General features: G+C 33.6%; 2 pseudogenes; one reads left to right on the top strand and one right to left on the bottom strand.

Moving 5' to 3' along the window:
* The first annotated feature begins 35,613 nt into the window (after window positions 1-35,613).
* Window positions 35,614-45,543, top strand: LOC149545529 (2,3-bisphosphoglycerate-dependent phosphoglycerate mutase 2-like; annotated as a pseudogene).
* Window positions 45,544-82,877: 37,334 nt separating this feature from the next.
* LOC149545528 (ADP/ATP translocase 1, mitochondrial pseudogene) lies at window positions 82,878-140,039 on the bottom strand (annotated as a pseudogene).
* Window positions 140,040-144,179: the final 4,140 nt, after the last annotated feature.

Below are 144,179 nucleotides of genomic sequence, written 5' to 3'. Positions count from 1 at the left end.
TTCAAAACTCTTTGTTAAAATAGGAATTCATATAGTTGCATTGGTTAGAAATTGCATTCATCATAAAATAGAAAATACAAAAATATATTGGTTGTGTGGATACGTTTCAGAAAAGTTTTGCAAATTGGTAGATACTAGCAAAGGCCTCCTTGTGCACATTCACATTTATCTTCAATTAAGTTACCCATCAGGTTGAAAATCAGCCATCTAGAACCTTGGTGTTGGTCATTGATCATCTTAGAGAGAGAGAGAGAGAGAGAGAGAGAGAGAGAGAGAGAGAGAGAGAGAGAGAGAGAGAGAGAGAGAGAGAGAGAGAGAGAATTTTTGCCATTAGCATCGTGCAAAGTGACCACTAAACATAAGTGGTGCTAGGAGGGTCTAAAAACCATTATGATCAAAAAATCAAGTTGTTTGAGAATTCTACAATTTTGAGAGTTTTATAATTTTTGAAATCTGTCATTATCAGAAAATGTACTTTTTAGAGATGCACTTTTCAAAGGTGTACTTTTCAGAGGTGCATTTTTTAGAAGGTGCACTTTTTGCATTGGTGCACCAAGATCCATAGTGTGCTTCCTCAGAGGTGTGCAAACTAGAAGATCTTGACCTAATATCTCCCTTTCAATCATAATTGATGTCTTCACTATATAAGCAAGAGTTCCTAAGACTTAGTCATTTTTTCAAGCCTCACAATGATAAAGGGATACCTAGGCTCAACCCACCTATAATGTAAATTCCATCATCATCATCCACTCTATAGTCTACTTCACACATTCCCATCATTATGTACCATGGCTTTCTTTAATGCCCAAAGTTCACCTTTGAACCTAACTAGTCCATTACATGACCTACTAAAACATCCTTAAAAGTTTTTCCCATGGTTCATCTATGGAGAATAAAAAAAATAGAATATCCTATTATAATTTTCAAGGAAATCTATAATCAAAACCATATTCAACATATGGATGTGGTCTATCACCTTTTCCTTTATACTTTGGGGGAAAGGACATTCAATTGGTACCTCAATCTACCACCAACATCACTAAGGGATTGGAACTCTTTTGAGAGAATGTTTCTGGCATAATTCATGGTTTATATTGTTCCAACTATCCTACACCATCAATTTGTCTCAATTAAGAGGGATCCCCATGAGACTATTTCACAACTTAATCATCACCTCTATAGGATGTATCAAAGAATGGATTTTCCTTACACTATACCACAAGAGGTTATCATCCAAATCTTTTTTTCTAAGAGGCTCCCACTTAAAGACATTGATACCATCAAAAAGGTCTTCAAAGAGGTTGTTACATTCATGAAGGAGGTAGATACCCATGGTGGAGGGAACTTTGTGTCTTCCTTCACTTTGAATAATATAGTAGCCATACTACCATTTCTAGTAGGGGCATATACTATGCCCAATCAAATGCCCCTATTAGATCTAGTACCTTAAAAACAACAAGTTACTATTGCTCCAATGCCAACAATTACACATTCAAGGTATGAGCTCCAAAGATTATGTTCTTTGAGCAAAAGACTTCTCCACCTGCTAAAATTGAGAACAACATGGCTAGTGATTTTAATGCCTTGAAGAAGATGATGTCTCTTTTATCCAACGAAATCATCAGAATAAAGTTAAATTCCTTATGAAACCAAGGCAATCATCAAAGACAACTTGCTATCCAAAACAATTATTCTCAAAATCAGAACAAAATTTTTGGCCGTTACAATAACATCAACAATAAGAATAATGGTATTATAGGCATGAGTCCAAGTGATTATGGATATGGGTATAATGCTGTTTCATATTAGCCTCCCCAAATCATGAAGGAGCAACCTTTTTAGTTTAGTGCAATGGTGTTTGAACCATATGATAAATCTACAGGAGGATAAAATGATGAAGATGATCAAGAGGAGTTTGTGTTCCCATTCAATGAAGAGAAAGAGCATGGATGCTCTGGGATGCATGTCTATTGCAGCAATAATATGAACACACAAAGTTTGAAAAGTATAGAAGAATCTCTAATGAATGATGTCTCTCTATGGTTACATCCTACTCTCCAAACATGTAGGTATGTAACACTCCAATGCATTATGAGGATCCACCCAACATTAACTTGATAGTTTAGAAAGAATTACATGTAAAGCATAAGATTCTAAAAGGTTTTATAGATAACATAACTATTAGATTATGGTGACTGATCAGGAAAGTACTGTACATAGTCCATAAATAGATTCACCACTAAAGTTATGGTTAATTTATGGCCGACATGTTATAACCCTAAAGTGGTTTAATACTTGTATAAAAGGGCTTAGGGTTAGGGATTGTTTTATAGTGTGATGAAAAATTGGTTCTTATAGTAGTATTGAGTTGTAAGGGATTACAGATTTTAATTAGGTTGTAATCACTAAATTGTAATAAGTCCAGACTTGCTATTTGGTGGATGTAGCCTAGGAATTGGGTGAACCACATTAAATATTGATGCCTTGTGTTCATTTTTATGTGGTCTATTATTTTTTCTATTATTGGTTATATTTGCATGTATTTTTTATTTCTGTCCATGGTTTTATCCTAACAAGTGGTATTAGAGCGAGGTTGTCTTTCAGTTATCCTCTGCAGGAAAGTCTCATGGTTAAGTGGGAGTCTCACGGTTGAGTGGGAGTGATGGTAGATGAGGGTAAGCTGAGGGTTGATAGGTTTAATGGGTAGAACTTCTAGTTATGGAAGATGAAAATGGAAGATTATCTTTATTAGAAGGATTTATGGAAGCCGTTGGAAGGAAAAGCCAGGAATCAAGGATCTATGTCAGATGCTGAATGGGATCTTATGGACAGAAAGGCACTCGAAAGCATTTGGTTATGCTTGGCACCATTAGTGGCATTTAATATTACAAAAGTAAAGATGACATAAGAGTTGATGAAAACCCTAGTGACACTGTATGAAAAGCCCTCCACTTCAAAAAAGGTCTTTCTCATGAAGCGTTTATTTAATATGAAAATAGAAGAAGGTGGATCTGTTGCAGATCATTTAAATGAGTTTAATACTATTACTAGTTAGTTATCTTCTATGGGTATAAATTTTGATGAAGAAATTAGGGCTCTCTTGATGTTGTGTTCTTTGCCTGAAAGCTGTAATGGCTTGGTAATGGCAATGAGTAATTTTGTTCTTGGATCTAGTACCCTAAAATGTGAAGATGTGATCGGTGTTGTTTTGAGTGAGGAAACTTGTAGGAAATCCTCAGGTGGATCTACATAAGGAAGTGCTTTGAATGCACAAAGCAAGGGAAGAACAAATGAGAGGGAAATAACTCTAGAAATCATGGGAAATCAAGAGGAAAGTCAAAGGGGAAGAGGTCTCAATCAAGAGGACCAAACAACTATTGGTATTGTGGGAAACTAGGTAGTAAAAAGAAAGATTGTTGGAATTGCAAGAAAAATGAAGGAGATAAATTAGATGGAGACAAGGAGGCAAATGTGGTAAGTAACAAATTTGAAGAGGATGCTTTGCTTTTGTCTTTAGAAAGTGTTGATGATTAATGGGTTTTAGATTCTGGTGCTTCATTTCATGCTACACCTCATAGAGGTTATTTCATCGATTATGTCCAAGGAGATTTTGGGCTTTTTTATTTGGGGGATAATGAACCCTCTCAAATTGTTGGAAAGGGAAAAATTAAGATTAAGTTGTAGAATGGGAATCATTGGCTACTACATGAGGTAAGACATGTTCCAAGGCTGAGTAGGAATTTAATTTCAGCGGGGCAACTCAGTGATGAGGGTTGTGTAGTTACTTTTAATGATAAAAATTGGAAGGTTTCAAAAGGTTCTCTTGTAGCAAAAAAAGGTGTGAAAGTAGGCACCTTATATCTTTGTACAGGTCATATTGTTCCTTCTACTTTGATTGTTTTAGAGAAAAATGAATGTTTAGGAAAAATTGCTGCAGTTGAGCAGGGAGAACAAATAGCTGCCGTAGATTCTGATACAGTGCTGTGGCACAATAGACTTGGGCACATGAGTGAGAAAGGTATGAAAGTACTTCATTCAAAGAAAGTTTTACTAGGTCTAAAATGTGTTAATATGGATTTTTGTGAAAGTTGTGTGTATGGAAAACAAAAGAGAGTGAGTTTTGTAAAGACTAGGAAGGAAAACAAAAAGGAGAAATTAGAGCTTGTGCATATAGATGTATGGGGACCAGCTCATGTATCTTCCCTTGGTGGCTCTCATTATTATGTTACATTTATTGATGATGCAACTAGAAAAGTATGGGTTTATTTCCTTAGACAAAAATCTGATGTATTTCAAACTTTTAAGAAATTGAAATGCTTGGTTGAAAATGAGACTGGTAAGAAATTAAAATGTCTCAGATTTGATAATGGTGGTGAGTATTGCAGTCATGAATTTGAAGATTATTACTCCACTAATGGTATTCTTAGACAAAAAACTATTCCAAGGACTCCACAGGAAAATGGAGTGGCTAAACGTGTGAACATGACTATAATGGAGTGTGCAAGGAGCATGAGGTTGCATGCTGGGTTGCCCTTACACATGTGGGTGGAGGCTATCAATACTACAATGTATTTGATTAATAAAGGTCCCTCTACCCCTTTGAGCTGTGGTATTCCAGAGGAGGCATGGACTGGTAAGAAGGTGAGTTATTCTTTTCTCAAGACCTTCGGTTGTGAAGCTTTTGCTCATATAGAGTTTGAAAATAGAACCAAGCTAGAAGCTAAATCAAAAAAATGTGTCTTTTTTGGATATGGCATTAATGAATTTGGTTATAGGCTTTGGAATTTTGAAAATCATAAAATTGTTAGAAGTCGGGATGTCATATTCTATGAGAAAGTGTTTTACAAAGATCTATTGCAGCAACATGAGAAGAAAGAAGATGATTATGTAGTGCTAGATGATACTCCAAAAGCTAATGTTCCAGCCATTCCTCATGATGTGCAACAACTACAACAACAAATACCATGCACATCAATGAATGTTAGATAGTCAACGAGGAAAATTAGACCTCCACAAAGATTTTCTCCCTCTTTGTATTCTATTTTACTTACTGATGCTGGTGAACCTGAAAGTTATGATGAAGCTGTGCAGGTGGATACTAAGATTCAGTAGGAGTCTGCAATGAAAGATGAAATGGACTCTTTTCTGAAGAATAAGATATGGGATTTGTGCAAGTTGCCTGCAGGTAAAAAGGATTTATAGAATAAGTGGGTTTACAGGTTGAAAGAAGAGGAAGGAGGTAAGAAAAGATTTAAGGCCAGGTTAGTTGTAAAAGGATTTGCACAGAAAAAGGGAATTTATTTTGATGAGATATTTTCTCCCGTTGTTAAAATGACTTCTATTTGTACTATTTTAAATCTTGTGGCTACTGGAGATTTTCATTTAGAGCAGTTGGATGTTAAAATAGCCTTCCTTCATGGTGATTTGGATGAAGAAATATATATGGCTCAGCCACGGGGATTTGACGTCAAAGGTAAGGAGAACTTAGTGTACAAATTGAAGAAAGGTTTATATGGCTTGAAACAAGCACCTCAGTAATGGTATCTAAAATTTGATAGGTTTATGCATGAGCATGGCTATAACAGGTGTCATTCAGATTATTGTGTTTATTTTAAGAGGTTGGATGATGATAGCTACATTATTTTAGGTTTATATGTTGATGATATGCTTGTAGCTGGGTCTAACATGGATCATATTAAGGGGTTGAAATGCCAATTAGCACATGCATTTGATATGAAGGATTTGGGAGCAGCAAAACAAATCCTTGGTATGAAGATTTGCAGAGATAGAAAGAATAGAACATTGACGCTATCTCAGGCTGATTATGTTGAGAAGGTGTTGCAACGTTTCCCTATGGAGAATGCTAAAGCTGTCAACACACCTTTACCTGGTTATTTGAAATTGACTAAGGAGATGTGTCCTAAGACACAGGAAGAGGAGGATAAGATGTCCAAGGTACCCTATGCTTTAGCTATAGGAAGCTTGATGTATGCTATGGTATGCACTAGGCTAGATATTGCCTATGTAGTGGGAGTCATTAGTAGGTATATGAGTCATCTAGGATTTGAGCATTGGAATGCTATCAAGTGGATTCTCAAATATTTGAGAGGAACATCCAATAAGTGTTTACACTTTGGGGGCTCTACTACTGATTTACAAGACTATGTTAACTCAAATTTAGTAGGGGATATTGATATCAGGTAGAGTACTACAGGTTATGTCTTTATTATTGGTGAGGTAGTCGTGAGTTGGGTTTCTAGGTTATAGAAGATTAATGCTCTATCCACTATAGAGGTAGAGTATGTTGCTGCTATAGAGGCAGCCAAGGAGATGATATGGCTTTAGTTCTTCTTGGATGAATTGCGACATCCTCAGAAGGATAATTATTTGTTCACAAATAGTCAGAGTGTCATTCATCTTGCAAAGAATAGTTAAAGATGGAGAATATACATACAAATGAAAATCTAGTAGATATGTTGACAAAGGTTGTAACAAGGGACAAGCTGAAGACCTCTTCAGCTTCAGTTGGTCTTCTAGACTGACCATAAATAAAATAACAGTAGAGTCCAGGGTAGTTTGATCAAGTGGGAGCCCCATGTGGTAGGGGTATTGCTACAGGATTAGTCTCCAAGTGGGAGATTGTTTTTAGTGTGGAGCTTGATCAGTCCCAAAGTGGGAGATTGTTAGATTATGGTGATTGATCAGGAAAGTACTGTACATAGTCCATGATTAGTACATTTTTTTTTGGGTACTATTCGTAGATTTGCCACTATAGTTATGGCTAATTTATGGCCTACATTTTATAACCCTAAAGTGGTTTAATACTTATATAAAAGGGCTTATGGTTAGGGATTGTTTTATAGTGTGATATAAAATTGATTCTTGCGGCAGTATTGAGTTGTAAGGGATTACGAATTGCAATCAGGTTGTAATCACTGGATTGTAATAAGGTCAGACTTGCTATTTGGTGGACGTAGCCCAGGGATTGGGTGAACCACATTAAATCTTGGTGCCTTGTGTTCATTTCTATGTGATCTATTATTTTTTCTATTATTGGTTATATTTGTATGTAGTTTTTATTTCTGTCCATGGTTTTATCCTAACAATAACAAAAAATTTGAAGTATCTTGGAGAATATCAAATTCCAAACATTCTTTTTCTTCCTAGCTATTATCACCTCCATCAAAGGATTCATTTAGAGTTGGAATGTCCTAGCTAACAAGATGTAGTATCTAGTGTGTTAGCATAGATAGATCAAACTATTGAAATTGTCAAAAGTAATGAAATTATTTTATGTTTTAATAAGTGTGAATATCCTAGGAAATTTTGAGGACATAGAAAATTTTGAAGCTCGAAAACTCCATGGAGTTGCAAAAATTCTCAAAGTTGCAAAAAATGATGGAAATACAAAAGGATCTTGAGGTTAGTGAGAAATTTTGAATCAAGAAGTCATCAAGAAGAAGATACCAATGCTTCCTACTATGATATTGATCCCTTCTTGGAAAAGTTAAGAGACCTCCCTTAAAAATAGATATGTCATTAGACAAGATGGATAGAGTGCTTAATTTGGTCTCAAGCTTGACTAAGGAAATGTCTATTTATGGGTATTATATGCATATTCAAATAATACAATAACAAATTCCTCCAGAGTTTATCCCTTTGGGTTCCATTCAAAAGTTATTTGCCCTAATTTCTTGTTACCTTGGGAGATTTTAATGGAAGGTTAGTCTAATTTTGAACACGTTTCTTTGAGATATGAGTGAAAAAACACCTTAATTAAATATTAATGAACCCTGTAATTTGAAAGGAAGGTTTATGATTGATTTTTGTAGTCTCAAGGAGCCTAAAGGTGACAATTCATGGTCTAAGGCTAATGATGGTGATAATAAGGACCATAAACATAATGTTCTATCTTTTGGGCCTTATTTTGATAACTATATTACATCATCAATGCTAATGTTTCCAGTGGTGTTGTGTACCATGAGTGTACCCCTATGGTGGGGGACTCACTAGATTAGGTGATATATTTCCATTATTCCTCTTAGTTTGATGATTTTTTGTTTGAATATGATGCTAAAGGTAAGAAAATTGGTTTGTGGATTAATCATAACCATGGATAGTTACCACAACTTTTTGATTTTTTGTGATTTGTACCAAGAAATTGAACCAAGATTGGCCAAATTTTAATTTACTAAGTACAAAGACAAGTCAACATTTTTTAAAACTATATTGGTTGGGTTATTACTATTGCACATAATGAGAAATATGCTGACAACCACTCCATGTTCTTATTATTCAAGATTTTCTATATACAATTTTTTGTCTTTTTTTTTTTTAAGTCTTTTTAGTTAGGTGTTAGTTTTCTTTCTATCGAGTCTATTTTGTTTAGATTTTTTGCATCTTTTTGCTTCTTTTTCTATTTTAGTCTTTGAGATAGGGAGTCATGTTATTTTTATGGGGTTGTTCCCAAAATGTGGTCCATCCCAAATGGTCTCAATTTTTGGAAGATGTATTTCTTCATCAAAGCATTTGAATAAATTTGTTTCTTGTATCAACTAAATACAGATGTTGCTCATAGGTAAAGAGGACTTTTGGCCTTAAAATCAGATTCTAAATTGATCACTCTCAACACTTTACAAATTTAAAGAATTGGTCATCTAGGTTTCTTTCAACCTAGGAGGATAGTGGTTAATGGAAAATCCAATGGACAATCCAAAACTTTCTTGTTTGAATAGAGGATTTCCCCAGGGGCTTATCAAAATCACCTCTTGGCATGTGAATTTTCCAAAGTTCATTAAAAGAGGAACACACGAGTCATCAAATTGGAAAATGTCCATAAGAAAGGTGCAAGAATTTTCCTTAGGGAAAAATGATGCCAAGATTAAGAAGCTCAAGCACTAGCACAATATGGACCAATAATGAATGATCATAATAACAATAATGAGAATGAATATAAGATAAATACATATGAGAAGTGCCTATATATAAAGGCATCTAAAATGACTAGGAGTCAGCAAAGAGATAAACATCACAACTAAGCACATGTCCACCAAGAGTGGATTATCCTCCATTATGCATGATGTACATGAAAAAATGATGGGATAAGAATACCAAGGTGTATCTAGTAAAGAGATGTAGTAGATAACATGTGCTCAATTGGAGTGCAAACAACTGTGTTGTCTACATGACAACTCAGATGAATATGTAAACTCCTAGGTATCTACAACTAATATGCTAATGCATTAACCTAAGTAAACTTAAGTAAAGTGTAAATAGTAATTAATTATTTACATTAACAACCCCCCTTAAGTGCAACTTAGGGGAATGCACTTAAGCTCACAAAAGCTAGAGGAAAATGCATGATGGGTCTTGGCTACTAGGCCATGTTAGGTACCCATGTACAAATGAAATGCTCTACATATAATGCAATCCAATGAAATCTCTTTGAAAATGCACTAGTACATTTGGGTTCATTTTTTGACCTTTATTGGTCAAATTTTAAACCCAAATTTTGACCAAATTTTGACCAACCCATTGGTCGATATTTTTCTGGTCAAAATTTTGACCAATCTATTGGTTGAAAACCCACCAAAGCCATTGTCTAGGTTCATACAAGAATTGGTCAAAAGGTCAAAATTTTGACCAGCAAAGGTGGAAGTGTTGGTGGAAATTTTGACCAATGAAGGTGGAAATTTTGACCAACAAAGGTAGAAAAAAATTTAGGCATTGATGAAAATTTTGACCAACAAAGGTAGAAAAAAATTTAGACGTTGGTGGAAATTTCGACCAACAAAGGTAGAAAAAATATTAAGGCTTTGGTAGAAATTTTGACCAATAAAGGTGGAAATTTTGACCAACAAAGGTAGAAAAAAATTTAGGCGTTGGTGGAAATTTTGACCAATGAAGGTAGAAAAAAATTTAAGCGTTGGTGGAAATTTCCACCAACAAAGATAGAAAAAACCCAGGTGTTGGTGGAAATTTTGACCAATGAAGGTGGAAATTTCCACCAATAGCTAGGTGTAATTTTTTTTCAGGCATTCTATAAAACAATTCACATGTCTTGCCTATGATATGACATTTTACATGCATCCTACACTCTCTCATCCGGTTGATGATGGATTACACAAAGTGATCTAAAACCATGATTCTAAAAAACACACACAATCAAATCCAAATGAACTTGCACTACAAATGGATTGTGGAAATTTGATATTGTTAATTCTGCATGCATGTCTACCAGGACAAATATATGTTTAAGTTGTGATTGTCCTGGTAGACATGCATGTAATTTACCAATATTAGATTTCCACAATCCATTTGTAGTGGAAGTTCATTTTGGATTTGATTGTGTTTTTAAGCATCATGGTTTCATATCACTCTGTGTAATCCATCATCAGCCAGATGAGAGAGAGAGTGCAGGTATGCAGCTAAGTCGGCTCACCAACATACCCCACCAGGTCAACTGTTCAAGTATGCTCGCCAAGTTGACTCTTTGAGTTCAATCATCAAGTCACCCCACCAAAGTGCCTCATCCAGATCAATCTTTAGGTCCACTCATCGAGCTTGCTCGCCAAGTTAGCTCATCATGTCATGTTTCTAAGTGGCTGCGCTAAGTTAGCTTGCCAAATTGCCCCACCAAGTTTCCACTTTAAGCCCACTCACCATGTTAGATCATTAGGCCGGCTCCCCAAGTCAGCTCACAAAGCTGACAATTGAAGTACGCTCACCAAGTTGGCTCTCTAAATTTGCTCACCAAGTCTGCCCCCTAGGTCAACTCCTAGGTCAGCTCACCAAGTCACCCCCACTTGCCCCACCAATTTGCCACTTTAAGTCAACCCACCATGTCAGCTCGCCAAGCTGACTCCCCTAGTCAGCTCACCAAGTTGAAATTTCAAGTATGCTCACCAAGTTGACTCTTTATGTTCGCTCACCAAGTTTGCCCCCTAGGTCAGCTCACAAAGTCACCCCCACCCAGTCACCTCCATGAGTTGACTCTTTAAGTCAGCTCACCAAGTCGGCTCACCCAGTGGTTTTACCACCTTGGCTCGATAAGTTGGCTCATTATGTGTGCTTTCCAAGTTGCCCCACTGAGTTGCTTCTCTAAGCCCACTCACTATGTTAGCTCACTTGGTTGGCTCACCAAGTCAACTGTTCAAGTACGCTCGCTAGGTGGGCTCACCAAGTCACTCCACCAAGTCATGTCACCAAGTTGACTATTCAAGTATGCTTGTCGAGTTGACTTTGAGTTTTCTCATCAAGTCACCCCACTAAAGTGCCTCATCAAGGTCTGTCTTTGAGTCCACTCACCAAGTCAGCATGCCAAGTTGCCTCTCCAAGTGGCCTTGCTAAGTTGGCTCGCTAACTTGCCCCACCAAGTCACCACTTTAAGCCCACTCACCATGTTAGATCACCAGGCCAGTTTCCAAGTGAACTCGCCAAGTTGACAATTCAAGTATGCACACCAAGTCGACTCTTTAAGTTTTCTCATCAAGTCTACCCCCTAGGTCAACTCTCCAGGTCATCTTGCCAAGTCACCCCCACCTAGTCACCTCAATGAGTTGACTCTTTAAGGTAGCTCACCAAGTTAGCTCACCCAATCATTTTACCACCTTGCCTCGACAAGTGGGCTCGCTATGTGTGCTTGCCAAGTTTCCCCACCAAGTCACTTCTTGAAGCCCACTCACCATGTCAGCTCACTTGGTTGGATCACCAAGTCTACTACTCAAGTACGCTCACTAGGTCAGGTCGCCAAGTCAACTCACCAAGTCACCCCACCAAGTCATGTCACCAAGTTGACTTTTCAAGTATTCTCACCAAGTTGACTCTTTGAGTTCACTCATCAGGTCACTAAGTGGGCTTGCCAAGTCACCACCCCACCAAGAACCTCTGATTATTTTCTTCTTTGGAAGGTGAAAAGATCTAACAAGTGACCTTAACATAAACCTAAAAAAAGATTATCCATTAGCATATTTTATCAACATTGGTCAGGATAAAACATAAAATAGGGTTTGAGTTACTTTGTTGGGATTTGCTCTGATTTACATGAGAGTGCATCTATTTGAAATCTCATCTTCATCTGCAAGCTTGAAATACCCAAAACTCCCATTGTATCCGTGTTGTCTATAATTATTATAAACTTTGGTATATATAGAAGTGGCATGTAAAGAATGACTTGCCTTGGGCTTAGTGGTGATGTGACCAGGCTGATAAGGATTCAATGGCCATGACTCTACTCTTCTTCCTATTTTTTTCACAATCTTGAGCACCATCTTCTGATCTACACACCCAAAAATTTTTATCTTGTGCATGCTCATCTCTATGTCCATAGTTTGCACACCTATAGAGTTTTATGATAGAATTATCAGCTAAAGTTTGAATCAAAAGAAAAGCATAGAAATTTTGGATGAGAGTTGCGCCTTTCAGTTTACAAAGGGCTTTATGAACAATTCTCTCACAGCCCTTGCAATGCAATCTCACCTGCAATTCAACAACCTGACCAAAAAGAAAAATCAAGCAAATTGTCATTTTTCACTAAAATATATCATACAAATGTAATTTACTAATGCAATATATTAAAGAGATGGTTCTTTCAATTTATATTCTTATCTACTAAATTATTAAGATAGGGGAAAAGAATGAGGTACTAATTGCCATTTTTCCTGTCAAACTAATATGCAATATAATAACCCTAATGTTTGAAAAACCTTACTAAGCAATTAGTATTCCTTTACATAAGGAATCATGGTGAGGTAAGGGAAATGATGAATTTGTGGAAGAGTAAACATGTAAAACATATATAGTGAAGCACCCTTGAAGGCTATGATATCACCTTCTTACTTTTTAACATTTTTAATTCGGTCAACAAATATATTATCACAAATAATATACTATCAGTCTTTGGATGTGTTATGGCAAAGTAATGGGACAAAATATGGATAACAATGTATGGGACATTATATTGACATGGGACAACATGTCTTTTGAAAACATTTTTCATAACCAAGACAAGAGTGTGATAGAGCTAAGTGATGCAATAATGATGTATGAAGAAGTGGTAGTAACAAGTTTTGATTTTGCTAACATTCTATTTTCTTGTCTTATGATGATAGTTTCTTCAGTTCAACCATGGAGATTCCTAGGGTCCTGTCAAATGGGTCATACCAGACAACCCCTCTATTCTACAAACCTCAATGGGTGGTCCACATTGACTGTCCAAGCAACTGCTTCCTCAGGAAATTGGCATAACTAATTTTGACATTATGTTTGGGATGTAGTGGCCAATATTAGTGGAAGCTCTAAAGACTGAGATTCATATTACTAATCATTTCAAAGACACAGTCATCAAATGGAGTGATGATTGCAGAAATCCATGTTGTTCCCAACACACAACTTAAAGATTCTATTATTATGCAAGCTCATTGGGGATTCCATTTTCTGTTAAAGAAACCCAGTTGGGAAATCTGAAAAGAAACTTAAGTTGTAGAGAGGAGGACACAAAATAAACTGAGAAAATTGCAATGTCATTGCTCATGTGAATGACTCATACTAGCTTGAAAACAATGAACTAGCACCTAACATCCTCCAAAGTCATAGTGGATGCCTTCTGTGTAGAGCTATGTGCTGATTGTGCAAGCTTACAATAAAATTTTAAATTTCATCTCACACATTCAAATTTTAATTTCTAATTTAATTTCAATTCAAATTCACTCATATTCTAATTTCATTTTTTAGAACTAAACTTGGTGTGGACTAACAGATCAGAATAACAAAATACACAATAATAGATAGCTATACCCGATTCCTATTCCCAGGGCCAAAAGAGCCCTTATCATTCAAAGAGAAAGAGACTAAAGTTAACTAGTGTGAAGAATACTTATCCTCATGTCATATCATAGCCCAAAGCTAAGCCAAATCATGTAGGGAACTTTGATTTTAAAGTGCCAATAATTTCGTTTACCTAGGCTTACCTATCATTTTGTTGTTTGCTGTCCCATCATTTTGTCTAAGATAAGTTTTGTACTTACTATATTATTAGTATGTTTTCTGGAGACTTCTAAAATGGAATTCAAACATTTATAGTATGTGTTTAATATATTTCTCTTTGTAATGCTATGTTTACGATTCTTTTCCTTGAATGTACAAGGAGTGGAGAATATGTAACAAAGAAATTTAGAAAATAGGGGTTTTGTTGTAGCACAATAGAACAGTTTGAAAATTTAAAAAGAAATTATCTGATTCTATAGTAACAGCAAAATATTCAACTAAAATAGAGGACTATGTTTTTTTTTTATTTGACATTTAGGGTAGTAGCTCTATTTTGTAAAGATAACTTTGTATCTATTGATTATATGCAATATATATATTGAAGAGTTGTCTTCAACTCTGTTATTTTTCCTCTGTCACTTTCCATCATATAGAAGCTGCTACTTGATGAAAAATCTCCTTTTGGAATGTAAATTTGTTTCTTGTTGGCATTGTGTCTTATTTTAAGATTAAATAAGTGTCATTTGATTTTTTTATCATCTATGAGATAAATAGTTTTACCTTCATGCTTTGTCATTGTTATTAAATTGCTATTAGACTCATTGCTGGGAGTATATTGTGCCAAATTAGATGAATTTTTGATAGCAATTTAATTTGTCATATGAAATTATGCAGAATCCAAAATTAATTCAATCCTAGTCTTTTAAAAAATCTATCTACCAGACCCTGTTACCCAAACTAGAATCGGTATCTCTGATGAAAGTTAGCATTTAAAATGATTACAATGTTTCAACATAATAACTTACAAAGGACATCCCAATATTTTAGAGTTTTCACTTATTTCAAAAAGAATTTTACCAAATTCATCTCAGAACTAAAACAATGGATTCCAAATGAAAATCATAAATAGAAAATGTAATTTACGAAGTTGTATTAACAAGATGCATCACACGTTGCTTATAAGTATGACATTGTCCAACAAGACCTATAATCACTTCCTGCTTCAGACATTGCATATTGTAGCTATTCCAATTACAAATCTAAGCCTTGTAAAATAGCTTCAATACTACTAATACATGTATGAGCATATTCATTTTTTTAATGTCCTTGAAAATCATTATGTTGATATTTAATCTAAAAATCTACCCTCATATTATAAAGTACAAAAGTAAAATGTGCTCCCAAATGTTGCAACATATATTAAATGGAAAGCATCTACAAAAGTAGCCCTCAAGAAAAATACCATGTAGCTGGAAAAATATGCTTAGGATTGAATTAGAGACTTTGAGTAGCATAACAACAATAAGGAATTCAGTCTTAACATGAAACTTAGTAAATTAGTTGCAAATTTATCTGGCTAATGGATGCCACAATTTGGGTATGCTACTATGCCCATGAAGTATTTATCTTTACGGATATTCCATAAGTTTCTCTGACTCAATAATTTCCTCTCATCTATTACACAAGAGAAATTCATGAACTTTGGCTTTTGTACGATCTCCATTTCTACTTAATAACTAATACTATCCAAAAGTTTTGATTTGGCATTAGAGAAAACCATGTCCTTCTGAATATAAAACAAGGAAAATTCATAGACATTGTGAAAATCCAAATAGTGAATGATTTCATGACACAAAATAATAACAATAGTTGAATGGAATGCGCTTGAGTGATAAATGCACGTGCTCGTTTGAGAGACAAGAAAAAATATTAAAACTAAATAAAAGACCTACTCCAACATGTTGGGCAATGCTAGGTGGACATGTTTCATGACATAGATAAGAGAGATTCCCCTTCATCAACCTTGGGCAAGCCTGCAAAATAGATTCCATGCAACCTTAGAACTCATTCGCATGCCAAATGAGACTATTAATCTCTCTGAGAAATTAATGAATGAAAAAGATTCATCTGAATACTATCAACATATTCATAGGGATATCACAAAATTTTTGTGTTCAATAATTGAAGCAAAGAAAAATTCGGTGTATTATGCAAGTCTAAATAATGCTATCATTTTATATTTATAAAAACACTTACTGGGAAAAATAACAAAGTGTTCTCCCCTTAGATTACTTCCCATTTAACAAACCAAGGAAAATGCAATAGATATATTTATCAACAAAGAAATAACATCAACAAGAGTAACCATGCCATCTCTTAGCATTCTCAGTATTGCCATTGGCGCATAAAGAACTGGGCTACACTTCACAATGACAAAACCTTGAGCAGAATTCACTGTGGGAAGAAGGAAGTTATGTTTCCTTGGCAGGTGTTAGCTAGCAATCATTTCATATATCATCTTATAAAATAATTCCTAAAGCTAACCACATTTCAAAATTCAATAACAACTCATATATATCATTTCAAAATCAATTTATTCCAATTTTTGCATAACATTAGTAGGTTAGTGTTATGCCAAGAGAATGGAATTTATGTATCCTCTTGACTCTAACAAAGACAAAGGGCCATTCTTGTCACTCTTTGGAGGTAAACCATAAACTTTGAAGAGACACTAAGCCAAAATTATTGGGCACACAAAGGTCAAAAAACATGGCAAATGTATAGGACAAATAGAGTCAACTTTTATGAAAATGATAAATATCTCCCAGCAACAATTGAGAAAGGTTCAAAGAACATGCCTCCTCATACAACTTTAATAGCATTTTTGGATGAGATGTTATCACAGCAGACAAACACTTAGTTGCTGCCCTCTGAACCTTCCAGTTGATATCCTCATCATCGCTATATTCATTAGCACTCTCTCTACATCAACAAAATAGTATTTGTTAGAATTTTTTTAAAAATATAATATGAATGGAATTAAATCTAATTGAGTATAATGTATAAATAGCATTAGTTATCATTATTTAAGTAATCCCTTCAAAAAAAAATGTTAGGAAAATAATAATATAAACCCTTCTTTAAAAAATATTAAACTCAAATTAATAAATGTTACTCAGAGAATTTTTTTTTTTTTTTTAAATAGGCTTACCCCTAGGTCAAAATAAGGTGAGCTCCAATCATACATCACAAAACTCAAAACAAGGATTAGTTCTTGGCTCTGATACAATGTTAGAAATAATAAAATCGAAATGAACTAAAATTAACGAATTATAAATTAATCCAAGAGAGTTTGTGATGAACATAATTACCATACTTCAAAGAGCTTTCCAAGATCAACAGAAGAATGGAGACATAGATTTTGAAAGGGAAAAGGAAAGAAAACCCCTTGTGAATTATATGAATGAGGCAAATGCCTAAGAATGAAGAAAGAGAGAGAAGGAGACAATTAGAGCCATAGGCCTCATTACATGAACTACATCATGATTTTGTGTAAAGAATGAGAGAGAAGAATCTCTTATAAAGAGATGAGAGGAGGAGTTATTTGTAACTCCCATGTGAATGATTGCCACATTCATAAATGTGTGCATAACAAGTGTCATAATTCTCTTAAGGAGGAATAACTATTTGCCTTAATAAAGGAATTACAAAAATGAATTGTCCTCACATGTGGACTAGAGGACAAACAACTTAAGGGATACCTTGGTTTATCCCATTTAATAGATACAACCAAGGAAAGATTATAAATTCTAACAGTATTCACATGTTGGCAATAAAATTCATATTTAAATGAAAATAAAATACACCATTGTGCAAAAATTAAATTTTCTAAAGCAAATAGTTCTCTTAAGCAATTTTAACATACTCATCCTCCCCTCCATTACTCTCTTCTATATCTTCTTCCATATTATCAATGTAGTTTGGATCATAGCTTATGTAGTCCAAAGCAAGTTCCAAAATTGTATCACAATAAACAACCACATCTCTGGCACAACATAGGACAAAAATCTACAATGCCTGCAAATTGCATCTTTAAGGTGATTATTTACAAATTTTTGAATGATAAGGGTTTGCTATTTGAAGAATGAAATCCGAAGATGCATTTCACAAAACATACATATACTTTCAATATAGATGATATGAACTTTTAAAATGGAACCACTAATGTTAACAAATAGTGTGAGATGAAAATGCATAATTTCTCTACAACCAAACTCTTTAACACCTGCAAGCTATATTCTCTTAGCTCCTCATCAGCTTCAGATGCACTTTTACAATAGTTAATAAGCAGGGGAACAGTTTCATTTAGATGCAATCCAAACCAGTACCCAACAGCTCGACTGTAAGGGGAAAGGACATATATTAAAATAAGACTATAGCTTATATAGCTAAAGGCCATTGATGATACATTGATGAACACATGGACTACAAGATTAAAAAATTGAAACAAAATATAGAATTGCATTTTTAAGTAACATAAAATTTCACAAATATTATATTGTTTTTATATTTTCTATATCAGTTACAATATTCAATTATTTTTCAAAAGGCCTTTACTTTTTTAGCTTCTAAAACCATTTTTCCCATAAGAACCAACCATTAACTACCCAACCCAGCAATATATTATTAGTAAGTAGGAGATATTTTCCACAACAAGTCAAATTATGATATTGCTATGCAGATTAAACTTTGTAGATTTTAAGTCAAACTCATTGACCCATGTTTCATGAGTAATAGTTCACAAGGAATCATCTCTCATGAGAATGAATGGAACACTTAGCACTCGTTGCAATTAGATGATGCTCACAGGTGGTGGATAAGTTAATATTATAATTTATTAACTATAAGCTAAACCTATGGATCATAAACAAGCAAAAGACTAGTAGACTAAAAATGTGTTCTTAGCAACAATAGTTGTCTATTCATTTAATGGGACAAGAATGTATTCAGAGCCATGGATGAGAATCTCAAAGAAGTTCAGCCTTCACTGTTTGACTATCATGGCTATACTAGGATAACTGTGGTACAAGGGGTGAATAGATAAATCTGTCCCTACAATTGGGATTGACAATAGCAACAAATAAATAAGAAATATTTGAGAGAGATTTAAACAACATAGATCACCTGGAAGGCTCTTAAGGTTGGTGCTAGATGACAAAATCAGAGGTTTGAAAAGCATAGTTGAATTACTAGTCACAATGGGAAATAGAGGCTTGTTGCCTACCACTTGGAGAGCTAATGTGGATCCAGAACTTTAACATTTCTCATTCCTATACATGTGATTTGAGATATAACAATGCCTTAATATTGACTATGAAACTCAGTCTTTTCTTCTTTATAGTTAGTTTTTCAATTTATATTGCCAAAGCATTGATGAGAAACATCATTCAGTGTTAATCTGTAATCTGCTCAAGTAATTTGGTTCCAAATGTTTGGTGTAACATGATCACAATGTACTAGTCATTTGAGTTCTTAGTTTTCATTATTGGAATCAAAGTTTCTTTTTAAGATTGAGGATCTGAGGACCAAAGGAACCACATTTTCAAGAGTGGTGGGTCTTTCCTTGGAAAATTTTCTAGGACCAGAACCATGGTCTAATGCACTCATAGAACTTGAATGACTCAATCCTGAAATTGAACTTGTCATTGACATTTATGGGCTTTGTGCTCCTCCCATATTTTTTTTCTCTTGCTCCCTCATTGCAACAATGTAATCATATGTGCTAACACCCTATTATTGGCATTTCAACCAAAGGAAATAAGCATAAAATACATTCATCATATAATAGAAGGAATACCAAAAAGTTGAATACAGAAAATATCAATATTTCAAATCAAAGTTTTGACAAGATTATCAACCTTTCTTATAAGTAAAAAATGGAAGAAGAAAAGTTTTCCAAGAGGAAGCATTGCAATCATAGACAAAATAGTGCATGAACCTTGTAAAATGACTCAATTGAAAATTTGAACACTATGTGATAAAAGGATTGTTTTACATAACTCATTATCACTTCAATGGGAAATATTATAATTCTTATTTGCCCATAAATTTGAAAATGAGAGGAAAAATATGCAAAGATTTTTGCACCAAGACAACAACAAATGGTCCCAATGAGAAACTACTATTGAGCTTAGATATAATCTCCACATCAAAGTGACTCTGATTAAGGAAACATCGCACTATTACAAAGAGTCCAATTGACCACTAAAGTATAAGCTGCAATCCAAGCCCAAGATGTACAACCCATGTACCTGTCAATAATAAGTGAGAGCCAAATGATCTAAATGATTGCTTTCTATAAGCTAGAATAAAATTTTAGACCTTAAGGTGGGTTTGAACCAAGCAGAAGGAAGGCTCAATCAAAATGCTCCTAGATCTAGAGCACGATGGTTTAAGCACCATGCTATAATTAGCTAAAAATTAATGCAAATATGTTGGCCACCTATTCTTAGCTTAGGTGCAATGTATAAGGATCAACATATGGTTCCTATGGCTTACAACTCAAGCTTTAAAGGAATTGGTTTGATTTAGTTCCACTTTCTCTTCCCTAGACTTTGTCATAAGGTGTAGTGGAAAATATGGAGGAAAGGCCTACCAAGGAAACTCATATTTGTATCATGAAGTAATTATAAATATCTATATAATAGGGATCATTTTTCTTTTTTCTTTTTTCTTTTTCATTTTGAATATTTATTGAAGAAAAGAAAAAACCAAGTTTACTAAGAGAAGGGTAGAAATCATCAGGACAAAAAAATCCTTGTAGTTCCTTCATCCCATAGAATTGTTAATCCATTGCATCAACAAACACTAATTAGTGCAAGGATACTACATTTTAACTTATGTTGTATGCATTATCTAAGGTAGAATAGAAGAATAATGTAATTGTACAGAATGAAAATAAAGCCATAAGTTTAGGAAATAGTTGGCCATCCTATACCTGGCAATGATGATCAAAACTATCAACACATTTGTCACATACTCAACAGTGCTTGTTGTTTTTAAAGATCTGAAAAGGTAACAAGTCAATTTAGAACTAAGCTCTCAAAATTGTGTCACTCTAAGATCTCAACTATTTCCTCTTGATTGATCATCTGATAACTGCTGAAAGAGAGCTTTGGGATAAGCTATAGGCATCCATCAAACCATAAAGGATTTTGTCAGACGGTGTAGATGAAGTAGTAGCATTTTCCTTGGGAGACATGCTTGAAAAATGGAAGCATAGATAAGTCATGTGAACTATTTGACAGGATGCCTGAATGTAATGTGCTCATCAAAAGTCATGGTTGTTGGATATGCACAAAATAGATATATTGAGAGAATATATTTTTTTGAGTTGCAATTGCCTTGGTAGACATGCATGCAAAATGTGGAATCCTAGATGAATAATTCAACTGAAGCTTTTCAAAAATTGGCTCTTACAAGCCAGTTGAAGCTTGTGAGTGAAAATAGCTTTAAGTCAATAAGAGTAAATGATATGGGAGAAGAAAAGTACATAAAAAATGTCTCCTAAAATAGTACCAATAATCCTAAGGAATCATGTGTTTGTGTTCAAACATGAAGCTTTTGATATTGCCAAAAGTAGTCCAATTCTCTCAAACTATAGTTATATTATGCAAGCCATGGTAAAGATTCAGCTACAATTAAAGATTTAGCTACAATAGAAATAGGAACAACTGAGGTGTCTAGCAATGAAAGGAGTAACAAATCTCCAAAAGGATACAAGGGTGCCATATTTAACAGATCATCCCACCCTTTGGAAGAAAGTTATTATTTTCAAATTTTGTACGCTATCTGTCTAGGTTTTTGATGCAGGAGCATCAAGGCCAAGGATGATGACATGAGAAGACAAGGTGTCAACATGACCATATTGGGTCATTAAATGTCATCAGACCTTGTAAAGGTCCTTTTTGATATGTTTGTAATCATTAAAGTTCAAGTTGTAAGCCATTAATGGCATCATAGTAAAAGGACAAGGAATGTACCTAAGGGTTATTAATGTAATGCAATGAAGTATAAAGGGGTAGAGTCCTAGGGTATACTAGGAAGTATAAATATGGTCAAAGGTCATAATGTGCATGCAATTGAAAAAATTATGTAACATTGTCAAAAAGGTGACAATAGGTCACATAGGACACCATGATGAGTCAAGAGTTTAAGTGAAGGTGTTTATAAGTCTTTTAAGCATAGGGGAGTCAATTAATGTTAGAAGTTTCATAAAGGTTTGAGTCATCAATTTCCAAAGTCCTAAGAGTCAGTAAAGAATCATTTTGAAAAGTTATTTAAAATGTTATTAAACTGTTAGAGATAGTTAGGGAGAAGTTGGTCATTTTCTAAGTGGTTAGGTAGTTTAGAAAGGAAAAAGGAGTTTATATAAGCATGTAAATTGATGTAAAGGGTGTGTGTGTCAAGGATCATTTGTAAAAGCTTTGAAAATTCAATAAAGAAACCAGTATTTCTTTGCCAGTTTGAATTGTCACATAGCGACTTACGTTTTGGTCATCTTTTAATTTGTGTAAGTTTTACTTTGTATCTATCTTTCCTTTTTGAACACACCAATGCATTAGAAGGTTTTAAATATCCTTTTGATTAGAAGTAGGTCTTCTGCTAAAGAGTTTTTTGTACACGAAAAAAAACAAGTGACTGTCTGCTATCACGTGACAGAAAACTATTTTTTTTCTGAGACAAATTTAAGAAATGACCCCTCCCACTGTTGTATTATATTTGTAACTCATGGGAGAGGGTTTCTTAATGTCTAATACACCCATTTAATATGATTTTATGGAGAAATATGCAGGGATGTTGGAGATAAAGAACTTTGATTGTAATAGGGTGCTGCTTGGAGTCACATGGTGTTTGGGACAATTATGAGTTGGGAGGTTCCATCCACACGAGGGGTATATTTTATGACTTGGAAGATCAAGATAGGACCATTGAAATGTGTTAGATCAATTAGAAGGATTTGGAAATGTTTGGAAGGGCATGTTTGAGAAAACCCTAGGCTTAGGCACCTGGGAAGGAGGGTTTGATGGATGAGTGGGAAAACCTTGATGGAATCTCCTGGAAATATGAAAATCCATTGTTTGGGGTTAATTACTACTTTTTTGGAGGTTAGATGATTTCTGGGATGAGAGCATTTAGTACTTGCTTTGTAACAGGAGGGCTAAAAGAGGGCTAATTGTGAGGTAGCAACATTGGTTTGGGTAGTTGGTCCAAAGGATTAGTATGAGATTTTGAGATATGTTATGTAGAAAAGAAAAGGGTATCTGGATATGGGTTTAGTTTTAAGAGTGTTTTGGAAAAGGTGAGAGAAAAAAGTGAAAAATTGATTAGGCAGGGTTAATTGGAATTAGGCCTAGTAAGGGGCTAGAACTTGGATTTTGGTATCAAATGAAGAGATGAGGGTTTTAAATCCTTGAAATCATGTTAGTTGAAGTTGTTTAAGGTGAGTGAAGGTTGAAGAAACACCTAGTGAAGGCAAAGTTAAAGTTTGAGCCTATTGAGACATTTTGGGCATTTGATGGGTGCAAGCAAAGTCAAGGTTTGAGCCTATTGAGTATGGGCATCAAATGAAATTTCATTGGTCACCTAAGCTACTAAAATCATTTATCTTGTACAAATAAAATATATTTTAGGTTATAGATACTCACAGTGAACTTCAAATTGTTGACTTCAAGGGAGATGACAATTTATTCAGTCACCTACAAATATTCTAGATTATCTGCTTCAGAAGGATAAGTTAGGTGTATATATTGGATCTTCTAGCGTAGCTTTTGTCAAGAGGTTATGTGGTCAATCAATTGCCTCATCTATCAAAAACTTTTCATCCTCGACAAAAAAAACAAGTGGGATACGAGAAGATGATATGAAGATTTCAGAAAGAATGGAAAATATATCGATTAGAAGAGCTACCCAAAGAATTTAATTGGATAAAAATTATGACACATTATTAGTAGCAAACATGGTGTTACTATTCAATAGAGAAGTTATGGAAGCCATTCAAATATGTTACTAGATATATGTTAAACTTCTGGGTTTCTATATGGAAGCCATTCAAGTACATTCCCTCTGTAAAGAATTCAATAAAGAAGTTATCAAATTCTTCCCCAAAGATGGAGAAGAATCTTTGATCAACCATTTCTATTAGAATGATATTGTAGAATTTACCCATAATGGTCATTTAAGTCACTTGATGCATAGTTTAGAATATTATTATGGACAACTATTGCTGAGGGCAAAAAAAAAAGGGTAAATATATAAAGGGAACAAAATGATCAAATATCAAACATTGTAGGTAGCCACACATAAATCCCATATCACATTTGCATTGTATGTTATGGGCAGTAGTAGTTGTAGATCATTTTAGACCTACGACATGCAAAGTGTCCATTTTATGTTAGTTTGAGTTTCACTTGGTTTCAAGAATACTATAATATTCTCTACTTAACAAGGCCAACCACATGAAGGTGGAAGCTCATCTGGCCTCACCTCCCTCCCCTAACATCAGTCTAAAGTACCCATTATCATCTAATTACATACTTTATTCATTCATTCATCCATTTATGAACTATAACATTCAATCAATAAAATCACATAACATTTATTAATATGATATAAAATTCATTAATACACATTACTAATCAAGACTTCATTAACACATAACAATATTCACTAACATAAAATAAAAATCTGTATTAATATGCATCATTCATACATAAATACTTAAAACAAAGTTCTTTCATTATCCAACAAGGTTTATCAAAGAAGATTTTTAAAACATCATTTCTTTTTTTTGTTTTTCTAAGGTCTCTTAAGAAAAGCGCTCATAGGAGCATCCATATCTACATCATTCTCCTCCTCTTCTGGTATGTGTAATGTCAAATTACGATGGCTCCTTCTCTTTGGAGGAGAAGGAGGTTGCTACACTAAAGGGGGCTATGTTGCAAGAATAAGTGAATGGGATAAATTCGCATACTCTTTTTATTTTTCTAACTATTACAAGTCTGTAATTAAGTACGAGTACAACATAAAATGTATTTTTCTTACCTAACAATGCCACATCATGTACATTAACATTTTGATCCGCCATTGCATCAACATGTTGAACACTTGGAACATGGTCCACTCCTTCAGCATGATGTTCAACATGCTCTGAAATATTCAAAAAAAGGATACACCTCAAATTCCAATTGAAAATGTTAAATTGTATTCATAATTGCATAATTAATTTCCAATAGAAAATTAATACCTCCACCACTATAATGCACATCATGGCCTTCATCACTAGTAGGTCCTGTGGTAGGATATGAAGGCTATAGTAAAATGTTATGCACATTGTTATGTAGTCAATTTACATTTAAAACTAATACCAAAAAAAATCTTCTAAACTATTTAATTTCATTTAGTTTTCATCTGACCAATTTACCTGTGAGATATCATTTGGTGCACTAGATTCTTGGGCAAGGCTTATAGATTCTTTGCATAGGTGTGCAACCACAACTTTATAGCCTTCCTTCAAGGCAATTTTTCTATCTTCATCTGTGACTTGCACATTGAAATTTATGCCCTGTGTTTTTTGCTTGATAATGTCAATTTTCTAGGTATGGTTTCATTAAACAAAACTATTTGCAATATTATATTTTAAAAAAAAATAAAATTTCATTGCTCTACTTACAAGTCAAGACTGGAGATTCATATAGCCACCAGAGCGAAGTTTGTGTTGGCCAACCTTTTCTATTCTCGCTTTTGTAGGCACCAATATGTCTTGCAATCTATGAACAATTCCAAACATCTTAGATTATATATTTACAAATATCAATAATTAATGCATGATTACAATGTACTTACTACTATAGTGACATACCTCTTCTTTCCCTGTGGTACTTCATTATCTCTATCTTCACATAGCCTTTTCTCCTTTGTATCTTCTATTATTTCATTTCACTCCATTGGTGGAATCATAGGAGGATGGTCGTACTTTAGGTTATCCTTATGAGCCCTTCTATATTGATCCCTCACAGTCCTTATATGCTTTACTACTCTTTTCAGAAGTAGGCCAGTGTCAAAAATGTTTTTCCCAAATTTCTCCTCAATAGATGCAATTAGCTGATTTTTTAATTCCACAGCTTGTAAATTCCACCTTTTTAAAAACAAATAGATTAGTAGATCAATAACTTTAATATATTATAATAAATAGAAGAAAATAAAAATTATATAGCAATGATATGAAACTATGTACCTTTTACATATGGTGGGTCCAAATAGTCTCAATGTCATATGAAAAAGATGTTCAAAGAAAGCATTATTGCCTACAAAAAAATAAAGGATTTATCAGTCCAAAATGAGTAATGTAAAAGTAAACTAAATTTACACTTTAAATAATAACAATTTTAAAACACTTGGAAGCTTTCGTTCTTTTAATGGAAACATAGTTTTCTTATTCAGCAACAATGCCCCTTCATAAGAAATAATACTAATCATACGAATTGCTCCAAGAAATGGATCAACTTTAGTAGTAATGCTCTCTGTTGGTCTATCACCTGAAACATTATGACAATTAAATGACAATTTTAGTACTACTCTTTGTTGGTCTACCTCCCTACCTATGTCCATGTCTCTCTATGTGTGGGTATATATGTATGTATGTATGTATGTATGCGTAGTGTGTCTATGCATGTGTTTGTGTGTATGCAAGCTTCTATAGACATCATTTAATCACTGATATGCTACTTCATTGTTCCTCAACTTGTAGAAATACATTACAAAATATAGAAAAACAAGGTTTTACCAGTTCTAGTTGGCATAGACGATGATGTTTGCATGTTCCTTATTGCCAACAATGTAGCAGTCAATACTGGACCACCAACCAAAGGAGGAGTCCACACTTCATCATGAGTTGAAGAATAGAATATTGTTAGCAAAGACATTTGCAATGGATTAAGATCAAATGGGATACTAGTGAGAAACCTCCACAAAAAAAAGTTAAGTGTGTTACTTACATGAAGGTTGTCCGCAACAACCCTCACCATGTTCACCATGTGATGTCGCAACTAGCACATATGTCTATACAAGAACATATAAAATTAGAGATCATGATCCATAAGATACTATAAAATATTAATATCTATTGAACTTCTATTATTGCTTTAGTCAAATTATTGCTTACCTTCAAAGATTGGATTCTACGGTCCAATTCTATTCTCAGTGCCTCTTTCTCCTCACTTCTGTCACCATTGATGATAATGTTAACAAGTTCATCAGTGTATCTTTGCTTAATTTGTTGGGTGATGAATACAGGGTCAGTACTAAGGGCAATGTCATGTAGATATGACACCCGTATTTCAGATAGCATTTGATCAGTGATCATTGTAGCTTTTTCCTATCATTTTTAGTATGGTAACCTACTAAATTGAGTAGGATAACTTTTCATTCCTTTAGGAAGTTGGTTATTGATGCCTTGAAAATCTTCACAAGCATCAATTACAATATTAGTAAATATAAGACAATATCAAAATACAAATTGTAAACTTGGGACCACAAATTAGACATTACCTCGACAATTTAGTCGATCGTATTCCAACTTCCATAAATGAGGTGGCATTCTTCGTGGCCTTGATGATGTCTCTTCTTTCCCATTGAAAAGATGTTTTTTGGCAATTTGATACCTATAATTATTGTGGAGAAAGTGTCTAAACTCATCAAACACTTGCTTTCCTAAACTTCTCGAATGATGACATTTCATCTTCGGACCACAAACTGGACATGCAAATTTTCCCTTTGTCTGAAGACCTAAAAGATCATGTATAATTGGATCATGTACAATTATCATGCACAACTTAAGCATTCGACAGTAATGTGTAAGCACTATAATAGACCAAAAATATGTGATCTTAACAATATAGCATACCGCAAAAATGAGTTAGCCGAGGGGCATGATGTATTGCCCATACAAGCATTGCATGGAATTGAAATTGTTGATGTCCTATTGGAATTGAGATTAAATTTAGTACCAATTGCATTATTTAATAATATATTGAAATGATCATTTTTTAATTATTACAGTCTGTCCTACCTCTATCCCTTCTACAACAGTTTGACAATAGTATTAAAAAATTTATATATGATTTTTGAAAATACATGAGGTTAGAAGTGTTTTTTCTTAGATTTGTAGCTTTTTATCTAAAATCTATTGTATAATTTTATTTGAAATCTCCTTTATGTGTTTTTGCATGTTGAATCTCTTTTAGGTGGTTATCATCTAAAGAAATTGATAAAAAAGATATAAAATATTGGAAGAGAAAAATTCCATAGCTTATGTGTGAAATGCAAAAGTGTTTACCTCTAACATTTTTCAATGCTCAACAACACTACCTCATACATCAAGTTGAGGAGATTGAATTGTGTGGACCTGTACAAGCTAGATCAATGTGGATGGTTGAGAGGCACATGAAATTTATGAAGGGATTGGTTCGACAAAGAGCATGTCCTAAGGGTTCTATGATAGAGGGATATATGATATACCAGACCATGGTGTATATCAGTGAATATCTTCCAAAGTTTGCAATAGGTATCCATGTAGATCACATTTGGGATCCCAACTATAATGAAAAATTCAAAGGGGAGTACCTAATGGGGAAAGGTAGATTGAGGAGGGTGAGAGGTAATTATAAGTTTTATTTTGTAATTTAACAATTCTTATCTAGCATCAATATATATATATATATATATATATAAGTTGTTTCTAACTGGTGTAATTGTCTTTTTTATAGTTGGTCGTGAGTGGGATGCACTATGCTTGCATATTGCAAACAATCTTGATTGGATGACCGTATGGATTGAAAAATCTAAGAAAATGGTCACTCATTAACATGGGATGGTGTTGCATCATCGGTTAAAGAAGCTCATCGTAATGGAGATCCCAATGTTATGCCAATGGTACTGGATCTAATATATGGCTTAAGAGATACAAAGGTATGCATAAGATTATTAATCATGAGATATAAGTTTAATATCAACTCACAGATCAATGAGAAGATTCTTGACATGTTTGAATAATTGTAGGTCAAACACCACAAAGCTATGTACTACCATGGTTATAAATTTCACAAAAAAAAAGTTAGATGAAACGAAAAAAATGTGTGATTCTGGGATAAGTGTTATCTTCGTGGTCACCAATATTTCATCTAGAAATGACATACATCCTCAACAATCTGAAAATTGATGCTATGGCATTTTGGATGATATACTTGAGTGCAACTTTAATTCATTCAAAATAGTTCTATTTGTCATCAAATGGTTTAGGTTATGACTGAATTCAAATGATCCTGATAGAACTATTATTGAACATGATAGTGGATTTACTATGATTAATACAAGGTCATTTGAGCCAATCAGAGATGAGCCCTATGTTCTTCCAAGCCAATGCAAGCAAGTGTTTTACTTTGGTGTTCCACACAAACCAAGTTGGTCATTTTTTATTAGACATGACCCAAGAGGAAGGTCAATAAAGTATAATGTGATCGAAGAAGAAGATATTGAAGAAGCACAAGAGGAAGTAAATGATTATCAGGAATGACAGTTACCCAGTGATGAAGAAGAAGAAGAATGATAATGGTGATGATGGTGATGATGATGCTGATGAAAATCATGATCATGGTGATGAAGATGGTGATGGTCATGATGATGATAGTGATCAAGAGGATGATGATGGTGATGAAGATGGTGGTGGTGATGACGATGATTAAAGTGACAAGTACGATGATGGTGGTGGTGGTGGTGGTGATGATGATGATGATGATGACATGGATGAAGATCATGATGACCAATGAAATATCCAAGTAGGATCAATGTCAACTATGATGAGGTCTTGTATGACCAAATATTTCTTTCCAAACCATATGTGCACATATAAACATTAAGTAGAACATGTCAAATATTTTTTTAGATATAAACATTACTTACGCTAAATTTTTAACTTAAGACAAATGATTTACATATACAATCTACTTTATTATTAATATTTTTTTTGGTAAGTCTATTACTTTAATTTTGTTGCTGATTTCTAAGACTTACTAATTTTTTTCACAGGGCAATATGGATGCACCAAGTTAGACACCTTCAATAGAGGTAAACATTAATTATTGTAAATTTTAATGTTAATATAGAAAAAAAATTCATATTATTATGTTCTTTTCTTTATGTCTTTGGAGTTATTTTGATGAAAGTGTACAAATATTTGATGTCACAAATGATAGGAAAAAGCTACAATGGTCGCTGATCAAATGCAATCTGAAATACAGGTGTCATATCTACATGAAATTGGCCTTACTACTGACTCTGTATTCATCACCCAAAAAATTATGCAAAGATACACTGATGAACTTGTTAACATTATCATCAAGGGTGACAGAAGTGAGGAGAAAGATGCACTGAGAATAGAATTGGACTGTAGAATCCAATCTTTGAAGGTAAGCAGTAATTCAAATAAAGCAGTAATAGAAGTTCAATAGATATTAATATTTTATAGTATCTTATGGATCATGACATCAAATTTTATGTGTACTTTTATAGACATATGTGCCAGTTGTGGCATCACATGGTGAACATGGTCAGGGTTGTTGTATAGTACCCTCGCGTAAGTAACACTTTGTTTGTTTTGATCAACATTATAACACTTACTTCTTTTTTTGTGGATGTTTCTCACCAATATCCCATTTGATCTTTATCCATTGCAAATTTCTTTGCTAACAATATTCTATTCTTTAGCTCATGATGAAGTGCAGACTACTCCTTTGGTTGGCAGTCCACTGTTGTCTGCTACATTTTTTGCAACAAGGACCATGCAAACATCATCATTTGTGCCCACTAGAACTGGTAAAACCTTGTTTTGCTATATTTTGTAATGTATTTCTCCAAGTTGATGAGCAACTAAGTAGCATATCAATGCTTAAATGATGTCTACAGAAGCCTGCATACACACAAACACATGCATACACACACCACCCATACATACATATATACCCACACATAGAGAGACATGGACATAGGTAGGGAGGTAGACCAATAGAGAGTGGTACTAAAATTGTCATTTAATTGTTATGATGTTTCAGTTGATAGACCAACAGAGAGCAATAGTACTAAAACTGATCAATTTCCTGGAGTAGTTCGTGTGATTAGTACTGGTACATATGAAGGGACATTATTGTTGAATAAGACAACTATGTTTCCATTTAAAGAACAAAAGCTTCCAGGTGTTTTAAAATTGATATTATTTAAAGTGTAAATTTAGTTGATTTTTACATTACTCATTTTGAACTGATAAATCCTTTATGTTTTTGTAGGTAATAATGTGGTGGGGACACAACCCAAGAACAGAATGGACACAACAGAAAAGGGAAATTGTATTAATCGAGAAAATAAGCTAGTACAAATAGTACAGAGAAAATAAACTTCAAAACATGCCCTAAGGGCATACAATAGCATAAATCTGGAGATAATTTCTCCTTTCAGTACGTCCTCTCAAACTCCACTCTGAACTGCCTTTTACAATGCCAGATATCTCCTTAAATAGACCCCGGAGGGTTAAGGACTAGGAGTACATTCTAGAAAGTGCTAGTAGGCATCCACCGACCAAATAGAAGGTTCCAGAAGTTGCGTTAGAAGTCAGTGCAAATCTAGAAGAATCCAAAAATGGTAACCGAACTTTCGGGAGGCATAACTTTACAAATTGTAGCTCTTGAAGTGCTCTATAGCCCTATGGAAAAGCTTTACTTGTCCCCCATTTGTCAGCCCTTTTGGAGGTCATTTAATGCCCCTAACCTAACTCTAAAGCATTCTTAGGAGGTCTCCAAAACCCAAAAAACTGCAATAACTTTCAAACCATGGGGCCTTTTTACTTGATTCTTTTTCTGGAATGCTCTAAATCACAACTACATTCATCTGGCCAAATTGCATGCTCCTATTTTTTCGAGATTTTCTAGCACACTGATAGTTGAACTGTGAGAGTTGGAACCTTTATTTGACCCAAATGGGTGTCCAAAAATGAAAACACATGAAACAGAAACTAAGTCTAAGTATATTTTTTGGGTGACACAAGATTGCCCTTATACCTCTGGATGCTCCTGCATCATAATGCTTTCTTTGAACATCTTTTTCATATGACATTGAGACTATTTGGACCCACCATATGTAAAAGGTACGTAGTTTCATATCATTGCTACATAATTTTTTTTGAATTCTATTTATTATTAAAGTTATTGATCTAACAATCTATTTGTTTTTAAAAAGGTGGAATTTACAAGCTGTGGAATTAAAAAATTAGCTGATTGCATCGGTTAAGGCAAAATTTGGAAAAAACATTTTTGACACTAGCCTACTTCTGAAAAGAGCAGCAAAGCATATAAAGACTATGAGGGATCAATATAGAAGGGCTCTTAAGGATAACCCAAAGTACGATCGTCCTCCTATGATTCCACCGAAGGAGTGGAATGAAATAATACAAAATGCAAAGGAGAAAGGGCTATGTGAAGATAGAGATAATGAAGCAGCACAAGGCAAAAAGAGGTATGTCGTTATAGTATTAAGTACATTGTAATTATGCACTAATTATTGATATTTGTAAATATATAATCTAAGATGTTTGAAATTGTTCATAGATTGCAGGACACATCTATGGCTACAAAAGTGAGAGTAGAAAAGGTTGGCCAACACAAACTTGGCTCTGGTGGCTATATGAATCTCTAGTCTTGACTTGTAAGTAGAGCAATGAATTTTTTTTTAATTTTTAAATATAATGTTGCAAACAATTTTTTTTAATGAAACCATACATGAAAAAATGGCATTATGAAGCAAAAAACATAGGGCACAGATTTCAATGTGGAGGTCACAGATGAAGATAGAAAAATTGCCTTGAAGGAAGGATATAAAGTTGTGGTTGCATGTCTACGTGAAGAATCTATAAGCCTTGCCCAAAAATCCAGTGCACCAAATGATATCTCATAGGTAAATTGGTTAGATGAGAAGTAAATGAAATTAAATAGTTGAGAAGATTCTTTTTTGGTATTAGTTTTAAATGTAAATTGACTACATAACATTGTGCATAACATTTTACTGCAGCCTTCATATCCCACCACAGAACCTACTCGTGACAAAGGCCATGATGTGCATTATAGTGATGGAGGTATTAATTTTCTATTGGAGATTAATTATACAATTATGAATATAATTTAACATCTTGAATTGGAATTTGACGTGTATCCTTTTTTTGAATATTTCAGAGCATGTTGAACATCATGCTGAAGGAGTGGACCATGTTCCAAGTGTTCAACATGTTGACATATTGGCAAATCAAAATGTTAATGTACATGGTGTGACATTGTCAGGTAAGAAAAATGCATTTTATGTTGTACTCATACTTAATTATAGACTTGTAACAGTTAGAAAAAGAAAAAGAGTATGCTAATTTATCCCATTCACTTGTTCTTGCAACAGAGCCTCCTTTAGTGCAGTAACCTCCTACTCCTCCAAAGAGAAGGAGCCATTGCAATTTGACATTACACATTCCAGAAGAGGAGGAGAATGATGCAGATATGGATGCTCCTATGAGTGCTTTTCTTAAGAGAGCTCAGAAAAACAAAAAAAAGAAATGATGTTTTAAAAATCTTCTTTGATAAACCTTGTTGGATAATGAAAGAACTTTTTTTTAAGTAATTATGTATGAATGATGCATATTAATACAGATTTTTATTTTATGTGTTAATGAAGTTTTGATTAGTATTGTGTATTAATGAATTTTATATCATATTAATGAATATTATGTGATTGTATTGATTGAATGTTATAGTTCATAAATGGATGAGTGAATGAATGAAGTATGTAATTAGATGATAATGGGTACTTTAGATTGATGTTAAGGGGAGGGGGGTGAGGCCAAATGAGCTTCCACCTTCATGTGGTTGGCTTTGTTAAGTAGATAATATTATAGTATTCTTGAAACCAACTGAAGCTCAAACTAACATAAAATGTACACTTTGCATGTCATAGGTCTAAAATGATCCACAACTACGGCTGCCCATAACATACAATGCAAATGTGATATGGGATTTATGTGTGGCTACCTACAACGTTTGATATTTGATCATTTTGTTCCCTTTATATATTTACCCTCTTTTTTTTTTCCCTCAGCAATAGTTGTCAATAATGATATTCTGAACTATGCATTAGGTGACTTAAATGACCATTATGGGTAAATACTACAATATCATTCTAATAGAAATGGTTGATCAAAGATTCATCTCCATCTTTCAGGAATAACTTGATAACTTCTCTATTGAATTCTTTACAATGGTTATGAAGGTGTGAAAAGTTCACAATGGTACTAAAGCAATATATTAGTCGAAGAATAAAAAGTTAAAACTTAGCACCTACTGGATGTGTACTCCAAGGCTTTTATTCTATTGAGGAATGTTGTGTCACTGTTCACCCTGTTGCAAGCAGGTGCACACGAGGATGAAATAAAAAGTAAGTTTCACCCTTGAAAAATAATTATGCTGATAAGGACAGTGAGGATAGTGCCATGGACATTTATATGCATCCTGAAAATGGTGTTATTGAATGTTGGTTTTGCAAGCATTTAACTTGAGGATACAAACAAGGTTTAGAGCTTAATGTGCTTGTTTTATTAGCTCCAATGAAAATGGTTCTAATGAGATTTCTAGTATTCATGTTCTCTCTTCATGAGAATGAGACTAAGAGGGTAATTTTTATTTTTTTTTACTTCACAGAAGCATGCTAATAGGATTGTTGATGAGGGCACATGCTTGCTTATGAGTAAGCTAGGTTCTATAGCTATATGTCTCTTGTTTTTCCTCTTGATGTTAGCTCAATTTTTGAGGTGAATTGTGTTTATAGGCTAGGTCTATTTAAAATCTTTGATTAGAATTGTCCTACTCGTGAGATTGTTTCCCTTGGTTATATTTTGGATAACTAGTTGAAAATGTTAAACTATTGTGGATGCAATGTAGAGAGTTTTTTTAAACTCATTTGGTAAATGTGTTGATCATGAACTTCTTGTGTTTGAAGTTCCCTTGACATCAAAAATAGTATTTATTCAAAATATGATAATAGCTTTATCAACGTTTAAGAAGTTATGGTATTATTTAGGTTAATATGTTATAGCATAATACAAAGTAGATCAAGTTGTGAATTTTCTGTGAATATTCTGCAAATCTGCTGAATTAGAGGGCTTCATTAATACCAAAGACCCTGTCCCTAGTATGTCAAGTGTAGGCCCTAATATGAAAAGACTAAGGACCCTAAGTGTATATTATATATATGCCATATATTTGTTCAATATATCTAGCTCAAAGCTTCAAGCTAAACTCTACATTCTACCATCTGCATTCAACCTTAGGATTCATGGCACTAAATTTTGTTTTAAGGTTACATTACCATTTTGATATGAATAATGACATAGTATTTTATTAATATAGTTTAAAATGATTAATATGGTTCTAGATTTTTATGGATATAGAAGTTTTAGGCTTCATATATATATATATATAAATATAATCTCTATGTCTTGCATTGACATACCTAGATTGTACCCTAACTTTTGTTGCTCGACTAGAAATGCAGGCTTAAGAAGGGGTCCCTATAGTGATAGTCATGCATCTGCCAATGACCATATATAAATTGATACATGTAACCTTCTTCAAATATTTTTGCATCATTGAAAGTTCTTAATATATTTATTTTTAATATTATTCATGTCTGCAAAATGGTTGTGCAATAATACAAGCTGTACTGATCACTATATCATCTTACAATGTGCAAAATTCAGCAAGCTATGATGGCTTATCAAGCATCACATCTTCTTTATGTCCAACAAGGAGGATTCTAACAAATGATATGACATTAGCAAGTAGGAATATTACTTCTATTTCTATTAGAAAGTATAGGAGAACTTGTTTGGTAGTAGCACATGCTTCTCGTGTTTTGGATCCAATCTTCTCAACTTCAAAGAATTCAAATGACTCTTCAAAGAAATCAAGTAAGATTTTCTTCAGAACAAGGTGTTACAATTTCCTTTCATTTAATGTAATTGGGCCATACTTAATTTGGTAAAGCAAATTCCTTTTGCTATGTGTAAAAGGGCAGGACTATTAAATGTGATCTATCACTATAATTTAAAATCACCTAGCTTATGGAAATCTATTCATACCTTCTTGCTGAAGGATCTACAGCCAAACTTGGAACCTAGACTGAAATGAGCACAGTTTTAGAAATTTAGATCAAAATATAGGCTTTTTAAAAACTGGTTCAAAACATGCATCTTGTTGTGTATTTACTTTTGTTACTTTTCCAATTCTATTAAGGTTATTATGGACTTTGGTTTGGTTTATTTTTAGTCACCTTTTGCTCCATACCGAATTGAAACTCTCCTCTTTCTCTTATTTCAGCTTTGAATGCATATTTTCAATTTAAATCTCTCTAGAAAGGTTAGAGCTTCCTCCTTTGGCTTTTGAACCTTTCATGATAAAGTTCAGTTCAGTGGTAAAATAAAATAGTTGGGCATATTATTGTGCAAGACAAGCTCATAACATCTAAGTCTAGGAAATTTTATTAGGCTATTTCAATTGTTTTCTATTGGTAGTTAAAAATTCATAGTTGTAGCTTCAATAAATGTGTTTGGATACTTATTTTAAGGTTCAGATTAGAAAGCAACACACTAAGGTGAATGCATGATGGTTTATAAAGATTAGGAATTGACCTATAAGGAAAATACATTATTATCTATAATGCAATTTTTTGTCATCTTTAATGTTGTAGCTGAAGCAACCTTGATTTTGATCCATCACAGGGAGTCATTATGGAATGAGAAAAATTTATTCATTGGGTGTGTGGATGTATCCCTGGCTCAAAAAGGAGTAGAAGAGGCTGTTGTCGCTAGAAAAAGGATTAGCAACATTCTAGTTGATCTAATATTTACTTCTGCATTGGTTTGGGCTCAGATGACTGCTATGCTTGTGATGACTCAGCACCATAGGAAAAAGGTTTTTTAGTCAAATCTTTACTTTATGTTTATGCTAGCATTAACTACTTTTCTCCTCTATATATGCAAGGGTAGGTGTTTAAATGGTTATTACTTGAGTTTAGTATCAATTCTTAGGAAATTTAAATTTTGTATCCAGTAAGAGTTGACAAATGCATAGATGGAGTTTTATTCATTGAGAAAAATGAGGGGGTGATTTTATTAGATAAATTGCATTTGGTAGGAGCCTTCTGAATTTCCAATTATCCTTTTTTCTAAGGCCTTCATATTCCTAAAAGGTTATTGTGGCCATTGCTACTCAACCAATTTCTAAGCCACTGCTCAATAGTTGACTTCTAATTTTCTAACATTTTGAGCAATTTTTTGAATGTTTAGAGCTATAGAGGCCGGTATAAAACCTCTTACCTTTGGTTAAAGCTAGAGAACTATTTGCTTACATGGGATTCATTGAACACCTGGTTCAATGTGATTTGTGCATCTTAAAATTTCTTGAATAATGTCAAGATTTTCCTATTTTATTTGGAATATGCATTGGGTTAATATAATTACATCCTTTTATATCACCCTTTGTTCACAATTTTCTAGTCAATTATCATGATAGACTTGAACTTGACTATCATCTCAAAGCCGTGTGTTTATTGTTTTTAAAAATGATGATTATTTAATTTGTATAAATTTAAACGTCCTTCTAATGAAAACAATAATAAAATATTAGATTCATTTCTTTGGAGGCAATTGTGAAATGACTATCCCAGGTAGGCTGAGGTGTTTAGGATGTTGTTCTAGTTCTTAAATTCAAATTTATTGTTGTGGTTTCCATAGCACATCTATAATATGAGTGATTAGGTTTGGATGTCAACATTTATATAATGACTTGTTAAACAGGACTAAAGCTTGAAGTTGAATTCAGTGTGATGTAGGTACCAATAATAATACATAATGAGAGTGAGTAAGCCAAGGCATGGAGTAGGATATTCAGTGAAGATACTCAAAAACACTCTATTCCAATCATAACAGCTTGGCAACTCAATGAGCGCATGTAAAAGCTTAATGCTAACAATTCTTGGATATTAATAGCTTCAAACTGTGTATAATAGAAGTTTATATCAATTACTCCATAAATGTTTACTGCAATGCAGGTATGGAGAATTATAAGGCCTCAACAAACAGGAAACGTCTGATATATATGGAAAGGAGAAAGTTCATGAATGGTGTCCCAGTTATGACATTCCTCCCCCAAATGGTGAAAGCATTGAAATGTGCACAGAACGTGTTGTTCCTACTTTAAGAAACAAGTGTGGTACATTTTTATGAATCAGATATGCTGCATTAATTTTTTTATAAATGTGCTTTTTGTAGTGGTGAGTAGATATCTTATGATTGGGTTGCAGTTTGCTAGGCTTTCAAATTCTGTATGACTGCTAGTCACAAAACAAGTAACTTGCATATATCCATCTTCTGGATCTGATATGTTCTGAGAGTTATCAAATCCTTATGAAAAATGATCTTTTCTTGTTTACATTTATTGTAATGACTAATTAAAATATGTTATACTACACATGTAGCTGATATTATACAGAAAGCTTTCATATACTTTTCATAGTGCTACTTTCTTAGGAAGACTTTGATTTATATGGTTGTTGTATGTAATGTCCCCTTTCTATAAATGCTTGAGTATTTTCTCTGAATCAAAGATTCCAAGTAGAACAAGAAGTAGAATAGAATGTGTAACATCATGTACTTGGTCCTGCAACATTTTAGGAAATCTTTGACACATAATCCACAAATAGATCTGCCTTATTTACGATATTAAAGCATATATCATTCCAAATAGGATTAGGATGGTTAATTTAATCATATGGAATACTGAATTTGTTAATGGAGTTCAACTATAGGAGAGGTAGGATAAGGGGCATATTAGGGTGCCTTAATCAATCGTCTACCCTAGGTCCAAGAGAAAATGCCATCACTCTTGGTTTCTTGTGGCCATTTCCATCCATACAAGTGGGTGTACCTAGTGAAAAATCCATACCCAATCATTCCTCTACCTAAGGCCCAGGAGTGGATACCATCCCTTGTGGCCTCATGTGGCCCTTTACCATCCATTTGATTGGGTGTACCTAGTGAGGAATCCATAGCCATTCCCCTCTTCCATAACCACCTTATCCTCCTTCCTATGATTAAAGTTCCTTAACATAATGGCCAAAATGGTAAGGATATGAGAAAACTGCAATAGGATTTTATGCTCTTCCTTTCAGACTAAATAAGTTTTTCCCATCTGTCTGAAGAATCAGCTCTATTATGTTAAGGTTGGGAATACCTTTGTTATGGGTAGGTAGGCAAATAATAATTTTGTATTCATTCAAGATAATTTCATAGTAAGAAAGACTTAGGTGTTAATATTTTACTACTTTTCCCCATATATGGCAAAGTTTTGAGAACTGCCTTAAATAAGTCTATGCCCTGGTCAACAATCATTTAGATATTTTTGATGGCATGTGCTTCATACACAACATTGATAGTGGTTATATATATTGTTGCAAGAAATGTAGTGGTTGACCATTATAGGTTTATAAAAAAGGCCGAAGATGCTAGGAAAGTGAGTTAAAGTATACAACTTATCATAGACATCTAGGAATTTCCGTTCCCATGCTTAGGTTTGTGAGAATATTCATAGTCTAGATGCACAAAAGCCCATTCTATGTTAGGAAGAGATTCCAATTTTTCTTGAAGTGCTTCTCCAATGTCATGAGCATCCTAAAAGGGCATATCATTGGGTAGCACAATGTCAACTTCAACAAAGAAATGAGACAAAAATATGTAAGCTCTGACGGTATCAATATGGCATATGTCTTTGTGATGATTCCAACAGAGATATGTCAATTTCTACAAATAATAAGGTGATGATGTTTTCCCCACCAAAGAATTCACATTCTCCAAAACTGTGCTTGACCATGTCCTGATTGTACAGAGCGCTAACTGCACAAAAGACCCACTATCAACTTTAGTATTTCAAATTATACACATTAATATAAACTCGAAGCATACTTGGCATCTACTCAGAGGAATCTTGGTAATCTATATTTTGGCTTTAGTGATCACAAGATTATACATCCGTCTTGCTACCACCACCACACAAATAACTTGATAGACACTAATGATCAAGCTTAAATAAAAAAGAATACATCCTCTTTGTTATTGTGCATGCCTGCAACTGTTATCACTTACTAGCATTCTAAATGATTGTTATCAGTGTTACCATCTATAAAGACAAAACTCTGTATCCCTATATGTACATATAAAGAGAGGTTAGATACAGTAATCCTAAAGGAGTCAACTGGTATTATCTGTAGTCATGTGTTCTAAATACATTTATATACATACATATGCCTTGCAGTAGTCATTAATATCATCTTTGAGGAAATGAAACCCCAATACTGTTCTAAACAAATAAGATCTCCAGAATCAAGTAAAGCAAATGGTCACATCTACTTGGACTCTTTAAATCAACTACTAATTAGTGGAAAGTGGAAACATATTCTATGTTTGATGTGGGTTATATGAGTTAGCTTATAGGAGCACATATATAGACATTATTTGGCTTTATTAACTATGTAGGAATTATTGTAGAAAATCAAAATGTGAATTATCCCATGTTATAGTGTAAAGGAAAAGGTCAGAGAAGTGCTTACCACTATTGCTCTAGCTGGACCAATCCACCAGTAAAATTTACTTCCAAGAACTACAATAGTGAGACCAATTGAATTGGTGATGACATCAAAGAAATGATCTTGGGAATATGCCTTTACTATCTCATTTATAAAAGTCCAGCAATAGATTACAAGAACCAACTTCACAACAGTAATTGAAACCATAATTCCAACAACCCAAAACCACCTATCTCCTTCAATCAATACACCTCGGTTCTGCATAATTTAGGAATGAAGTTGGTGTAAGAGTATTACTTATATGTAATATGCAAAAGTAGCTCATTTAAAACACAATACACTAATGATGGAGTAGATGGAAAAGAGCAGAAAAAAAGCATACTCCATATTGCACTTAAGCTCAATATTTTACAGCTCCAAAATAATGATCAGAATAAACAAGTATAAAACTCAACTTTTAGGACAACGAAGTATGCCTTCATTTTGTTCACTTTTGCATCACTGGAAAACCATGTAAATTAGGCCAAGTAAAACTCAACATCAAGGATTTCTATGAGTATTTTCATTTGTATCCACTTACAAAATTTTGGCAAAAACAAAAAGCCAGAGCTTAAGCCACTTATACCATGTAATTACTTCAAAAATGGTGAAGGGGGTTTACTAATCCAAAATATTAACATTCACCTGATGATGTTGTATTTAAGAACATATATATGGCCTCCAACACTTGAATATTATTTTAACTTAGCAAAACCATGTTGTTTAAAGTATTTAAATCATGAGCACAAAATTGTATCCATGGTTGTAATTATGTACAATAAAATATACTGTATTTGTAGTAATAGGATAAAAAGCTAAACAAGTGGCCAAAAAAGCATATAATATATCTTCCATGTTCATGAAAAGTTCAAATCATCATGAGAACTGTTAGGGGGAAATATATATCTTGTTCTTTAAGGTATATCCTTGAATGGGGAATTTACCTTTGAAACAAGTTGTCGAATAGACTCTAACATGATTTGCAATCCCAATGTAACCATAACTTAAGAAAAACTAGAATTCCCTACACATGGAGCATTCTATTATGAATTAACACTAAATTAGTGTTGGACAATTCATAATTCTCATTCTTTGAGCAATTAATACGGACCATGACAAAAAGAATATGAACATTCACACATCAATGAGTAACCATAGCAATAGAAAACACAAACTACAATGAACAATCTAAAACAATTTCTTACACTAATCAAGAATAGAATTCATCTTCAGTTATATTGATATCTAATATGAAATTACTCAAAGATCTTAATGAGTCTCATCCTAATCTTATTCATAAATTAAAATGAAACCCCCATTACTAAGGATGCTAGGTAGCACATAAATGCAATTTGAAACAATAAAACATCAAGTTGCAAAGCTTAAGGTAAAAAAATAGTAACATCTTTGGATTTTGGATTTTGCAATGAAAAAGTTTCTCATATGGATGCTTCCCTATTACATGAGATCTCTTATAAAATCTCAAATAAGAAACCAAAGGATAAGAAGTCAAGAGGCCATGAGAAGAGCTTAAAGTACATAATATATAACAAGCACAACTACAAGTGGAAAACCTAATTAATAACCATCAAAGTTGCATAAGTTTTAGGTGATTATATTTAGCTATCTTCTTCCTTAACAATTTTGATACTAATATCATGTTATTGCTTCCCTAATTTTTATGTAGAGCATTTTGGTGAATATTCAAGATACAAAAATAGGCATTGTAGCAGAGAAAAGGTTTGATGCAAAAAAATTAAAAAGGGGATGCACTCACTTAAAACTTCTATTCCTACATTTTTTTGGAAGCTGTAGCTTGTCCTAGTTTTCTCTACCCTCCCAAACTTGTTCTCATGGCTACTAGATTCAAGGTTTTGGTGTGCATATATAAGCTAGGTTCAACTTGGGAGTGTTTGATGATTTATCGGTATTCCCACCTCAGACACTGTGTTGACTGATATGATATTTATATGTATTGTAATGCTTCATTGTTTATTGAAACCTATCCACATTCATTCTTTTCCTCCAATCGGGTCACAATTACTATGGAACAAGAAAATTGTGCAATCGAAAACCATTTGCTATTTTTTTTGCATGTTTTCTATTTTGTAAGCAATTATTTATATCACAGACTTAATATTTTTCTGCTTGTACTTTGACAGAAAAAACATGATGTGCATCTCAATGTTGAAGATCCTAATGCTGATGACTACACTAAGCCATAGGTAGATGATTCACAATTAAGTGATTGATTAATCAGGATGTACTTGAAAGCATTCGCAACCACTTTGTTACTACTGACTGGTCAAAGGTTGCTCGTCGACATGAAGGAATGGATGAGAGTGATGAAGATGATGACTCTGCCTATGGAGATTTTGAAGATCTGGAGATGGGAGATAAATATGGAGATGGAGCTAATGACAGCCTGGAGGATAGTAAAAATTTGAAGTCTACAAAAGAACAACGAAGACTAAAAAAGCTTGCACTTCGTGCCAAATTTTATTCTCAATATCCTTTTGGCTATTTTTTTTTCCAGTCATACAATGCCTACTTTTAAAGATATTTAGTTTCCATGGTTCATAACATTGTGAAAAAATGTTCTTGGACAGCACTATGTATGAGATCCATCCTTAGGATATGATGCAAGATTTGAAGTCGAGATTTTCCCTTGCATGAGTGACTGCATTGCAAGAGTTGGGAAATTTTATTTGTAAAGAATTAATAGTAATTAGGTACACAGCCACCTAGGTACAATAAATATGAGTGGGAAGAGCTAAATGACTATCTACTTTAAGGTTGGGAATTGGGATAGATAAATGAAATGCTCGGATTAGTAGTAAAGAAAGTTAAACAAAAAAAGATTATCAATTTAGCCAGAACTTAATATTATGTGCAAGAGACAACACAATATTGTTCACTGGTTTCTCTTATTTAATACTTTTGGCACAATAAGTCTATAAATTGTAAATAATAAATATACTTGTGTGAATTGCAAACATTATTTATTAGTAACTCTAATTTGGTATGTTTTGTAGCATCTCATTGTCACCTAACTCAAATGGATAGTCATGGCTTAACTCATATTTGCATCTTCTAACTAGATTTTTTTTAGCTTTGTGAATAAAGTGTCATATGGCAACCTCATTTGTTGTAGATATAAGTGCCCTCTTTAGTTTCTCTATAATTATCTTGATAGGTTCACTAGATAAACCATTCTTCAAGGGCACAAATCATGTCTTGACCTCTGGATGTTTTGATGATAATTGCACTAGCTATGTTTAGTTCTTTTTTGTGGTACTATAGACACTAAAAATTATCCCGAATGAATTTATTAATTTAATTAATAATGGTCACATTCTTCTACTTATTTAATTAAAATTATTTTAATTAAATAGGTTCATTTTTGGTCTAAGTATTTAAATTTAATTTAAATACTTCCTAGCCTTAATGTGTTAAATTTAATTAAACACATGATTCTCCATTTATTCCCTTTTTAAAATAAATTTTATTTATTTAAATCCTCCATATCCTATTAACTTCTTCTAGACCTTGATTAAATTAAATTTCATTTAATTTAATCTTTATCCTAATCTATATCCATAAGCCTAAGAGTATGTGTACTCTTATGAGTTGTCATCATAAGGGTTTACATTTCTTTTTAAGCACATGGTGTCTACAACTTGAGAACTTTCTACACACATGTGCCACCTCATCTTTATCCTCCCAACTAAGAATATGGGATAAGGTGCTTAATTGTTAATTCTTATCCTTATCTTCTAGACACCCTCTAGATGTTTCCTGAGAGTCTTTAAATAGAAGCCTTGTCTCAAGCATTGCATATAGAGGATTATTGGATTACATTGACATGCTGTCGCTTTGAGTCTAGAAGCACCACATTGAGAGCTTGCATTATAGCTACATTTCCATATGGAGTTCATAGGCTGCATATTAGTGATTTGATAGTTGGTAAGATTTACATTTTGTATTGCATCTTAGTTTTTGTTGTGCATTTATATTTAGTTTACATTCTATTTTTAGTTTTCATTTTAGTTATAGCTTGCATCCATAGATAGATTTCATAATTTCATGTTCATTGCATCATAGAGTACCTTTGAGTGTGACTTCCTCCATAGTCATATCTTGAAAGTATTCTTCTTTTCATATAGTTTAGGATCATATTGCACATTCACTTTGCACTCATACTCACATTTTCTCTTCAACACAAGGGATTTACTTATTGTTGTGTTTGTGAGAGCATACCAAACATACCCTCCATCAAAGATACACCAACAATGGCTACACATAGCTGCCCTTGTTGAGTAGTAGAGGTGGTTGGAATTTTGGTTTGTTGGTTGCTTTTGTAAATTTCTTTTAAATTAGCTTGATTCCTTAGGCTTCCAGCAATTTGTACATTTTTCCAGCACACATTTTGGCACGCCCGGTGGGACCCACGTCTCTGATCTCACTTCAAAATTTTGCCAATAAAATTTTCTACAGTTCGGATTAGCATTTTTTCATCTCTGATAGTCTCAGTGTCATCTGCATTGCGCATCTACATATATCAGCGTCTCCGTAGATCAGCGTCTCCGAGAACAAGTGTCTACATCGCCACCACAAAAATCAGGTTCCTTTTTTTTTGTGTCTTCGTCTAATCTATTATGTCATCTAAGTTAGGGTTTTATCATCTGTGTTGATTTCTCTGTCGCTTGCGCACTGTGATCTATCGTCTGTGATCTGAAATTGGCATCTCCGCTTTGTATTCTAGCTTTTGCACTCTGCATTTTGGCATCTGTGCTCTGCACTTTCGCGTCTGTGCTCTGCACTTTGGTGTCTGCACTCTGCACTTTGGCGTCTGCGCTCTGCACTTTGGCGTCTGCGCTCTGTACTTTGTCGTCTGTGCTCTATGCTTTATCATCTTCGCTCTGTGCTTTGTCATCTTCGCATTTTAGCGTCTTCGATTATTAGCGTTTGTGACTGTTGAGATTTAAACTAACGGTTAACTGTTTCTTGAGCATTTTGTTAGTTTGCAGGTCAAAGATTTACATTAGAGGACGAACTAGAGTGTAAAAGGCCTAGTCACATTTGAAATTGGAGCGTTTTAAATGGGTACATTTAGTATAGAGCACATTTGGATTTGGGCCTTAAAATGAAATCACATCCAAAGCTTTAAGGAAAATTAACTTCATTTCAGCATTTTCATTTTCACCATTTTCTTTTAGTATTTTATTTTCTGCTATTTAAAGTTGGAAAGAACCTTGTATGCTCTAAACACGTGTGTCTTCAATTAGAGTAAAAAACTTAAATTTTTGTGGATAATGAACAAGTGTCTTTTAAACCCCAAGTTCACTTACGTATTCTCTCCCCTCGCGCCTTTGGGTGACCTTGGGTGCACAAGAAATAAGTGGATTTGTTTTTTATTTTATTAGGAGGCCTGCTTGGGGATTTCATCACCCCTTGGGATGACTTCAATTCTAGCGTTCTGGTGGAGTATAAAAATTAGGAGGTGAATCGAAAGACACCTCTCTTGGAAGTGTAAATATTGTCACTCTTGGCTAAGCCCCAAAGAACTTTATACCTTTCGGAAGTGAAGGAGGAGATTTGGGTTACCGTCTCCCCCCGGCTGTGTGGCAGTATTTCCTTTCATCTACAGAATTGGGCCTCACATACCTAGTGTATATCGAGGACGCCCTTTAGCTAAGCCTTGTACAACCTAGTATCAGCCTTGTTAAGATTGCTATTGTGTTTGGTGTGTTTGTTCAAATAATCAAAAAAAGCAAAAAAAAAAAAAAAAAAACTTCAAACAAGCCAAAAAATGAGTGAAATTGTGAGGAAACCTTTGCAGTAAGATAGGTTAGGTGAGGTCTCTTTGACTCACAGTCATCTTTTGGAAGTTTTTGCATTAGAGTCACGTTTTGAGTTTTGGTTGAGTTTATTTTTGATGTCAAAAAGTTTGAGTCTTGTTTTGTTCTTGCCATGACCAAAAAAGTCAACCAAACCAAGCTTAAGAAAGTGAAACTATCCAAACCACCTGTCTACAAAGAAAGGAAGAGACTAACACACAGTGACAAACAATTCAGCTACACGATCAAGGACATTCAAAAAGAGGAAGCTAGGCAAGACCGCTACGATAGGATCACCTATAACGAAAAACTTCAGAATTGATCTGCTTTCCCAGGTGTAAACCCAAGGTTCTTATTTCCCGTAAACAAAAATTGAATCAACTGTATAAGTGGCCATCATACATTCGTCTTTCTTATTCATTTCTATTTCTTCCATCTTCAAACTTTCTTCTAAGGGAGCTAAAAACCTAAAAATATCTTTTTATCGTGACATTAGACCTTACATCCATAAGCAAACACCTTATCCTAATCACATTCTCTTATTTGGGACCACAAGTCAGTCTCCAAATAGCAAGCAATCCATTTAGTGTCTTATCTTTCCTATAAGATCATATTTGACTATCTTTGGTAAGAGAAAGATACTCAAGTCTTACTTATTTGGGATCACAAGTCAATCTCCAAATAGTAAGCAGTTTACTCAATACCTTACCTTGCTTATTGTGGACCACAAGTCAGTCTCCAAATAGTAAGTGATCCATTTGGTGTCTTATCTTGCCTACAAGATCATATTTGACTATCTTTGGTAAGAAAAGGATACTATTATCTTTCAATATCATTTTGTTTGCTAAACTAAGGTCTCTTGTTCAAATTTGGGTAGTTGATCCATTGATCATCTAAGGTTAAAAGCTCTCATTTTCATTCTCTATTTCTCTCATAAGCCTTCATTCATAATTTGGCCATTCTTGTATGGTAAACACACGATCAGGAAGGTTTACATTCAACCCCAAAACACATTTGTGGGAATCAACAAAGCAATCAGAAATGGAGAATCTTCCTCCCTCAGCTACAACTTGACTAGGGGATGTGGTTCCCTCTAATCCGAATCTTGGTATGCCTAATATCCAAGAGCCACAACAACCTTTTCATAATAACAATCCAAGTGTTAATGATGAAGAAGTATACCAAGATGAAGACCCTATTGATTTTGGTGATATTTCTAGTGAGGTTAAGACCTTCCTTGCAGACCCTTACAATATAGAGATGATGGAGAAATTCATTAAGGCAAACAAGACCGACATATTCTTAAATCTGATCAAGGATGGTGCTAACGTTCCTACAAGTTTTGATGAGAACATCCTATTTACTCAAGTCAAGAAAGGTGGTGCTCCCTTAGCACCTAATTCAAGTGCAATACCAACATCAAGCAAAGGAAAAGAACCTACGGTGACAACTAGTGCTTTGCCCACATCTAGCACTTTACCACAACCAACGCTTCAAACTAATTCTGAAATCTTTCAACAATTCATCAATGCTCTATCTAATCTTGCCACATATGCTAATGCTCCACAAAACATCTCAACAACTTCAAATGTAGGAGGCCTTGGTATTAGTCAAGCACCAACTCAACCAATGGTCATTTCTACACAGCCTACACCTTCACCTCAGTTGCATGTGCCTACGACCATGGTAACAACATCGGCGCCAAATGCAATGAGTGCATATCGACAGGGAGGTTCAAATGGAGCAACTCCACCACCCTAGTAGTCACAAGCACAAACGAACTCTGAAGTAACACATCTTGCTCAAATGTTTCATGAACTACGAAATGAGGTGTGCAGCACAAACAATAAAGGGGTAAAACACTTGTCTCTTGATGAGATTTGTCCTTTTGATAAATCTATTCCTATTACTCCATTCTCGGTTGGTTTTGAGATGTCAAAGTTTGACAAATATATGGGAAAAACATGCCCTGTCACACATGTAAGGGAGTTCTATATTTTGTGTCAAGAGGTGGCATACAGTGATGATTACCTTAAGAGACTCTTTCCATGAAGTCTCGGAGGCCCTGCATTTGAGTGGTTCATAAATCTACCTAAGGGTTCTCACACTACCTTTGATGAATTGGCAAATAAGTTCATAGCACAATACTCTTACAACACGGACAATCAGGTTTCATTAAGTGACTTGTGTAATACTAAGGAATGAAATGGAGAAACTTTTCCCAATTTCTTGCAAAGATGGAGACATCTTGCTAGTCGTATGCCATACAAAATTGAGGACTCTCATCTTGTAGATATGTTCATCAAAAATTTGATACCTAAAATGTCCTTTCACTTGAAAATGGCGAGTCCTGAGGACTTTCCTACTCTAATCAAAAAGGGTAAAAACATTGAAAGTGGACTTTTAGAAAAAGGCACCATCAAACATTATAGTTCTTCATCTTCCCATAATGAATCGAACAACGATAACAAGCCTAGATCATGGTCTAAGAATAGGGGTGTTACACACGATGGTGTTATGGATGTCAAAAGCCTTCGAGGAAGTAGCAACAATAATTACCGCAACCATAACAACAATAACTCAAATCAAGACAACCAGGGTAATCAGCAAACTCGATTCTTTCCGCGTAACAATTACAATCGTGATTATGATCAAAATAGGACATTCACCAACTTTTGTGAACCATTGGAAGCCATCTTTCAAAAGGTGGTAGATCATAATATTATGGTGTTTCCTAATACACGTCCTTTTGATGAAAATCAACCAAAACCTAGGTGGTATCAAGAAAATGAATATTGCAAATACCATCGCGTCAAAGGACATGATACCAATAAGTGTTTCAAACTCAAAGTGTTTATCCAAAACCTTGTTGATAATGGAGAAATTGAAGTGGAAGGAGGTCCTTCCTCTAAGAATGCTAAGTTGAAAATATTTCAAAAGCCATTTCCCGATCACAACGATGGTAACAATAATATGAATCAAGCCTCCACATCAAACGTTGTACCTTATGATTACTCTACTAACCACATATCAGGGTTTGACTCCTTGTGTGGTAAAATAGATACCAACGATATATGTGGTTTTGACTCCTTATGTGGTCACATCGAAGGGGTCGACACTCATGTGAATACTCTTGTCTTACAAGCAGCTGATTGTGATGCAACCACTCGACGTGGAAGAATCATTTTGCAAGCAGCTACTCCTAATAACAGTTATTCACCAGCTCCACATGTGCCTGTTGTGCCATCCACTCCACAAAGGTCCGCTTCACGCTATGATGTATTATCCCAACTAGGTAAGACTCCTGCACAAATATCCATCCTTGAGCTTCTTACCACCTTGCTTGTACAGAAGGAAATCTTGGAAAAGGCCCTTTTAGAGTCCTGTGTCCTTGATAATATTAATGCCGCCCAATTCACTGCCATGATTGGAAACCTTGCCACTCAACTAGATTTGGTCTTCATAGATAAAGATTTCCAAGCTCCCAATCCCAACCATAATATGTCGCTCCATATTGAAGTCCTCATACAATGACATAAAATAAAAAGAGTCCTCATAGACAATGGATCCGATCTAAATCTTTTTACATTAAAGATGATTCATTTCCTGGGACTTCCAAAGGATCTTCTTGATTCGAGCAAAAGAATTACTATAAAAGCATATGATGAAAGAGAAAGGGAATCAAAAGGAGTTATTATGTTGCCTCTCAAAGTTGAACCAGCCATTATCAATACTGAATGTCATGTCCTAGATTTAGATTTGCCATATAACATCTTGCTTGGTAAACCATGGATACATACTCTCAAAGCAGTGCCTTCCACATACCACCAATGTTTGAAATTCCCGCACCAAGGAAGAGAAGTTACAATTCCAGGGGATCCTACACCCTTTGAATTTTGTAGAAGATTGGAAGGTACTCCGACAAATATTTGTCCCATAAGTGAGTTTTCTGTAGTTATACCTAAGCCTCTTGTCATTAAAGAAACTGCTTCCCCTACAGTACTGGAAGCAGCCCATGAGAGTTCAAATTCTCGTAAAGGAAAAGAGAAAGTTGAAGATGCTAAAGTTAGTACTACAGGGAAAAAGACCACCTTTACTGACTTGGGAATGGGAGAGTATAAGTTCGAAAATGCCTTGTGTATTGGACAATTACCACTCTCCCCTCGTTCCCTTGGAAAGCCTTCAATATTGCCATCCGCTACTAATAAGGAAACCATGCAAGTTAACAAAATGACATTTGAACATTGTGGTTCCCTTAGTGATGAACACATGGAAGATAATATTTTGGATTGGTTATATTATGATGGCAAAGACGAACCTATGGAGTTTCCTAAGGACAAATATGTCAAAGCACTTCCCATTGTTGAAAGCATGGGATATCATGGTACTGGTCTTGGCCCAAATGAAAATGGAATTAGACAACCCCTAGAAGCTAATAGCTATCCTAAAAGACGTGGTTTGGGTTCCCTCAAACCTAAGGTTACCTTTGCTAACAACTATTTGGTCGAACCTGAATCTGAGACTGAAGAGGAGGAATTCTTCGAAGTGCCTTTCCAATACGTCGAAGATGACCTAAATAATCGTGTCCATACCATTACCATAAATGACCTTTCATCTGTTGATCTACCTCTCACTAACCCTCACATGATAGACTGGGACCTTCAAGATATGCCACCAAGTTTGGACATTTGTAAGTCTGATGAGGTAGTGATGGCACTCTTTGGCCTTAAGAATCTTTGAGATTACGAGCATGAGATCCAATATGATGAAAAATCCTACTTTGGTAGCCAAATAAACTCTCTTAGTCGCAAAAATGAAAAGGAAAACAAAAATAACAAAATCGAAGAAACATCCTCTAGTGAAAACCCTTCTAGGGCGCTTTTGGATGATGAAAAAGATAAAATAAAGGACGCATCCTCTGGTAAAAACCTCGTAGAGGTGCCAAAAGAGGGAGAGTTGAATTTTCCATTTAGATCCTTGCCACCAGAAAAGTCATCCATTTTGAATGAAGACATTATTCCAATAAACTTGGGAACAAAAGATAATCCACAGATTACCTACATTGCTGCCACCTTGAGTCCTGAAGAACAAAAAGCTATGACAATATTCTTGAAAAAAGGAAAGATTAACTTTGCATGGACCTATAAGGATATGCCTAGATTGGATACAGATTTAGTGGTACATCATTTGACAGTTGATCCCAAAATCAAGCCAGTAAAACAAAAGTTGCGTAAAATGCATCCTAAGGTAGCACTTCTAGTCAAGGCAGAATTACAAAAGATGCTAGAAGCAAAGTTCATTTGACCCATTGACTATCCTGAGTGGATCTCCAATATTGTTCTTGTAGGAAAAGCATTTGGGGGCATTCGTGTTTTTTCTGGTTTTCGAGATTTGAATCTCGCATGTCCTAAGGATGATTTTCCACTACCCAACATAGACATCATAGTGGATCTGACAGCTGGACATGAGATGTTGTCTTTGATGGATGGATTTTTTGGTTATAACCAAATCAAGATTGTAGAAGAGGATCAACATAAGACGACATTTATCATGCCTTGGGGAACCTTTTGTTATCAAGTCATGCCCTTTGGTTTGAAAAATTCTGGTGCCACATATCAACGCGCGATGACTACCATATTCCATGATCTTCTACACATCATAATGGAGGACTATGTTGATGACATCTTAGGAAAATCCAAGACTAGAGAAGCCCACATTGATGTCCTTACTACTATTTTTGAAAGATTGGAAAAGTACAAAGTGCGCCTTAATCCAAAAAAGTGTGTATTTGGGGTCAAATCTGGTAAATTATTAGGTTACATTGTATCCAGAAGAGGAATTGAAGTAGACCCTACAAAAGTAAAGGCCATCATGGATATGCCTCCTCCTTCCACATTAAGAGAGCTTCACAGTTTTCAAGGAAGATTACAATCAATTAGAAGATTTGTGTCACAGCTAGCTTATAAAGTTCATCCCCTTTAGCATTTGCTTCATAAAGGAAATCAGTTTCAATGGGATTGCTTGTGCCAAAAAGCATTTGAATAAATCAAGGCATATTTGACTAATCCTCCAGTCTTAGTCCCTCCAGTAGCAGGATGACCATTGATCTTGTACATTTCAGCTACTTCAGTTGCCTTAGGAGCACTCCTGGCACAATTAGATGATAATGGAAATGAACAAGCCATATATTACCTCAGTCGAACACTAGTTGGTTATGAGTTGAATTACAATGCTATTGAAAAAGCATGTTTGGCCGTGGTCTTTTGTACACAAAAACTATGCCATTATATGCTTAATCATACTACATTTCTCATTGCCAAAATTGATCCACTCAAATACCTATTGTCAAGAGCCGCCCTCACTGGTCGAGCAGCAAAGTGGGTCTTAATCCTAAGTGAATTTGACATTGTGTATAAGGATCATAAAGCTATTAAGGGACAAGTAATCGCGGATTAGTTAGTTGAAGCACCTCTTCCAAGCAGTCACCCTATTGTGGCAGACTTTCCAGATGATACCATTATAACTATAGCCCCTAGTATATCATGGAAACTATTTTTTGATGGATCCTTCACACGAAATGGATCGGGGGCAGGAGTTTTGTTTGTAATGCCACAAGGGGATTTAATTCCTAAGTCCTACAAAATTTCATTCCCTTGCACAAATAATATAGTTGAGTATGAAGCATTAGTGACAGGAATGCATCAAGCCATTAAATGGAATATTAAGAATCTTCTTGTCTTTGGAGACTCACAACTAGTTATCAAACAAGTGACTGATGAATATCACACCAAAGATGAGAATTTGTTGCCCTACCGCCGACTAGTTGAGAATCTTAAGCAACACTTTATAGAAATTATCTTTCAACAAGTTCCAAGGGCTAACAATAAAGTAGCAGATGCCATGGTCACTATTGCTTCTATGATTGCCATGCCAGAATATAGTCCAAAATGTGAGTTTCTCATTGAGAATCTTGTTACTCCTGCTTATGAGTAGAATGATTCTGAAGTGGTGTGCAAGATCATTGGTCCTGAGTCTCCATGGTATGCCGACATTTTTGCTTATCTACGCCATAAAACTATTCCCATAACCCTCACTCCAAACCAAAGTAAGACCTTTATTTGCCGAACTACTCGCTATACCATTATAGGTGATACCCTTTTTCGAAAACACTTTGATGGAACCCTCCTCCGATGTCTCAATTCAGATGAAGCTAAAACGGCGTTAGAAGAGGTTCACCAAGGGATTTGTGTTGCCCACTCTAGTGGCTTTATGTTAGCAAAAAAACTTCTAGGACAGGTTATTATTGGCCCACTATGGAAGCAAATGCATATCATTTTGTGAAAAGATGTATCCCTTGTCAGCAGCATGGCGATTTATAACACGCTCCCACCCAAGACTTGCAACCTACCATCACACCATGGCCCTTTTCCTGCTGGGGATTTGATCTTGTTGGTCAAGTGTATCCTAATTCTGCTAATGGCCACAAGTATATTATTTTTGCAACTGAGTATTTCACAAAATGGGTTGAAGCCATTCCCTTAACCTACATCACTGGCAAGCAAATTTCTAAATTTATCCTAAACTATATTATTTGCCACTTTGGTATACCTCAAGATATTATCACTGATAATGGAACCCCATTTAAAAACTAAGAGGTAGCCACATTATGCCATAAATTTGGAATAACCCATCATTTCTCCACGAGATACTACCCTCAAGGCAATGGCCAAGCTGAAGCCACAAATAAAACCCTCCTGAAAATCCTAAAGAATACTATTGATGCAGCTGGCCGTAATTGGCATCTCCAAATTGCTCCCGCACTTTGGGCCTATCAAACCTCCATTCACACCCCCACAGGAGCCACTCCATTCTCCCTCATCTATGGTTCTGAAGCCATTTTACCCATTGAGATTGAGTTACCCTCCCTTAGAGTCTCTCTGCAAAGTCTCATATCCGATGAAGAATACCGAGTTGCTCACTTGCAAGAGTTGGCACTCCTTGATGAGAGATGCCTCCGTGCCCTTAACCACCTCCGCATGTATCAACATCACCTCCAACTATAATATAATAAGAGGGTCCAGCCAAGAGAATTTGAAGTGGGTGATCTAGTGCTACAATATAATATGAAGAATCTCTAGAATCATGAAAGGAAAGGAAAATTTGAGGCAAATTGGCTAGGTCCATTCGTTGTTACAACCAAATATGGTTCTGGGGCATATCAGATTGCTACACCTGAGGGGGATCTGCTCCCTGAACCTATAAATATTCAGCATCTCAAGCGCTTTTATGCTTGAGAATTTGTAGATCTTGTACAGTCTTTAAAAGTCATAAAAACAGAAAAAAAACAAATAAAATAAAATAAAATAAAAAAATAAAATAAAGAGAAATAAAATGCCAATCCATTGTCTATCCAAACCATTCCTTTCATGTCCTACCATTATTCCTTTTTTTCCATTTGTGCAGAGTAGTACTTAGTCTTTCGCTTGTTGCTACATCCAACAAAAGACCTCTTGTCTGCGAGGCCTCATTTTCATTTCCATTCTTGCATGCTTCCTGTCAAATGGTTGTTTAATCACATTCTGTTGCACAATCTTACGATAGTGACCACACTTGGATACACATAAAATCACCTTTTAGAGGCTTAATGATTCGGGAAGTTCATTCGTTTCACAAACCCCTGCCGGAATCACAAAATCATATTATCACAAAATACTTGATTCAACATTTCCCCATAGGCTGAGTCTTTCCTGTAGGCGATATGGGGACTTTCACTTTTCCAGACTTAAGGCTCTTGGCAGGGACTGTGAGATAAATGACTACTTGGTCATGAAGTCTCTTTTGTTTGGTTTGTCGTATTTTCTTTATGTCTTTTATGGTTTTACTGTGTGTGTGTCTTGGATATTAATGCCTGCCACAATAGGGGCAATTACGCAAAGGAGCTTTAACATTTATGCTTCTATAGCATATGATGCATACACTCTTTTGCAAAATAAAAATAATGGTGTGCTCTCCACATAAACACAACAGAATCCCTTGATTTCACTTAGTTAGGGTCCATGTAATATAGGGTTTCATTCGAATCGTGCTTGAGACAAGGTTTTATTTATGCCCTCCTCCTATGCTATGCTCCTGGATCTTTATGGGCGATGATTTTGACAGATATTCATTAGGTTGCATCTTTAGATGGAGTTTTCATTTTTCATCCTTTTAAGTTACATTAATTGTTCAGTATAGATTGCATTAGTTTACTCATCAAATTACATTTCTTAGTGCTCATTAGATAGTCTAGTTCATTTTAGCATTAGCATTACATTTAGGGGTACATACATATCATAATGCATAAGTCTTATAATCACTAGCCAATCTGCATCACACATGTTAAGCATCATATAATATATAGAAAAGTTACGTCACATCCTGCATCAATAAACGTCAGTCTCATAAGCATCACATAGAATCCATACATATGCATCATAAACACTCATGCATATATAGAATCATCAACTCATGTCATGTATACATATCAAAAGAATCAATGTCTATACAGTCCAAATACATATAGAATCATATAGTACAAATGCATCATCTGCACATATCTGTCAAAATATCGGATCTCTATACAAAATCTAGGAGCCATGCTATGAGGGTCCTACTCCTCCTGTGTCACCCCCTCGAGGTGGTTGGCCCTGCCCTACTGACTGCTCTGATCTGGCTCTGCCACCCGTGGTCCAGGAACTAGCCCCTCTCTCAAAATTAGGCTGTCGCTGGTCAGCAGGTATGGCATCATGATACAATGACCTGTAATAGGTTGCCTCTCGTATTGCCCATGCCTCAGATTGCCTGGCTGAGATGGCCTCCTGCATCACTGTCACACTGGCCCCCGGCGTAACCATCTGTCTCACTATGTCTCCCTGCCTGCAATACTCATCGATTTGAGCCTGATATGTCACCCGCTTGGCATGCAAGGTAGACACCTCTCCCTTTGCTAGCTCCTCAGCGTCAGCATGCACTGCCATACCCCTAAAATCCCCTGCATCCACTCGTGCCTGTAAAATTGCTAGTGCCTCCTGTGTGCTATCTGCTCTAACTCTTTGCAGTTGTACCTCTGCCTGTAGCCTAGCAACCTCTGCCCATAGGCTATCTTGCTAAGCCCTGACTATGTCCAGCTCCTCTCCCAATACCTGTCCCTGTGGAGGTGCCTGTGCCTGTACCTAAGGTCCCCTCTATGGTGGCACTTGTGCTACTACGACACCCCTCCTAGCAATTGTCTTGCAGCCATGAGGTCCATGCTGTGCTCCTTGAGCTGGCACTTCTACCATAGTAGCCTGTCCCCCATCTCCTGCGCCATCTCCCTCTCCCTGTGCCTGCTCTGCTGGTGGAACCACTCCAGGCACTGTCAGTCTGACTGGCTAGTGTGTTGCCCACCATTGTGCATATGCCGGTGTAATACCATCATCTCCCCTGTCCTGACCATGAATCCATGGCACTCTATCCATCGGTAACCATGATGCTCAGGAAAATCGTAGCGTCATCCCCCGACCCCAAAGTTGACCATACTCACGAGTCACTACAGGATACAGGAACCTGTCTGGAACCACATCCTGGATACGCCCAAACTGTCATCGCACTCAAGAAGGTATATATCGCATGATCACGTGAGCGGATCGACCAATAATCCAGCAATCGGTCTGTGTAAATGGGAGATACATCTGATTCTCTATATCATCCTCACCCCCTGCTACCTGTACTCTCCCCTAGTGCTCCACTCCATCATAAGGAGTCTAGTCAAGCATGATAATCTCATCAAGGCACCTGCACTAGAAATCCACTGACTCTGTCAATGTATATTGGATAGGAGGCCGATATCTGCATGCATATGGCTCTCTAGGTTGTCTGGTCTCTCTCCGTGTGATGGGTCGAGTAACCCCAATGTGCTCCCAAGACTAGACCATCAGTAGTGTCAGTCCTGGTCCCATTGTGCGCTATGTTCGGTATGCACACATATGTAAGTCATGATACAACTCTGCTAGGATGGTCTGTCCCCAGCAGTAAACCTCACCATCCTCCTGTAATAGGGTGCTCAACACCCGTGCCCATCCAATAGGCCACCCATGTCCTACATGATCTAGTAGCATCCACCATATCAAAGAGGCTAGGAATACTACCAGTCTCAGTAGTCCCTGCTCCAAGGCTCCCCGCCAGGATAGCCAGGATCGCTGTACTGGTAGTCTCTGTCGTTGCCTACCGAAGCACTCTCTCAGGAAGGGATCAACTCCCGCACCTACATACTCTGGATATGTGCCTCTGATAGGCACTCTAAGGATCCGTCATACATCTAGGAGAGTGATGATAGCCTCCCCTGTCGATAGATGGAAGCTCCCTGTGGGTGTATGCCATCACTCTATGAGAGCCGATAGCTATGCTATGTGAGCTCTCAAGTCTGGCCACTCGTGGACATGCTCTAGTTCGCACAACTGCACGTGTCCCCAATCCACATTTGTGAGTCTCTCCTATATAACCACGGTCGATGGATAGTGCTCTCGTGACCTAAAAAGCACCATGCCCTCCTGCAACATGGACATGTGGTAAGTCAGTTATTTCATTCCCAGAAATGGGGCATTTCATGCTTGCCATTTCTCATTTCTGTTGCGTCAGGCGGAGACGCTGATCAGCAGAGACCCTGATCAGCGCAGACGCAATCCGTGGAGACGCTGGTCTACACTTATGCAAAACATGTTTTGTTGTCTCCGCTCTGCTTTCGAAGACGACATGTTGCTATCCCTATCATGCAGACAACAGACTATTGTCTTTCATCTTTGTTAGTTTTGTCGTAGCCTTAGCGTTTGTGCAGATGACAGGATGTTCCTTGTTGGCTCCGCAAGCGTTGGTATCCCTTCTTTGTTGTCTACGCAGATGACAAGGTGGAGACTGTTGTCTCCACCCGAGATCAGTTTTCATCGCATTTAGGGCATCATAAATGCCTCTAACCTAGTTTAGCTATCAAATTATCAGGAGGATCAAATGACTCACCGGTGCCCCCATTGCGGCTGGTCTCTGGTGCTCCCAAACGCACTCACCAAGCTACAATCTCTCAATCGGGTCCATAGCTGCTCTGGATGCTCTTCTTGTGGTGTGACAATGACCTTCCCATGGGTCCCTTGGAGGCTTATCTAGGTCCCGTGGACCCTGTTTGTGCCCTTCTCTGCTCTGAGCCGTGTCTATCTCATCATTCCTCCATATTTTCATCCTGGTTTTCTCATTCTTTCTTTCCCTTCTTTCCGTTCTAAGACCTTTTCACGAAAATTGCCCAAATTTGTATTTCTTGCACAATTTCTGAGGGGGCATCAGGATTCTCCTTCCTTCTCTGGGGCAACCTACATTTTATTTTCTTTGATATGATGTCGTGCCAACACCACATCAAAGAGGGGCAAAATGTAGACACTAAAAATTGTCCCAAATGACTTTATTAATTTAATTAATAATGGTCACATTCTTCTACTTATTTAATTAAAATTATTTTAATTAAATAGGTTCATTTTTGGCCTAAGTATTTAAATTTAATTTAAATACTTCCTAGCCTTAATGTGTTAAATTTAATTTAACACATGATTCTCCATTTATTTTCTTTTTTAAATAAATTTTATTTATTTAAATCCTCCATATCCTATTAATTTCTTCTAGATCTTGATTAAATTAAATATCATTTAATTTAATCTTTATCCTAATTTATATCCATAAGCCTAAGAGTATGTGTACTCTTATGAGTTGTCATCATAAGGGTTTACATTTCTTTTTAAGCACAAGGTGTCTACAACTTGAGAACTTTCTACACACATGTGCCACCTCATCTTTATCCTCCCAACTAAGAATATGGGATAAGGTGCTTAATTGTTAATTCTTATCCTTATATTTTAGACACTCTCTAGATGTTTCCTGAGAGTCTTTAAATAGAAGCTTTGTCTCAAGCATTGCATATAGAGGATTATTGGATTACATTGACACGTCGTCGCTTTGAGTCTAGAATCACCACATTGAGAGCTTGCATTATAGCTACATTTCCATATGGAGTTCATAGGTTGCATATTAGTGATTTGATAGTTGGTAAGATTTACATTTTGTATTGCATCTTAGTTTTTGTTGTGCATTTATATTTAGAGTTCATTCTAATTTTAGTTTTCATTTTAGTTATAGCTTGCATCTATAGATAGATTTCATAATTTCATGTTCATTGCATCATAGAGTATCTTTGAGTGTGACTTCCTCCATAGTCATATCTTGAAAGTATTCTTCTTTTCATATAGTTTAGGATCATATTGCACATTCACTTTGCACTCACACTCACATTTGCACTTCAACACAAGGGATTTACTTATTGTTGTGTTTGTGAGAGCATACCAAACACACCCTCCATCAAAGATACACCAACAATGGCTACACATAGCTGCCCTTGTTGAGTAGTACAGGTGGTTGGAATTTTGGTTTGTTGGTTGCTTTTGTGAATTTCTTTTAAATTAGCTTGATTCCTTAGGCTTACAGCAATTTGTACATTTTTCTAGCACACAGGTACAAATATGAGGTGGATTATTGTAGCACTGTTGGCTCTTGATAACGATGACACCACCTAATGTTACATACATTTGTTTCCGTTTATAGCCTATGGAGATATATGTTGACGATGAGTCAAAATTGACACCTCATGGTTTAGTTCAGGTATTGAATTTATTTGAGTTTAATAATGTCTGATAAAATAGTAACAATTCTCTCTTTTGTTGTGTTTGGCATTTATGTCTTGATATTCTTCCAGCACTACATCAAACTGAGCGAGTTGGAGAAGAACCAGAAGCTGAATGATCAACTTGATGCACTAGACTTCAATAAAGTTGTGATATTTTTCAAGAGTGTTAACAGAGCTACAGAGCTGAACAAGCTTCCTGTGGAGTGCAACCTTCCATCAATCTGCATTCATTTTGGAATGCCACAAGAAGAAAGGTATGTTTGATGTTGTTTTTCTTTTTGAATCTACCATGGTACTTAATGTAACAATTCCCTTTTCTCAGCTATTTTGCCTCTCGATGTTGTAAAAATTCATATTCAAATATCTCCAAATATTAATGCTAGCAGAAATCCTATACACATAATCAGGATCATAGGACATAAAATTTTATTTTTACATGGACTCTACTCTAGAAAAATGTTTTTAAAATTAATTTTTAATAAATATTTTGATTAGGCTTTTACAAGGCTATTGGATTCTTATGACAACAATTAGGATATCTGTTAGGATTGACGGTTGGATTATTGAATTGGGTTAAAAGATTAAAATTTAAATATTCAAATACCATGGGACTTAGCTTCTACCTTTTCATCTAGGATCTATTCTACTAAGTAGTCTTAGATAACCAATAGATGAATTTAAAAGAAAGAAGTGCTCATATTAATGAACATGAAACCATTTCCCAATTCTATGTTTGACATATTTATAGAGAACTTAGTTTTAGAGGATTATATGCTAGCTTGGGGCCTACATTAGTGAGAGATTTCCCTGCTAATGCTACATCTATCATCACTTGGGAACTTATAGAAAATTTATTGGGGGTGAAACAGTAGTAAGAGCATCACCTTCAGAGATGAATGGGTTTATACTTGTGTGAATTTTTAAAAAGTGGTCTTTTCTTTTTTGAGTAGATTGTCCTTTATCCATAAGAAAATGATATACCTAGATAAGTAGGCATATTGATGTACCTAGGAACTGGCATTATGTCATGGGACTTAGCCAATAATATATTTGTACCAACTATAGTGCATTGTAATGGTATTGTTCATACAATGTTGATATTTACTCAAGAGGACTATTTTTATTTAGTTTTATTTGCCAAGTTTCCTTTTCCGTTTGATTTTGTGCTGGTGACACTTTAGACTCAAATGCCTACAAATTCTTCATGTAGTGTCTAGTCTCAAGCACTAATCACTAGGCAAGCTCCTAGCTCTTATTACAGTTTTCTTATTGCAATATCATATCCAATTTGCATGTGATTCTACTAACCTAAAGGATCCTTAACCACAAACAATAGTAGTCTCCTCTGCCCAAGATAATACAACTTTTTTTGGATTTAAACAAGAAAATCACAGCAGCATTATTAGTGAGGATTTGTATTTGCTCAAAAAATCCTTATCTAAGAAAGCCTTCCTAAGGGTTGTGAGATTGTCTATTTCTCCTTTACATCAAAGGTTTAATGCAAGCATGTTGCTAAGAGCCTACCCAAGGTTACAAATGCAAAGTGAACTAGTTTTTGATTACCTCTTTTATTATAGTAGATTTACTTGTGGGGTGTAGAGCACATGGAGAGCTTGCCCACTTATTAAGAGTTTTGTTTCTCATCCTTTTCTTGAATATCATATCAAAGAAAATACAAAGAGCTCACACAAGTTTGTATGATTCTCTCTCTAATTTTGGTAGATAGAAAACTATTATGGCTTGAGACTATGTTCAACATAATTTGCAACCTCAACAAGAGTCAAAATCCTAGTTTTATACGTATGTGGCATTGGTTGCAATAACAAGAATGTCACTACATCATCTAGATATATTCAACAAATAAATATGCATATCCTACAATATTGGCTTTCCATTAGATGACATTTCATGGAGGCAGTCAATAAAATAGTTCAAATGCCTTACCTATGATTCCACATTTTGCATGCATGTCTACCAGGGTAGTTGTAACTTAAACAAATATATTCTCTTAATATACCTATTTTGTGCATATCTAACAACCATGGATTTTGATGACCACATTACATTCAGGCATCCTGTCAAATAGTTCACATGACTTATCTATGCTTCCATTTTGCAAGCATGTCTCCCAAGGAAAATGGTACTACTTCATCTACATCGTCTGAGAAAATCCTTTATTCTTTGATGGATGCCTATAGCTTATCCCAAAGCTCTCATTCAATAGTTATGAGATGATCAATCAAGAGGAAATAGTCGAGATCTTAGAGTGACACAATTTTTAAATAATCATATGAAATGAAATGGGCGTGTGAGTAGAAAGACATTGTGTATAGATGAAGGCATGAAATGGATCATTTTGGAGCACTCAACACAGACACTTAGCATTCAGTACATATCATCATTCAAGATCAAATGGGTGTGTGGGATTATATGCATAGTGAATAATAAAGGAGGGAATTGAACCCTCCCTAAGGCTCACACTTGTTGAGGTCCACTTCAGCAATGGCCCTTCCTGTGAAATTGTTGTGTAAAACCTTTCTTATGAGATAATGTGTTATGAGCTCTTCATCAGTGGGATGGAACGTGAATCCAGGAGGCAATTGTGCATCACCAATATCATGACTGTAACTAAAGTTAAGAGAATTCAATAATAGAGGCTCTTAACTTTAGTTATAGTCATGATATGGGTGATGTACAACTGCCCCTAGATTCACGTTCCATCCCATTGATGAAGAGCTCATAACACATTATCTCATTAGAAAGGTTTTACACAAAAATTTCATAGGAAGGGCTATTGTTGAAGTGGACCTCAACAAGTGTGAGCCTCAAATTTTTTTTGACCAATTGTGACCAAAGCCTAGCAGTTTTCTACCAAGCATTAGTCAAAATTTTGACCAAAGCATGGCTATTTTTGACCAATGCCTAGCTATTTTCCACCAAGCATTCATCAAAATTTTGACCAATGCATGGTTGTTTTTGACCAATCATTGGTTGAAATTTTGACCAACGCCTAGCAGTTTTCTACCAAGCATTGGTCAAAATTTTGACCAATGCTTGGCAGAACTTGTGCCAACATGTTTGAAAGGTTTCGACCAACGTATTGGTCAAAATTTTGACCAACTAGAAATTTGGTCAAAATTTTGACCAAAAATTTTTTGACAAATGGGTTGGTCAAACTTGGTCGAGATTTGGTCAAAAATTGGGTCAAAACTTTGACCAATAATGGTCAAAAAATGACCTCAAATGTACTAGTGATTCAAATTTGAATGACATCTGGTGAACCTTGCTGAGAGAAGGAAAGAGTCCATTTTGGCATACCAAGCTCTTGGAGCTTGTTTTAGTCCATAGATAGACTTTTTCAATTTTTAGACCAAAGAATAATCCTGAATGAAACCTTATGGCTGCTCCATATAAATATCCTCATAAAGATCACCATTAAAGAATAAACTCTTCACATCCATTTAATGAACAACCCATTTCTGAGCTACAACTATAGCTAGTGTCAAACTAATGGAGTTTATTTTTACAATTGGGGTAAAGGTCTCAGAGTAGTCAATACCAGGCACCTGAGAGAAACCTTTTGCAACAAGTCTTGCCTTATACTTATCCACACTTCCATCAACTAAAAACTTGGTTCGATAGACCCACTTACAATGAACAAACTTTCTCCCCTTAAAAAGAGAGATGAAGTCCCATGTGTTGTTTCTCACAAAAGAATTGTATTCTTCCTCCATTGCTTTGTCCCATTCTAGAATTCTTGAAGCTTCTTTGAATGATTGAATATTGGAAGCAATTGCAATATAAGCATGAGGGATTGAGTTATGTTGTGATCGTGTCTTCCTATTATCTAAAATAGTCCCTACCAATGGTCATGCCATATTTAATGTCTATTGAGCCCATTTAGGTCTAGTGGAATAAGATGTAGAATTAGAACGGATATCTTCAACCTCATCTATCTTTTGCCTCTATTTGGGTCATGGACAAACATCTTCCAAGTCACTATCATCATTGTCACTCTCTTCAATGAAGGAGGAAGATGGAAGAGTCAAAGAAGTAAAGTTGGGACAACTTTCTTCAAAGTGTACACTCCTCTCATAGAAAATTTTATGTGTCTTTGGATCCATCAATTTCCAGGCTTTATGAGAGTCTGCATAATCAACAAAGATGCAAGGTTTACTTTGAGGTTCCAATGTCTTGCATTTCTTTGGAGATATTTGAGCCCATGTTGGACAACCAAAGACTCTAAAGTGCTTTACAGTAGGCTTCCTTCCATTCCAACCTTCAAAAGGAGTTAAACCATCGAAAGATTTATGAGGACTCCTATTCTAGATATAGTTTGCATAATTCATTGCTTTAGCCTAAAAAACTTGATCAAGAGACTTATGTAGTAGCATGCAAGTGGTCATCTCCTTGATGCTTTTGATCTTCCTTTCTACAACACCATTTTTTTGTGGAGTGTATGGTACTAAATGCTAAAGGTCAATTCCCTCTTGAGTACAAAAGTCTATAAGTCTTGAGTTCACATACTCTCTTCCATTATCTATTTGAAGAACCTTGATGGCTTTCTCAAACTGATTTTCTACTTGAGCCTTGAAGGTGAGAAATCATTCAAACACTTCACTCTTATGAGCCATGAAAAATACCCAAAAATAGCAAGAATAGTCATTGATGAAGGTGAGTGCATACCAAGACTTTCCAAATGATGGCACTGGAAAGGGGCCTACCACATCACTATGAACTAGTTCAAGAACACTTTGTGCTTTCCAAGTCTTCCCCTTGTCAAAAAAATTTTCTAGGTGCTTCCTAAGTGTGCAACCTAAACAAACACCATCTAAAAACTAGACTTGAGATGGACCATGAACCATGTTCTTGTTGCTAAGCTATTGAAGATACTTATAGTTGCTAAGCCATTATAAGCCCATAGGGCATGTATTAGGCACAAAGGAAGAGAAAGTGTAAAGCCTTGAATCATGATTAGCTTCGCCTATTGCAACTAGAGAATCATTTTTTACTCTTTTCACAACAACTGAATCTGGAAGAAATTCAACCTTTTTTCCACCTCCACAATGAGTGATTTGGTAGACTAAAAGAGGGTTGGAGGTACGATTAGGAACATAGAGAAATTTCTTGAACACTTCACTTTCCATCTCAACTTCACATTTTCCTTCAACTTCCACTTTAGTATCATCCCTTACAAAGATGTGAGGTACCTCTTGATGAAGATACAAACCACAACTAGAATGAATGCAACAAGGGAATATTATTATTAAAATATGCTACTACATTTAGTACATGTAAACAGACCCAAATACATGCCCTATGGGCTTATAATGGGAAAATCCTAGAGAAAAATCCTTCTCACAGTACCTTCTCTCAAACTCCACCAAGAACTGCCTTTACAATGCTAGAAATGTTCTTAAATAGACCCCAATTAGGTTTAGGGTTACAAGTACATTCTAGAATATGCCATTTGGAATCCACCACCAAAATAGAAGGTTCTAGAAATCATGTTAGAAGCCAGTGTAAAATTAGAAGAATCCAAAAATGGTAGTCCAACTTCTGGGAGGCATAACTTTTGATCTGAGACTCTGATTGATGAACCATTTACATTTCTAGAAGGCTCTCAAAATGCTCTATAGCCCTATAGACCAGATTTTCTTGTCCCCTATTTTTTGGGTCCATATGAGGTCGTTTAATGTCTCAAATTTGACTCATAAGCACTCTTAAGAGGTCTCCAGGCAACTTAAAACTGTAATAACTTTCAAATCGTAAAGCCTTTTGACCTGATTCTTTTCCTGGAGTGTTTTAAATTACAAATATAATCATCCTTGCAACTTACACCCTATATATCATCATAATTATGTCTCAATTACAAAATAGCCCATTTTCTACATTAACATGTATCCCAAGGTGCTCAAAAACTCTAACTCAGAAAATCAACAGTGGAACCATGAGAGTTGGAATCTATATTTGACCCAAATGAGTATCTAAAAATAAAAACACTTTAAATAGAAACTAATACTAAGCATATTTTTGGGTGATACAAGATTTCCCTTACACCACTGGATGCTCCTGCATCACCTCTAAAGGTGTCATTGAAGAAAAATCTCTCTTTGAAGCCCCCATGTGATGTGTGGCATTTGAGTCAATAATCCATTCCCCCTGACTGACAGTGTTTGTGAGTAAAGCTTGTTGTTTGCTCTTAGAATCTAAAGATGAAGACCCTTTTTCCTTATGAGCATTAGGCAATGGAGCATTGTGCTTCTTCATGATTTTTTTAATTCATCAATTTTCTTGTGATAACAATAATGTTCATCATGACCAATTCTTTTACAATACGCACACTTCTTCTTTTCCTAATTATTGTCTCCCTTTTTGTTGGTATTAGGAGAAGACTTTCCTTGTTGGATTTAGGTAGTAATTTTTTTATGTTCCCTTGTCTGTTATCTTTCCTCTTCTTCTTTTTACCCTTGCCTTTGTTTGAACTTTCACCAATTGGATTTTTAGAGCTCTCATTGTTAGTCACCAATGCCTTAGACCTTGAAGACTTAAGAATCCCTATTGTTATCAACTTAGCTTATTCATCCTATAAAAATTGGACATATTCATCAAAAGTGATTTTTTGATAAGAAGCCCCTAAGGTTGCCTTTGAGGTGTTGAAAGTGGAGACAAATGTGGAGTAGTCTAATGGTGGCTTATTTTGAATTAGAAAATTCAACTTTTCATCCTTAGCGGGACTACCACAATCATTAAGTTTTCTTCTCAACTCATTCACCTTAATGATAAAATCTTGGATGGAATCAAATTTCTCATGATTTAGGGAGATAAGTTCATCTTCATTCTTGTAGACATCCTCCTCAATCACTTTCCCATATAGCTTTTCAAGGGCATCCCAAGTTTCCATGGATGTATCATATTTTATGATCTAATAAAGGATCTTGTCATCAACCCCTAACCTAATGATTCCTAGGGATTTTCTATGTACCAATTCCAAATCACGAATATCACTTTGAGTTACTTGATCACCTGTAGGTTTAGGAAGAGATCCATCTACATATTGATAAACTTATTCATTCATTAATTCATATTTTTTTTAACTAACAGTGTGGCATAATTATGTGGTGTTAATTTTGGAACCTTAATGTTTCCCACAATGCAAGGAAAGAGAGATAACAACAAGAAGAAAGGAACACAACACCAAGAGACACCCCACCCCCCTTCACTCAATCAAAGAACCTCCCCCCCAAATGAATACTTCAGGCACTTTATACTTAGTGAAATTACAATAGCGACTTGTGATTGTAGAGCCTAAGTGGACTACTAATTTTTCTATTTACAACCTCTTCTTGGAGTTCAAATCTGGTACTTAGCAATGTAGCTGAGATATACAACAATTTTGAAGTTAGATTAAAGCAATATAATGCAAAAAAAGACTTATTTCTGAAAGTGGTATTTTGGTCCACACAAGCCTATAATCTAATTGTAGATCTAGAAAGTAGACAAAAAATCATGCACTTAAAAAAATATGGAACCTAAATATGTGTCTAGATGAGCCTATATGGAGTGTTTGAAGTTGTAAAATGTAGGATTAGATAGGTATAATGACCAAAAACTCTTTTTTTTGACAAATCTATGCACCAAAACCAAAAAATAATAACACACTAAATTTTTTAGGAAATTCTAGCCCAAATAAAAAAATACACCTGATTTATAGTCTGGATGACTGAGATATGGCTCTTTGAAGTCAGGCTATCAAATAAAAATTGCATATGGTGAGGGATCTACCTTGATGATGTTAGCAAAATACTGTGCTAAAATTAACGTCCAAATGACTGTCTCGATAGTGCAATTTGGCCTACTAGTGATGATTAAATAGCCGTCAATTTTAGGCTTAGAGATTGATGATGTCAGAAAAAAGTTTGGCCCAACTAGTTGACGTGGTAGTCTGTACTGTACAGATTGTTGATGTAGAAGTCTGTATGGTTGATGATGTTAACTAGTACCTAGTCACTAACATGGTGTGTTGCATTGGAGGCTGATTTGGGTATTAAGTGGTGTTGCCTCATTAGAGGTGAGGTGTTGAACATCGACGAAGATCCACGTTGGTGGCAGTGTTGAGTCAGTAGAGCACTGGCAGCATTGAGGGGTGGTTGGCCAGTGGTGCAAAGGAAGTGATAGTGGAGATCATCGATTGTGGTGTGGGATTTTTATCCCACATGCACTGGGTTATGAAGGGTAGGAGAGAATAAAAGTGAGAAATTGCACAAATTGAATCAACTTAGAAGCTATTGGTATATGGTTTCTCATCACTAGCAATTTGGAAGGTGGTCATAGTTTGAAAAATATGTTGGTTGCAGTGTGTACTATTATGCCCAATCTAGTTGCTATGTGCAAAATGCTAATGCTAGCTGCTAGGGGCTAGGGTTTGACTGCTTGGCCTTCCTACAATAAAATTTCACTCCTACTGGCCAGATGGCCAAAATTTTTGATGAAATTCCATAATTGATAGGAAAATCCAGAAACAAATTGCAAATCCAAAAAAAAACAAATACAGAGATGCAAAAAGAATATTTAGATCTAAAAAATGAATTGCATAGATCTACAGAGATTATACCAATTTTGAAAATTGGGCCTTTGGGTTCTAGTTTGCAAAAAAAAATTGCCTCAGATTTGACTATGGCCTAGAGTAGGCAAATTTATAGTCAAAATTCACCAAGTCGATCCTCTAGATGTAGTGGTGAGGTTAGATCTTAGTCAAAATGCTCCCAATTTCTATGGATACTCTGGGTTTGAATCGTGGCCCTCTAAGAGGTGAAGCAAAAATAGTCTCCAATGGCTATGTGAAGAGATCTCCTATCACTCTGATACCATGTAAGAATTTTCCTTAGGGAAAAATGATGCCAAGATCAAGAAGCTCAAGCACTAGCACAATATGGACCAATAATGGATGATCATAATAATAATAATGAGAATGAATATAAGATAAATATATACTAGAAGTGCCTATATATAAAGGCATCTAGAATTACTTAGAGTTAGCAAAGAGATAAACATCACAACTAAGCACATGTCCATCAAGAGTGGATTATCCTCCATTATGCATGACTATACATGCAACAATGAGGGGATAAGCTCAATTAGAGTGCAAACAACTGTGTTGTCTACATGACAACTCAAATGAATATGCAAATTCCTAGGTGTCTACAACTAATATGCTAATGCATTAACCTAAGTAAACTTAAGTAAAGTGTAAATAGTAATTAATTATTTATACTAACTAAAGGAACAGAAACACCTTTACCACATAGTCTAATTGTTGTCAAGAGAAAAAAATTAAGTTCTTTTTTTTTATGGTGTCATCAAATAGGACACCTAAACTTGGTATAAACCAAAATAAGGTGATCAACAAGACCTAGCATAATATAATCATTGGCTCATTTCAAATGAATAAAAGTTTTAAGGAAAAATCAAGTGGAAACACCTAAGCTACATGAAGTTGATAAATGGATCACCAGAAATACAAAAGACAAGTAATTGATGACTCGTTAATAATCCTTTGAATTATTTCTCACATCTGGTCATATAGTGATTGGAAATTTGTTGATGGGGATTACTCAAACTCTCACTAGTTAGTGAAAGATTGTTTTTATGTTGTTGTACACTCATGTTGGTTGGCACTTAGGAGTTGTTGGCTTCTAAATTTATAGCTTTTGAATAACCTTGTGGAAGAACATCTATACCTAAGGGCAGCTAACTCCCATCCTTAATGGACCTATTCAGACACTAGGGCCAACTATAAGGCTATTTAACTCTCCTTCTTCTTCTTTAGGCTCTACAAGACCTAGGTAGGTGGACCTTAGATTCTTTATATGGTACTAGTGTAAGGGCATACAACTAAATCTAGATAATAGAGAAAACCCCTTAATCTTCTATGTTTATGCAAGCATTCATGTACATGGAATAGCTAATAACAAAGAACATTAATCTGATAAACCAAGTGGGGGAAACTTTTTCAACTCTTACACATAAAGGGAAAGGATATTTAATTAATGATTAAATCATTAGCATAATCCAGGCATACAACAACAAAAAATGTAATCTTCAATCTTATTAGTCCCTTATCCATTGGGTATAAACTAAATGTTAACATATACATGGACACCTAAAGTATACTCATATATCCAGACATCTGATCTATCGATCTAGCTTGCAAATAGACATCAATCTTCAAACAAAGTTTGTACTTATAAGATCCTCCTATAACCCCTATAGTTTGTCAATGGCATATTAAGAAAATTACTCAAGTCCTTGACCCAACAACAAGACACACAACAACATACAAATTTCAATAATAAGATGCAAATGGACAATATGCACTTTTGGCATATATCAACAAATAACTACAAAACTCATAGAAAAGGAGATGAACTTCAAAATAAAGTTTCCAATAAAACTTTATATTCATTCCTTGAAATCAATACATCATGCATATGTATAAACTTAGAGGACACACAAAAGGGATGACTATATAAGTTAAAATGCTTCAAAGAACATTACACTACTACAATTGATAATAGTGGAAATACTAAGAAAAAATAAGGAATCATAGTTGTGGAGGAAATTTCAAACAGGTTAGGACCAACAGAGTGATCACATAGCAAAGAAAAAATGCCCAGAAATAGAACCTTTACAAAGAGAATAGAGGAGAAATTTATAGAGAAGGAGGAGCTCCCAGATATGAAATTTGATTTTGACAAGTGTCATGCTAAAACATTTTCTTCATTATGCTTGTAGAAACTGATCTTCTCACTCTTTTGGGAAATCAAAACTTTAAATGCTATTGCAAAGCATCTAATATATATGTTTAAAGTAATCAACATAACTCTTACTTGAAGAAGAAATTAGATATGCATCAAAGGTAAATGAGTCTTCAATCTAATTTTGCTTGACCTCAACTACTTCTGCCAACAAAAGATTCATTACTTCCAACTACCACTTTACATTCAATTCGACCTTTATAGCTTCTTAGGGCACTTGATCACATCAAAATCTGATCTAATCCTGATATTTTTTCATCTAAAAACTTCAAATCTTTCTTTTAAAACTGAAGATGCCACAAAATCATAAAACCTCCCATAACTACTTCTAGTGAAGATCCATGTAAAAACCAACTATAGAAATGTATAGTTCATCTCTTATCGATTCCAACAGTATATTATAGTGTATGTTTCTAATGAAAACAATGCCTCTAAGGTCCATTTGAAATTCCATCCCCCGAGCCATTGTAGAGCAATACAATTGAAAATTTTAAAAATACCATATAGTTAAAACTATATAATATAATCAAATTTATTTTAAAATCTTTAGTTTTATTAAAATACATGTTCGGACTAAAATATTTGATTTGATAATTTGATTTTATTCTCACTTGCCTTGTCTCCAATAAAAGGATGTCACTTGTTGGATCCTAATTGGCCATCACCATCTAGGTGGGCCCCACATTTTCTTATGCAATACTTGAAACATTTGATATTTATGAGTCTATGATATTACAATGATACGATATTATGATCAAATCATATTATCTTAATCTTGATATTTTACCTCTTCGATCATACGATTCTGGGCAACTTCATAACATCTTAAATGTTCATCTTTCTTTCCATGATCTCACACTACATGTATCATTTTAAGACTTAACCTTTCATTTTATGATATTACAATGACCTTTGATACTATGATCTTATAGTGGACATCCCGGTCATAGCATCTCACCTTCACAATTTGGGTTTCCCGATCTTATGACCACCATCATAACATTCCATCACTCTGCATTTTCCTCATGTGATCTTACAAAATTTCATAGCATCATAGGCCTTTGACTTCTAGCTCCTAACCTCACAATTCACTGTAACATCACATCAGTCCATACTTTGCTTTTGTGAAATTATGATGGAATCTTGGACATGCCACGTGACATTTTCTCCTTTATGTTGAAGGTCAAAACCTATTGACTCATTATCACCTCCAGCTAGTCAGGCTAGTTCCATTCATGTGTAAGCGCTTTCCTTGTCTATAAGCTTAACAAGCTTTAGATACTTGTCTATTGGGCCCTTGGTCTTTTAAATTCCTATGATTTGCATCCCACAAACAATGTGGGACAATGATATTTTCCCTTCCCATTATGAACAAAGCAACTTCATTCGGTAGTAGTGAGAAATGGTTGTAAGGGAAAGATAAGAGGAGTAGAAGAGTGGGGCTGCTCCTCTCTATTAGGAACTCCTTTGCCTACTTAGTATGTGGAGTGTAACTTCCTTATCATAAAATTCCTCCTTTAAATGATTTCTTTCTACACATGGACATTGCTATGTCTTTTGTTGATGTCATGGGTGACTCCTTTATGTCATCTCTCTTTTTTCAAAAGAATGGGAGCTCTTGCCTTGTATATGAAGCTCCACTCCTACTACCTCCGGAAAATGACATCTCCTTTGTGGTCTATGGCTTCAATATAAACTATAGTCCATGCCTTACTTTTCATGGATTCCCCTATCATGAATGTTGTGGGAGATCCTCTTCTAATGTGGAGCTTTGTAGTTTCTACTACCAAGAATGCTATTCCTTTCAATGGAGCTCTACTCCTCCACACATGCGCCATGGACACCATTCTTGCTTGTGGGTTTTTTCTTCCATGGAGCCCTGTGATCAACCTCGTATTGGAGCTTGTCCTTCCCACATGGATGTTCTATTTTAAAACAACATCTCCCTCCCTTTTCAAACACTTTAATTTAAAAAATTTATCAAAAACATGGAGCTCCTCTTCCAACACTAGAGTTTACTCTTTCATAGCATTCAAACATCTCTATTCATCTCCCTATAGCTATGAATTCTCTTACTCAGCAACATCCCAACCCAGCTACAACATTTGTATTTGTCTTATTTTAAATGATGCATCTTCAAACATCACATTGATGGAGACATGACATATGTATTGTGCTTTTAATGTGCTCACTCTACTGAGGAGGTACATATGGAAAAGGCCTAGACAAATTTGTAAGAGAGCTTAATCAAAAAAGCCCCTAAACCCCCTTCTTATAATCATTAGGATATTCACATTTCTTTTAACTCCTTGAGTTCAAAAAGTGTCAATATGTTCTTGGGCACCAATGTGGAAGAAAATCTTGAATATCTCATTACTTAATTTATGTTAAAAGACATATGGTAAGATGTATTAGGCTGATTTATAAGAGCATCCATTTTTACCATTTAATCCATGCACAATTTCATCAATTTGATGTAACCAGTTAGGCCCCAAAGTGGGTTTGACTTAAAAAAATTCATTTTTAAACAACTAACATTGAAAACTAATCCATTGATCTTCTAAAATAGTTTGAAATCAAAATTGAGCACTAAATAATCCTTTAGAACTTGTTCTATCACTTATCTGCAAACTATGATTCACTGACAGGAAGGTTTGAAATCTGGCTTTAGAAACTGACCCAAATAGATAACTAAGCTCTAAAAGCTACCATGTTGATAGTTTTTTCAACATTATTGCACTTGCTAGATCTTCTTGCATGAAAACCACTCAGTCAAAAGATATTTACGTTCAAAGTTGCCTAGTTAAAGTTGTCTGCAAATAAATATGTTAAAAAACCATAAAATGCATCTAGTTTTAGCTATGAAAACTAGGTAAATAGATACTTGAAGGATTGAAAATTGGGTAAATAGTTTATAGCCATGAGGAGAAAGTAATTCTACAATTTGGGCTCATGAAAAATAATAGAACATATTTGGCAAGTGCATGAAGTTAACTACTTAGAATTACAAGATTGGAAACATCAGTAGAAAAAAGTTTTTTGCAAATGGAATGGCCCTAGAAAAATGTGTATAAAAATTCATCAAGGTTCATAAAATAGTACATTTGAATTATTTTTAGAGTAGAATGTACTGGTATAAACCATTTGATCTCATCTATTATGAAATAAAAGTTACGACATCCTGAACAAGGGTACCAACCAATCTGCATTTTATGACACCAGTAAAGTTATAAATTGCATTCAGAATCACATTTGCAAAATGATAAAATATATTTTTCACAAGCTCAAATCTAGACTATAGCAAGTGTGTGACCTCTAGAATACAATGCAAAAGGAATCTTCTCTATAGGGTCAACTAGGTCAAAATTATAATTAGTCAAATAGGGCTTCCTAGATTTTTGAGAAATATGCATCAACATGATAGAGATAAGTAACCAACTTTGAGGGAATCAAAACCTAGTCAAAACATATTGAAATGACTCAAAACTTGAAAAATAGGTTCATTGCTATGCATAGTAAACAATCCCAAAGCGGTGAATCACAAAACATTACTGGGTACAAGATATTCAAATTCAAACTATGCCTTCTATCATTGTTTGACACTTGGGAAAAAAATGTAAAATTGAACATTGCTCAAAACAAAACTTTGGACAATGATTTAGAATGCTAGTTTATCATTATAGTATGTATAGATATGCTGAATGCAAGGTGTTAGAAAAGTAAAATACCTCATAGACCTTAAAATGATAGTCAGGTAGACAAGCAAGAAAATACGCTTATAAGGCTCAAATAGACTCAAAAGTTCAGAATGGTACTCAAAATGGGAATGCAATTTTGAGTCCCATTAGGAGTATCAAGTAAATTAAGAAATTGAACACATACTAAGCATGAAAATTGAAAAGTTTAAGTTTCTTGTTTAAAATTCTCAAAAGCCACTATTGACATCTAGAATAAAGTTACAAACTTGATACAGGTTTGAAAATTGCTTTTTGATAAAGAAATGCTTTTGTCATTTCTTCCTTTTCTTGGGGATATTTTTTGTGGCTCCACAACACATGCCCCATTTTTTACTTTTAAAATGGGGACCCTCTTTTTTGCTCATAGAAGCTCGTTCGTCAAAATAGGTATCTTCTAAGGTGCCTCAGGGAGTGGAAATTTTGTAGTTTGGGTTTTTGGGATTATGGTCAATTTGCATCATTTATAACCCCTACCATGAGTATATTTATGTTCATATTTTGTGTAGGTCATCATGACATCATCATCTTCTATAGAAAAAAAATTACCATGGTATTGCATGTGCATTTTTAAAACAAGCACCTTGGGATTTCAAATAGAAGAAGTAGAAAGAGCTCAAGTCTATGAAAATGTTGGACTATAAAAAGGGCATAAATCATCAAAAATATTAGGATTAGGTACACTATAGTGCTCCCGAGCCCCATTTGAGAAAAACCAAAAAACTATTTTCAAAATTGGGAACTTTTATTTTTGGGTGAATTGAGCACCTTGCGCTATTCCATGAAGGTGCACTTTTCACAAGGTGCACTTTTAGAAGGTGCACTTTTCACAAGCTTCACTTTTTGAAGGTGCATTTTTCACAAGGTGTGAATGTGTGAAGGTGTGGAGGTGTGGAGGTGTGCGATTCTAAAGTCTTGAAGATGCTCAAAGTCCCAAAGTTGCTAAGGTGCACAAGTGCACAATTTTACAATGTTTTGAAGAGAAAAGTGAATAGGTGCAAAAATGATCCTAAATCATCAAAAAAGAGAAAAATAAATACAAAAGAGTGGTCTTAGACCTCATTTGAGAAAAATCTAAAAATCATTTTGAAAACTACGAACTTTGATTTTTGGGTGAATTGAGCACCTTGCACTTTTTGTAGGTGTGCTTTTTGAAGGTGCACTTTCTTTGGAAAATTGTGAAGTTAGAAAATTTCTCACTTTCTGTCAATTTTGGTCCTATCATCAAGGTGCATTTTTCAAAACTTACACTTTTAAAAGGTGCACCAAATCAAGAGGTGCATCGACAATTTTCAAGGTGAAGTAGTGCACTAACAGTTAATTGTTAGTTGCTATTTTTGATCATTTCATGCACCAAAAATGTGTTTTGTTGACAGTTCAACACCTAAAAACACCTCAAGAAATCCAAGCTTGCATTTTTATAAGTTTTAGTGATGCCCAGATCATCTAATGGCTTCTCTCTTCTTATCTTCTTCTTCTTTTATTGTTTTAAGTCATGTAAAGGCTCATGCACCCATTAATTGATATAAACAAGGGTGGAGACCTACTTAGAACCATATAGAGAGTCATTTTGTAGGTAATTAGCTTTATTTTATTATTTTTTCTCATAATGTTTGCATTAGAAGAGCTCTCACTCCTAACATAAAAGGAGGAGAGGATTTCTTTTAAATACATGGATGTAATATGTACTTCAGGATGATATTTTGATGTAATAATAAATGCTATTGATGCTCTAATTTTGAGTGTAGTAAATCATGTTGAAGTGCATTATTTTTTGTGAATTCATATTCATGAATGATAATGGATCTAACAATTTTATTGTGATGTTATGATTGTGTGATCTTTGAATTCTAGTATTTGCCTTATGTTAACGAATTATGGTGTTGTGATGAATTGGAGAAAGGATCAATGTTGTTCTTATATAGTATTTTATCTTGTGTGAGTGCACTTTATATGGCCTCATGATTTGATGAAATGTGAAACATCTTTTAGTTTTATTGAAGTTCCCATTGATAGTTACATCAATGGAGTTTAGGAAGCCCTACTGCTAATTTCATTTGTTTCCTACCATATGCTTTTGATAATTTAATTTGCAAATGTGTTGTTACTTTGGTTTATGGCCATTAGGAATTTCCCTTTTAGTAATTTGCTTCAAATTTCTCATTACTCTATCTTTTTTATTTTCTTTTCAAAACACTTGGTTAAAATAGAAATTCATATAGTTGCATCAGTTAGAAATTGAATTCATCATTAAATAGAAAATACAAATACATATTGGTTTTGTAGATTGGTAGATACTAGCAAAGGCCTCCTTCTTAACATCCACATTTATCTTCAATTTAGTTACTTAACAAGTTGAAAAATAGGCATCTGGAACCTTCAAGTAAGTCACTAATCATCTTTTCAAGAGAGAGATTTGAGAGAATTTATGTCGCTATCATTGAGCAAAATGATTTCTGTACACCGCTTCCTCATAGTTTTAATTCTTCCTCATGTTGCACCTTAAAAAGGGCTTGGTGAGCTTCATTGAAAAAGTCAAAAGCCTCAAAAACCATGTTGAAAACATAAGGGTCATTCTCCCACATCTCCTTGTCATCCTGCAACTCCTTAATCCAAGAAGTCATAATGAGTATGACATAAGAAAAATCCCCATAATTTGTATTTGGTTATGTATTTTCAACATGGCTTAAAATCTTTCCAAGGTCAACAAACTTGAACCGAAAAATATCTAAACAATAATGTAGCTCAAATAGCTTTGGCCCAAGGTCACTGCAAGGAGCTATAGGAGATTGAGCAGGTTGGTCATTTGATGTTGCAAGGGAAACCAAATGTTGAGATAATGGGTGTTGCACACATTGCATAATATTGTTATACTATATTATTTTATTTTATTATGTAATATTGTATCTAGGAGTACCTAGATGGATGTGAAACATGTAAATATTCCTATGGGATATGCTTGATGAGTTGTATTGTAACATTGTGGTAATATTTCATGTAATTATTTAATATTTGGGAAAAAAAATTAAATTTCCAATTTTAAATGTGGGGTCAATGGGTTAGGTAGCACATGGTTTATGTAATACCACATGGTGGTTTTGTGGGACTTGCTACTATATAAGAAGCCACAAGGGTAGTTGTTGTATGCAAGAAGAGAAAAAGGGAAAGAGTTGAGCAAGACAAGGCTTGACAAGTTAGCCAAGGGGACATTTGTGAAGTTTGGAAGCATGGCATGGGATGTGTGGATTCATGCTTGTTCACATAGATTTCTTGGTTGTGGCTATGGCTTTGAAGGCTTCCATGATTGTATTGCAATGGTATTGTTGCTGAATAATACATGGTGATGGATGCTTTTGGAGAATGGGTTTTTCCCTCAAGAAGGGTTTCCCAGGGTATATCTTGTGTTTCAATTTTTGTGGGTATGTTGTCTTTTCTCTTGAATGTCAATTTTAAGTACACGTTTATTTCAAATCTATTAAGGGTAATGTGAAAACGGTTATATTTTTTCTTGCAAGTTTCCTTACAAGTGGTATTAGAGCTATGGTTTTATTATTGTAACCCTTGATTAAATCCATGAGAATGCATGAGAGGGTAAAAGAAAGGGTAAGATATATGAGTGATTTATTGCAGATCTAAGGGTTTTGGGTTTGCTATTATGACAAGATGAGGGTATATTTTGGGCATGTGAAATTGTTGGACAAAAGTGTTTTTTTTTAAGATGTTTCATTTAAATGAGGGTTTTAGGGAGAAGCTTGTAGAAATGATCTCCTGGGTAAAACAAGACCTCACCATTGGATCCAAGTCGACATTTTCATAAATTTTGATATATAATATGCCCTAGTTTGGCCATGTTCAGACGAAATGAAAGAATTTTTAGTTTCAACCCATGATGGCCGTCAAATTTAATCTCATTAGAATTTTAATCACACAAAAAATTGTAGTGAAAATGGTAAAAATATTGTCTTAGTGAAACAACCATAACTTTCTCTCAAGATATCAGATTTTCGATTTCTTATAGATATTAGAAAGCTAATTTAGAGAACTACAACTTGGTGTAGGTTTGGTTCTATGATTTGGATATTTTGTTAGGTTTTAAGAGCCCTAAAGTTAGATGTTATTTATTTTGAGCACAAATTAGAGCATAACTTAGGCAGATGAAGTCAAATTTTGGACTTCGAATAGTGAAAAGAAAGCTCTTAGAGAGCTCTACACATTGGTTTAGATTTGGTGTAAGTTTGGCATGATTTATTTGGTGATATATTAATCTAAATAGTTTATGATATATACTAATTATGGTAACCTTGTGAGTTTATGACATTGTATATTTGGAGATTTAAGATTTGATGCCATTGTATACTTATTTCATATTTTAGATTTGTCTCATGATGATATGGTTATCAGTGTTTTGGTTTGGATATGTATGATGACTTGGGTCTACAAGTTATGTAGTGATGTAAGTAGTCTATACTTACAAGTTGCATTTATGGCTTTGATATGGGTTGTCTTTGCCTATTGACCTTTTATTATTGATGCATATTCATATTGGTGGTTTGGATTTGGGTTGTCTATGCCCTAAGTCACATGATTTTTTTATTTTTCTTCATGTAGAAGGAATGAGTTGTTGTTACTAGGTACAGTCATGGTGGAGGATTGTGGTTGACTATTTTATGCTGATAGGTTGGACACATTCAGAGTTAGTTTCTCCACTAGTAAAATTTTGGCAAATAAATGACTACGTGACCAAAGCTTTTAGTCACGAGACTAAAATCATTAGTCACCTAACTAAAGGTGATCAAATTCTAGTAATGTTTTGCAATTTATAACTATAAGTGACTAAATAAATGACTAATTTGGTCATCAAGTAAAATCATAAGGTTAAATAAAGATAAGTGACTAATTAATAATTGAATAAATGACTAAAAAATTGGTCACTAATAATTATTCACCCAAATAAATAACTAAATGAATTATAGATGACTTTTTTATCATACTAATACATTCTAATGAATCCTACTTACTTTTTGTAATTTACAAGTATAAATGACTATTACTTTTTTTTTCTTTCAAATCTAATCATAGAGCTTAAGCCCCCTCATGGGAACCCTACCTAAGTAGGCCATTTGGTCACATAGGTTGCTTAATGATTCTCAATAACTACCTATTGCACTCAATAATGAACTCAAAAATGCACCAACTAATAATAAACTAAAAAAGACACCAGCTAATGATATACTCAAAAAGACACTAAGTGACAATAAACTAAAAAAGATACCAATTGATGATTAACTCAAAAAGATGTTACTTGACAAAAATGATATACAAATTTTCAACTATTATTAATTAGAATGCCACTTAACAATCATCAAATCTAGGCAATGCTCACAAATCTATATGCTCTCCTTGCAAGATTATTTTCTAAAATTTGTTATAAAAAATAGTTGATGATAAAACTATGTAATTAAATTTATCTAATGTATTTATTTGATGATACATATAAAGTTGGTCTTTTTTTGGTTAGCTTGGGTGCAATATAAACTTTTTAATAATTGTCTTTTAATACAATTTCTCAATCATGATTTTTAATTTATAGTTATTTTATCATATTTCTCTATGTGTTGTCTTATGTTTTATTTCATCTTGAAAATAGATCATAGAGTCAATACAACATTAGGAATTTTAAAATATTTTTATATCATAATTTTCTTTATTATCTTAATTATATCTTTTCTTTTAATTTTACTTTATTTTGATAGAGAAAGAATTCATATTTGAAAGAAATGATATGTGTTTCACTATAAATAGTTGACATCATCTACCAATACCAAAAGATGATTAAAAAGTTTATCCCCACAAAATTTCATTGTCACTTGTATAATATTTTTATTAATTTTTCTTTGTATTTTTTTCTTAAAGAAATCTATATCAGATTTTATTATATTTTAAAGAGACACGTAACTATTAGAAATTCAAGTGTTAAAGTTAAAAAAAAATCATTATTATTGCTTTAAGTACACACACATATATTCAAAGGGTTAGAAATGATTATTTTAATATTTTAATTTAAATGAAGCTAAATAGAACATTCTTGAATACTTTTAAAAATATATTTTAATAAATAATAGAAAATAAATTTAAGCTTTTTAGTTAATAATTATTCTTTGTAATGATTAAGATAACTATTAGAACTTTTATATATTTTTAAAATTTCGTGGAAATAAAATAATGATTCTCATTCAATCTAAGTTTATATTTATATTTATGTTTTTTGTTTTGAAATTTTACAAATACTCTAGATTAATTTTTATATGTCATTGATGATTCATTTTACTATAATTTTAAATATTATTATTGAAGCATATTGTAAGAGTATAGATTTTTTTTAAAAAGAAACACAATACAAATAGAAGAAATAATGTATCTAATAATTAGTAATAAGGCACAACACTTGGTGAAGGTTTTGCAAATGGGGTTGCAAGCTTTGGGTTTAACCATGGAGGAACTCCGTAGTTAAGTGCACTCAGGCTGGAGTACTACTGGGATGGGTGACCTCCCGGGAAGTCTGAGTGCTTCACCTTGTGAGCATCACATAGATCCAATGAGCTGATGAGAGATGGATTCATGTTGAATCACTACTCAGGAAACATGGGTTAATGAGTTTGACTCAAAATCACATAGTTAAATCCTGATAGCACTATCACAATTAGTATTAAGATATTACATATATATTTTTAATAATTTCTTGATCATAAATCATTAATTTATTTCAAAATGAGAATTTTAAAGTGGGAAGTAAAAGTTTATATAAGAAAATATACTTAATTTTTTTTTATAGTGTAAACTATTATATAAAATATATTATTTTCTATTATATATTCAATTCTCTTATTATAAATAGATATATTTTAATATATTCTATATAATTAATTTTATATAAAATAATTAATAAATAAGAATATTGCACATATTTTATTTTCTTAAATAAAAATATAATTAAATAGATTATAAATGTAATTTTATTTAATATATTTTAATAAAAAAGTATATTAAAAAATTATATCTAATTATAAATATAAATATACAATCAAATGTATTCACCATCTACATATGTTCTAAATTTCAAATTTAAGTTATTAGCTTTTATTTGGATTAAGACTCAGGTGCAAGACCCGATAGGAAAAAAAATTCTAATTTGATTTTGATTTTAAGTTTTGGCAAAATAAAGTTCAAGAGTAGATGTAATTTTATCCCACTTAAAAAGTATGGGATCAAAAAAGTGGGTAAATATGACCATCGAGGGTTTTAGGTGGGTGAGAGGCTTTCTTCGCTATTGAATGGAACCAACGATATTGAGAGGTATCATTAATTAAATATTAGAGATTTTATTATTATCTACTGAATGAGGAGAGGTTGCTCACACAGATCATAAATCTCTATAGTGACAAAAAGATTTATTCTATTATTACACAGGTACAAAATGATTCTATCTATAATTAGTATTTTATTTTTTCATAATGTTGAGCTATTTTAGAAATATATAGATTCATTCAGTCTTTCTTAGATTTATTGTTATTAACCCTTATATATAGATTTTAGTATATATAGATTCTAGTGGATGTCTTTAGCAAATATCACAAATCTCTCCACCATCTAGTCACATTGGTTACCACAAGTACTCATCTTAAAGGAACTATGCACTGTAATGTCTCGTCAACATCCATTAAAAAAACATCAATAACCATACCAATTGTCACAACGAGATCTCTTTCTATAATGAAAAATTTCTACCTGAAAATGCTCTACACTTGTCAACTCCATAATTCAATACAGTCTCCATCCCCAAACATATCCTATATAAAATCACAATGATTTATTACTCAATAGCACTTAAAGGTTACATTAGAGATATTTAAGAAACCCTACAACATCTTGAATATAATTAGGTTTTAGGAAAAAACCAAAAAAGCCCTAAATTACTACTATATTGTTGATCTCTTAATCAAAATTGCTATCACAAAATAATAACTAGGTATTGTACATAGTCCAAGAGCATCTAAGATCTCAAAAAATTAAAGCCAACAATGAGGAAATTGAGTAGGGAACAAAAATCAACTAAAATATATTTCACAAATTTGCGCTTAGATTCAAGCTCAATAATTTACTCTAGTATTACATGCTATTTTGATATATGGATGGTTGTTGAGAAATATTTCATTGCAAGCTTCCATTTTGTACATAAGGGATCTGAAAAACTCTTGTATTTCAATGCCTCACCAGATGTCATCATCATTATTCTATGTACAATGTTAGTAGGATATGAAGCAAGACCAACACCAATTGTAATACCCAAACCAAGAAGAAAACTTGCAAGGAAGTTATTCTGAAGATCCCCAACCAAAACAACTGGATATAGGGAATCATACATTCAAAAGTACAAACCACGGTACACAATAATCCCTACACATGTGATGTTGAATCCAAGGTAAAAACCAACAACACCATCTATCTTTAGAGTTTTATAGTATCCATCAACAAGTCCATTAAATTGTCTTTCTCCTCCTTTCTTTATAGAATTGGCATCATTAGCAAGCCTTGTTTGAGCATAGTCCAAAGAATAAACAAAAAGAAGAGATGGTGCACCAACTGCACCACTAGAAGCAAGATTTCAAGCAAACCATTTCTAGTGGCCATCCTTCTCTTTCTTAAAATTGAATAGTTTCATAAAGTAATCCTTAAAGGAAAAGTTTAGTATCTAAGAGGGGAAATAGAAAATGACATTGGGAGTATTTACTCTCCATAAAGAAATGATACCTTCATCCTTATTGTTCAACCAAAAAATTCTCCAATTCCTTGGTATAGCTCAGAGAGATGACCAGACTTCAACATTTCATCCTAATTTTGAATCAACAACTTGACTCGTTTAATGGGGGTAGTTGCCATTATTGGATACAACGGTATAGATATCACCCATCAAAAAATAAATAATGAAACCTTTCACACCTTTATCTGAAGGTGCTAGAACATTAACAGGTGAGATGTTTGGAATTTCCACAATCAAATTTCTCCATTTAGATGCATGCAAAAGTGCACTCTATGAACCACCATATCCTTGCAAAGGGGTTGATAGCTATCCCTGAGGACACAGTAAGGAATTTTGGCTAGCCTGCTAGTTTAGTGAAGGTCTTGAACCAGGAAATGTTTGACCAGATCACTTCTGCACAACTAATGGAAATTGGTGTCACTCTAACATTCTGACCTGATATCAATGTTGTAGTGAAGAGCCTATGCTGAACTATGCATGAAAGGAGGATAGAAATGTGCAAAATACAATCTCCAAACTAATCATTCTTAGTCTTCTTCATACCCTTATGGATCACACACATTGTGGCATACAAATTATATAAGTACATTACATTTTTATCAAACTGTAACAAACAAAATAACCACATCTGAAACTTATTTATGAAACTTCATTGAGTCTCTAGGAGGATGTCATTAACTCCTGGGACAAATGTTATTTTCTATGATTCTATTTTGGTGCTCTACTATATTTAGAACATTTTCACAACCACCATTTTTCTTGTATAATTTGTACTATACTTGATTGTTGTTCATTAGATCATGCATTTTATCATTTTGTTGTTATTTTTCTATTTAATATACAATTTTTTGAGATAGCATGTGATTTAGAAATTTAAATAATTCAAATTATTAGAAAAACATAAAAATTGATTTACAAGTTTTTTGTTGATTGCAGTATGGTTTTCACAGAAGTAAGATGCTAGCCACAAAATAGATGAGTGGAAATTTTGAAAAATGTAGGAGATTGCAATCACTTTTATAAGTCTTAGTACTCACACATACAATTTCCTAACCTATTAAAGAGTTTGAAAGATTATGATGTCTGCAGACTTTGATGCATGTTAAAATATACTATTTACAAAAAAATAGTGGAAATTTTGAAAAATATAAGAGATTGCAATCATGTTTACAAGTCTCTTAGCACTATCTCTAAAATTTCCTGACCTGTTAAGAGTTTGAAAGATTATAATACCTACAAACTTTGAGTGATGTTAAAATATAATATTTGCAAAATAGATACATTCATTTGATACCATAATGACAAACAAACTAGAGAAATAATATTGATGTTTATAAAGATTAATATCAAAATAGTATGCCTGACTTTCAGGAATTAAATTTAGAGAAAAATTAAAATATATTTCCTGTCAGTAAATAATGACCTAGCTACCTTGTTTTCTAGCTTTCACTTAACTTTCAAGGTTTTCTTCCAATATCATATAAAAGAAGGCATGCCAAAAGGTGTCATATGTTCTGACCATTAAGACAACTTTATATTGCCATTACTTCCTCAAATCTACCAAGCCCTTGGATCAAATTATTTGCCACCAACTACCTTACAAGTCAACTATTAAAATTTGTTCAATATATTGGTATATTTTTAACTTAAATTATTCAAAATACAAGCCTTTTTTTGGGGAGTAAACTCTATTGGATCTTGATTCCAAATTTGGACCACACCCAATAATCTATTTCTCAAGCTTATCAAATCTTACTTGCTCTACTTGTTTCTCATATATCAAGCTTATCCCTATCAACAAACTTAATGTTTTGCATTCTAGTTGTGAATGTTACCCTATAAGTCAACTATTAAAATTTGTTGAATATATTGGTGGATTTTTAACTTAAATTGTTCAAAATAGAAAGCCTTTTTTGGGGAACTAAACTGTGTAGGTTCTTGATTCCAAATTTGGAACACACCCAGTATTCTATTTGTCAAGCTTATGAATGCTTGCCTACCCTACTGGTTTCTCATATCTCAAGCTTAACCCTATCAACCAAATTAGTGCTTTGTATTCTAGTTGTGAATGTTGTTTAACAATTATTTGGTTATATGTTGTAGTATATGGTGGTTCTGGGTCATTGTTCAACTCAATGTTGCCCAAGTAGGTGGCTATGTATTTATAGTTCTTGTTTGTGTGGATAAATAAGTATCCTAGCTACTATAAATAAAAAATACCTAACATGTTTTTTATATGATGAATGTTATGCACTAAGGTCAACAGTAGTTACAGAAGTAAATAGGTATTTTAAAAACTGGACAATTGAAGAATGTGTTTTATGTTTTATGGGATAGTGGTAGTAGATGCCCGTAATGTATTTTAGATTGCCTTACATTATAAGCACACAAATTCAAAGTCAATGCAGGCACATAGGTGTATCATTTGTTTCATCTGAAACATTTATGATTCATGGAGTAATGGAAATATATGTGGAGTCCACATTTGTTGTAATCCTTAATGCATTTCTTGTATGTGATTTTTTTTAGCTACTCCACTGTGTTAAAATAAGCATGTAGGTAGATAGTTTAAGTTAGTTAGTAGGATTCTTGGTGTGATATTGTGAAATGAGGACAAGTTGTAAAGGTGAACTTTTTTCAGTAGAGAAGTGCATGTAGTTTAGTTTCATGCAAGCTGGGAACATTTTTTAGGGAAATATAGATTTAATTAAGAGAGGTGAATCCTTTACAACTCGATAAATTAGGCTCCATTTGGTTCTTGGAACTATACAAATATAGATTTCTACAAATCTAGATTTAGCTAAATCAAGTTTTTGTAAATCTTCATTCTTTATTTTTATAAATTTTAAACTTTTTGTTTCACTCCAAAGATGAGTGAGAAGATACATTTTTATTCGTAAGCTTGGAGTTGTAGGAAGATTTAAAAAAATAGTCTAATCTATTAATTTTACACTCTTCAAAAAGTGCAAGTAGGGGATTCTAATTCCTAGTTGCTAGTGGGAATTCTAATAACCTATTTTTGAGACAAAATGAGAAGTTCGACATTCTAATTGTAGTTTGCCAATTTTGAAAAAAATGCAAAAATTTTCAATTTTGGGATTTGAAAGAGCCAATTCCCTCTTAGAGAATTATAGAGGACATGTCTTTAAAATCAGATATAGATATTCTATGTTTTCCCTCAATTATCTGAGAGTTATGAACATTAGGAGAGAGAAACAAAGTGGAAAATTTGTCCATTTGTATATGGATCTTTTTGGGATAGTATGGTATTTCAAATTTTTAATAAGAAACTTACTGAGTGAATATTTAAAAGGTATGATATTTCCTATCGAGATTTAATATATTAGCATTTACTCATAACAAATTGATCTTAGTTACAACTAATCGAAAGGATGTTTTTAAAATCTTCTCTAAACCAGTGTTTCCATAATTGTCTTCATAAATTCATTTTTATTTTTTTTAATTATCAATTTCTTTTTAAATATAAAAAAATTGATTAGCAAGATTAGTAGTTGAATGAGGCCATCAGCTCCCCAGTTTTAGTAGCATGAGGCCTTGTTATAAACTCTACATGTTTGAAGTCTGAAAGTGATAAATTGGTCTTTTAATCTTTATTTTGAGGCCTTTTGACTTTGGGAAACACTCATTAGAGGTCCAAATAAATTTTTTCAAGCTCTTATTCCAAGAGAAATAGTAGAAAAAGTTTTTGGAGTTCTTGGTCTATTTCTGATTAGAAGTTTATTACATTTCATATATTGGGAATATGAGGAAAAAAAATTTGAGCTCCTATTCAAAGGAAAAATTAAGAAACTATTTTTGAGTGGTAATCTATTATGTTACATATTTTGAGAAATATGAGAAAAAGGTTTAAGGTTTTCAAGCTTCTAGGGGAAGGGAAAAATGAGAAACTATTTTTGATTAGTTGTCTATTATGTTACATATCCTTTTGATTTTTTTTAAGGAGAGAGCTATGTGGGGTTGGAGGTTGTGGTGGGAAAGTCATAAGGATTATTAATGTTTCCAAAGTTTATATTAAAGGAAAAAAATGCTTTTAATGAATTCAAAAATTCATCTCAGATCATGCTACACAATTCACTACCAGATCACCACAAATAGTCTAGAAACAATGATTCAATATGGGTAGATTGCAGATCTTTTGAAACTAATTCCTCAATCTTTCTTGAAATGAATATAATCATAATCATAATTTAATAGTTTATTTTAATTATATTCATCATCTTAAAATAAATGATTCATAATATTATGTTATATGTTATTCTTAATCATATTTGTAATAATAAATTATATTATGTAATATTATTAACAATATTTTCTTTCTTTGTTATAATAGTTTGAATAATGATATTTTACAATGTATTATTATTTACTTAATTAACTTAATTATTATTAATATTAATATTAGTATATTTATTATATTTAATTTATTATTTTGTTTAGCTTTGTATCTAGGCTCTATTATCATTCAAATCTAGCTCTGAAAATGGGACATTACATTATGATCAAGGATATGAAGTTTATCTTATAATTGGGGTTATCAACAGGCGAAGCATAGCCATTGCCTACTAGACTTTACTAGTCCATTATTTCCTTTTGTTATAGGCTTTTTAAAGTAATTTATTATACAAATATTATTTAGTTCTTCATTACATTTATGAATTGGCACTACTTTCTCTATTACTAGGAATAACTTAATGATAGACCATTGATAAAAAAAATTATTTTCATGTGCCTTATTTTTATCAAATTTCTATTTTTATGTTGTTTGTAGACTAAGGTTCAATAAATATCAATGCCAAGTGTAATGAACACTTTTAGCACTCAACTGAGCATAAGGAAGAGGAAATATTTGATCCTTTGGCACCTCCATATGTTAAAAAGTGAGTATTTCAATTAATTGTGTTTCATAGTTTTTAATAGATGTGATTTTTTAATGGGGTTTGATGTTTTATTTAATGCAAAGTCTATTTTCTTGACATAAATTGCATAATCATTTGTATCATTTTTTTTTCTAAGAAGTTAACACAAGAAACAATACTTGTGTGTGGCCAAAGTGCTCCAAATTATATTTTATAAGAGTCTATCACTACAATAATTTAGAAAAGTGTAATTGACATGAAATATAATTTTAAAATGCTTGAACAAAAGAATTTTAAATTATTGAATTATTATTGATAAAGATTTAGATTATTGTTTTTCATAATAACTAAAATTTGTGCTCTTTGAGAAGCGTATATCATGTTATAGTGACCATGATCATTGTAGATCTAATTTTGGGAAGACAACTTTGTCAATTTTTTGCATTGTTCTTTAAAGGGTACTAGCTCAATGGAAGAGCACCTGCTTTATAAGTAGGAGGGTGGTGGTTCAATTCCATTGTGCCCTAATATGAATAAATTAATGATTAAATAAACTACCAAATAAAATACAAAATATACTACCATATATACTACCAAATATACTACCAAATAAAGTACCAAATATACTACCTAAAAAACTACCAAATATACTACCAAATCAACTACCAAATATACTACCGAAAAAATAACCAAATATACTACCAAAATTACAAAATAAACTACCATATAAACTACCAAGTAACAACAATAAATGACTAAATTAATTATCTAATCAATGATTAAAATAGTTTAGTCATAAATTTGGTAGGGAGATAAATGTTTGGCAATAAACTACCATTGGTCATGTGATCAAAATTAGTCACATATCTACAATTTTTATTAGTTTATTTAGTAATATATTGATATTTTTGTACTAGTGCTCGGTTCATGAATGTGATCATTTTGTCATGGATTTTGGGATGACATAATTGGATATACAGTTACATCCTTGATGTTCATTGGCTTGGATTCTTGATTTGGTTATGGTGGTATATCTTCTCAGTTGAGGATCATGGTTATTTGGTTTCTTTTGAGGAGCTCATGATGTGCACTTTGAGTTCTTTGATGGTTTTATGCCTTGGTTGATTCTCATGGTTAGAGGATGGTTTATTCATCATGATATCATGGATAGCTTGGACACACAATTTAGTGGGAACTTGTAATAGTGATTGGGTGACAATGCAAAATCAGTTCCTAGTTGGTGTGCATCTTCTTGTGTTTGTAGAACTTGGTTTCACTTGGTACTCACACTTTGGTTGTGTGGGTGTAGACCTAGAGGATCATCATGTAGGAGATAGATTTTATGATGCCATGGGTGATTTAGGTCCATGGTTGAGTGAGAGTTATTGACATTGATATATTTATTGAGTGTTTGCAGATGTTGGAGGTTTGTCTTAGATCCTATTGTTGCAAAAGTGTCTTTGAAATTTTCATGGTGCACTTGTTATCTTTAGTTTGTGTGAAGATGGTTAGATCTTGAGGACTCATCGGGTTATTTGTTATCTTCATGGTGTATGGAGATAGTTCTTCATGGTATGTGGAGATAGTTTTCTTCATGGTGTGTGGAAATGGTTGCATGTTGAGGACTCACATGGTTCTTCATAAAGGTGTGGTTAATGCTATCATTTAACATATTATCCTTGGTGTGAGGATGGTTTCATTATTGTGTCATAGTATATTCTTGATATGTGTTTAGAGTTGTGACGTGTTATAGTATGTTCATATGGAACATGTTGTCTCTTTGGTTGAGATGGTTAGAATATATTGTCATGTTTATGTTCCTGAGGCCATGGTTGGAACTTTGACAATGATCTTGGTTTAGTTTCTCTGTATTGAGTACATTGATCATAAGCTAGATACTTCATGATATTTCTAAATTGCATTTTGATTTGGCATAGATTGATTGGTTATAGCTGCTCATGGATTCTTAGAGATGGTGGTGATGCTGATTTCTCTTGGATTAGAGAAGTATTTGTTGGGATGGTTGATGGTTTTACCAAGAGAGTCTGAGGGGCATTCACTTGATATGGACATGAGAGGAGATTGTTCTTAGATGAGTCTTGGTTGGAGACTTGGATATCTTAATGAGCATTCTCATTCCCCACTCTTGGTCTACTCGACGGTTTGCTACTTAAGAGGTATAGCCCATTGATTCTCTCAAGTGCATTATATTTATGCTTGTCTTTCATGGATATGGATCTTGAGCTATGGTACATGACTTAGTTCTAGAGGGTTCATTTGAGAGATGGTTGAGCATTGGTTATCTCCATTTGCATATGTTGTTATGTTGGTTGAGTTTGGGAGATGGTTATATATTGGGCATATTCCTTGGATTAGGAATGGTTTATGAGTTTGATCTCCTTGTGAGAGGCTTACATCCATGATTGGTTATATGGTATGGTTTGGGTGTTTTTGAGGCTTCTTGTTGAGGTTTAATAGAGAATATCACACTTGCATAGTTTACATCTAGAGGTGTGCATAGAAGGACATGATGCAAGTTATAATTTGCATGGTTTCTCTTTATCTTCCTGGATGTTTGGTTTCACTTACATTGATTTGAGATTGGTTGGAGATTGTGATCACTAGTTTGTGCTCATGTATGTCATGTGAGAGATGACATGGTTATTCCTTTATCTCTTTCCTCTATTAGTTGTGGAGAACTTGGGAGAGTGTCGGAGACTTTTTATGAGAATTATTCTTGGAAGTTATTGGTTTATGTATTGTGGATGTCCTTGAGACTACATGGATTCACTTCTTTGAGATGTTTTGAGTGGATTGGTTATAGATTTGACATTATCATTTTCAATGGGACCTTCTTGGTATACATGTGACAGGTATTGCTCTTGAGGCTTGCGATTGCAAGCTACAGATTGGATATGTCAACGATTTGAGATTCAGTTGTTATACCTTTGGAGGTATGGATAGTTGGATGGATTTGACACTTTTTTTGGGTGTTATTTTAGCTATGGATTTTTTTTGACAACTATGGATACACTTTATTACCATTGGATTAGGTTTTTTGTGCTTGGTATTTCAGTTGGTACAAGATTTTATGATCTTCTACTATGACAAGTTGGGTGGTTTTCTCTTTGGATGGCTTCTATGTATGTCCAGTAGCAATGGCATAATAGGAGGTGAGATCATTCATGTTTGAGATGCTGGATACTTTAATTTTGTTGTGGGTACTGAGATGGAGCTCTTCATGTACTTTGATCCATGATGGTGGATGTGCCAGTAGGGATTTTTTCCTTGTTCGTTTATGTGGCTACAAATTGACCCTATGCAATTTATACAACAAGTGGGAGATTGTTGACATAATGAGTGTTGCACACATTTCATAATATTTAAATATTTTATTATTAAATTTTATTATGTAATGTTGTATCTAGGAGCACCTAGATAGACATGCAACATGTAAAGATTCCCATTTGATATACTTGATGAGTTGTATTGTAACATTATGGTACTATTTCATGTAATCATTTAATATTTAGGGAAAGAATTAAATTTCCAATATTAAATGTGGGTTCAATAGGTTAGGTAGCACATGGTTTATGTAATACCACTTGGTGGTTTTATAGGACTTGCTACTATATAATAGCCACAATGGTAGTTGTTGCATGCGAGAAGAGAAAAAGGGAAAGAGTTGAGCAGGACAAGGCCTGATAGGTTAGCCAAGGGAGCATTTGTGAAGGTTGGAAGCATGGCATGGGATGTGTGGATTCATGCTTGTTCACATAGATTGCTCAGTTGGCTTTGAAGGCTTCTATGGTTGTATTCAAATGGTATTTTAGCTGAATAATACATGTGATGGATGCTTTTGGAGGTTGGGTTTTTCCCTCAATGAGGGTTTCCTAGGGTATATCTTGTGTCACAATTTTTTTGGATATGTTGTCTATTCTCTTTCATGTCTATTTTAAGTACATATTTATTTTAGATCTATTATGGGTTATGTGGAAACAATTATATTCTTTGTTGCAAGTTTTCTTTACACCAAACTCAAGGTGGAGTCCACATATGGGCTTGATTAGATTTTCATGTCTTTCTTCTCCTGGAACTAGTGGATTATGATGAACTAGGAGAAATTTTCACATATTCATGGCTATGAATAACATGTTGGGTTGGAGTAAAATGAACCTCTTAGTGATCTAGGTAATCCTTTTGGTCATAACCAGGTTGTGGCTGAGATAGAGGATGGGAGGGCTAAGGAATAGCCTCTTCATGATGTGGGGGAAAGTAGGAGGCATCTCTATAAAGGGAATCCATAATAAAGCATTTAAGTAAGCAGCTTCATAGAAATCCTAAAGAAACATAAAAGACCAAAAATCATACCAACACTTGTTCTATTGAAAATAGTAGATGCATAAAGTCACCATGGTGTTAGGTGAATTCATCCAAAGGCTGATGGCATTGAGAAAAACACCCAATTTCTTAGTGAATGGATCTTCAAACTAGCTAACCAACAAACTTATGAACTAAAAACTTATCCAAATAGGCATGCCAAAAAATTTTGACACAAAAATCTACACCCTTGCTTGAGATATGACCCTCAAGTGACCTTGCACAACATGAAAACAACCTCCAAGTGTAGGAATTACCTTCTAAGGTTAAATACTTGGAAAAGGCTAGCTTCCATAAAATCAAGATGCACCTAAACGAAAACTTTTGAGGAAAAGGGAGAGAGAATGCATAAAAATAAATGATGAAAGGGAAAGGGGGTGATGCACTAGATTGAAATAATGGTTACAAATCTAGCTATAAATGTGCAAAACATGAATGGAAAACCCAAATGCATAGATCTTGACTCTATATATCTCCCAAAACTCACACATAGGTCAGAATTAATGAGTTGATACAAGGAAAAAATAGCTTTCACAATGTAGCATTTATGAGAAAATTGACACAATGTGTATACTAGGAAGACAAAAGGAAAGCATTCAACATAAGGAAATATATCTATATGTACAAATCAATGTAAGAAAAGGTACAAAAATTGAGTTGTCATTAATGGAAGAAAATGTAACTAATTTACAAAGCATATGTTGTTGCAAAAATGAAAATAGAGAAGAACCCAGGAAAAGTATTTACAACTTGTCTTTATAGATTAGGCATAGCTCAAATGAAGCATTGAAGTTCAAATCCAAACAAGATCGGAGGTAAGAGTTGCAAAGATCAATAAATGGATATCAAAATAATATTTGATCTTTGAAGTGCAACTTGTTGTTTGAAACGATAGGAAAGCCAAAAAGAAATGCACCCAGTCGTAAGAGATCAAATCCCAAAAGAACTAATCATTAAAAGCAATAAAATAGACATGGAAATATATTAGCATTGTAAAACAAGGCCCAAAGGGTCACCTAGCATTAAAGAACTAGCCTTGGAGACATGTGTTGGATGCAAAAGATCAACTTGTAATGTTATCAAAGAAAATGTGGGTAGGGATAACACACACATTATCCCACCTGCATATACCTTTGGAGTTAACCCACGTGAAAAAGATCATATCTTCCCCAAGAGTGGAGGACCATCGATTAAGATCTTTTCATTTAAAATGGATAGCCCAAATTCTGCAAAAATCTCACATTGAATGATTAAAACACAACTGTTGATGAAGATAAGCTTTAAATTTAATAGTTGGCACATTTTCAAATGCACAGTAGAAGAAATAACAAAACACTTTTTCTATTTCGCAGGCCACCAAAGTGACCTTTGCAAAATAGCACAATGGAGTAACATGAATAGTTAATTGCAAACTTGCATGTTAACTCACCAAAGAATCTAGCCCATTGAAGACCTCTCAAATCAGTTATATGCAATGAGCTGGATGGGGGCAAAAATAACCAACAATAAGTTTTTCCTATGTTTAGACAACCCCATCACAATAAATAAAATGATTTATATGAAAAATGTAAAATATCATTTCTACTTTTAAACTTAGCACTAAAAGTACTTGGAAAATATTTTGTCATGTTCGAGTAGGTAAAAGACAAGTTCCTCAATAGAGATACTTTTTTTTACCAAAATCACAAAGATTTTAATTTATGAGAAATTGCGAGGAAGAAAGTTGGAAAAAGAGGAGTGCTAGGTAAAGATACAAAGAAATACAATACTTTATATAAATGTTCAAAAAAATCACAATCTTTTTGCATGAAAGAAATCCGCCTCTAAAACATTTATGCATTTATTCTATAAATTTTCTAATACAAAACCCATCCTCTTTATAACTCAATATCTCTCTATCACTATATCTCACCATTTATATCTATTTATGTCTCTTCCTCTCTAAATCTCTCTCCCCCGTCTCCCTCTATTTATATCTCATTTTCTCACTTTATAGTGATCTTTATCTATATCTTCCACTTCCACCACCCCCTCCCTGCCCCTATTAGGATTAAACAATGACATAGATAACAATTACATGAAAATATAATCAATATAATAATATATTAAATTTCATAGAAGAGAACAAAAGACACCAAGATTTAAAATGGTTCACCCAATCCTTGGGCTATGTCCACCAAATAACAAGTCCAATATTATTACGATCTAGTGATTACATCCTGATTACAATCTGTAATTCCTTATAGCTCAATATCATTGCAAGAACTGATTTTTACATAATATATATGAAAATCCCTAACCCTAAGCCCTTTTTATACATGTATTTTTTCCACTTTAAGGTTAAATTAGTTACAACATGTAGGCCATAAAATGTTGATAAAATAGCCCCAAAAAAAAAAATCTCAAGGGCCACGCCCCCAAACCCCCACTTAGGGCTCGAGCTAGCCCTAAACCCCATTGAGGAATTATGGAGTATGTACAGTACTTCCCTAATCAGTCACCACAAACTAACACCACCCCCTTCCCCCTCCCCTATCTCAATATATCTCCCCATTTCTACCTCTCTTTCTCTATTACTTTCTGCCTCTATCTTTATCTTTATATCTCCTCCTTTTTCACTCTCTTTTTTATATATTTATATCTTCCATCACCACTACCCCGCCCCACCCCTCTCCTCCTCTCTCTCCTTCCCCTCTCCATATCCCTCTTCCTTTCTTTTTCTTTTTCTCAAAATAATTAACATTAAAAATAATATTAAATAAATGAATGATGTAGAATTATTTGAAGTGTATCTATAGTACTTAAAATAAGAATATAGATATAATTTTTTATTTAAATTTTTTAATAATAAGGTTATTTTATGTTTCAAATATGGAGGAGGGAGAGATCTATAGGGAGATATAGCATTAAATTTCTACCTTATTTTTAACTCTAAACTAGTCCATTTGACATCTACAAGACAACATACTGATTGGGCTCAAACTTCCAAAAAACTAGTACTATCCACTCACTTACTAGGTCTAAGTGGTCTAGATCACTTCTAAATTTAATGAACATGATCAAGCTTGCTTCCTTAGCTAGAGGTATTAATTTAGTTATGTCTATAAATCACTTGGTAATTATTATTCATATATATAGGTTCAATAATTATTATGTATATGTTAATTTTATATTGTTTCAATATCAAATTATTTTAGTATCTATTTAAAAATCTCTTGTAAAACTTTTAAATATTGATAAAAATATGTTGTAGATATTAGTTTTATATTGTTTCAATATTAAATTATTTTGGTGTCTATTAAAACCTCTCTTGCCTAAAGAAATTGCCTCATTCTTTTCCTTCACTTAAAATAATAAACATCTTTGATCATTATATTAAAAAATACCTTCTAATTTTTTTATTTTTTCAAAAATGAATATATTTAAATTTCAATACTTATTTGATAGGCTATTTTGTAGGAGGATAGCCACTAGATTCAATGTTGGACACTGACAAAATAAAAAATGGTGATAGAAAAGGGTGAGTTTGTTGTAGATCATCAGCTCCACAAAGCGATGATGGACATTGTCATTGATGTTTTGGTAAGGAAAGTGATAATGATTGTGTTTTCCCTTGATGAGATTAACACATGGATATTTTGTATTAAAGAATATTAACAAAACAATTTGATATTTAGCTCCCTCGGCCCATTGTCACCTTAAACCATATGGAGTGTGTGGGGTTGATTGAATGCAACTGTGACTAGTACTAAAAAACCATCTTTCTAATGTCCCCAAGCCCTCCCATGGTGGTTTCCTAGAATAGGAATCCTTCTAGTGTAACAGGAGACCTAGAATTATAGGAGAGCCAGTGGTAGGAGCAATAGTCCTCACATGACACAAGACTTGATGTTACAAGAGGGGTAAAGGAGTGACAGTCCTAGCATTACAAAAAAGCTAGTGTGAGAGGAGAGAGGGGATAAGGGAATGAGGAGAAGGAGAAGATGGTGTTACAGATGTTAAGTTTGATTCCCAGGGGGTTGAACCCATGAAAGGAGGTGGTGAGGGATTTGATTTCATGATATCATATGCATGATTTGATTTCATGATATCATATGTACGATGTGTTGATCGACAGAGCACTACACATCGATGGTGATATAGCAAGTGAACATGTGGGTGCAATTGGTATGATCAATGGTGAGCCACTTCCACAATCCATTGACGTACAAGCCAGTACATCTATCAAAAGGCAAAGTTGATAATTATTAAATTCAACCCAAAAATTTATATAAAGAAATCTATTTTTAAACATAAAAATATATATTCATTTGTTTAATTGGGATGATGTTGATTTCTTTTCTAATCAAAATAAAATTTAAAAAATCTATTAAAAAATATTAAAACATTATAATTTATAAGTTGTAATTTAAAAAATAATAATAGATGTATTTTCGCAATATATTTATAGGCTAGAATTTTTAAAAATTTATAAAAATAAAACTCTTAAAAATAATTTTTAATAAAACTTAATTATAAAATCAAAAAAAGATTATATTGTAATATGTTTATTTATATATTTTATGATTTGAATAACAATATTTCAATTTAAACTAAATATTAAATAATATGTGTAGACATCTAATTTTGATTACATAGATTCATAATCAAATTTACTTATCTTCTAAAGTATATTTTAATTAAATACTTAATATTTAATTATTTTAGTGCTATCCTCTAATTAATTAATTAAATTAATTAATTATAGCCTAATTAATAAATTAAGAAACAACTAATAGTGTAATTTATTAAAAAAAATTCTCTTTCCTCTATTAAATTAAATAAATGCAAAACCATTTAATTTAATCTCCAAAGCTCATCTCTATTTAATTTATTTAATTAATTGAATCTCATGCACCAAATATTCCTCTTTTAATAAAATAATTCATTTATTTAATTAAATCTCATGCACCAAATATTCATCTTTTAATAAAATAATTTATTTATTTAATTAAATCACATGCACTATATATTCCCTTTTTAGTTAAATTATTTATTTATTTAATTACATCTCGTGCACCAAATATTCCTCTTTTAATTAAATAATTTATTTATTTAATTAAATCTCACATGCACAAATTATTCCCCTTTTAATTAAATAATTTATTTATTTAATTAATCTCACCCACCAAACTTTTCTCTAACAGACCCATCCACCTCCCACATCATGCAATCAACTTAGCCACCTCACCCACCTTAATTGAAACACATCACCTCCTCTTCCATGTCTACAATCCCTTTTCAGATCACTTGCATAGATTAAGGCATAATTTATTCCCTCTAATTCAAGCCCAAGTCTACTCTCATGCCACATATCCTCCTCCTAACATTATCCAAGCCCCATTTAATGAGCCTCATCAATCCATCCTCCATCTACCCATCCCCATTGAGGAAACTCCTATTCATCCATCTGAATATTTCACCCATACATCTTTTATTACACCATCCACTCCTAACCAATTCTGTCAAGATCTTGTCCAAAAGCATGTTGAAATATCTATTGGCATTAATTATCAAAATCCTTAACATGAACAAATTTCCACAATCAATCATAGTAGAGAGATGCATTTTCTAGATTTCATTGTGTGTCATATTTTTGCATCAACGTTTCAAATAACACTTGGTGATCCATCATCCTCTAGCTCTTTACATTCTGATGATGGACCACTGAGTGTGATTTGAAACATTGATGCAAAAATACAACACACAATCAAATGTAGAAGATGCATCTCTCTACTATCAAAATCCTACCATCATACCTACTACATCTCATGATCCTACCATCTCACTTATTCTCCTACATGATCCATTTTTACCATCCACTCCATCTAAAGAGTAGTTGTCATATCCTCCATATCAAAATCCTACCCTTTTATCCACCACTCCACTTCAACGTCCTATTGTTTCATTCATTCCTTTAAGTCAAGACCCATTTCCATCCACCCATTCAAAGAAAGATAATAAAACTCCATCCCCTCTACTTGATGATCCTACATCTCCTATAGTGTATGGTAATACATCTACATAAGAATAAATTATTTTCATACCCAAAATTTCTACTCCTCCAAGTACTAATGGACTCACATCTTGTTTTTCGAATAATGATCATCATATTGAAAAAAGAAATAAAAGTGTGTCTTTAGATGTTGCTATCCCTTCTATCCCTTAACAATCCCAAGTCATTCCATCTTCACCCAAAATTTCCCATCCATCTTAGTCCACATCCATTTTTTGGGCCTTTACCCTACTACTTCTTTCCATCCCTCCATTTTGAGTCACTATATCCCTTATCTAAATCATTCACCCTTTCCATCCATTTTTGGTCCTTATATACCTAATCTAAATCCTTTATCTCCTCCATCTATTTTGGTTCCTACTCCTTCCTTGCTTTCATTTGTTTTAGGTCCTTATCCTTCATTCCTTCCATCCATTTCAAGAAATTACATGCATCCATATCCTATATTCCAATCCATCACTTCATTCCCTCCAATCCATAATCTATATCATCAAAGGCACTCATCCTTGAATTCTTTCTAACCTTCAACCTCTATCATTGCATCCATAATCTCTTCATATCATTCATGCTCTTGTTCCCATACCATGGCTAATGCATGGATGCCAAACTTTAAAAGTATCAATCCAAAAATCCTCAAAAATCCAAGTATCAACATGTCCCATCTAAAATACATGTTCAAGAAGAGGAACATCTAATCTAAAAGAAAGAAAAATTCAAAAGGCCACAATGGCCCAAAATGAAAAAGTCAAAAATCATGTAGGTACCCAAAATACTCATAACAGAAATTCATCTCAAAGAAAAATATCAATTAGCATCCACTCCTTCCACTCAAAAATCTTCATCTATTCATAGTTTATCCAAATCTTCATACACTCATCCTCCATCCCCCAAATTCATTCTTAGTCCTTATGCTTCTCATCCTACATTACCAATCCTTTGTCTTCCAACTTTACTTTTGGTCCTTATATTCCTCCTACTCCATTTCTCCTTAATCTCATTCAACATCATCTTTTCCACTACTTCATCACCCTTCAGGGTGTATTCCAATGATGATCTTTCCAATTTTCTCATACATTTATCCACAAGTCTTACATCTACCCATCCATTATCTTAAAATTCCCACCCACCATTCTACTCATTTAACCCAATTTTTTCATGTTTCCTTATTCACCCATCCTACCAACATCTATGAGTAAAAATCCAACAAAAATATAAAAAAGTCAAAAAGTCAAAAAAGTCAAACAAAAAAATTGTCTAATGGTGAAAACTTGGCAAACAAGAACCTTTGATAAGTACCATGATGAAAGCTTGGCAAACAAGCATCATGCATTATCTTTCCATACAAATGCTCTACACACTTGGGGGCAAGTTCCTCTACCCACCATACATGTCTCATCTTCCTCCTCTCTCTCTCTCTCTCTCTCTCTCTCTCTCTCTCGCTATATATATAGGTTACCACCATACATACATGCTTTTGGTCACCTTTTGAAACTCACTCTCTAAGCATAATGTGTATCCACCCATTCTTTCTTCCATATAATTCCATATAATCCATCTTCATCTTTTCCTTTAGCTCCATCCACCCATCTTAGTTAGCCTCTATCTACCTCCCTCATATTTTTGTTACCCTATCTTCCATCCTATTGTACCCCTCTTAAGTCCTCTTCATGCATACCATTATAACTAGGAGGATTGTATTCCTTAGAGACCCTATCCTGTCCACCTCCCATCTCCCTATTCTTAGTCCATTTCCTTCTTCATCTTCCAATCCCTATCTTCCCACATTGCTATATCTAAATCTTCCTATCCACCATACCTTTCGCTTACATCCTTGTACCTCCCAATATCTCCTCCATATTTTCATCACCTAACATATCTCTTGTCATTGGTATCTAGAGCTTTACTATCCCTATGCAACTTAATACCATCCACTTATATCTTAAAGCTCCTAGCAATCTACCATCACATGTGCCTCCATCCCATTCTTCCCCTCTAGCTATCTAGGATTGTGCATCAATAAACCCATCCAATTACACCCTTATTCTTTTTTCTAGCCTTGTTGAAAGCCTTTATCAAAATCCAATCATCATCATTGGGATCCATACTTCCCAATCCTTGACTTGTTTCAAGGTATATCATTCCTATTAACTTGACTTTTTAACTTAACTAGGACACCATCTTGCATTTATTTGCACCACCACCAATCCATCCCATTCAACCTTCCACTCATGTACATAGCACCAACATATCCTCACCATCCCCTAAACATAGCTCCTATACAATGTCATCCTTATAAATATCTTAGTCAGTTTCATTGTACACACTATCCCCCATATGAGTCACCAGTCATCAACTCATCAATTGTTAGTCCTTAGTCATCATCATTAGTCACTCCCATTATATGTAGCCCAATCTCATGACATCTCACATTTGATTAGAGCCTCTATCTCTTCTTGTTTCAAGATTTAGAAAGTCCTTATGTGAGATCATGTGTCACTAAAGTGTTTTCCTTAGAATTTTTGGTTTCTTTTGAATCTAGGTGCTAGGTGCTACCAATATGTCCTTGCAAGATACATTTTTTCTCTCTTCAGACTTGGGTCAGTAAGTATCGAGTCCTACCAATCTCTTTGGCACTTAGTTATTATTTATCAATTTACTCTTTCTTTTGATGTTGTATTTTAATTTTGGTTCTTCATTATCTTTTCTAAGCAATATGGTTATCCCCTCCTCAGGGTCACCATGATCATTCATATCGTGGTGTGTTGTGAATGGGGTAATTAGTGAGAAAAGTGTTGATATGTCTTTTATTTTTTCTTTTCTACCTATGATTCAGTTAGGTATAACCCTTTCATATTGAAACATATAATCATTTATGATTACATGGTGCACTTGGGAAATATGTCTTGTTTGTGGGTTACCTAGTGTTGTTTCCACTATGATTCCTATTGGGTTTCATGTGTGATGTTGGGGTAGTCCTTGTGTGTTTTTTTTTAGTTAGTCCTATGAAAAAATGATATCTAGGCCTTGATGTTCTTAGTAACCTTGGCCGGTCACTAAAATTCCACCCATTCATCCATCACATCCTAAGGGTTCAATTTAAAAAGGAAAATCTTCCATTCACCCCCTATGTCATCCATCCTATCTCACAATTTTATCTAATTTGTACAAATAATCTCTCTTTGTCTTGTACTCTTGTATTGAGAGTATAAGCCACTTATATACCTTTTTCATCCTTTGTGTGTCCTCCATCTCACTCTAATTTTCTTACTTTTCAAGATGGCGTCTAGTATCTTTTTCTCTCCTCACCGCCTTCTTGAAGGGGCATCATACATTAAAGTCTTTTATCAAGATTGAGGCAACCTAGTTGCTTTAAAAATCTTCTTTGTGTCTTCTATTATTTAAAAATGACATCAAAATAGTGTTTTACCAACACTATATCCAGGAGAGGCAAAATGTAGACACCTAAATCTGGTCAAATAAATTCTTAATCAAATGTAGTCATCTTCTAAAGCATATTTTAATTAAGTATTAAATTATTTTAGTGCTATCTCCTAATTAATTAATTTAATTAATTAATTTTAGCCTAATTAATAAAATAATAGATAACCAATAATCTAATTTATTAATAAAATCCCCCTTCCTCTATTAAATTAAATAAATGCAAAACCCATTTAATTTAATCTCCAAAGCTCATCTCTATTTAATTAATTTAATTAATTAAAGCTCATGCACCAAAAACTCTTCTTTTAATTAAATAATTCATTTATTTAATTAAATCTCGTGAACTAAATATTCCTCTTTTAATTAAATTATTTATTTATTTAATTAAATCACATGCACCAAATATTCCTCTTTTAATTAAATACTTTATTTAATTAATTAAATCGTATGCACCAAATATTCCTCTTTTAATTAAATAATTCATTTATTTAATTAAATCTCACATGCACCAATTATTCCCCTTATAATTAAATAATTCATTTAATTAATTAAGCTCACCCACCAACCTTTTCTCTAACAAATCCATCCACCTCCCACATCATACAGTCAACTTAGCCACCTCACCCACCTTAACTAGAACACTTTACCTCCTCTTCCAAGTCTAAAATCCCTCTCCATATCACTTGCATAAATTAAGGCATGATTTATTCCCTCTGACTCAAGCCTAAGTCCACTCTCATGCCACATTTCCCTCGTCCACCTCTAAACACAAAAGTTTGTCTCCTCCACCTATCTCAGTCAATTGAAGCCTATCTCACACCTCACTTAGTTAACTATCCATCAAAAATTCTTATCACCTTCTCACCCAATTGTCTATAAATTGATTCCTTTTCTCCTCACAAGTCATCCACCTTTTGAGTAGTTAATTACTTTCAAAATGCTATTTGGTGACACTCATATTTCCATACATCTATCAAATCCATCCATTGTTGAAGCTTGAGCACCATATTTGAGCACACATCCATAATCACAACCACATTTATATATCAGGGAGGCTACTAAGAGACACAGGTTTGCATGTTTTTTTTATTTAGTTTCCTTTTGGTTTATCATATATGTTTGTTAATTGATTTAGTTTGTTAGATGTTTGGCTTTAGCTTTATATCTTTTGCATCATGATTCTAACTTATACAATATACACTAAGACTCACTCAAGAGTAAGTTCTATCTTTTAATTGTAGTTAAATTAGGCTTTTACTTATATGAATTAGTTAAAAGTAAGTTGTAGAGGTTGTAAAATAGAGGATAGATTATTAATTTAAAATTTATTCAAAAAATAAATTTTAATAGTATTATTAACTCTATTAGAAATTTTACAAAATCTAATTAGAAATTTTAAAATAATTATCACATTTTTCTATTGAAAGTAAAAATGAAAATTATTTAATAAATTATTTTTTATTAACATATGTATAAAATATTTTATACAATTATTTTGTTTAATATATATAATATACCATCTTTTATAAAATTACTTACAATCCATGATCATATGTATATTATAATAAATTGACCAAAATTAAATAATAAGTATAGGTTAGGGTTAGCTGTTGTATTAGGATTCAATAGCATAGCTTGGTCTTCCAAGCCACCCAATTCTAGTATGGTCTAGTCAAACCCATCCTTTGCATGTAGAATCAGAGATGGTGTTTTATCCAGATCTAAAATAAAGTTGGACTTAATATCAAGGTTAACTTATATTATATTTATTTTTAATAAATAAGACAATGTGCATTATATTTGTGCTAGAATATGCTTTGTAATTATATGCATAGTCAATTTGCAATACTAACTAGGATATTGGTCACATTAAAAACCTCTACTTATTTGTAAAAAAAATTATTGTATAAAATATTGAACATTTAACAAGTAGGACAAAAAAACATTGTATATAACTCTAAAAAAAAATTCAAATTTTTACATGTAAAAAGGTTGGTGTCATAGTAGACCTTGTTCAATCAAATCTTTCAATCCCTATAGATATTATTCAAATTATAAATCACTACCAACCTAACCATTGCACCTCTTTTGATACAAGTGCTAGTATAATGAACAATAAAGAGTAAAATATTTTTTTAAAGATGTTGCTATACATTGAAGCTTGAGGAATTTAGACTAAGAAAAAAGAAAAAAAAAATTATTTTTGGAAACAAATTGATATGTATGGGTTGTGCTTCAAGAGAAACTAGACAAGGCAAGTTTTGACTTACTCTTCACATTTGTAAATGAGTTTAACTAGCTGCTATAACAAGTAATTACTTTTCCATTTGTTTTTATGATATTTATGCCAAATAACATGGAGGACCTAAAAGGTAAAATCAAATAGTATAGGTCTGTCTAGGAGCACGCATGACCATCAAATCATCACAAGCTGTTAGTCAATTTCCATTGGCTCTATTACTTGTTTCAAGTCAAATTCGAAGCCACTAAAATATTCTATTATGTGTTTCAAGTCAAGATAGGAGTAACCATGCTTCATGACTTTGTTTTTATTTTAAAAGTATTAAATACTCAAAATTGAATTATTCTTCAAAACTAAATTTCTTTCTTAATGTATGATGTGTAAGGATGGTCCAATTTTATAAATATACATTACAACTGAAAATGCATTTCTTTTTACACAAGTGTTTTTATCTTTTATAGTTAAATAGTCTATAACATTGTTTTCCCCATATTTTCATAATAGAATGGATGAGAGTGAGAAATAACTTGCCAAATAACTCAAGTAATATGCATATCAATAGTGACTTTTTAATTTTTTATTTTTACTATCCCTTTTTAAAATTTCAATTTTGCAATTGAGTTATACTAGTTTGAGGGAGTTGTCTAATAACATCGATAAACTAAGAAGGTTGACATGGATAAATATACAAAACATAGAGCATGTTCTCTATTGGATATAATTGTTGAATTGTGTGTTCTCTTTGATGTTACACAAATGTCATATCAGTTATTAGTCAGAGTCTATAGAGCTCAATTGGTCAGCAAGGCAAAAGACAGAGTCTACCTAGCTCAGAAGGTTAGCAAAGTGAATTATAGAGTCTACTGAGCATTTTTGGAGGTTACATTATGAAGAAAATTTCTACCAAGTTCACTCGGGTACTGAAGGCTTCTATAGCAGAGGTCAGTTTCTACCGAGCTAGCAAGGTCAACAAAGGAAAGTTAGTTCTTACCGAGTTCACTCGGTCTCCAAAGGATTTTGCAGAGTTTGTAGTGTTTACCAAGCTTCACTTGGTTAACACTAGAAATCATTTTCTGGAGTAGTGTTTATTAAGCAAGGTCAACCAATGAAGGATTTCATTGTTTTGGGAAATAAATTTTATTTGTTTAATGTAATATTTGTAGCCGACTAATGTATGGTTTATTGGTAAATGTAACTTGTAAATGAGCTGACTTGACAATTTGTAATATATAAATAAAAGGTCAAGTTGTGTTTTCAAATGTATGGATGGATGTATGAATGAGCGAGTAAGCAAGTGAGTTGATTGTGAAGACAAAGTGTGAGCAAATTTTGAAGAAGGATCAGATATCCTTGAGGAGCAACAGAGTTGTATTCAATCAATAAGGATCTATTGAAGTAGTGCAGAGATATGTACTAGCAAAGTTCAGTTGCATCTCATTCAGGTCGCTTATTGTTACTTTCTCACCATTGTAGTAATAATTCCTAAATCTCTTAATAGAGTTGGTCTAACAGCCATTTTATAAATCCTCTAACAAGGTAGATAGTTCTACTGAATTATTCTAAAGTCCTCTAGCAAGGCCACTCCTAATAGGGTGATTAAATCCTCTAATAGGGTCACACCTAATAGTGTGTTTTGTAACCTTTAATAAGGTTGGCTCCTAACAGGGCTCACTTCAAAAAAGTGAAAATTGGTAGCTAGTTACTTGGTGGTTTTTCCCATTTTGGGTTTCCACATTAAATCTGGTGTCTCTTATGTTCATGTTATTTACTTTTGCATGCACATTAATAATTGTGAATGCTTAAAGTTCAAAAACAAGTTAATCTACCGAGTTACAACATTTCTCTGTGTAGCTACCAAGTGACTACAGTAGCTAGTTATTTAAGACATCTAAGGGATATGTGGATTAATTTTTGTGGTAACTAATTCACCCCCCCCCCCCCCCCCCCCCCCCTCTCTCAGTTACTCCATCTATAATTCCAATAGTTGGTATCAAAGGTTTTGGTGCTTACAGGAAGGATTTCAAGGATCTAAGCTAAAGGTCAAGATGTCTTACAAGAGGGAAATTCCAAGACTTAACAAGGATAACTTTTCAGCATGGAAAGGTCTCATGAGACTCCATCTGGCTTCCATTGGAGGTACAAGACTAAAATATCTAGATGAATTATATGTAACTCCTACTGGTACATTATCTACAAATGACATTGCTGAGAAGAAGACTCATAACATCATGATGATAGACATTGTATCTGCCCTAAGCTATGAAGAATTTGATGATGTCAAAGACTACAAAACTGCCTTTGAGATGTGGAACAAGTTGAAGGAAATCTATGGAGGAGATGATCATGTGAGAAGAGCCAAAGTAGAAAGTTTAAGAGGTCAATTTGATCAGATGAGGATGAGAGAGGATGGAAACATTGCAAAATATGTTGAAAGAGTCAAAGCAAGTGTTAGTGCAATCAAAGCCTCTGGAGGAGATATCAAAGAGGAAATAGTTAGAAGTAAAGTTCTTAGAACCTTACTTCCCATTTATGCAATCAGAGTTTTTGGAATTCAAGAAAGAAGATGTGAAAATAATCATAAGATAAATTTAGAGGCCATAGTTGGAAGATTGACTGCATTTGAGCTAGATAACTATGATAACTATGTTCCAACTACCAAGAACATTGAATCACCATTTGAAGCCAAGCTTTCATTCAAGGAGAAAGGCAAGAAGATAAAAGATTCTCAGTCAAAAAGTGAAGAAGAATCATAATAGAGTTCTGATAGTGATCTTGACGTGGTTGAAGCCCTACTAGTAAGGAAATATTCAAGAGGCAAAGGGAAATACAAAGGTAAGGTTCCTCTAATCTATTTTTCTTGTGAAGAAATTGGACATATTGCTGCTAGGTGTCCAAATAAGTAGAACAAGAATGAGAAGAAAGGTCACAAGTGCAATGGCAAGAAAGACTTCAAATCATTTAAGGACAAAGGTAAGAAAACATGTTTTGTGGCTAAAATTCTAATGATTCTAATGATGAAGAAGAAGATGAAATTCTTTATATTGCTATAAAAGATGAGTTTAATAATGATGAGGAAATGGCACATATTTCTCATGTGAGCAAAAATGATACATGGATTATAGATAGTGGTTGCTCTCATCATATGACTAGAGATAAAACTAAGTTTGAACATTTTGATGACTATGATGGTGGCAGTGTGAGGTTTGGTAATAATGAACCTTGTTGCATAAAAGGAAGAGGAAGAATCTCACTAACCAAAGAGCTTGTATGTGATAATGCATATTGGGTAGAAGGACTAAAACACAATCTATTGAGTGTGGCATAGCTACTTAATAATGGATTGAAAGTGGAATTCATGCATGGAAAAGAAAGACTACTAGATGACAAAGGAAAGCTGATTGGATCAGGCACCAAAACAAAAGGTAACTTATTTTATCTTGAACTTGGTGAATGTTCATGCTTTATTGCTCAAGTTGAAGAAAGTTGGTTATGGCATAGGAGGTTTTTTCATGTGATCTTTGATAACTTGGTGAAAATAAGTAAATTTAGGAAAGTAAGAAGTATTCCTAAAATAGAGAAATTCGAGGTTGGTCTATGCAAGAATTGTCAAATTGGCAAGATGGGAAAGACTAGCTTTAAAAGTAAGAACTATCAGTTTGAAGAAGTTTTAGAAATTGTGCATACTAATTTGTGTGGACCTATTGGAATTGAAAGCTATACTGGTGAAAAGTTTTTCATTATTTTTGTTGATGATTACTCAAGAATGATGATTGTCATGTACCTAAGAGTGAAATCAAAAGCATTTGAGAAGTTCAAATTATACTTTGCCAGAGTTGAGAAGGAAATAGGCAAAAGACTAAAATGTTTGAGATCAAACAAAGGTGGTGAATTTATCTCCCATGAATTCAATAAATTTTGCATTGAAAGGGGAATCAAAAGACAAGTATCAGCTAAAAGAAGGAACATATCTATCATGGACTGTGTAAGAACCCTAATGATTGAAAAGAGCATTTCTATCAAATACTAGAAGAAAGCTATTAGCATTGCAGTTCATACCTTGAATAGAGTATAGCTAAAGAAGGACTCATTCAAAACCCCCTATGAGTTATGGTATGGCTACAAACCTAATGTAAGTTACCTAAAAGTATTTGGAAGCAAATGTTACATTTTGAAAGAATCTAGGAAAGGTAAATTTGATGTGAAGAGAGTTGTATTCGATCAATAAGGATCTATTGAAGCAGTGCAGAGATCTATACCAGAAAAGTTCAGTTGCATCTCATTCAGGGCACTTATTGTTACTTTCTCACCATTGTAGTAGTAATTCCTAAATCTCCTAATAGAGTTGGTCTAACAGCCATTTTATAAATCCTCTAACAAGGTAGACAATTCTATTGAATTGTTCTAAAGTCCTCTAGCAAGGCAACTCCTAGCAGGGTGATTAAATCCTCTAATAGGGTCACACCTAACAATGTGTTTTGTAACCTTTAACAGGGTTGGCTCCTAACATGGCTCACTTGAGAAAAGTGAAAATTGGTAGCTAGTTACTTTGTTGTTTTTCTCATATTGGGTTTCCATGTTAAATCTGGTGTCTCTTGTGTTCATGTTATTTTCTTTTGCATGCATGTTAATAATTGTGAATGCTTAAAGTTTAGAAGCAAGTTAATCTACTGAGTTACAACATTTCTTTGTGTAGCTACCAAGTGACTGTAGTAACTAGTTATTTAAGACATCTAAGGGATCTATGGACTTATTTTTGTGGTAACTGCTCCACACACCCCCCCCCCCCCCCTCAGTTACTCCATCTTAATTCCAACATTTCTCATGTTGTTGCTAGACTTATATTGGCTAGTAGCAGCTACTCAATATTTTAGGAGTGATATGTTGAGTTGATGGCCCCATGAAACAAAATTTGTTGCTTATTTTTAAGAATTACTCTTAAATATATTTTTAAAATAAAGAATTAATATTATTTGTTGTAAATAAAATATAGATGAAAAATGTTTGGCCAATGAAAAATAGGATAACTTATTTTTATGAAGACACCTCTAAATTTTTTCAATAAGCAGTTGTTGCTTATTTTAAGCCCCCCTTTTCTCCCATAGCTTTTTCAATTCCTAAACAATAGTTGCTCCACTTATGTAGGAAAAGATTCCAATTTTTTTTCTTTCTTGGGATTAAAAATTTACATGGAAACACTTGAGATGCTTAAATTTAAGCAGAAATGGCACATAAGTAGCAACATGCAAACATAAGGTTATTGGTAGCCTATGTTGAAGGTTTGTCTCCCTTGACTAATCATGGATGGATGGGCATGGATTGGTGTCTTTACACCATGCTCAAATTATAATCCTGCTGAAGAATTCTATTTAGACCTCGAGTTGGACTCCAATGAAGAGGGGGATGGATTAGAGAAAGGAGAAGAAGATGGTGAAGTGGAAGAGTTTTAGTTAAAGTATAGAAGAGGAGAGTGTAAAGAAGAAGAGGATGAATTAGAGAAATGTTTGGTGGTGAGAGGGGAAGAGCGAGTACTATTGGAGATAGTTCATCGCTTATTGTTTCTTTTCTAGCGAAGTTAGGAAGTTACCAAAAAAAAAAAATCATACTCATAGCCGTGTAAATCATGAAGGAATGGTATTGTGATGAAATAGTTCCTTGCTCATTGTAATATAATGGTAGCACTAGCTTGTTTCAGTAATTTTATATTGATTTGTCAAAATTAACTATTACTAGTACCTTAATAAGGTGCAATAGTTATGTCTATAGGAAGATCTATTTGAGATAAAATATTGATCAACCAAATAACAATCTCAAAATATTTATCAAAAAAAGTAGAAAACTCAAACAATTAATCAAATTCACACAAATTGATGAACTTTGTAGGCCTTAAGTAATAAACACGTGAAAAAGTATTAGCAAACATGACAAATGTTGAACCAATAACATAGTTACAAGAACAAAAATAAGTTTCTTATTGCTTCCAATCTTGAAGAGACACCTCCTTGTCTCACATTGCATTTGAGTTGCATGTTAAATTTTTACACCATTTTTTTAATTCTTAAACTAAATATTTCCCTTGAATTAACATATGAGAAAACTTTGTTTCATCAAAGGACATGTATTTAGAACCACAAACTTGTCTTTCAACAACATAATGTATTATCTAATAATAACATTAACATTGAAAGAAACCCCACTATAGTCCTTACATTTTCATGTTCTTGATAGTTTTTATTGTGGAAGTTCACAATATTGTATTTGTATTGAAATTTTTTATGTTGTTGAAAATTATTGTTCCCTCATCAAGTTCTATGTTTGTGTTTCCTCGAACATCTAACATTCAAGATGCTTTTATGAGAATATCCTCCAAAGAACCTTCAACTTTATCCCATCTCACTTGCAAAAGATAAACTCTCAATATTTCATGCATTTTTCCATCTCATGTATATCATATTCACCATGACTCTCTCATGTTTTGATCATTTGAGGACTACAAAATTCATTCTAGCTTGTGTGAACTTGAATTATTGTTTTTAGTTGTATATTTTAATTAATACAAGTTTTTGGGTATTCTTATTTGGTGAATCAATGTTTTTCCTCTACCCATCAATATATTATTTGAATATATCTTCATATTGGTGAAATCGTTACACTTTGCTAGAGTACACATGCTAGCATTTTATAGTATTAAAGTTATTAAGATATATATAAAACTATGATATATTTTGATTTTGAACAAAATAAAATAATCAAACACTTTCAACAAAGAAAAAAAATCTAATTAATGCCTAAATAAAAATAGATCTCTTGAATTTAATAGCTGATTGAATCAAATATAATCTCCACTTCAATGCTACCCTGAAAATGTACAAAATTCCTCCAAATCGCTAGAGGAAAATGTTGACAATTGGCTAGTAGTGATATGTAATTTTTTTCATTTATGGCATCACATGATGTACATGCTTACTAGAAACCTCAGAAATAAAGATAATTAGTGTTTGATAATCAAAAAATTGTCTAAGTATAGAATTTGGTGTACAATAATGTATTGTTTTTTTAATAACTTGTTGCTGACATCATATTATGACTAGTGAAGTTACATGGAAATAGTATACATGTTGGTGATGGGGTGTATAACCTCAAAAGTCAATACAGAATGTACAAAACATAGATATTCATGTTTTGATGTAACAAGACAATGAAATTAAAAGAAAGAATTATTTTTTTTACAAAATAATTAGTTGTCCAATTAGGGCCGACATCCTAGATGTTTACTCTAAGTTGTAAAAGTGGTTTGTAGTCCTAGCCAACCTAGCATCAATTTGTGTAAAGGCATGATATTCATGCAAAGGACATTTTGTGATAAGAAGTGTAGAGCTATTGTTTAAGCAAAGTGCAAGTGTGAAGTGCAGATTGTGACTATATGTGAACTTACTATGAAAGTGATATATGAAAAGTTTTATATGAGTTATTTGATGATCTAAGATTGAGCTAAAGATCAGAGATCAGTCAAGGAAGAAGATACAGTACATATTCTAGAAGTTTGATTACTTTTTTGGGTAGTGAGCTCTTCTTGTAATTGGAAATGCATGTTTGGGCAGTGGGCTCATCTTGCATCTACTGTACCACAACTCCTAACAGGGATTCAAATTCTCCTAATAGGGATTCCTTATACTAAATTTTCTTGTTGACTCCTAACAGGGTCCATCCTCTAACAAGGAACTTATACATTAGTATATTATCTAGTGGGTATCATCCCCACCAGGGTTTTCCCTTGGCCAAGGTTTCCCTAGTTAACAAAATATGGTGTTATTAGTTATCTTTGTGCATTGTTACTATTATTGCTTGACATTACTTTATTACTTGGTTATGTATGGTTTAAATTAAGTAATAATATCTAGCTGGTGACTAAAGTTTGTAGATTACTAATTCACACCCCCCCATTAATGATCCCTATTTCTAACAATTGGTGTCAGAGCCTAGTTACTTTGAAGATGCTTAATAGCTTAAGTAAGATCCCTATGGATATAGAATAGTTGATGATGAACCTTGAAGAAGCTCTTGAATAAATTAATCTCCTTACTGAAGAAAGAGATAAGATGAAGGACAGATATGAAGATTCCAAAGTATACATTGGTTAGTTGAAGGAAAAGATTGAACATCTCAAATCCAAGCTTGAATCTACTAAATTTTGAACTAATGATGATGATTATTCAAATTTGAAGACAGAGTACAAGATCGTGAAGCATGATTTGAAGATTACAAATCTAAAGTTGACTTTGAGAAATGATCCTAGCAAAATTGAATCTGATTTGAAGACTGAAAATGCAAAACATGAGAGCAAGTTTGGCAAAGAAAACATCTAAATTTGAAACATTGAAAGAAGATCATGAATAACTCCTTAAGCACAATACTATTATGAAAGGTAAATTAACATAGTGCAAGCAATAGCTTGAGAAGCTTTATTCTAGTAGAGAAAATCTTGACGAATCAATGTTAATACAAAGACCTACCTATGATAACACTATCTTGGTTATCTAATTAATATGTCCATGAAGAAACCTATGTTGGAATTACAATATGAAAGGTAAACTTCTGAGAGGGAGGGGGGGATGAATTGGTATTTTACACTAGGACCCATAAAAATTTCACCACACATCCATCTCATACACTTAACAATTAAACTGAAATACCATGTAAAGAATATATAGCTAATGCATGTAAGCAAGTAAACATTCACACATTTAACACTAGATATGATCACCTAGAAATCCTCCAATGAGAAGGTAAAACTAGGGTGGGGATGACACCCACAAATTTTTACTACTATAGTAATAAAGTGTATCCAATGAAGGTTACAATGTTTTGACTATGAAAGATGGTCTAGCCTATGAAAGGTCTACCCTGTCAAAGGCTTACAAAGACTATTAGGTCTCACCCTATTAGAGGATTTCAACACCCTATTAGAAGTGTAATTGGTTAAATGAATTTAACCTACAATTAAGTAAGCACCCTATTAGAGGATTTCATACAACCTATTAGGACTATGTTGTTAAGATATTTTGTCTAAAATCACCTATTAGAATGTCTCAGCATTGATCCTACAGTTAACACTTGATTGCTAAAGATGACAGATCACCTCTAAATTGTTGTCTTCTCAATCTGTCTTGATCAAATGTCTCTTTGCTATATACTCTTCCCTTTCCTCTATTCTTCTCTAATTGATTCCATAATGTAGTCTCACATCATAACTCCTTAGCCACCATGAATGCTCTATTTTCACATGCAAACTTCTCTATGTTCTCCTTCATACACCTTACATACTCACTAGATATTTTAGGGTTTTTCCTCCTTAAAAAGACTTTGGTGACATAGGGTTAGGTATGAATCTATAGCTGAGATTCACCCATTTTGCCACTTAAACCTTCCATTTTTCTTATTGGCTGCATGTAATGCATTGGGAATCCATCTTAAGATTTGTCCTTATCTCCAAAATATCAAAATTCAATCTTAAGTTGACTAAAAAATGGTTTACATAGTTGTTTGTGCCATTACAAAAAAATATGTTAAAACTATTTTACTTGGCATCTGAAGTCTCTGATGCTCAACATATGTTGTTCTCTATGTTGTGACTTGGCATCTATATCACTCGACATGCACTGCTTGCTCATCTCTTGTATCACTTAGCATACACTGTCTGCTTAACACTTGAGTGACTTAGCACATGAGTGGCTTGGAACTCATGATGGACTCAACATGCTCTATAATATACATGTTGTGCTTGGTATGTACTACATGTTCAGCATAAACTAAGTAAATAGCTTAAGTGTGTTGATACTCGTCAAAATCAATCTAAGATCAACAATATCCCCCTTTGACATGAGTGTCAAAAACACTTAACTATACATTATTATCTTTAATCTGGTTAGCATGACATATCTATAACTTGGCTTGTACGTAAAACTTCAAATTTTCAAATTTTTGCAATAACTTGGATACCTCAAAATTGGATAACTCCCCTTGAGTTGATGTGTTTGTTATGTATCCAAAAATCTATACTCCTATTGAGAAAATATGCCTCAACTGATACTCTTTGACTTTATGTAGTTTTGTGCTTGCTCTTCCCTTATCTTATTCTATCTTTACTCTATCATTTTTTGCTTTCTCCCATTCTTCATATCTCTCCTTATATCTCCCCCTCTTTGACACTTATGTCAATGGGCAATAAACTTATTATGTGTTTCTCCAAAAAGGATTTATGGACATCTAGGATTATCTTGAGAGTTGCATCCTAGTTCTCACATGCTACATCCAAAGACTTGATTTGGATGGCCACCTTGGTAGCAAGGTGGACTAGACCATCTATTGTAGAAAGATTTGGGTTTTTCTTCAATAGAGTTTCAGTATAACATATTTCCTTGTGTAAAATTTCCATATGAGGAGTCAAAGTGGTATGGATGCTAATCAATTTGGCCCTTATATTGGCCTCATCTATTGATAATGCAGCTAATTGACTATAGGTTTGAAGCAATGTCCTAAAGTGCTTCTCACTTTGAGCTAGTGTCATTAGCAATTTTGCACTTGTTGAACTTATCTAATTTTCCAAACTTAGAATGTGAGTTCTAGTCTCTTGGGTGAAGAGTGTTGGATTACACAATTTAGTGTACAATGAGAAAATATTCTCAAGTACCTTCTTCACATCCTCAACCTTAGTTGCCAATGCAAATTTTGTTAGTGCTATGTCACCTGATATATTTTCATTGAATTTTCTTTGAAATTTCTTTTCTAACCATTCTAGTAATTTTGCATTTGTATCTAGGTTAGCATCACTCACCTTTCCCACTATGTTTGTCAGCTATTCAATTAGTGGCTTGGTCTCATATGGAGTTGGCAGACAAAATGCATCTAAAAAGATGTCTTTAATATCCTATAGTGCTTACTCATGCCTGTGCTCCCTTCTAAGAATTTCTTTATGCTTTTTCCTTGTTAGAGCTTGTTGCAATATGCCCATTTGTTCTATGGTAATTGTATCATAATCATACTTGGGTAAAATTATTTCTTCATTAATGCTCACATCTCCATATTGGATTACTTCTTTAGCCTTTGATGAACTTAGGCTTGGCATTGAGATCTGCAATGGAGTTGCATCTGTGCTCAGCTTCTGAAGAGTATGACTTGAAGGAGTGCCAGATACTAGTAAGGTTACCAAGGCTTGTATGGTTGTTCATTCCTTTAGTTGCGGTGTCATCTCACTCTCTTTAGGCTTGCCCTATTCTATCACAATGACTTCTGATGTACCTTGATCTTGTGTTGTAGGTTTAGATAATATTACTTGTCCTCTTCCATTTTGTATTTATGTTATGGCCTAGGCTTCCACTGTATCTTTTGCAATTGTATCAACCTTATCTAATGTAGCTTCAAGTTTTGTTTCCAAAGGTTTTAAATGAGTGACTTGAGGGGGCATTGAAGGTGGTTCTTGTGTATTCACCTTCTCCCTTTCAGTATTAGTCATTGTCTTCTGTAGCTCATCCACACTGACTAGTATAGGATTTATCACAAAGTTTTTCCTATAGTGTGGATTGATCTAATATCTTCTTGAGATCTTCCTCTATAAGGGGATTGATGTTCTAAGTTGTGACATAAAAATCCTTAACTATGATTATTTTAGTGTTTTCACTTGTCACATGTTGAGGGCTAACACTCGGTAATTGTATGTCTTGCACACTTTGTTCTTCATGGTGCTCTGGTTTAGCTATTGCCTTGTCATCTATTTTCATTTTTTTTCCTTCCTCAACAATTTTATCATGATCATCTTCTTCATCATCCTTCACTTTAATGGGTTCTTGTCCACCTTCCTTGACCATAGTCAACCCATAAGTGAGCTTCCACATCTGTGTGGGCTTCTTAACTATGTCCTCAATATTATTTTGTAAAATGTTGAAGGCTCTGTATTTAGGTGTAAACCTAACTACATATTTCTTAACATCCTTAGCAATATGTGCCTTAGTTAGTTCAACCATCACTTTTTCTAGAGATGTTTCTCCAATTTATCTCTCCAAGTTAGACAATAGTGTCATTTCTGCTCAACTCCATCATATAGACTCTTAGGCATTGAGTTGGAAATCTCTAGTGGGGTGGCCTTGAATTTTTCCATCATGTCATATATGGCTCCTCTACTTGGTTTTTATCCACTTTACCAATATTATCAAAATCTACATGATAAAATCCTGATAGATTTGCACTATTCTTAAAATTTTCACAAAGGTTTTCAAAATGTGACAAAGGATTATGACTCACCACCTTAAATTGGTTGTTGTCATCTAATTTTGTTTTCTCCTCATCAAAATTTTCTTGTGCCACATATTTCCTTCTTGGTCTTTTCTACACTTGACCTCCTTGCTCTACTAGTTTGGTCTTTTCTTTAGCCTTTTGTGTAGTTGCAGGTGTAGTAGCTCTTGTAGTAGGTGTACTCGGCTTGGCTTGGCTTGGTTTGACATTCTTCTTAGTCATCACCATAGGTTGTGCCTTGGTTTTTCTCTTCTTCTTTTTAGTGGGAGTAGGTGCTTCCTTAGCTTCTTCTACCTCAATCTCCTCTTCTTGCTAGTCTTCTTCCATACCTTGTGTCAAAGATAGTGGTTCTTGTGCTTAAGAATCTTCATTATCCTCTTCTTCCTCTTCTTATTATTCTTCCTCTTGCTTGGCACCCTCTCCAAATTTATCTTTTTTCTTCTTCACTATCTTCTCTTTCTCCTTCATAGTAGAATCTATCTTTAATTCCATGGTAATTTTGGACTTCGCCAACTCATAGTTTCCAAAAGTCTTTTCATTGTTGTCAATCTCTTCTACAAGTAAAGTTTTAATAGCTATAGAGGCTTCATCCACATTTATTTCATAACCTAAGGGTCTCAACCATCTCACCTTTGGTGTAGTAGCTTGGACATACATCTACAGTCAACATCTACTAAAAAACAAATATCAACATAATGCTTTTCTACTAGAGATACTAGTATTTTCATTCTCCTCTTCATTGATTGTTTGAAGTCCTCAAAATAACTTGTCATCATAGATTCAAAATTTTCCCCCAATTGCTCAATATATTCATCAATTTGAACTGCTATTGATCTATTGGTTTTCCAAGAAACTATTCCAAAAGTAGGAAAACTATTTTGTACATTAAAAAAAAATATATATATATATATATATATATATATATATATATATATATATAACCAAATTTAAATTGTGCACTCTTTGTCTTTCTGATGGCTCCAAGGTTCTCAGCTAGCTATTGTAGTTGTAACTCTACTAGATCATATGTATGATCTTTTTTAACAATTTTATATCCCACATCCACAACTACATAGGGTACATTGCTTAATTACTAGATTGGTAAAACTTGTGTGAAATCACTCTGACAACAAACTCAATCAATGGATTCGTGATTGTATCAATAGTCATACCTCTCTTTTCCATACAGCTTCAGTATTCTTTTCAATTACCTCTTTAGCATCACTTCTTAGTGTCTTAGGCCGATTTAGGGTTGGATAACAAGTAACCCTATGGATTATTCTCTTAGTTATCTTGATAGGTCCTTTATCCAGCCACAATGAACTATCATGAATTTAGCTAAGCACTATCCTTATCCATTCTACCTTAAACACATTTGCAAAATCTAGGGCTCATGTCAATCCCTTCTTTTCTAAGAGTTTGAATTTTTCCTTCAATTTATGATTATCATAGAGTTTTTTGTATGCTTCCTTAGTCTTCATATCCCTAATGCTACCAATTTTATAGTTATAGCATTTCCTAACATCTTGCACCATTAAAATGTTTGGTGGTATCATAGATAACACACTAGAAGGGCCTTGCTTGTAAGAAATATTAGGATTAGCTTTGAAAATGGGTTACTTAACTTCATTGCTCACTAATTGGACATTTAAAACTTCCTTTCCCACTACATTCTTCAAACTAGATGCCATTGTGTGAAACTAGGGTTTACAAAAATTAAAAATGCATAGCTCAGCCCTTGAAAAATACCTTGTATAATCTAACAAATTGGTGAAGAATCATTGCTCAAACCTTCTATAATTGCTTTAAATAGATTTCCAAATTACCTTATGCTCTTCTCACTCTTTCTCAATTTTGAAATGATGAAAAAATGAGCTAAAAATTGATAAAATACCCTTTCAAACCCTTCAATAAATGTTGAGTGCTTACACAACTGTAAGCTTAGCATAAACTAGTTTTGTGCTTACTCAACATCCATTGACATTTCAATCACTCAACAACCATTACAAGCTTGGCATGAACTAATCAATTTGTTAGCTCTACATCTTTTAGCATTTCACTTGGCGCACACAAGAAATATTTCATGCTTGGTAACAACATGAAAAACTTAAAGATTTATCTTGGATTCCTATCAACATTTTGTATCTTTTTTCATGCTAATGTAATATTTTCAGTACTAGACCCTCTTGGAATTGATGTATGATATAGCTTTTAAATATCTATCTCACATACCTCTTGATTGCTTAGTTTGATGAGGTATGATCACCTAACCCATTGGGTGATGTGATCCCTTTATTGAATTCATAATATGTTGCCTTTGATCTTGTTGGACAATATTGACTAATGTGACTAGTCTTCAAGTAGTTAAAACATGTGGTTTGACTTAACCACCTTTTGTAGTCACCTCTGAAGTATTTCCTAATACAATTCTCTAGAATGTGTCCATATTCTTGACAATAATGATAACTATATCTTGTATTATAATCCTAGTTATAAGAGTTGCCATTGTTACTTACCTTTGCTTGCCTATTTGATGACCACATGGGTTTGGATCTACATTCAAAATCTCTATGTCCATACTTCTAACAGTTGTAGCAATATTCTTCAAATCTTTGTGTATGTAGGGTCTTAGTTCTACATTCATGTGCCTAATGACCTTGCTTGTTGGACTTGTGACACTAAATCATGCTCTTAGGCTTAACATTCTGATTTACAGTCTTTCTCCTATACACATTAGTAGTATGTCCTTTCTTACCAAAATTATGACAAGTAGATTTAGAGTTCTTACCTTTGTTATTCCTTTCTTCAGCATTTTTGGATGACTCTCCTTCTTCAGTACTTGTGTATCCTAGTCTAGATGTATCATTATTGGAACTAAGAGATCTCAATAATTGCTCAAAGTATTTGATGGCTTCATTTGGTTTTTTTGAAGGTCTCAGTAGATTCCTTTTCCCTTTTTGGATCATTTTGCAATTACTCATTCTACAGTTTCAATGTTGTTATCACAATGTCCTTGAAATTCAATTCATAGTTGGCATTCATCATTTGACTTAAACTATCCAATTGCATGTTGAAAATCTTGGTTACCTCTATTGACTTTTGTTCTAGTTTGTAGGCCAAGATTCTTTTGTCTTCTTCAATCATGGTTGTGTCTTCCATAGCTTTCTTCTTCTATTCAATCATCTCACATAGCAGTATAGCTTTTGATTCTTGCTCTAACTTGATATTTCTAATTTCCTCATCTTGGGATCTATTCTTTTTTATTAGATCTACAATTGTTGCATCAAATTCATTTGAGTCTCCATTTACAATTATCTTAGTAGTGTCTATCTCTTTGTATTGTGTGTCATTCTCTACAAAAGCAATTTCTTCTCTTCTCTTCAAAGACTTCTTTAGTTCTTCTCTTGCTTCATCTAATTGATGTTGAATGAGTTGTATTTCAATTCCCTAGTTCTCAATGATCTTTCCCAACTTGTAGACTTCCATCTCAAGATCTTTCTTCCAAGCTACAAAGCTTCTCTTTTAGAGAACAAGGCTTTGATACCAATTATCAGAATTACAATAGGAAAGGAAAACTTCTACAAGGGAGGGGGTTAATCATTAGTTTACACTAGGACCCATAAAACTTTCACCACACATTCATCTCATACACTTAATAAATAAACTAAAATACCATGTAAAGCATATATATCTAATGCATGTAAGCAAGTAAACATTCACACATTTAACACCAGATATGATCACCCTAAAACCCTCCAATGAGAAGTTAAAATTGGGGTAGGGATGACACCCACAAATCTTCACTATTGTAGTAATAAAGTGTATCCAATGAAGGTTACAATGTTTTGACCATGAAACATGATCTAACCTGTGAAAGGTCTACCTTGTTAAAGGCTTACAAAGACTATTAGGTCTCACCTTGTTAGAGGATTTGAACACCTTGTTGGAAGTGTGCCCGGTTAAAGGACTTTAGCTTAAAATTAAGCACCATATTAGAGGATTTCATATAGCTTATTAAGACTACTCTGTTAGGAGATTTCATCTTAAATCACATGTTAGAATGTCTCAACATTGATCTTGTAGTTAGCACTTGATTGCTTGATGATAAATTACCTCTAAATTGTTGTCTTCTTGATCCTTCTTGATCAAATGCCTCTTCATTGTATACTCTTCTCTTTCCTCCATTCTACTCTAACTAATTCTACAATGTAGTCTTAGATCATAACTTCTTAGCCACCATGAATGCTCTATTTGTGCATGCAAACTTTTCTATGTTCTCCTTCATACACCTTACACACTGGGTAAAGAGTTTAGGGTTTGTCCTCCTTAAGAAGAATTTAGTGACATGGGATTAGGTATGAATCTAGAATTGAGATTCATCCATTTTTTCACTTAAACCTTCCCTTTTTCTTATTGGCTACATGTAATGTATTTGGAATCCATTTTAAGATTCATCCTTATCTTCAAAATATCAAACTTCAATCTTAAGTTGGCTCAAAAATGGTTTGCATAATTTTTTGTGCCATTACAAACAAATATGTCAAAACTATGTCACTCGACATCTGAAGTCTTTGATTCTTGACATATACTATTCTCTATGCTATGACTCAGCATTTGTATTACTCGACATGCACCGCTTGCTCAACTCCTATATCACTCGACATACACTATCTCATTGACACTTGAGTGACTCGACACATGAGTGGCTCACCACTCACTGTGGAGTTGGCATGCTCTATAATATACATGTTGTGCTCAGTATGTACTACTTATTTGGAATGAACTAAGTAAATAGCTTAAGTGTGTTGACACTCACTTGTCAAAACCAATATGAGATCAACAACTTGAGATTAGATCAGATCTAAAAGATAACAACAAATCTGATGATAAGATTGAATCTAGTAAATCTTTTGATAAACCTAAAGAAGTTGAGCAAAACAAGGAAGTTGAAATCTTGGATGAATCAAAGCATGTGGAATATCCTAAGGAAACTAGGTATGAATTTAAAGGTAAGTTCTTTTTATGTAATGAAGTAGGTAATATGAAAAGAGATTGTACTAATAAATCATTTAATCATGTTAATGAATTTTATAGTCATAATTGTCATGGTATGGGTCATAATGCAATTGATTGTAGGAAACCTAAGTAGAAGAAATAGTAGAATGTTTAGAAATACTAACCCTACCAATGGAAGAAGATATAACTAACAACTATTATATGGTTAGGGTCCTCATGGCTTGATACCTCCATAGGTTAGTAAATGAGATGGGTATTACTTTAATTTTGATTCATAGGGAGTTATTTTGGCTAAAAATTCCCTGATTCTTGTAATTCCTTATAGTTTGCAAGTTTTGGTTATTAACAACAGTTTCTATTTGGCATTCACCCTAGAATAGCATAGATGCAAAATTTTATGCTACATTTCAATTACAGATGAAGAACCAACAAGGAGAAAGAATGGGTGGAAGGAGGGGTGTTGCACAACAAATTCAAAAACAATAGCAGCAATAGGTATTTGGTGCATTTGTGATTTCCAAACTTGATAAACTATTAATAACTCATGCTACTTTGTTTTATAATCATTTGGGGAATGCAACATGGACAACTTAGAATAATCTTATGACTTAGAAGCTTTACTAGAGAAACCAAACTTTGTTAGAACTCACTACCATCCAACCTTTACTAGTGTAGCCTGCACTATTGCAAATTCACCATGTTTTGAAGCAAGGCCAATACATCTTGAGCCCATAATCAACATGGAAATTTCTCTACTACACTACTAGACCATTACCTAGCTGGTTTGGTGATTGCTATTCTTGTGTGATGTTTTATTGGGATTTATTTTCATATTTTTTAGTAAACACTTATTTACTCAAATTTTTCGATAATGTTTCACAAGAACTCTTCTTTTGGGATTAAATGACATAGTTTGAGATTTTTATCCTTGTTCAGCTCTAGACTAGTTTTTGTTGCAAACTTTATAGAGCCTGGTACTTTGTTTTGTGAATGATCTCAGCTAATTTTGAAGAAACTGGTGTATTACGAACATCATTGTTTTGAATTATTTAGTGTTGTATAAATAGTCTCGCTATATTTTAGTGTTACATTTAAGTTTTTAGAAATCGTTATTTGTGTGCACTAAGAATATTATTCAATTGCATTATTTATTATGGTGTAAATATTCTCATTGTACTATTAGTGTTAATGTCTAAGTTTGTAGAAATTGTTAGAGGTGGCTAACCGCAAAAATGAGGCACAAGGAAACATTATTGTATTGATAGGTACATGGATGGTACAGATTATGAAGAGTTTGATGTGTTCTGTTTTGGCTCATCTATTTATGAGTGGTGGCTTTTCATCTATTAGTGGAGTGTCATGCCAATGGCTAGTGTAGAGTGTCATTAAGGCAATGACACTATATCTAGTACAAAGTATTTATTTTTTAATGACACACTTAAGAAATCTTACAGTCACTACATGGACTTCTACATTGTTAGTAACAAGTTGGACAATATTTTTAAATTTAAAATCCACTACCTGATTTCCCTTCTCCTCTTGCTAATTTAAGTTTGACAAACTAGAATTATTTTTTGAAATAAAAGGAACCTTTAAACTATCAGCTTGATTGGATGTTTCCTTGTTTCCCAAATTTCAAGAAATATAGGTACTTAACCTTTTTGGGTGTTATATTGAGAATGAAATGAAACAAATAATTTATTATGTATTGTTTAAAGGGTGCTAGCTCAATGGAAGAGCACCTACTTTACAAGCAAGAGGATGGTGGTTTGATTTCATCATGTCCTATTATGACCAAGTACACTACCAAATATGTGACTAAATATGCTCTTGAATATGTGACCAAATATATTATTAAAATGCTACTAAATACACTACCAAATATGTGAATAAATATACTAAATATGTGATTAAATATGCTACTAAATATACCACTAAATATGTAACTAAATCAACTATCAAATATATGACTAAAAATGTGATTAAATATACTACTAAATATACCACTAAATATGTGACTAAATAGATGATCAAAATCAGTGATTATAATTATTTAGTAGTAAATTTAGTAGCGTTATAAATGATTGGATATTAACTACTATTAGTCACGTGACTAGTTTTAGTCACATTTATACAAATTTTAGTGATTTTTTTAGTCACATATTCTTTTTTTGTACTAGTGAATGAGTGCCAAGATAGCTCCTCTTTCCAATCAAATCTTTCTTGTTTCTATTTAATTACTTTGGCATACCCCTATTTTGGCATGAAGTTCCTTATCTTAGTTGCACACCAAAGATCTCATTTGGCAACTCGTTGATCAGAATCCACCTTTTTCTTAAGTACATATTGAATATAATCTCTACTCACTTTGTCAAACATTTCAAAGTATTTCCATCTTAAATTGGTCAAGTTGCATTCCCTAAATATTTCTATGTAGTCTCTAACTTCTGGCCTCATCACTGGGACCATCACTCTTTCCATACCAAGAATTGGTTGACTCGTACTGTCATCATGTCTTTAAATTTGGGAAGCTCTAAAGATTTGACCAGGAATTGGCTAATTAATTTGGTTTGTATGATGTCCAATTATCCATTGCTATCTTCCTCCTTTAGTAAGGTAAGGGATGATTTTATGCATGAAATCTACTTCAGTTTACCAACTACTACAAAACAACATGTAATTATCATCTTATCATTATCTTCTATATCTTTTAAGGGATGATATTCCAAAAACAAAGTCTCCCCCATTTCACTTCAGCTTCATTACTATTATTTGGATTCTTCCCTTCTTCCAATGCATTCACCACCAGTTGATTTCTATGAATTTTCCTTCTCCAATATTTATTTTCTGGAATTTGATAGCTAACTTCATTATGCTTTCTTCTATGACACCTCAAGCAAAAGAACTTATTTTCCTCAATCTTACTTGGTTGAGTCCTAACACCATCCTTCAAATGCAACTTAATAAGACTAGACAAATTGAGAATGGAATCATATTTTGTAGAATCATCTTCCCCATATCATAATTCAAAATTTGACCTAGAGTATTCCCAGTCCTATTTAAACTTTCTTCACTCCAAAAAATTGTATTGAATCCTTTAAGGGCCATCTGCTAGTGATATTCCTTTTGGATCAAATTTTGGTTTCCATTTCATAATGTATATGTCGGTGTCCCTAAATTTCCATAGGCAATCCAAAACTCTATTTTTCTCTTCCTCAAAATCAAATTCAACAATAAAGAACCGATTCTGCATAAGATATAACTCCTTTTCCTTACTCCATTTGTCTTTCAGCCAACTTTAGATTTCTTGATCTTTACTTTGGCTTGCCCATAATCTAACTCAGTATGGCCATGTTTTGTAACAAATGGATATCTCCATCTATCACATCGGAAAGATCAACCTCCTAGCCTTTATCACCATTGCCACCATAATTGGGGTTTCAATTTACTGGGATTGTTGTAGACCAATTTTCCTCCTTCACCATCACTAATAGATGCCTCTAATTACCCTTATGTATTTCATGTTGTTTAAATATTAGAGGTTTTAAAAAATAAAATTTACACACTATCTATCTATCTGTTTGTCTGTCTGTTTGTCTGTCTATCTATCTATCAATTTCTCTTTTATATGTGAATTATTATGAGATAAATAAGGATGTTTAATTGATAATCATACTTTCTACCATTGTTTTTTATAATTTTTTTACCTTGATGTTCTTAATTTCAAGTTTCACTTTTTGGAACTTATTATTTGAGTGAGGCTATTACATAATATGTTATAAATTGAATTTGTATTATTATTCATTACCTGCAACGAGCATGGAGACCATCATTGAACATTGAAACACTATTGGCAAGCATTGGTTTGTTTCATTTTTAGAAAAATCCTTGATGATGGCCTTATGTGTGATATTGTGAGATTGCTTATTCTTGCCATTGGTTTCATTCCCAAAAAATTGTCATTTTCTTACATTTGATCTCTCATCCATAGTGCTGAACAATAGAGTGTAGAAGACATGCACAATAGATCTACATTTTATCAAAAGGAGAGATCACGGACCCAATAGTATGCATTGCAAATGGAGTGTTAGATAAAAACTATGCCAACAAACATTTCAAATCTAGGTAGCTCACCACAAGTATGAGCTTGAACAAGATTTCCACTAGATTAATATCAATATGGATAAGCTTCACTACAACTTATTCCTACTCATCTTGGATTTTAACAAAACACATTTCGTCTTTCTTTTTCTTTCCTTTAGGTCATGTACTACTCCATGATTTAGATTATTAGTGCATCCAATAAACTAATAATGGAATGTTTATTTAATTTTCAAAGCAATTTAGTTATCTAATTTCACCCTCTTTGTATAGTTTGGGCAGGGATCAAATGTAAGGAATGATAACATAAATAATTTAAAGAAGTTGATGTGGAATCTGTAAGTAGATCTCCAAATCAAAGTAACATTAAAGGGAAGATAAAAGATGGGAGTCCTATAAAATTAAAAAAAGTCTCTTACAAAGAGACTCTCATTGAAAAAAGAACCCACAATACATCCAACAATAAATCATGTCCCTAAGGGGTCAATGACAAATGTTAATACAAAAATGTTCAAGGTGAATGCAAGCTTCAGACCTACTTATTGTGATGATAAGAATCATCAGAAAAATTACCTACTCATCCATCTATTGAAAGAAATGACAATAAGGATGAATTTCTCTAAAATGTTGTGATTGGTGATTCATCTATATTGCTAGAAAATGTATCTTTAGAACTAGGAAGAATTGTGCAAAAAGGGGATATAATGGGCAAGGAGAACTTCCATTCAAGAAATGGGAATTTTCATAAAATTCATTAAAATGTGATGAAATCATTGGAATGTGAAACTCAAATAAAAATGAGAGAGAATAAAAAACTCAAACCTTTACATAATGGTCTATCAGGAAATACTAACTAGAACACCTTGCCTTTTATAAATGATGATGATCCATAATGCAGCAAATTGTGTGAGCTTTAGCCTTTAAGACCAATCATCAATAAGCTTCCTTTATCATGACAACTTCAACCAGAATGTATATTCGATCCCCATCCATATTGTCTCAATGTTAGGTCATTGATCTATTGGACACTCTAATGAAAATAAAAATGAAAATTTTTTGTAAAAATAGTTAAAATATGGTACGGAGTAGCAAGTGGTCTTTTTTTACTTGAAGTGGGATTTTGGCTTAGAAAATTTTGATTACATTGGGAAATTCAACCTACCTCCTACCATTAGAATTTTTCCCTTTTTGAAAAATACACCCAATTTGTCTTTTATCTTAATTCTAATTTTTATTCTAAAATAATTAAAATACTTTAACTTTCTCTAAAATAATAATTGAAATAATTAATTATTTTTATCTTTAGAAAATATTTTAAAATATTTTCTATGTAAGAGAAATGATACAAATAGAAATCAAATTGATTGCAAATCATAGTTTAAAATATTAATTAGTAATTGTGTCAAATAAGTGTGGTTGGGATGATAAGAATATATATCTGATAATATTATAATCAAAATTATAAGGTATTCAAACTTTGATAGTGTACTTGTTGTGCATTAATGTATATTCATTTTCAAACAAGTGTGTCACCACCAAAAGGAATTTTTTTATCCATTAGCATTTTCTATTTTTTGTGAGGTTTTACATGTCAAAAGGTCACCTCCCACAAATTTTTTGTCTTCATAGTTTTAATTTAAGTTAAGTAACATAATTTTAATTTATAATAATCAAAATTTGAAGATGAGATATTTGTTGGAAATATAGATGGAGTAACTGAGGGGGGGGGGGGGGGTTGGGGTTGAATCAGTTATCACAAAAAAAAATCCACAGATCCCTCAGATGTCTGATAAAACTAGTTACTATTGTTACTCGATAAACATATTGAAAATGTTGTAACTTGATAAATGTAGTGTATGTTATCATTAACAAATCTTAAAAATTCACAATGATTAACATTCAAGAATAAAGAAATAACATGAACACATGAGGCACTAGATTTAACATGGAAACCCAATATGGGAAAAACCACTAAGTAACTAGCTACTGATTTTCACACTTCTAAAGTAAGCCCTATTAGGAGCCAACCTAGTTAAAGGTTACAAAATACACTATTAGGTGTGACTTTGTTAGAGGATTTAATCACCCCGTTAGGAGTGGCCTTGCAAGAGATCTTTAGAACAATTCAATAGAACTGTCACCTTGTTAGAGGATTTACAAATGGCTGTTAAACCAACTCTGTTAAGAGATTTAGGAATCACTGCTACAATTGTTAGAAAGTAACAATGAAATGACCTGAATGAGATGCAACTAAATCATTGATTACAAATCTCTATTCTACTCCACTAGATCCTTCCTGATCAAATAAAACTTTGCTACTCCTCAAGGATATTTGACCATCCTTCAAAGTTCGCTCACACTTTCTTCTTCAATCAATACACTTGCATGCTTACTCATTACACTTTAGAATTCTCAACTTGACCTTTTATTTATACCTTGCAAATTTCAAGTCAGCCCAATTACAATTTACAATTACCAATAATCATTACATTAGTCGGCTACAATCATTACTTCAAATAATTAAAATTTATTTCTCAAATTAACAAAATCCTTCATTGGTCGATCCTACTTGGTAAACACTATTCCTGAACAAATTTCTTGTGTTAACTAATAGAAGCTTGGTTAACATTATGAATCCTATGAAATCCTTTGGAGATCGAGTGAACTCGATAAACACTAACTTTCCTTCGTTAACCATGTGAGCTCAGTTAACATTGACTTCTGTCACAAAATCCTTCAACGCCCAAGTGAGCTTGGTAGACAATGTTTCCACAAAGTAATTTCTAGGAATGCTTGGTAGACTCTAAAATTTTCTTTGCTGACCAATTGAGCTCAATAAGCATTGTCTCCCAACTAATATGACATTAATTTTTGTAACATCAAAGACAACACACAATTAGGTAACTGTATCCAACAATATTATTATTGTCTTTGAAAATTTTCTTAAATGGTGTTCTTATGCAGTAGTGGAATAAAATGTGAGAACTAAAAGCCTATCTAGGAACCTATACAAGAAGAACAAGATCAATAGTTTGGCTCATTGAGAATCAAACAACAAGGATCTCAAAGAAATAGGCACCACACCCATAGGGTACAATGTGTGAGAGTGCCTTCCTAGCAAGTCCAAAAATTTTCCAAGGTATTTCAAAAGGAATGTCAAGTAAAATGTAGGATTTGATATATAAAATCCTTCTTTAGATCTTAGGATATTAAAGGTATACTATAAAGATGAAGGTGATCAGATACTTATTATTTCTCTATAACAAGAATAAAAAACCATTTAGAGTGTTCCCTAATTTGAAAATGGAGAGAGAGCATAAGAAAGAGTAAATGTTTCAATAATGTAGATATAATCAATATTTATGGTGATCTATCTCTCTAGCCATCTCTTTGTATGAAAATCTTTTCAACTATCCCTCCATCTCTTTGTGTCTCTACATGTTGTTGAATATACTTTTAATTAGTAAAAGTCATCAATATTTTTAATGATTTTTTTAACTACTAGTTATAACTTTATAATTCTTTTAATTATGAATAATAGAATAAAAATTTGAGAATTTAAACAAGTAATATAAATAGAAGAGAACTAAAGTAAGACTATTTTTATTAATCTAGTCATTGATTGATATACCTCTTAGAGGAAAATTAAATTAGTTTGCAATATTGATTGAAGAAGCTAAAATGGTGAATAAATTATCCAAAGTTATTTAACAGTGCTATGTATTCTACAAGATGCAAATTGAAACCATGATTAGTATGAGAAAGAGAAGGCCCAAGGGAAATGAATGAGTTATGGAAAATAAAATAAATCTAATTTATTAATAAATAAACCTTAGAGAAAGTGAAGAGAGGAAGTACAAATGAGAGATTATTAGTGACTAATTATCTACTCACTTATTCAGTCATTTTTTTGGTAGTTTATTAAATCATTTTTGTTTAGGTGACTAACTATTAGTGACTAATTATCTAGTCACTTATTTAGTCATTTATTTATTAGCTTATGTAGTCACTTCTATTTGGTTGATCTTGTGGTTTTACCCAGTGACCAAATTAGTCACGTATTTAGTCACCTATAGTTGTAAACTATAAGGAAATGGTGGAATGTGATTAGTTTTAGTCATGTGACTAAAGTTTTCAGTGGTGTGACTAAAATATTTAGTCACATAGTCAAATATTTCCCAAAATGTACTAGTGAAAAGATTCTTGTCAGCCCTGTTCCTTTTGATTTACATCCCCAAAATAAACTTTGCCAGTCCTAAATCTTTTATTTTGAATTTCAAGATCAATCAAGATTTTAACATTGAAATAATTTTTTTACTATTTCCTATAAACAAAAGATAATCTATGTTTAAATAAATAATAAGTATTTGTTCACCTTCATCTTTATAGTATACATAGTGATCAAATTTAGATCTTGTAAAACCCAATACAAAACACATGTATCATACTTTTGAGAACATATTCTAGGTGATTGTTTCAAACCATAAAGAGACTTCTTTAGCTTACATATTAAATGATCTTTACCTTTCTCTTCTTCAAGACCACTATGAAGAAACATCATTGTCACATCCATCTACTCTTTAAAGTCATGTACCACTGCAAGTGACAAAAAAAAATTGATGGATGTTTAGCTTGGCTATAGGAGAAAATATCTCTCCATACCTGATCCCTCCTTTCTAAGATTATCCCCTTCATAACCAATCTTCTCTTTTACTTGTCAATCCTACCATCTGGACCATACTTCTTCATAAATAACCACTTAGAACCCACATGCTTTCTACCTTTAGGCAAGGGTACAAAATCACAGGTTCCAATTTTTTGCAATGACTTCATTTCATCCATCATTGCTTCCAACCAAGAATTTGAATCTTGCATTTCAATTTCTTGTTTTAGAGTCCTAGGTTCGTCAACATTTGTAAGAAAAGAATAGGCACAATTAACATTAAACATAGAAAAATTAAAACCTCTATGATGAATAGTCATACTTATTAGGTTTCTACCTTTTCCAATCAGCTCTCCTCACTTTATGTGGTAAAGTTTCCTGAGGTTCAAGATCAAGTTCTTCTTCACTTGTGTGACTACTCGAGTTCTCCTCATCTGCACTCTTGGGAATTCTAGATCCTCATTCTCAACTTCATTTAGAGTCTCAAATATCCCCCTTCTAAAAGGTAAATGGATTTCAACTTGTTCCCTTTTCTTTTCAATCTTCTCTGGTTGTTCTAGTGAGACATGTTTCATCTCGTGAAAGATAACCATCCTATTGTACAACACTTTTTCTAAGAGAGGGTTTTATAATTTTTATACCTTCACACCAATGTCATACCTAATGAAGATACATTACATTTCTTTATTATCCAACTTGGACCTACTCACCTTAGGTACATATGCCTAAACCTAACACTTGAAGACATAGAAATGTCTTAGTGATGGATTCTTACCTGACCATGCTTCCATAGGAATTTTTTCAACTAGTGCTACAATAGGAGAACAATTTAAAACGTAACATGTTGTAGCCACTACTTCAACCCAAAACTTATGCTCCAGTCTAGCACATGCCAACATGCTCCTTGCTTTCTCTATCAATGATCAATTCATCCTCTCTACTACTCCATTCTTTTTTGGAGTATAAGTTATCATCTTATGCCTCTTAATACCATGATCAACATAGAATTTGTCAAAATTTTCATTACAAAACATGCCATAGTTATCTATCCTTAAACATTTAATCTTTCTCAAAGTCTAATTTTCAACAAGGCCTTTAAACTCCTTATAATGACTGAATAGTTTTGATTTAATCTTCAAAAAATCAATGAATGTTCTTGAATAATTAAGAATAAACTATATATAATATCTTGAATTAGAAAGAGAAGGAACATCCACAAGACCAAATAGTCTAACAAATTGGAAGATTTTTGAGAATTGGAATAAAATTGAACACGATTTTTTTGTCCATAGATGCAATGGTTGCAAAAATAAAATTCAAGGTTATAATCAACCAACCCTTCCACCAAGTTTTTATTCTTCAAAGTTCTTAAATCTTTGTTGCCAATATGGAAAATCCTATAATGCAAGAGCATTGTTTTCTCAATAAGAAGTACACCATGTGTTTTCATATGAGATTTATTAGACTTGATAGAGGGTTTGGCATCTAACTTATATAATAGTCCAATGCATCCATCCTTACCTAAAATAATAGAAACCCTAGTCATCTTATGACCACCATGGAAAAATCTTACCTAGACCCTGGCATCATTCAACTTACTGATAGAAAGTAAGTTTTGAGACAACTCGAGTATATGAAGAACTCCATCAATTCCCTTTACTCTACTATCTGGGAACTAGATTCTGATTCTTCCTCTTCTAATGATCACTAGTGTGGAATCACTTGCTAGGAACACCTTCCCTCAGTCATATAATTTATACCTTTGAGAGACACTCTTTGTGATAAATTATGTGGAATAATGTTTTTGAATCTACCAACCATACTTTGTTGGGTGTAGGCATTGCCAAGGCTACTACAAAGGAATCAAAATCATTCTAAGGAGACTCAATATCATAGGTGTATTTCCTCTTCATTTTTTCCTCCTCCATGCAATCCTTTCAGATATGACCTTTCTTCCAACACTTATGAAAATTCAATTTGCACTTCTTTCTAGGAGTGGTAGATTACTCCTAAGACTTTAACTTCATGTCCTCGTTACCTTTGTCCTTAGATCTTCCTTGTACAATGAGAGAAACTTTGGTCACCTCAAAGGACTTCCTTTTCACCCCCTCTAATAGAAGTACATAAATTACTTCATCCATTTAAAATAGGTAGTCATGGTTCTGATGGCCATTACTAAGTGATCCCATGAATCAGGTAATGAGAACAATATTAACATACAATGTTCTTCTTCACTAACAGGCACACTGACAGATGTCAATTTGGAAATCACCATATTTAATGAGTTTATATGATCTTCCACAATCGTTCCTCCATCCATCTTCAAAGACTACAATTTCTTTCTTAGGAAAAGCTTGTTTTCCAAGGATTTTCCTTGATAAATGTCTCCCAACTTCCATAAGGAATGTGCAGTTTTCTCTTCATGGACATTCAGTAAAAATGAATCCACAAGACTCAGTCTTATCAATCCTTTGGCCTTTCCATATGATAGATCCCAATCTTCATGGTTCATAACTAAAGGTCTATTTCCAGAGACAACAATCTACAAATCTTGATCAACTAAGCATATCTGCAACTTTAAGTTTCCACAAGTCAAAATTTGTGCCATTAAAAATTTTAATATCCATTCTTCCTGACATACCAACCATTTCAATTTACAAAATAAACTTGCAAAATCTCATTGAAACCAAATTTGGCACAAAAAACCAAATCCTACTTGACAAGGATAATACAACTAGCCAAGCTCTGAGACCACTTGTTAGGAAAGAAATAGTGTGGAAATGCCTTATGAATACCAAATTTATAGGGAAATAAGAAACAATAAATTTTAAATCAGAGATGAAAAAGTAAATATATAAGTATGAAAAACACCAAATACACAAAGAAACACATATTTAATGTGGGAAACACTTTCGAGAAAAATTGACCGCTACCCAAAAACCCCCAAGCAACTTTGTATTTCTAGTGAATAATTTACATATAAAATCTTTGGTTTTTGCATAGGCTTAGATTTCCTTCAATCAACTAGATTTTCATACACCACACATTCTACATGAATCTTGCAGTCATTTATGCACACTACAACTTGTTACAATATTTAGTAAATAAACCATTACATTATAGAATAGTCTACGAATTTAACCATCAGCCACTAGATGAGAGCATCATTTAACAAACATTATTCTCACCATAAAATTCATGTCATACCATTTTACTATTCTTCATCATTACCCTCCTATAGAATTATTACTATGAAAGCCATACTCCATGAGTGCAGATGCTTCATCCATACTCTATGAGTGCAAACACTTTGTACTCCATGTGCAAGTACAAAAGACATGCATACATAGTTACAAGACTTTTTACTCCATGTAGCATAATTCTTTACATTACACTTCATATGGAAGAATTAATTACCTCGCCCTACTTGTTACTATTGCAGCATCTCACAGTATTGCATCCACTATCGGGTCATTTTCTAGTCTCATTGTATGGTACCTCACTGTATATTGGCCATCTGATATTTTTCATCCATACGATATTTCATTGTATGGTGGACTTCTACCTCACCGCACAATGAGAAGCTACCACCATAGGTTGGACCTAGTCATACCAACAAACCATAGAAAATAAAAGAAAACAACCAAATAAATAAAAACTAAAAAGAAAGAAAAAAGATGACCAACAAACTTTAAAAAGGAAAGGCTAAAACATTAAAAAAAGAAAAAGAAAAGAAAATTATATTCATACACAATACAAAAAAAAATTGAATTATCATAATTGCCTATCTCTAAATATAATTCCAACTCAATATTAAAATAAAAATAAACAAGGTTAATCAAGAAAGGATATTCAAAATAAACTATACTAGCAATTGCAAGTTTCTAGGTGATCAACGATTAGCCAATAAGTATTTTATATCTAAGGAGGCAATGTTTGAAAGGAAAAAAAAGTTCAAAGTGGTTAGAGATGCATGTGTGTTTGAGAACATTAGTAATGATTAATTCAAGGCATCGACAAGTTGACAGGTAGGGGCATAGCTTGGAAATTGGGAAATTGTATTAAGTTAACCATTTCACTGCATTTTGGCGAATAACTATAAAAATCCATAAATGGTGGTGTAATCAAATAATTTTAGAAAGTTGTTGAATATGCAAATCTCTCAAGTGAGTGACAATTCAAGTATTGACTAACATTCTAACATAAAGGGTAATAATTACAACAATGTACATTACATTAAGGAATAATGTAAGTGTACACTTTTAGTTAAAGTGGTTTTTTTAAGAGCAACAATTTTTGGGTTTTGAAAATGCAAACTTGTTAAAGATTAAGAGAAGATTGGAAATGTAATTTGACATTTGAAATGTCTCTTCAATGATTTTAAAAATTATTTACCTGATTAAGAAATTTTTATTTTAGCAATGAATTTATTGATTGAGGAGCTTAATTGGAAATACATGTTTAAGTTGTATTTTAATTTCAAAAACAAAATATAAGAAAAATGAGCTATTTATTATTTAATGTCATAAATTATGTAGTGGAGTTAGAGAAATGGGAATTAATAATACTAAACATGAACATTAAATTAATGACACAATAATATTCACAAGTTTTCTACAATATTTGGAATATGTCATTTGTTATGAAAGGAAAATAATTTGGGAACATTGTGCTTTTCTACAATCATTTTTGAAAAATAATGATATGTTATTGGAACTAGAGACTTTTATCTTTTGTTTTACTTTCAAAAGTGAATTGGTTATTTGATAATGGAAGAAATGTGTTAGAAGAAGTAGTTGTCATAGTGTCAAAATATCAACCTATTGATTCTTGATACAACTACTAAACTTATAGAAGATACAAGAGGTTATTTAAATGGATGTCATGAATCCCCACAAGGGACACTAGCACACTAATTGAAGTCACCTAATTTTGATCTAACAAACTATGTACCTCAAATCTCAATTATTTAACTTTAGTCTTTGTTTTATAGGTAAATTTCATTTGTATTAAAGTAGATGATAAGATTTACAAGTTATCAGCCATTAAAAACTTGTCGCTATTCTGAGTATCTTAACACAAAGCTTAAACAACTTCTACCCACAACCCCATATTACATTAGACAATATGGGCATGAATACCCAGATAAAAAACCATACAACCTTGCTTTCTTAGTGACCACTCACAGTAATGAAGTAACATAATAATACTAAAGACTAGAAGAGACACAAACATAGACTAACATCACTTAAACCACTTGTCTGAGTCTTCCTTGGTGAAGTTTGGGACACTAGTAGTTTCTCCATTATATCAAAAAGTTTTGGGTTTTGTTGAAAGCCTTCAATCTTTGACTCAAGCCTATTCTCAACCCAGACATGAGATGAACCCATTTCATTAGCAAGTTCTAGATTTTGTTGTTCAAACAAGGGTGGTTCTTCAACAATGGTGGTTGACAAGAAATCAATGGGTGTTATAAGATCAATGGTGCTTGAGGATTGTACAAATTTTGTTGTTTGTTTTTCTATTATGGCACTTACTCATATGGGAAATCTTTTTAGTTCCTTTTGTTTAGCACTTACACTAGTTTTGCGCAATGACATGAGATGTGAATAAAACCCTTTAATCTTTATGTATTTTTGTGTTTTGAGGATGATTGTTAGACCAAGTTATGATGAACCATCAAGCTATGTTTCAAATGGTTTCCAATAATTTTGATGATGATAGGACTCAATTTCATGAAGTTGGGTTATGAAAGGAAGTGCCTATCCTTTCATGTTTGACTTGATGTATGAGACTGAGGTGGTGATGCCTATTGGATAAAAGTCCCTAAGTAGGGTTAGAAGATTTCTTGCTTGATCTTTAAAGATGTTGGTAATTTTTAGAGGTTCTCAAGTTTGTGGAGTATCAACAGAGGAAAAGGAATCTAGATATGCTTTCTTTTTTGGGGTATTGTATACACAAACAACCATTGTTTAACAAATTTTCTCAAATGTGTTCCAGAAAGACTTGTATGCATTATTCAATTTCTTAAATGCACAATTTCATTATGTACCAAGCATTGTTTTAAATTCATATGTGCTATTTTAGTGGTCAAATGCATTTTTTTATTATTCAAATGCATTTTTCTACCATTCAAATACATTATTTTAGTTGGTATATGCATTCCAGGAGTACACAAATATGTTATTTTAGGTCTTAAATATGTTGTTTCAAGGTATATTACAATATTTGTATATGATTTAGGGTGAGTTTGTAGTCGTGTATAAGTTTTCTTGTATGTGTTTCCATTTCAAGTTCTTTACCATGCAAAAATAGGCACTTCCAAGCACAACAATAGAAAGTGAAAATAAAATATTCCCTGCACAAACCTAGAATGTAAAAAAATGGCTTTCTATCAATGGTTTGCTAAGGCTGGTGAGTAGGAGGTTTTAGTGTTTATCTGATATGTTCAATTTTACCTCTTTGTTAAAGAGAGCTTCCCACCAACATGAGGGAGGTTTGGCACAATCTCTTTCAATACTAGTAGAGGAAGGCTATGTTTCAGACATAACCAACTTGCACTCGATTAGGAATACAAGATAGAAGGCTTTCCTTCTCTTTAACCCTACTAAGGAAAATCTTAGGAGGTATGCCTTTCTACAGTTGAGTAAACTACCTATGGAAGAGCATGAGAAACTCAAATTGAAAGCAAGTTTGGGAGTTTGATCACCCTAAAAGGGTGAGAGCATATCCCTACTACTCCAACTTCTCACACACAACAAACAAGATGTTCAATTATGAGCCTTTAGCTAGGAAAATAAGAGGTTCCTATTTAGTATATGTGTATGTTCATTCCCAAATTGAGAGCATAGGCCTATTTCCAAGTAGATTAGGGAAATCAACTTCTTACTTAAATTGGTTGTAAACTTTGCAATGTCAAAATCTAATTGACAAGAGTTTTAGGTCTACTTGATTCGGTGCTAGCAAAGGCTAGGCACATTTTTTATCATCTTCATTCCCTTCTTACAAGTTCAGTGACATGGGAGCTCTTGTCTAGTTTGGAAGAGGCCTGTAAACACCCAGAAACCAGATCTGCAAGTTAGATATGAAATTTTTTAAGTCTAATCAAATGCATCACAGAAATGAACATATGTGCTATATGATTACTCGAATGCATTACAAAATCTTATAAAAGTGCTAGAGAAATATGTGTATATGTTAGAAAACTTGTAAATGTGCTAGAAAAGGTTGCATATGCATTATCTAATCTTTTAAATGTGTTATAGAACACTTCAAATGTGTTGCAATGTCTATTAAACATGGTAATTGAACATGTAGATGTGTTAAATGATACTGTAAATGTACTATAGCATTTATAAATGCACTATCAGATCCTAAAAAAGTGTTATAGAACTCTTCAATGTGTATTAAGATAATATGGAAGTGTTAAAATAATATTAAGAAGTGCTAAAACATCTAAAAAATCTTAGATCTGGTATTTGTGAACTTTCAAGAGCATCTTTGAAAGGTTGTTGTTCCTATTATGAGTCTTCTTAGACGTAGTTAAATCTATAAAAATTTAGATCTGCACAAGAAATTAGAGTAAACATAGATCTACAAAGAGATTCAAAGATTAAAATGAAAAGTTAAAGAACAATGAGGCTTTAGAATGAAGCCCCACACTGGGTGCCAATTTGTATACAATGTAATCGTGTATTCATTAGACCTTGGTGTAGAGTGCAATTAGAATACCAATGAGCTAAACTAGACCCAAAAAATCACTATTAAATAATAACTCTATGAACGTCTCATGTTTCCCTACCTACAACTGCTAAAATAGCTCTCAGACCAACATCTTAGTAATAGTTCTAGAATGAGACTATGTTATTAATGCAGATCTATAAAATTCTATATGAGATTTATATGGAATGAAAATTATATGAAGATAACAACACTAAAATGTTAAGATATGTGCATGCGTAAGACTAAACAATGCTATGTAATGCTAAAATGATGCTAAAATGACATTAATTCTCTACAATAATGATACTAAATAGATGATAGCTCTAATATGCCTATAGTATAGATGCATAAAACTTGGGTCCTTCTACTCTTGATTTTCCCTTCTATTTATAGGATTTTAGAAGGGGGTTGGGGTAAGGATCTGGATTTTACTTTTCACTAGGGTTAAGAGTGAAACTAAAAAATATCTCACAAAACCCCAAGAACCCCAAGAGGAACAATCCAACAGACTTGGTTTGTGAGGATAAATAGGGATTTTCAATTCTTTTAAATTCAAAAAGGTGAATTTCACTTTTGAGAGGATAAATGAATTTGTTTGGTTCATTAAATGTCACATTTATTTTCAACTTTTGTCTTTATTTTTTTCCATTTTCTAATTTATTTTTTATGATTTTGATGAATTATTTTGCCTCTCTATAAGCGATTTTGGTCTTTTTGAATCTAATAGGTGATTAATTAATTAACCATTCAAATGATTTGATGTTTTTTATTAAGGAAAATAGTTTTTAACAAGGCCCTAAAACCCTTACAAAAAAAAGAACTAAGAAAAGGGAATGCTTAAAGTAATAGTATAAACTAAAAGCAACCAACTGAAACAAACCCCCACAAAAAAGGGACAAACCTGTAAAAAACCAGAGGGGTAGGACAAAAAACTAGGGCTCTCCAAAAAAGCCAAGCTACTCAGGTGATTTCTCTCATAATTTTTACTACACTGATTTCCAACTCCAACAATCTACCTATCGCCTCCTTCATGTCTGAGAGATCCTAGTCAGGTTCCAAGATGTCCTTCATGTTGGATCTAGTATGCTTCCTTGAGCTATCATCAACTGTCCTATCCTTGGTGATATGGGGAGTAGGGTCCTCCTCCTTGTTGGTTCTATGCTCCTCCACTTTGTTAATGAGAAACTTAATATTCTCATTAGCCTCTTTGAGAATATTATAGTTTTTGTTCCACTATAATATGCATTGAGCTCTCCATCATTTGGACCCTATTCCTCACCTCCTCCACTCTGTTGTCCATGCTCTTTTGTTCCTTTGTTGTCATGTTCTTCAAGCTGTAGTTCTCCCTCTCCAACCTACTCACTCTATATTTGAGCTCTTGGATTTCATGAAAAATCCATTTGGTGGTGTGGAAGTTGTCCACCACACTATTTTTGGCATTGTTAAGGATATCCATATGAGGATTTTCTTTAGTGGTGTCACTAAAAATCACAAGGGTCAGGTCAATCAGCTCTTCCATTTGGATTTTTCCCTCTTCATTCTTTTTCACCAAAGTTGTGATCAATTCCATATTGATCCCCTTTTTAGCAGAAGTAGTATCAAAATTTCTCTACACCACATTCCTATCCTTGCCCATAATCGTGCAACCATATTTACTGAATCTGAATTCTTCATAGCGCTGGTCCTGCTCCTCCCTTTCACTCTGATTAATGTCCCCTTCTTCGCCCTCCCCCATCCCCTATTTTTCCTCCTTGGAATTAGAGACATTCCCTCTTTTCTAACCCCAAGATGTTGTGACATCATCCTCTTTTCTTGTTGCTATTTTGATGGTGATGTTTCTCTTGCCCCTCTTCCACTCCATGCCCTTCCCTTCTCTGAGATCCTCCTCACCTTTAGCACTATCTTCCCTTGTACCCATGCCTTTAGCCCTTTCATTATAGTCCCTATCCAAAGAAGTGTCAAGGCCCTATTTAGGTTCAGTAATTGCTTTCTTCTCCTTCCTTTCCATTTTGATGATTCTTTTACTAGACTCGTGCTATGAAGAATCATCCTCCTCTGAGTCCGTGTGCATCTTAAGGCTGACCTCAGTATCAAAAGGCATATAATCCTCTCTTGACTCTTTAGAGTCCTGTCCTCCCTTCTTGCCCTCCTTCCTATTCTTAATTTGTTTCCCCATATACCTAGCCTTAAAATACTCATAGATTAACATCAAAAGCCCCTCATGGAGTGTCAAGTTGCTAGAATGCTTCTCCTTATAATCATTAATATTCTCATTCATAGAAGAGTAGAGGTAAAAGGGAATAGATATCTTCATCCCATACCTGAAATGGTTGAGAAGCACGAAATGGTGGGTGTAAAGGTGGTCAAATCTGGTGTTAAGGGAGATGTACTTGATAATAACCTGCAGCACGAACCTCCATAGTAGCTTAATGGAGCTTGGTAGATAGTAAGTTTCTTTCTTCACCAATGCCTTCTTTTCCTCTAAATCCTTGGTGAATTCAACCATTGCCTACCCTGAAATCTTTGTCTCTATAGAATTTCTTTCCCATAATGGGAATGCTTATCACAATAGAGATAACATCCTTTACCACCATGAAATCCACCCCATTAATTTTAACAATTCCCTTATTCCAGCTCTTTACCATACTCTTGGTAATGGAGGGATTCTAACCATGGAGCAATTCTATGAAATTCCCTCCTCCACTTCTGAGCTTTGTCCTCTAGTTCCCTCCTATGTCTTTCCCCCACCATGATGTCTTCCTTTGTGCAGGCTCTATTTCTAGTATAGATGCCCTTCAAAGATGGAATATCTTTAGCACTCCTCATTTTCTTGGAACTTCCAAAATTGATCCTTGAAGTAAGTTGATGGATATTTTTAATGTGAGAAGTACAAGTGCTATCGTAGTTACACATCACATTTCTACACATCCCCCATAACTCATTATCAATCATAATAAATCTACACATCATATTTCTGACCATTCCCCATCACTCATAAACAATCATAATGGACTTTTTATTATTCTCAATCTACCTGGGATCCTTTCCCTTTCGATCAACTCATTAATATCTTACAAGAAATTATACCCATCCATCCACTTAGCCATTTCATTGTACTTGACTGCCCAATTAGCCAACCTGTCTACCACTTGATTGGCTTCCCAATACTCATGAGCCACATAGGTTTTTTCAAAGGTCTTGACATGTTGAATGCATTCATCTATGATATTCCTAGTCATCCATATTAGCTTGTTCTTCTCATTAAGGAAATCCATAATATTTTTTGAATCTCCTTCCAGCCAGAGATATTTAACTCCCATTTCTCTAGCCAGTTTGATAATTTGGTGAGCCACAATTACCTCCATATAATGATTAGTTTGTATTCCAAGTGAGGCAAAAACCACAAAAATCCCTTTACCAAAAGAATTTCTAATGATGCCTCCCACCCTAGCCTTTTCAAGTTGCCTTTGGCCACCCATCAAAATTATCTTTATGCCATCCCTTAGGTGGAAGAGTCGATCTGCAACCATCCTTCTTCTTATTTTCCTCACCCTTTGTGCAGAGAGAGGGGATGGGACCTTTGATTTTGGTGTAGTTTTCAATCAAAGCATTAAGGCATTTGTGGAAGGCAATGTCTACCTTTGTTTCCTTCTCCATAAAAATTTTGTTGTTCTGCTCTTTCCAAACCCCCCAACACACATGAGTTAAGGCCCGATTCCACATAACCATGGTATCACTCCCTAATAGCCCATGGTTCCATTGTTAAAAGAGCCCCAAAATGTTGGAAGGGAAGCACTAGGACATGTTGAAAAAAGATAGGAAAAGAGATCAGATAGTTCTGATGAAATGATAATGAATAAAAATATTCTCAATACTCTCACAATGATTTTTTCATAGAATGATTTGATGTTACAAGTGATTTGAAAGTCTATTACTTTCTCCATATCTAATTTTTCCTTTATTTTTGTTGTTTGATTAGAATTCACATTGTTTTAGGCCTTTGCCAATGTTAGGGTGTCTACAACGCTCATTATAGCTATTGCATGCGGTCATAAGAGCAAATGTTATTACATTGGGAAAGAACGCAAGTTCAAGCTCATCCTCTTACAATGAACTGACATTTAGTCAAAAGAGGTTAGCTGAGCTCACGGCTAGAGCTATAGAGATTAGGTACAAGTTGACATTGATTCAACTTCAATTATTTCCATATATAGAGATTATTTAGAAGGTAGTCTCTATTGCCAAGGACATTTTGAAGAAAGAGACTATTTTCTCACAAAATTTTAGGATTCATTGATCTAGTTGTCAAGCTAGAAATTTAGTTTCAAATTTTGGAGCAAGTACAAGAAAGATGGAATAAAGGCTATGCCAATATTGTGGCAATTCATCAACAATTCTTTGATAAGTATCAATTAGCCCCAAAATCCCAAAGTTCCATCAGTAACAAAAAAAGGGGGACTAAAAATGAAAAAGGGGGATATGAAAGACTAAGACAAGGAGAGTCAATGTGCAAATCAAAGATCAGATATAAGATTTAACAAGACTACATTATGGTCTCAAGGGCGGTACTCCTTTGTTTTAGCAATATATGGTTTCATGTCAAAGTGTTTTTTCCACTAATGTTAAAGGGGGAGATTATTGATCTCTAAGCCTATGTTGTTTATTAGTGTCCAAACACTTAGTCATTTACCAGGAAAGATTTTAAGGTCATCATTGTGACCAAGTTATCTAGTAAAGGCCAAGCATACAACACTTATATCGAGCAAGATAGTGATTATCGAGTATTCAATAGCGATTGAGCATATGAATGAGCCAAGCAATATAGTAGAGACTGAACATGTTGACTAGTTACTAAGTGTCGATTAAATAAGATTATAGAAGTTGAGTAACAACATGAAGATGTTTATATGACTAAGCATTAGAGCATAAGTGTCAAGTAATTTAGTTTTGACATATAAATTTGTAATGGCACAAACACATGCAAACCATTTTGGACAACTTTTCTATGATATTTATTATTTGAAGAGCTAGCTAACAATTTGATCATGTGTCATTGGAGAAGGTAATAGAAAAGGGGATGGAAACTAGAAAAAGATGATGTAGTGTAAGTCATTGATCAAGATATAGAACCTTCACAGAATATCTACTTAAGGAAGTTTCTAACCCTAGTATCAGAGAGGTTGTTTGAGATGCATAAGATATGAATGAGTGAAGGTAAAGTTTCAAAGACAAATCAAGTAGAGAGAAATCAGAGCAATGAAGGAATGAATAGAGTTATTAGATTAAGAGATCAAATTAGAGATACATGAAAGAGGAGACCTAAGATCATCTTGCAGAGAAAATTGAGGTTTAGGTATAGAATTAGTGATTATTAATTGAGATAGGATAAATCTCTTAATAGAGTGGTCCTAACATAGCTATATAAACCTCCTAACATAGTCCTTACTTCATTGTGAGTGTAAAATCTTTTGACAAGGTGAGACTTAACAATCTGTTAAGATTTTAATAGGACGAAACCTTCACAGGGTAAATAATATTTTATGATCAAATATTGTAACCCTAAGAGGTTAACTTTATTGTTGCAACAATGAAAATTTATGGGTTTCATGCTCACCCCAGTTTTACCTTCATTTTTAAGTGTTTTTGGGTTACCAAATCATTATGTTATGTGTTGAACTCTTTATGGATGTGATGTATATTATTTACATTTTAATATTTCAATTTTAATGGTAGATCTATGAGATGAATTAGGTGTGAATTTATGTTATTGGTTTTGAAGCTAAAAGTTTAAGATCTTGATTCATCCCCACTCTTGGTATCTTGTTTCCCATATACTTATTCCAACACTTTGAAGAAGGTAAGGAATGGTTCCCTA

Source organism: Cupressus sempervirens, chromosome 7 (assembly GCF_028749045.1).
Source record: "Cupressus sempervirens isolate cs-2001-9-10 chromosome 7, ASM2874904v1, whole genome shotgun sequence".
In the NCBI taxonomy this organism is placed as follows: domain Eukaryota; kingdom Viridiplantae; phylum Streptophyta; class Pinopsida; order Cupressales; family Cupressaceae; genus Cupressus; species Cupressus sempervirens.
This window is presented reverse-complemented; position numbering and strand designations above follow the sequence as displayed.